The sequence below is a fragment of the Notolabrus celidotus genome, chromosome 9 (assembly GCF_009762535.1).
Source record: "Notolabrus celidotus isolate fNotCel1 chromosome 9, fNotCel1.pri, whole genome shotgun sequence".
In the NCBI taxonomy this organism is placed as follows: domain Eukaryota; kingdom Metazoa; phylum Chordata; class Actinopteri; order Labriformes; family Labridae; genus Notolabrus; species Notolabrus celidotus.
Window position 1 is genome coordinate 18,982,208 of NC_048280.1, and position 108,316 is coordinate 19,090,523.

At 40.1% G+C, this 108,316-nt stretch overlaps 8 protein-coding genes across 21 annotated transcripts; 6 read left to right on the forward strand and 2 right to left on the reverse strand.

Moving 5' to 3' along the window:
• Window positions 1–2,122: 2,122 nt before the first annotated feature.
• On the forward strand, window positions 2,123–16,845 carry rasl10a (RAS-like, family 10, member A). Its single transcript, XM_034691962.1, has 3 exons — window positions 2,123–3,153; window positions 12,661–12,785; window positions 14,862–16,845. Exons 1-3 carry the CDS (start codon window positions 2,938–2,940, stop codon window positions 15,130–15,132), a joined length of 612 nt encoding a protein of 203 aa, XP_034547853.1. The 5' UTR covers window positions 2,123–2,937; the 3' UTR covers window positions 15,133–16,845.
• Window positions 16,846–18,220: 1,375 nt separating this feature from the next.
• On the forward strand, window positions 18,221–70,048 carry si:ch211-106a19.1 (uncharacterized protein LOC561797 homolog). 2 transcript variants are annotated; one of them, XM_034691960.1, is made up of 14 exons: window positions 18,221–18,846; window positions 27,088–27,296; window positions 52,329–52,579; window positions 56,242–56,440; window positions 58,751–58,871; window positions 59,316–59,382; window positions 59,888–60,040; window positions 60,132–60,377; window positions 60,536–60,656; window positions 61,181–61,284; window positions 62,681–62,776; window positions 63,131–63,315; window positions 63,441–63,661; window positions 65,444–70,048. In XM_034691960.1, the coding sequence occupies exons 1-14, from the start codon at window positions 18,689–18,691 to the stop codon at window positions 65,584–65,586; spliced, it is 2,274 nt and encodes a 757-aa protein (XP_034547851.1). In that variant the 5' UTR covers window positions 18,221–18,688; the 3' UTR covers window positions 65,587–70,048. The 2 variants fall into 2 exon arrangements, with proteins under 2 accessions (XP_034547851.1, XP_034547852.1); XM_034691961.1 differs by lacking the exon at window positions 27,088–27,296 and having other exon boundaries at window positions 18,717–18,846.
• Window positions 70,049–70,533: 485 nt separating this feature from the next.
• On the forward strand, window positions 70,534–81,742 carry si:ch211-102c2.8 (trichohyalin). 4 transcript variants are annotated; one of them, XM_034692132.1, is made up of 28 exons: window positions 70,543–70,653; window positions 71,378–71,453; window positions 71,548–71,709; window positions 71,808–71,927; window positions 72,987–73,538; window positions 73,808–73,885; window positions 73,990–74,085; window positions 74,554–74,661; window positions 74,756–74,837; window positions 74,940–75,084; window positions 75,182–75,274; window positions 75,365–75,477; window positions 75,607–75,655; window positions 75,760–75,879; window positions 76,206–76,319; window positions 76,460–76,660; window positions 76,906–77,001; window positions 77,174–77,275; window positions 77,355–77,537; window positions 77,624–77,755; window positions 77,848–78,080; window positions 78,189–78,315; window positions 78,413–78,496; window positions 79,045–79,256; window positions 79,424–79,450; window positions 80,525–80,600; window positions 80,689–80,868; window positions 81,053–81,742. In XM_034692132.1, the coding sequence occupies exons 2-28, from the start codon at window positions 71,387–71,389 to the stop codon at window positions 81,110–81,112; spliced, it is 3,612 nt and encodes a 1,203-aa protein (XP_034548023.1). In that variant the 5' UTR covers window positions 70,543–70,653; window positions 71,378–71,386; the 3' UTR covers window positions 81,113–81,742. The 4 variants fall into 4 exon arrangements, with proteins under 4 accessions (XP_034548025.1, XP_034548023.1, XP_034548024.1 ...); XM_034692133.1 differs by having other exon boundaries at window positions 75,377–75,477; XM_034692134.1 differs by lacking the exon at window positions 79,424–79,450 and having other exon boundaries at window positions 70,534–70,653.
• A 129-nt stretch (window positions 81,743–81,871) lies between these two features.
• On the reverse strand, window positions 81,872–87,560 carry ccdc117 (coiled-coil domain containing 117). 7 transcript variants are annotated; one of them, XR_004632417.1, is made up of 6 exons: window positions 86,580–87,390; window positions 86,435–86,482; window positions 86,066–86,338; window positions 83,259–83,405; window positions 82,472–82,870; window positions 81,872–82,349 (listed from the first exon to the last, which is right to left on the reverse strand). XR_004632417.1 is itself a non-coding variant. In XM_034692137.1 (6 exons), exons 1-6 carry the CDS (start codon window positions 87,446–87,448, stop codon window positions 82,627–82,629), a joined length of 855 nt encoding a protein of 284 aa, XP_034548028.1. In that variant the 5' UTR covers window positions 87,449–87,560; the 3' UTR covers window positions 81,872–82,626. The 7 variants fall into 7 exon arrangements, 6 of the variants coding, with proteins under 6 accessions (XP_034548028.1, XP_034548033.1, XP_034548030.1 ...); XM_034692137.1 differs by adding an exon at window positions 87,426–87,560 and having other exon boundaries at window positions 81,872–82,870; window positions 86,580–86,699; XM_034692142.1 differs by adding an exon at window positions 87,426–87,544 and having other exon boundaries at window positions 81,872–82,870; window positions 86,580–86,676.
• A 1,541-nt stretch (window positions 87,561–89,101) lies between these two features.
• Window positions 89,102–93,079, forward strand: tcn2 (transcobalamin II). 2 transcript variants are annotated; one of them, XM_034693019.1, is made up of 10 exons: window positions 89,102–89,230; window positions 89,551–89,621; window positions 90,131–90,320; window positions 90,463–90,632; window positions 91,082–91,234; window positions 91,455–91,627; window positions 91,740–91,914; window positions 91,994–92,174; window positions 92,261–92,379; window positions 92,613–93,079. In XM_034693019.1, exons 2-10 carry the CDS (start codon window positions 89,564–89,566, stop codon window positions 92,672–92,674), a joined length of 1,281 nt encoding a protein of 426 aa, XP_034548910.1. In that variant the 5' UTR covers window positions 89,102–89,230; window positions 89,551–89,563; the 3' UTR covers window positions 92,675–93,079. The 2 variants fall into 2 exon arrangements, with proteins under 2 accessions (XP_034548910.1, XP_034548911.1); XM_034693020.1 differs by having other exon boundaries at window positions 89,103–89,230; window positions 89,554–89,621.
• Window positions 93,080–94,384: 1,305 nt separating this feature from the next.
• Window positions 94,385–97,536, forward strand: dguok (deoxyguanosine kinase). 3 transcript variants are annotated; one of them, XM_034692668.1, is made up of 8 exons: window positions 94,385–94,616; window positions 94,717–94,932; window positions 95,040–95,149; window positions 95,245–95,447; window positions 96,020–96,167; window positions 96,365–96,480; window positions 96,767–96,866; window positions 97,045–97,536. In XM_034692668.1, exons 2-8 carry the CDS (start codon window positions 94,818–94,820, stop codon window positions 97,069–97,071), a joined length of 819 nt encoding a protein of 272 aa, XP_034548559.1. In that variant the 5' UTR covers window positions 94,385–94,616; window positions 94,717–94,817; the 3' UTR covers window positions 97,072–97,536. The 3 variants fall into 3 exon arrangements, with proteins under 3 accessions (XP_034548559.1, XP_034548560.1, XP_034548558.1); XM_034692669.1 differs by having other exon boundaries at window positions 94,770–94,932; XM_034692667.1 differs by having other exon boundaries at window positions 94,385–94,932.
• A 292-nt stretch (window positions 97,537–97,828) lies between these two features.
• spaw (southpaw) lies at window positions 97,829–99,915 on the forward strand. Its single transcript, XM_034692666.1, has 3 exons — window positions 97,829–98,256; window positions 98,629–99,476; window positions 99,583–99,915. The coding sequence occupies exons 1-3, from the start codon at window positions 97,971–97,973 to the stop codon at window positions 99,733–99,735; spliced, it is 1,287 nt and encodes a 428-aa protein (XP_034548557.1). The 5' UTR covers window positions 97,829–97,970; the 3' UTR covers window positions 99,736–99,915.
• A 2,172-nt stretch (window positions 99,916–102,087) lies between these two features.
• Window positions 102,088–106,708, reverse strand: LOC117819385 (eukaryotic translation initiation factor 4E-binding protein 1-like). Its single transcript, XM_034692703.1, has 4 exons — window positions 106,547–106,708; window positions 106,274–106,443; window positions 103,813–104,001; window positions 102,088–102,850 (listed from the first exon to the last, which is right to left on the reverse strand). Exons 2-4 carry the CDS (start codon window positions 106,407–106,409, stop codon window positions 102,819–102,821), a joined length of 357 nt encoding a protein of 118 aa, XP_034548594.1. The 5' UTR covers window positions 106,410–106,443; window positions 106,547–106,708; the 3' UTR covers window positions 102,088–102,818.
• Window positions 106,709–108,316: the final 1,608 nt, after the last annotated feature.

Here is a 108,316-nt window from a genome sequence, read left to right on the forward strand (position 1 = left end):
GTTCTGGTGGACAAATCCTCAGGCATGTACCTTTATTCACTCAAAGAAGACACTACAGTTAGATAACCATATTTGGACAATAGGAAACAAAACAATTAGGAAGCAGATCTGTGCTCTGGTTCTGGAGACAGTAAGTTGGTCACAACACACAGATAGATACAGGAACAGGGGGAGAGACCTTGATTACTACACCGACCCTGTCTCGTCTATACCCCCGTAGCCACAGCTGACATAGGAGAAGTTACTCTGCCCCTGACACTTAGACTGGAAGAATACAAGAGTTAAACATTCTATATGGCACATATATATAAGACTATGAAAATTCAACAACACTTATTGTGTATTAAGCTACCAACAGGTAGGTAGGACATACATTAGTTGAATTATTGCAACCATAGACCGATAACATCGGTAAACCTCACGTATTAATGCAACTCCAATTCGACTCTGATGATGATATAGTTAGGATTTTGCAATTAGCAATCCTGTTTACTTTTAAATATAGAACATTTTGAGTTATGACTGACTTGTAATATTATATTAAAACTTTTGTATTGCTGCTGTTATTTACTCTTGGTATTTATTTTCCTCTAATAATCATATATATCTTTATCAGGCATCTGTTGAAATATGTTTTAGTGATCACTTTTTTCAATAGTATCTTTATTATTATTTTAACTGCAAAATACTCACAAAGATTTATAAACTTCAATTTAACCCCCAAATCCCAATGTCTATTTGCGTATAACAAAAAGTACTTGGATAAAAAAGGGAAAGAATAATGTGCATCCAGAAAGGGAGTACCTTTTCATACAACAACAAAAAAAACTTACAAAGAGAGAGAAAAATATGATGGCTTATGTTAAACACCATTGGTCAATTTAAGGGTATTTTACAGCCTTAAACAGAGCCCATGGTCAGTCAAATTTCCAGGTAGTATCTTTCAAAAAGCACATGTCCTAAGTCACCATGCTCTCAAAAATACACAGAAAGTTTCCACATCTTTTAGTCCTTTTTTAAAATGTTTCTGTGTATTCACTTTTTTCATTGATATGCAGCCATATCTTTAATCTGGGCCCCCATTCAAGGGCCCCCATTCAAGGTCTTTCTATATTTTCCTCAAGAAATCCTAAAAATTATTTAGCTTGCAAAATACACAACTCAATAGGTACAAACTATTCCCTTCTCCGTGGTGGATTAGGAGGGTACAGCACTGAATAACAGCCTTAGGTTCCACCAGTATTCTTAAAGACAGAATTTTGTCAGTCATATACATACATCGTAATGTTATTTTTAGGAGACCACAATTAAGAAGATCTGGAATATTGTCACAGAGTTTAAGTAATTTCACTGGTGTCCAGTTTACTGTAGGTACACATCAGCCAGTCATACTGAAGGAGTGCAAAGGAAGAATTTGCTGTTGGCACTTGGGCTTCCCTCATACTTTACCCCATTCATCGTTTGATATTTCTACATTTAGGTCAGCCTTTGAAGCCTAAAATGTTGCTTCTGTGGTTGACGCAAGTTGTACAGTAGTACATTTTAACCTAATTTCTGCTCATCAATTTCTGTAGTGAGCAAATATCATCACAGCTACAATTGATAAAACTACAAATGAATCTGTGCTTATAAAGTACATTAGTATTTGGGATCCTTAAGTGGCTTACATGCCTGCCTGCCTTTTACAACAGTGCATAACTTATTGATACATAAATATTAACAGTTTTGTTAAACATTAAGCCTAATTGATTTTAAACCATTAACAGAAGATGTTTTGGAAGTAGAATTGCGTCAGAGACCAGAAGCACATATCAAATGATTCACATTGACTCCTCAGACTGTCCCTACTGAGTGGAAGTGTGGCCGCAGTGTGCAGCTGCCATCCCGCAGTGATTGATGGGCCACTGGGCCTCATCCCTGCCGGAGGGGCCTCTTCAGTAAGAGGTCATCTTCGTCAGAGATATGATGCTCAGTCTCGAGCTGTTCCTCCGTGACCCTCGAACCGGGATGATGTATATTGTGTGTGGCCTGCTTCGTTGCCATTTATTCCCCGCGTATGGGAGCTCCAAGCTTTCACACGCCTCGCGCACGACATGATCCTATTGGATGAGAGAGGGGGAGAGAGACCGAGAGAGACAGTCTTCAGCTGCTTATGTCTCTGAAGGCAGACACAATGCTCGTTAATAGGCTCCAGATGCCTTCACAGAAAACTCGCATCTGCAGCCTGTGTGGGTTTCTCCATCTCATTTAACTCACGCGGATGTGAATTTATCTTTCAGTCAGCGCCAGGAAATACAGATTATGGGGCTGTGTGCGGTTTCAGAGCACGTGGAACGCGTATTTGCGAGGCCAGTGGCTACTGCGCGCGCGTCCTGCCTGTGATGGAGGCGCGCGGCGGAGGTTGTGGTTGTGGTGCATCGCTGGGAATGAGTGAGAGGTGCAGAGGAGGAGATAATCAATGAAGACACCGAGGGCTGCTGCGCGTCTGGACAAGGTCAGAGTGTAGCCTGGGTGAGATTATGCCCATGTGGGGACGACAAGGACGGACTTTTACGCTTCCTCTCGGGGGACAGGGTCGCCCGGGGATGTCCCCTGAAAAAAAGCAAGTTTTTCTCTCTTTATTGGATCGCAGAGGCGGCGAAAATCCCTCCATCTACGTGATCATGGCTGGGATTTATTTCTGACAACCTCCAAGCTGCATGGATTATAATTTTATGGAGATAAAGTTTTTGCGCTCTGGATGATCCGCTCGGTCATTGGTTCGTGTTATCACACGCAGTTGAACCCGGTTAAGGTGATTCATTAGCTGCTGCTGGATTGAGATTCCACCAGAGCAGCAGCAGTAAAAACAGCGGCGGCCAGCTGTGTGTCTCTCTGCACGGTCACATCTGTGGTTGTCGTCGCCGCTGTCCATGGTGCTGAACTCGAGCTCCAGGAATGGTGGAGACGCTGAGTATCGCAGTCATCGGTGCTCCCGGAGTGGGGAAAACTTCTATAATCCGCCAGTTCATCTATAACGATTTCTCGGAGGTGTACACGCCAACCAGGACCAGATATGTGTACAGACCCTCCGTCATCCTGAACGGCAACATGTACGAGCTGAAGGTTTTGGACGTCCCGCCAATCTCCTCCTTTCCATCCAGCTCCAGTCAGGTATCATGTCACTGTCTGTAGAGAGGTTTTGATTTACCCGAGGAAGATAAACACAAGCTTTAATGATCCATACAATCTCTACTTTAAGTGCAAATCTGTGGTTTTCCTTAACGACAAAACACCTATTTTATTTATTCTTCCCGCACTATCAGATGTCCCTAGTCTACTAGTTGCTATGGAGACCCGACTGACTTAAAGCCTAGGAGAGCTTCACTTTGACGCTGTAAACTCTCTCTCTCTCTCTAGTGAGGAAGAAATGCCAGCTTGCATATTGTTGTTTGTTAATTACAACATGTCTCCCATCAGAAAGCAGTGTTAGGCTGTATTTCTTTATAACGCAGGCACTGGTTGAATATGGCTTTTGAGCACAGGTAGTTATGGCACTATTTTGCTGCAGGCATCACCTGGTTAAAGTCCAGATTTAAAAATAGAACAGGCTGCCCTTTTATTCACGGCTACAGGTCAGATGCCACACCTCATTAGCTGCAGACACATCTGATTGCAGGGTCATGCACCACAGCTCTGAATGCACAAGTGTTGTTTGCAAAGCAGGGACAGTGAGGAAGTATCTGTGGTGTTCTTGATGCTTTGTTATCCCTCTGGAATGCTTTTCCTTTTGAGAGTAGTTTACATTGTTTGCAGGTCTGTCTTGAAACGTGTTCAAGTTTATTATGTAGGCAGAAACAAAATCACAAGCTTTACTGTTACTGCATCAGTGGACAGAGTAATTGTTTCTACATGGAAAAAGTCCTTTCCTTCAACATTCCAAGTGTGAGCAATGGCAGGTAAATCTACCAATTCTGTCCAAATATCTATTATATATTGTCATCCTTGGTTTTAATATTCACTGTTGCTTGAATACTTCTGGTTTACATGTGCAAGCTGCTCCAAACAACGTTCCTCCAAGTGAGATAAATAAAGTTGTTTTATTGATTGAGTTCACACACAGGCAAAGTGAGCCCACAGCTTTATGATTCCAGCATATTACATGGATATCCGCTTAACTTAACACTCACTTTAGTCCAATATTCTCCCTGTAACTGTCCCAGCATGGCTTCTCAGCAGTCAGAGTGGAAACATAAAGAGGGAATTTAATTCAAATAGGCTGTAATTTTCAAAGATGTCCCCTTGATTTAATTAAATTAGACTGCCAAAGTAGCTCTAGATGAACTTAATTTCTCCACAGAGCGAAGGCTGTGGATTTCATCAAAACACTTACATTTAAGTAGCTGCAAAAAGAGATCTTATCTCTAAAAAAGTAGCAAAAAGTATAGATTAATTGTATGTGTGAGTGTAACAGGCCATTAGGTTGTGAAGCAAAGTGCATCCACTCCAGGCCTCAGCTGACTCAAGGTGTTTGTTCACTTCCTGTCCACTGAAGCCTCAGCGGAGAAGCTTTCAAGATAGAAATCTCCAAGGTCACCACACCTGACTCTGCTGCTGCTTCTGCTGTTGAACATTTCCCCTCTTCTCTCCCTGTCAGTTTCACACATAGCCCTCCCAGTAACAGCTGTGGTTATCTACACCGACGAGGTGCCACTGAAAAAATGAGATCAGGCCAAAGAGGAAACGACATATAAAAGGAGCAGAAACAGAGAAGGCAGAACGTGAAGCACCCAAAGTGTAGGTTTGGAAAGCATGTGTTGACGTAGAAAACATCTGACTGGTGGGCTGAAAGGCTGGAGCGATCATTCTGTCAGACAGCTGAGTTACATGTAACTATTCTGCTAGACTTAACATTTTGTTATCAAGCCTTATAGAGCCTTAAGAAGTCTGCTTCATTGTTTCCTATCTGCAGAGACACTAAGTAAAGACATCCTGATTGAGTTTCTTCTTTCTTCTGCTAAACGGTGCTTAACCCCCATTAGGGAACAAGTGTGGTAATGTAGGTGTGAGCGGACAGCAGGGAGAAGACATGAGGAGTCTACTGAGTGTAGGATGTGTTTGTGGGTCTCGCATGACAAAGCTTTCATCTTTTGATAAATGGTATTGTGTAAAAAACTAAATGCTTGTTTCAGAGTGTGGCGTCTGTCTGGAAGGCCGCTTTGTGGAAGGTAGACAGGCAGAGAAAACCATTAGCTGAGTGCTGCCACAACATTTCTCATGGACGGATTTATGGTTCTTCATTTGCAGAGGAACAACCCTTGGAGGCCGGCTGTACTTTTTCCTCTTTGCTCCTGTCCTGCTCACTCACTTTGTCTTCTGTTCACATAGTGATGAGACAGGGGGCATGTTTGACTCGCAGCCCTGGTTTGTATTTGTCTAGCGGCCAGAGCAATGCACCCTGGGTCAGGGGCAGTGGATACAATAGGCAGGCCCATAAAGAAACCCTGATTGAAATTTACTTGAAGCACACAGTAGATTGAATTAAAGCACAGTCCCTGCTAGAATACCACTGGGAATAAAAGACCAACAGAGGAGACAGTAGGAATTTGCTGCAGTCAATTAGTAAAGGTTGCACAGAGTTTAATGGACAGCATTGATATAAGGACACCAAATGAGGTTTCCAATGTCCTCTGAAATTTGTGATGAATAAGCTGCAGAATGAAGTGAGTCAGTACGCCTCCATGCCTGTGCAGCATGTTAGTGTCTCATCAGTTCATATTATATTTGAAGGAACAACAGTAATGTTCTGGCACGCTACTTCTGACCTCAGTTTAAGCACGTCGACAGCCATTTTTATTCACTTCCACACTGGATACAGGAGAGTATTTCAGTTACTTCACTATGGGGCTGAGATGTGTAATGATTTGTTTGCTTTGTGGTGTATCTGTCTGTTGCTGATAGCATTGCATTTAGACAGCATCTGTTACAGTGTGTCAATAGGATGCAATGACAGATGGATTTAAGCCTGACAGCAAATTCAGCAATGATTTTTCTTCTTCTTCTTCTTCTTTTATCTGTTGTTCTTGCCATCGTGTATCTCCGTGACTTCCTCCTACACACAAAGCTCCATCTCCCTCTCCTGCTCTTTCTGGACATTTTTCTCAGCTATCTCTGTAGATCCTCTCTGGAAAGGCTGGAAATGATAGCTTTTCTTGTCAAAAATAATTTAAATGTGGCTCTCATGGGTCCGCTGCAAATCTGATGTGTCCTTATGTGGAGGTGTACAAAGCCTTAAAGTGTGTGTGTGTGCACCAAAGTTTCACTTACATAAGTTGTTATTGGAAAATAAGAATGACAAAACTTACTGTAAGTAAATGAATCATGCTGTGTTCTGAAAACAGTACCTTTTAAACGTATAGCTCATGGGAGAGAGTCACTGTTATGAGCATGGTGCAAGGTATAGTTTCATAACTTTAAAAACAAATATGATGAAGTCAGATGAGAGGGTCCATATCTTAGTGTCTGTAACTTGAAGCCACTGCCTGAAGAGGCCTAAGCTCCTCTAATGCTCAACATGATTTACCCAATTTGTATTATAGAAACGTTTTTGAAGCATTCTGTTAAACCATTAATGGTAATTTTTACATCAATCTGTTAATCTATTGGCAGATGTCTAATGACGTTGGTCTCTAGGAACAAAGGCAAAGCTTTTGGGGCTTATGGTGTAGCCAGAGCAGCCATAAAGAGCTTCAGTTTCTGTGTGCTGCCATTGCTTACTGTCAGACTACGACTTGAGGAGCGAGAATTGAGATGGCGTTCCTACACAACATCTGAGAGGAGATAATCTGCTGTAATTGTGGGCAGATTTTTATTTATTGACACAATCTAAAGCCAAATGGTCATTAAATGACTGGAAATGTAAGCTGAGCTGCATTATGCTGGATTGCATTCTACCCTTTTGCTCTGTACACGGACTGTTTTCCAGCAAACACCCAAAGCTGTATTTATAGCCAAGCATTAAAAAAAAACTTTGCATCTGGGATTTGTAGTCAGTCTATGAACTTTGTTCATTTTTAGCTTCAAAGGAGTTTTATAAATAGGCAAAAACCAGAATGCCCCTAGATGCAAAAACCATCAAAGCAACAAACGTGACGGAGCTGCTAGTTCCAGCATGTGATTCATAGGACTCTTAACGATCTGCATAAATAGACATTTACATGATAAGATTTGGTAGGCTTTCATTGCATACATAATGAGGACTGCTCTCCAGTTAATTTAAAACCATGGCCATGATGGAGGTACAGGTTGCGTATGTCAGGTATTTCGGTTGTTCAGAGAGCTGCTTAAAGAACCATGTAACCTGTCCCATATTGGATTAGAGATTGTCATTGGTTCAACCTGAATCATCACAGATGGAAATCTGTTTGAACAGAAGAAGAGCAAACACCTCAGAGAAAATACACCATACGTTCAGAGATTAAAAGCTATATTTGACAATTCAAGTAATGATGTAGGATTTTCTGAGTGAGAGCAAGAAACAAGTATCACACCATCCTCTCCATGTCCTCTGAACCAAGGTGAATAACTCAAGAAGACAATCAGGTTTACAGATGTTATTGGCTGCCTGCTATAGGTCACCATTGAGTAATGGGATCTTCATCCGCAGGGGATATAATAGATTTTAAATTTAAACCTGCGAGCTCGGTCCACGTGTGACATATCTCTAATTGCTCATCACCTTTCCCCCAACAGGTTACCTCAGCCTCCCTCTTGTGCTCGAGTATTGATCCATCACAGCCACTCATTACCATTAAGCTGCTTCCTATAATATCAGGAGACATGACAGCTTTGCCTAAGCCAGCTAAAAAGTGACCGTGGCCTGCCGTTGTCAGGGAAACATGAACTGTTTGGCTCTTGAGGAGCAATGGATGAGATGCTCTTTTTGTGTGCAGTGTTAAGACCGACTGGAGGATACAGACAGTGGCACCACACTTCACGTTCACGCTCCCACAGGCACATTCTCACATCCTGCGAGCACACACAAATAAACATGCCCACACATGCATTTTAAATACATTACATTTCACTGTCTTAGCCATGAACTGCTGTACTTTCTCGTCACCTTGGCTCCTTTTCTGAATTTCAACATTTTTCCTCGTTTGGCTTGGTTGAAACGCTGTTCCTGTTTTCAGCCCCTCCTCCACATTTAAAAACAGGACTTGGATGACAAAGAGATATGAGATGAGAACACAAGCTGCTATTTTTAGCCACACAGGGATGTGAAGCTGCAACTGAAGCCACAGTGTGCATCTCGTGTAGACAATTGCTGCAATTATCAAGAGAATGGTGAGCTGTAATAATATGTGAGTCTTGTTTGCTTTGCAAAATTAAGTGAATATTTCTTTAATGATTTGCCTTCTTAACATAAATTCAGATTTTAAATTGCATTGAACACTCTGTGAAACAAGTGACAAGAGATAACCGTGAAAAAAACCCATATGTCCTTCTTTGTCTGAAAACTGACTCAACCTGAAGAAAAAAAATCAGTACTCCTCATTATCTCTCTGCTAAGGAGTGAGGCTTTTTCTTCCCCCTCTCACCTCAACACAAACATACTGACGCCCTCTTCCAATCTGAGTGAAGTCAAATTACTCCTCTGTGACACAGATGTGTTAGTGCTATCATCATTAGAAGCTGCACTGATCACTCTAGGCTCCCTCAGCCTTCCTTGTAACATATTATCACCTGATCTTATTTGTGCAGAATGCCTGTGTTGCGTGTAGATTTGGAAAGCGCCTTTTCTCCAATCATGAGAGCATGGTAATTGGATTTCTCACATTGCTATTACAAGTCACACAAGCTGTTCTAGGAGGTAGAGGAAATATTGTAAACACCAAGTAGCATTACTTTCATCGAATCAATCATCATCACACACTGCATACATTATCTGTTGCTGCTGACTGGAGGTATACAAACACCAACAGGTCTAATAAGTAACCTTCTGATATCTGTTTTTTAACACAACACAGTGATATAAACAAAGCTCCTCGTCCTTTAGGACAGCCTTCAATACCATGACATCATTAGCGATAATAGTTTGTTTCAGGAGTGTTAATATAGAGGATTGTATGTGTGTCTATATTCTGAGTGCATTATTGGAAGGTACTTTTAAAAAATATGTTTATAATTTTATGATCAAATACTAAGAATTACAACATGGAAATAATGCGAGGGCCTCATAGTAATCCAAACTAAAAATATGTCATAACTCAACCACTTTAAAATTTAAGAAAAAAACATTTCAAAGAATAAACTCATTTGTGACCTTGAGAAAACTAAACATTTTCATTTCTAGAAGTAGCCTAGCAATGAATCCCTTATCAAACCCCAATTTGCTCCTTTTACTGCTTTTTTGGTCTTCCAGCAGATTAAATCAGCGACATGACATTTTCATCAGTGAACTCTGCAGGTGAGGTAGTAACTTGATGAACTAGTCACGCACAGCAGAACCTATTTTGTTAAAAGACGCTGAGCTAACATTGGATAAAGGTCTGGTTAAACCTATCATGATTATGCACTGAGGGGGAAAAAGTATTGTTTCATGTTTGTGCACAAATGACAACCTTCTTTGGCCTCACAAAATCCTGTCACAATACTTGTTTTGAAAATTCTCCACATGCCAAGGCAAGCCCTGGCTTTCATTGGGCTTCACCCTCGTAAAAAGCCACAAAACCTACAATTTTAAGTGATAGGTAGGAATTTTTTGGAGTGGGGTTATGTGAGGTACTTAACTTTAGTCAGAGTGTTAGTCAAAAATGGCAGGTGCCATTCCCCACATTTCAAGAAGCAGAGTGGAAAACTGGTGCTGGTGTCATGCCAAACAATGTTATGCTGTGCACAAGGTGAGCAGAAAAATGTGTATAATGAAAATCTCACCCAAAAAAAATGTGTTTTGAAGGACTATTTTTCTCATCTTGCCTTGCTTTCTCTTGCCATCAGATATTCAGGTCCTTTCTAAACTGGATATCTTTTTGGAGCGTGTAAGACAAAATCATAGCGTAAACTCCTGATGTTGGAAAAAAGGGCATTGACTCCGTTCAGCCACTCCCCCAATAACATTTTACCTCAGTAGTTAGTTTAATGCCACAACAGTGTAAATATTCTAGCCTTATCTCGAGGGTATGTGAGATATGACTTAGCTAGATTTTCCTTATTGCAGGCGCAATTAGCATTTTAATTTCATAGCTGCAATCTGATTTGGATGTCACTCTCACAGTGGGGAATTAAAATGCAGTTACAGTCTTGTTGCTGTGTTACAATGAGTTGTGTGAGAGCTGTTTACCACTTTAGTAAACATTAGCATAGGCTGAGAATTTAAACTTCTTCATTTTATAATTTAATGGTTTAAAATAGTGATTTTAGCCAGAGAACGTTTGAATGCTAATGTAGCAGTTGTCTAAAGGTAGCTAATGAATAAAAAAAAAGAAGCAGCGGAATTATAACATTTTTATCTTTTTCAGAGTATTTACACAACCCTCCCCTTTGGGACTTACCTGAACCTGGCATAGGAGGAAAATGGCTGCTGAGGAGAAAAGGGGAAATAAGGTTATGGAAAGTGCTTATTACTCCAGTAACTAGGACTAACTTCAGCTACATTGTACTTCGATCACCACATAAAACAGTTCATGTTCGGTCATGTTTCTTCCATTTACGAAACATTGCTTAGGTCTGTTCTGTCACATCCTGAACTGGAAATGATCATTCATGCTTTTGTTTCATCCCGACTGAACTATTGTAATTCACTTTTCACCTGCCTCAGTAAGTCGTCCCTCCATCGTCTTCAATTAGTCCAGAACGCTGCTGCAAGGCTGTTGACCAAGTCCAGCCGAACAACCCACATCACTCCGATTCTATCTTCCCTACATTGGCTTCCAGTTAAATTTAAGATTCATTTTAAGGTTCTTGTTTTTGTGTATAGAGCTCTGCATGGTCAGGCTCCTGAATATATCACAAGTTAAAGTTTCCTATTGTCTGGAGTAGATGTTATAGTAGTAGTAGTAGCAAAGAAAGTGAAAAGCACTTAAATTTGTCTTGTATGCTGTCAGCTGTTTGCCTGCCAAACAAAGTGAATTGAACTGAAATGAATGAAGTTAACCTGCACACAGTTCCTAACGGTCTCCGGGTCTCCAGACCCTTTATTAGCAGTGTGCAAGCACCTCCGAGGTTATGTTGACACTGTTTCTGCTCATCCCTTGATCCCTTCACCACTGCTTTTTTCATCTTTTCGACATTCCCCCAGGGTTGCGTTTGTTTTCTCATTTCCCTCCCTCAGCAGATCTTTCTTCCCAGCCCATGATGTTCCTCTGTTTCCCCCGTCCTCTTTTATCAGATCAAATGCTTATAAATTCATTGCATGCTGTTGGAGGCGGTGTCGTCGGTGGCGGTGGTGGGTTGGAGAGAGCTCTGAAAAAACACAGCATGAATAGAAGAATGGGTTTCTGTCTTTCTATTGAAGCTAGTGTCCCCCAGTTAGGTTCAAAAGTAACCTTTTATGTGTTTTAATTATACTTTCAAGCTTATTACCATCAAACAAATGTTGCTTTTTGCCCCGCTGCATGTGCGCTCCATCTAAAAGCTTTGTCTTGGGAGAAGCGACAGTTAAACACAAATAGTTAAACAGCATCATGTGTTCCTTTTTCATCTCCTGACAGAAGGTCGTGCTTTCTTATCTTTCATACGCTGTACCCTCTGCTCTGTCCTTGAACACGTGTAGCTGGGGCACTGTGCAGGGCTTACTGCTGGGCCACCACGTCATCACATTTTATAACTATATTCTGAGCTGTTTGACTCCGAGGGCCATGCACGCTTCAGGACTTTATTGACTCTGCACTTTTCCTCGGAGGCTAAGCAGAGGAGGCAGGCGAACTGTGACTTTGAGTCAAAGTGCTTTGGAAAAACTTTCCAGAAACACATGCTTTAAGTGCTGGTGGATCTTTGAGACTATTGTTATGCACAGTGGTGCCTTGAGTGAATTAGTACTCGTAGCACTGTGTGTAGTAAAATTGGGATATGTGCTTTTATTTTTTAAACCTAAAGTTGATGTGGAATGCTGTTTTATGATACTAAAAGCTGTATATTTTAATTACACTGCAGGTAAAAGTGCAACTGGGGACCGAAAGACTTAAACTCTCTCTGTAATATCAGTGTCATGCTCTGTATTGGAGTTGAATTACCTTGTCCCCATTATGTAAAATAAATACAAATTCAAATTCAGGTTTTAAAAGGGCTCACCCTGACTCTCACATAATGTATAATAAGGTTAACAAAACCATGCCCATATGATGATGATTAGCAGTCAATGTTTACAGTGCTTACATCTAAGTTTAGCATACCAAGCTTTGCTGACTAGCTCTAAACACAAGTCCAAGGTTACATGGAATTTTACGAGTTTTGACCTGATGTAGCCATAGAATGAGGAATCACCAAGGTGTTTTTATGCCTGCACAACATTTTAGCCCAATTTATCAATTACATGTTGCGATATTGCACAAGATAAAAACAAAAAATGACGATGTGCTGGATTAATAAAGAACAAATGAAAAATAATAAAACAAAGAACATTATCTCTGGATTTCTACTGGTTAGTACATTCATGTTTCTCCCTCTGTCTGTGTCCATTAGGAGTGGCTGGATTTGCGCTGCAGAGGTGTTCGCAACGCCAACGCCTACATCCTGGTGTATGACATTTGCTGCGTGGAGAGCTTTGAATACGTCAAGATGATCAGACAGCAGATAGTAGAGCACAGGTATGGACTGTAACCAAACATTCCACCAGCACTGACATGCAGCTTGTTAAGCCTGACTGGTGATTTCAATGGACACCTTCACATCAACCTTCTGGAGACAGCAGGCAATTTTTTTTCTGCCTTGCCACAAAGCTGTTCAATTACACATTTGTGACAGAATGACATTGATAGATCGTCTGCTTGCTTGAAGATATCTTTTAATCCAGAACACTCCGCCCTGCATCCTGACAGTTTAGTAATGACATTTGATGCTTGCATTGCTGCATGAGAGCTGCCTCAGACGTCACTACATCTCTGCTGAATTAAAGATAATTCTCAGGATATTTCTGGTCTTACTGAACACTGTAGAGCTAAGGGTTTGACAACCATGGAAGACACAGTAAAGGTCTCCTGCCAGGCATCTCACCATTAAAAGCCAAAAGAACCAAACACTGGTAGGAAAAGACGCATGAAAGGCATCACCTGCTCTGTCGTCCATGCTGCTGGCATATCTGCATATATTTACATATTCAAACCTGCGATTGGTTGGCCTCATTTGCTCTGCTATGTTCTAGAACTCCAAACAGCCAGTAAAGATCATCCCCACCCTTCTGTAGCTCCAAATGTGTTACCATGAATGTTTATGGCCCATGACAGAAAACCATTATCACCAGCAGCTGGGGGAGCAAGGGTGAGAGCGAAAGGAATGAAAGAACAGGGGAAATGTGTGCTCATACTGCAGGAAAAGATCTAAGGTCACAGTGGAGGAGGGAGGAAGCAGGAGGAAGGAGCAGTGAGGAGATGGATACTGTTTTTAAACTGCAATCCTAAAGGATGGAGCTCTACGCACACAGGGAGGCTGTATTATAGATGTCAACATAAAGGAATTAAACTGTTTATTGGACTTGAAAACGCACTTTAAATACTTGAAATGCACCATAAAATTCAGCTGATAAAATCAATCATAAACAAAAAAACACTAAGATTTCTTTTTTAGCTGTGTTGCCTGCCTTCAGCGTAGGAAAGACTATGACAGTGTGGCTTTATCACTCCTGCATAAACTTCTGTATCCTCACACGTAAGCAGTACATCACGCTGCACTGACAAACTAAAGCTTGAACAAATATGTGAGGAGGTATTTTTAAGTCTGTTATGTGAGCACAACCTGTGAGAAGCAGAAAAGTGAGAGGATAACTACACTGTGTTTTCCAAACCAACATCTTAAAGAACCTTGCCTTGGGGGACTTGAGATTTGTACTGTAGATATCTCTCTTTTTGTCTTTCTCTGTGTTGAGCTATCTGTCCATCTGTCAAGGCAGACATGCAAATATGCACAAGTGAGCAAACCCATGTCAGAAAATAAGGCTTGATGTAACAAAGAGAAAGCTTTACTCACAGATAGAGGATGAGCTAAATTGTTAATGCAGCCGCTTTAACAATTTACACCTCAGCTGATGTTGAGCACTGCGAGTCAGCAGGTGTCTTGTGCTTACACACATCACTGCTCCTGTGAAATTCACAATGTACCTGATTCAATCAGTAGTCCTCAATAAACCCAGATAGTCTTCCAATAAAGAGTTGTTATTTTCCTTGAAAAACAATAATTAAAGTGTTCAGCTTCACTGACTTTGATGCCTAATCAAATAGAAAATTATCCAAGTTAAAATGAATTTCAGTGAATCAGTGAAAGAGCTTTGGCTTAGTTAGTTTTCAGCTTGGCTTTCCAAAACGGCATCTTTTACTGAAAATAGTTTGATGTCCTCATAGATGTTGATGTTGTAGGATTTAGCACCACAAACACTAGTCTAAAATCATTAATTTATTCCTACCTCTGGCAGTGTATACGGTTTCACACTTCATAATGCTGTAAACCAGTTGCTGCTGAGTGTGGTGGGAGGCCCCTTGAGCCTGTGAGCTGTAATCCTCCGGTCCACCCCCGCACACCTCAGAAAGAAGGAAAGAAAAAACTGCACATATCTTTCACACCCCCAGCTATTCACTGTGACAAACACCAACATGATATCTGTGCTTTCTGAAATGACCCCTTTTTCCCTTGCTGTTTTTTTCTCTCTCTTTGCTTCTCACATGCTCCTGCAGGGAAGGCAGCAGCAGTGAGGTGCCGATCCTGGTGGTGGGAAACAAGAGAGATCTTCAGCGACAGCGCTTCATGCCTCGCAGGGCCGTGTCAGTCCTAGTGAAGAAGACGTGGAAGTGCGGTTATGTGGAGTGCTCGGCTAAGTTCAACTGGCATGTAGTGCTGCTCTTCAAAGAACTGCTGGGCATTGCTGTGGCGCGGGGCATGCGCCAGAACCACACCTCCATCCGTCTTCAGGGGGCGCTACAGAGGAACCGCTGCACCATCATGTGACCCTGAGAGCCCCATCCACCCCCCTCTCACCTTAGGCGAGGAGTGGCAGTGGAGAAAAGAACTTCTTATCTAAATGGCTGGAAAAATACCCTGTGGCCTCCTGCTTTACTGAGCTGATTTTTCATTATGAGGTTTATTAGACTCTTGCGCTGTAAGGACACTAAAACTCCACACATGGTCATCCAACCACTTCCTACTCCAAACCTGCCAAATGTATAGGAGCAGGGAGGGAGGTAGAAGAAGAGGAAGCAGGTGAAAACCTATGTGACTAGAATAGCACAGTTATATTTGCTCACATTAACTAGACAGCTACACATTTGAGGCTGTTCATCCCAAAGTGACACAGCAACAGATGCATTAGAGGGTTTACACATGACCCTGATAGGATGGAAGCTGGGATTGTGAGACTCAAACAGAGAGGCAGCAATATCACCGAGTCTTCCTTTTGAATTTATCATATTGAGTACAGTTACATTTACAGTCAAGCACATGCTCATACCTGACATGTTTGGATTTCTCTGAAGGTGTGCGGTGAATAGTCGACAAAACAGATTAAAAAAGAGCAAAAATGGCTTCATATCTTTGAGAGATTATCACGTAATGTATAGATGCGATTGGATGGACTTAATTTTAGATTCTAAGAAGGTAGCCTGATTTCTTTTCTTTCCCCATCCCTTCCCCAAACTTTGCCTACGGTAAAAGCTGAATGCAGAGGAAGGATGTTCTAAGGTTGTCTTGCAGCAGAAAATACTGCAGTCCCTATCGTGATGTACTATAGGGCTTTAATCTGCTCCCTCCTCTCACTCAGTGTGTCTGTTTCTGATGAATACATTAAATCCAGGTAAGTGGGGACCTGCAGGAGGCTGCAGAGCCCGAAACAAGAACCTGGGCATGCAATGTCGAAGCTTGTGAGAGAATGTGTGCGAGAGAAAAGGAGTGGGGGAGAGACAGACATGAGGCAGGTTTGATATCTGACATTCAGGCAAGCAAAGGACAGACAGCACGATAAAAGACTGATGTTGAAGCTTTGGATTAGGTAGGAGCAATAAAATCCCTCATAGTCCGAGCTGACTATATGTACCACCATATTATACTAAAAATGCCTCATACAATAGAAGTACTGCACTTGTGCTCAGATTTCATGCCGAAATAAGGAAGCAGAGCTCAATGACTTCCCCATGAGTGCATCACTGACACACAGGGAACCTTAATAAAGCTTGCATATCAGTATCTAATTGGTAATATTGTGAGATTAACAGTTGCTTTTTCCTTTGATTAGGCTTAGCTAGGTAGTATGTGAACATGGCTGCACTGGAAGTAAGCAGACCTGATGTATATAAGGGTGAGTCATAGAGTTATTGAATTGCATGCTTTTGTTGGTAGAGCCAACGGGTCAGGGTTTAATTGCACTGATGTGAAAATTTGATATTGTGTTTAATTTTTTGTAATACATGGTTTTCTGACACTGTAATGAGCAGCTGTGTGGAGTGAATGTGGTTGTTTTTCACTGGCATGTGAGAGCACAAGCTCATGATTCTCTCCCAAGATGTGGTGTTGATCCCAATCAGGACAGATGGCTATGTTAGATTGTTTTAGTGAGAAAAAAAAAAGAAATATGTAGCAGAGATATCATAGAAAGCAACTGTGTGTAGCATGAGTTCTCATCAGTTTGTCTGCTGCGCGTTTCCAAATAAAAAGGGCTACCGTTTTTTATCAGAGTTGTTACCTGTATTTATTTTTACTGTGATAGTACCGTGGGTAATTCTGCTTTTTTTGACACCTGAAGAATTATTAAATGCATTTGAGAACACCATACTAACTGGTCACTTTTGAATCCTGTGCAAGCACACCACATTCAGATGATTTTGACAACACTGCCACCTTGTGGTGAAGCAATGTTATCATGAGCCAAATCAGACACAACACACACAAGTCATCCAGTTATTGTATTAAAGCCGAAAATGTGTATTAAATAAAACTAGTTGACCCATCCAGTGACCTCTCTTACATAATATGTGACCTACTTTCACTTAAGATACCATTGTATGACAACAGCAATGGTCAATATTGTAACAAATGAATACATGAATCACATAATTAGGCTACATGTGTACTGCATGTTTGGCCTGACTTGATTCATGTACCGCAATTGTAGTGGACACAGTAACCATTAGCTAGTTATATAGACCTGATTTTGTTATTTTAGATCCAAACATTGGACTTTAAACTATGCAACACAATATAATCTTCAACAATCAAACTCTTACAGACTAAAGGCACTCCTTACTTTGGTCAAACTGAAAGTTTAATAGTAACAATGTATAAAATTGCCAGGAACATGTAGGTACATGGTGTATTTCAGCAGGGATTCCCAAAGTGGGGGTCGGGACCTCCTAGGGGGGTTGCAAGACACAAATGGGGGGTCGTGAGATGTCTTCTAGAATGTTTTTTTTTTTTTAAGTTATCTAAACTAGTACATTTAACCCATTATAGTAAAAAATAACCAAAAAATTGAAGCTAACCTTGAAATAAAACCTTGAAAATTTAAAATGTGATGAGTTTTCTGCCATTCCTTTTGCCAGATGACTATATGACAGTCATCTGGCAAAAGGATACCTATATGACATGTTCATATAGGTAGGTTAATTTTCTGCAGACCAGCTAAATAAAACCACATTAAAACACTTTGAGGGACAGTGGGGGTAGCGAGTCTTTGGTACTTGTGTTTCGGGGGTCACAGGATGAAAAGTTTGGGAGCCACTGTATTTAAGGGCCAAGGTCATCAAGTTCATGAACCCTGCTTGTAGATTTTCACCATTTGACCTCAAATATGAACCCAGTTTCAACGAATTTTGGTTTCCTGACACTGAATCAAAAGATGGATTTATAATGAAAAGAGCATGTAATTACTGTGCACACTAATGAATGAACGTGTTTGTGAGCCTCTGTGGTGTTGCATATAACAGCGTCTAATGTACAGTTGTGTACTCACCTAACACGTATCAGAAATGAAATCAGCCGCGAAACCGCATGTCAAATGTTTAGGAATGTTTAGATAACAACATCACGTGGTGCAGACTTGAGTCATAGAGATGACTTTATAGAGCAGTCGTTTCCATTCATATCCGTGCTCCATGAATGGCCTGGTTAGCAGCCATTCTCTCCTGATATCACTCACATTTACTGGTTTGCACTGTTCTCATGGAAATCCCTGTTGCTTTAGTGACAGCCTGATCGGGGTACACGGGGGCTATGTGAGGCATTTCCTCTCTACCCGGTCCAGCTCTGTGCTCTGAATCCTCTGCAGTCTGCATCAGCAAAGTGTCTTGGCATCACTTCTCGTTCTTCCTTCGTGTCCATTCCGGCGTCATGTGAGTTGAGTTCGCGGTGGTCTCCCTAGTCGCCCTAGACCTGGACCTGGACCCTCCTCCGTCGAGCTTAGCAGCCAGTGCCGACGTCCTCCTCATCGCTTTGGTAGTCCCGGTAGGGGAAGCCTCCCTTTCCCCCCGCTGTCCCCGGTTTATCCTGCACCCTTCAGCGTGCGGCGGAGCGGAGGATGAGCGAGCAAGGGAAGGGCTCGGCATCCGCCTCTGCCGCGGCCCCGGCACCAGGGTCGGATACTTACAAAGGCTGGCTTTTTAAATGGACCAACTATCTGAAAGGGTACCAGCGGCGATGGTTTGTCCTCAGCAATGGCCTTCTTTCTTATTACAGGTAAATTTTGAAGACGTAGTGTACAAGATAACTCTAAATAAACGCCAAATAGTGCGCACAGGGAGTCATGTCTCTGTCAGGGCATCATTACAGCTGGCTGCTCAGCTGGCTAAAGGCTAGCTGTCAGACGGACAGTCAGCTGCATGTTTACTTCGAGCTGACAGTGACAGGATCCAACATGCTGTACTTAAATAACGCCATGTTTCTGAAAGACACATGCACAAAACAATGTACACACACTGGCAATAGTGGCAGGGTGTCTAACTCAATATAGTGTCAGAAATAGGGCTACTGTTGTATCACACATAGCTAGCAGACTGAGCTAGCTTCAGTCAGGTGGCTCTATCTGTCGGTCCTACTTAAAACAGGACAGCTGGGCATTAAACTATGGAGGGCGTTTATAAAGTTGTGCACACTGGAAAAAAAAAATTCTCCGCATTTAGCTCCAAAACGTCATGAAAATGTGGTGATTTTTTTTTTCAAAAATCACTTTTTTAAAATCACATTTAGAGGAATATTTGTGATCTTCTTCACATTTAAATTTGTTGTGAAAAATATATTAAGTTAAAAAATTGTTAAATCCAAATGCTAAATATAAATATAAATGTTGAATTTAAATATAAATGTTGAATATAAATATCATTGTTGAATATAAATATAAATGTTACATATAAATATAAGTATTAAATGTAAATATACATTTTAAATATGAACATATGAATGTTCAATCTAAATGTTAAATGTTGCTCTGTGATCCTAAATATTTAGCTGATGTGCAAATTCACACTGCCGCATATCAGCTAAATATTTAGGATCGCGGAGCAACATTTAACATTTAGATTTATATTTAACATTTAGACTCACATTTAACATTTAGATTGAACATTTAACATTTATATTTATATTTAACATTTAGATTTATTGTTGAATTTATATTACCATTTATATTTATATTTAGCATTTCGATTTAACAATGATTTTAAATTAATATATTTTTCACCAGAAAATTAAATGTGAAGAAGATCACAACTGTTCCTCTAAATGTAATAAAAAGGTGACTTAAATTCACTCTACATTTTTATGACATTTTGGAGCTAAATGTGGAGAAATGTTGCTGTTATTTTCAGTGTGCACAACTTTACAAACAGCGCACCATGTTAAGCAACGTGTAGCCTTTAAATCCGAATTCATTAATAAAGCCTGCTTATTTTAATGTGTATGTTCACTAGTTTCACTATTATTTCTTAAAACGTCGTAATATATACTTTTTAGAAAATTCTGTTTATTCATTTTTCTTCATTCTTATTCAGACAAACAGTATAAACAACACCATAGAGTACAACAAAACAAAAAAAAACAAACAAAAAAAAAAAAAAAAAACAAAGAACAAAACTATACCATGACAAGGAGAGTTGCACCCACAATTTTCATTGTAACATACACACACATATCTTCCCCTTACACCTACTCACAAATCTACAGGTGGCTGACATTTGAATACAGATGAAGTACGAGTATCAATAAGTTAAATATTGTATTGACCGGTCTCTAGATAGGCCACCCAGGGGTACCAGGTCTTGTGAAACAGCTGTGGGCTACCACTGATGGAATAGGTTAATTTCTCCAAAGGAGCACATTAATTGACCTCATTAATCCATTGAATAATGTTTGGAGGGTCTACATGATTCCACTAAAACGTAATACATTTCTTAGCAGCTGTAATGGCTAGTCTCACAAAACCTTTTAACGTTTGGGAGGGGAGCTTCAAGTCGATCAAGTCCCGTAGCATTACTATCACAGGTGACAAGGAAATATCCTGCAATAATACTTTCTCAAGAATATTCTCAATTCCCAGCCACCACTGTCTTAACTTATTGCAGGACCCCACTGTATGTATTAGCGTGCCAATTTCCAGTTTACATCGAGGGCAGAGAGGGGATACACCAGTTTTAATATGAGTCAGTCTGTGTAAAATATGCCCTGTCTATAAATTTGTAGTTGCAAAGCCTATACCTGGTGTTAACGCAACTTTTATGTGATTGGTCATTGATCTGGCTCCATTGTTCATCTGTGATATTAATCCCCAGTTCCCTCTCCCATCTGTCTTTTAGTGCTAAACGTCATAATATTTTAACAAATTCATTCATTTTTACATATTCAGCTAACGTTTCCTGACCAATCTCCTCAGTATGATCAGCAACATATTCCGTTTTCTCTCTGATGGCACATAACAGGCTAACTAACACCTGTAGCTCTGATGCACCTTGCAAGATAGTCATGTGTCCACAAGTGCGTGTGTGAAGAGACACTACATGGAAACAATGAATGGAGCATAACATTAACACAATATACTCCTATTTTTTGCAAAGGTTATAAAGGACTAAGTTAGACTGTATGCAACTTGAATAACCTGGGTTAACAGAAACTTCATATTTTGACAAGTCTTTATAATTGACTAGCAGAAATGAAGTTAGTTTTCATAAACTCAACTCAACTTTATTTATATAGCACCTTTCATACATAAAAACATGCAGCCCAAAGGGTTTCACAGAATAACATAGAGACAGAAAACAACAGAAATGGTAAAATTATGAAAGGCGTGATTAAAAATAAAATAAAATCAACAGAGTAAAATTAATAAAAAAAGTAATAGTGGAAAGAAAAGTTAGAAATAAGGTAGCGTTAACAAGATCAGGTGAATACAATAAATAAATAAATAATGAAATAAGATAAATAAATGTTTAAAGCAATAATTCAAATAATTATAATTAAAATAATAATTAAAAAAAAATTTTTTTTCATACTTTATTTTTTGTTTTTTTTTACTTTATTATATGAAAAGAAAACATAAAATTAAGATGTGATCACAACAAAAAGTAATGATAATTTAAATAATTCTGAATAACTCCAAATTAAAAGCTACATTATAAATGTAAGTCTGAAGAACATTAACTCATTACCATCCTCAGTTTAATGTTAATGTAACTTACTAGAAGTCACATGTTTCAGTTTTAGTAGGTTCAGTCTTGTCTTAGCAAATAGTGACAAAGTTATCTTAAGTTTCAATGTTCTGATGTAGAGTGGGATGCAATTGAAAGCTCTGGAAAAAGCCTCTCAAACCAGCACTTAAACGCTCACTGCTTTCATTGCATGGCTCTCGCACGTTGAAGCAACTTTCTCTTACTGCTGATGTAACATAAAAATACTTCTCTGCCACCTTCTGTGTCACACCGCACACCACATTTTATAGAAGTGTTTATTGCAGAAAACATAAACTCATGACTAGAGCTATATCATTGGACCTTTTGCACTGTGGGATATGTGTGGAGCAACCAGGAACTAACTCAGAATTTGTATTCCTAACATAAAAGGGAAGATAGAGTATTTTTTTGCAATAGTTGCTTACCCAGTCTGACACAGTTTTCAAATTAAATGACTCACTGCAGAGTAAAGTGACACCCACTGGAGTCAACCTTCCTCAGTTATCAGTTCTGTTCGTCAAAGCTTTGACTGTTTAAGGCGTAAATCCCTTAACAAATCAACCATGATTAAAAAACTCTTAGCTCAAACTGTTCTATGATTGCTAACTGTAATTAAAATAATGAATAGTGTGCAGAGCTGATCCCTCACAGATAAGTGTCTTTGCAAATGTTGTATTACATTGCGAGGTGGAGGTGCAGAAAAGGCTTTGAAGCAGGAAGGGATTCATTGCCTGTTAGAAGGCTTTTCTGCTGAGTGATTTTTTGTCTTTATGAAGGTTTACTCTGGGTTCTCTTTGGCTTACAATGCTACCCTGCTGCTTCATCAAGCATAAATACAACCTTAAAAAAAAAATTTTTTTAGTTTGCAGAGAACATCTTCCTCTTTGGAGCCATTTCATCCCATGCTACAGCATTACCACAACACCTCGGTGCCACACTTCCCCAAGAAGCCCTTGTTTTTTCCTCCTTAGCCCTGTTATTTGAGACAGACGTAGTTTAGCCTCTGCTGCTTGTGGTGAAATGGAAGATGCCTGTTGCCTCTACCCTTTATTAATAGTCCATTATGTTGTAAGGTGACTGCTGTCCCTGAAGTAAAGGTAGCCCGACGACATCTGAGCACACGGGCAGTGAAGCGCACAAGTCGTCCCCTTCACTAATGTCCTCCTGCCTGGCAGACCACATTGTGTGTCTGACTGCAGGCCTTGTCTGGGTCTGTCTGTGCTTCCTTTGGCCGACTGTCTGCTCTTCTTTTGTGAGGAAAGTGAAAGGGAAATAGTCCAACAAAGTTAATGACATGCCAACGGAAGTGTCTTCTGTGTATACCAAATGATACCTGTGTTGTATCTTTTCTAATGTTGACAGTTAAATACACCGAGATATGTGTCAAATGTTAATAGAGTAAATGATAAACAGCACTTTGTAGTTGATCCTTCTCCATTAATAATGCATGTGTTTGTTGTGTCTTGTTAAAGCTGAAGCACTGTAAGAAACTCAAAGCCCCTTTTTAAGGATTTGAAGATGTATAAATGTATGATGGGTAGATGTTTCACAGGTGATTTAACTCTTCCATAAGAGGGAGCACTTATGGTAAGCCTAAGAGAGTTCTTCTCATCTCTTGCATTGATCAGGTCTTCGATTTTCAGCATGCAGTATTTGTTTGCCCTGTGTAAAGGCAAGTTTATAATCAAATCAATAGTGACTGACTGCCAGTTGAATGTCCGGCCAATAACAATGGGATCACTTTCATCCATCCCTTTGATTCCCAAAGCCTGCGGGGTCTTTGCTCTCTACCTTGTAGCTGAGAAGGCAAAGGGCAATGGAGGATCGTAATTAATGCTGTGTTCCTGTGGATAGATTGACACACTCAGCACTCACGCCTGTTAAAATGTAATGACTTCAACATTGCACTTGTTATTGATCACTTCTGGCTCCAACACTGCAAGGCTGGCTATCTTTTATTCCACATCAGCCTTGTTGCGCGTCTTTTTTTACTTTAATGCACAGAAAGTGCTTCAGTGTGCCTTTCTTCCCCCAGGCATGTGACTCCCCCCCCCCCCCCCCCCCCCCCTCTCTCTCTCTGCACTTCTTTCATTTTTAATTTCTTAATGACTTCTTCTGCCAGTTTTAATACTCTCAGTCATACTTACTCACTTCTGCAGGAGAATCTCACTTGTCGTTTTTGGGAAGATTACTGGGCATTAAAACTGTGAGTGCGATTGGAGCTGCTATGTTAGAGGTCCCAGCCTCGTCTTTCCTAGTAGAGCGAGCCTGCAACTTTTTCTTCTCAGCAGCAGGAGAGTAAGAAGATCGTATCAATCTAAGTGCTCAGTGGGGTATCGGCACCGTTCCTGCTCCTACTGGGAGTCAGGTTGTGGTGTTACTGCTGGCACACTCAGCTACTGGGTGCAGTGGGGTTGGAGGAGAGAGAGGGGTGAGCTAGCCAACCTTGGGCCTAGCTGTAGGGTAGAGCCTGGCCTAGACCCTGCTTGCTAGCCTGGCACAGCAGCCAAGTGACTGGAGCAGGAGATGTGTGATGGATGCTGTGATCTAATGTTGTTAATAAGCTTCTTTTGGTAATTTTTGTGCCAAGCTGAGGGCAGCAGAGTGATGTTATGGTTGCCAAGGAGTCCAGCCACATTACCATTATGTCATCATTTAAGTTTTCAGTAGGTCATGTCATGATGTCCATAGGTACATTTCGACCAAGAGTTCCGGGGTCTTTTAGCCCCCAGAACTACTTTCCCTGGAACTAAAAGGTTCCTGTGCCCCCATTGTTGTCTGCGTTTCGACCGCGGGCTGAAGTCCCGGGTAGATTGTGCAAATCAGGCCAGTGACGTATGGAAAAAATATATTAAATAATATTTTGAAATCTTAATAAAAAACTAAACTTGTATGCATTCCCAGGAACTCCCTCTGTATTTCAACAACTGTGTAAACTCCACAAACACCGTAATGTTCAACCGAAAGTCCCAGGACCTTTGAAAAGTACTACCCCCTAAGCAGAGGCTTTTCGGGAGGGAGATTATCTACCCCTGATCTGAATTTAGACCCTGGTTCCTCCGGTCGAAACGCACGTAGTTCCAGGGTAAAGTTCCTGCGGTGGAAAAACGCCACATGTTGCTGTATTGATCATTTGGTAACCTTGTGTTACGTTTCCTCTCTGCCTCGTGTGTGCACCATGTTCCGGAGTGTTTCATGTCTTGTGATATTTTGGCCCATTATACCTCAAAACATATCTCCATTCTCGCCTCTGTGTATGTCTCCTCATGCTTATGGCCGTCTATTCTGTGTTGTTCACTGGTTGTTATTCTGTCATTACATGCTCCAGATCGGTGGATATGTGTTTTATGAGGATATGTGCACAGGGGACTGACAGGTAAAACAATGCAAATTCTGTCTTGGCTCAGCTCATCATGCAGGAGTCTCGTGCTCTCAGCTGCCCTCATCTCACCTTGCCCTCTCCCCCCTACCAGTGCCTCAATGCTCCTGTAGTCCTCATCTCAATTTCCCAGCTTTTGTAGAATCCTTGACTTTATGATTTCATGGCCTTTGCATGGCCCTCGCCTCCCCACAGGGCAGAAGCGATCAGCGCGGTGGATCTCGTCTTACTTATCAGCGGCACATTCAGTCTGTTGACCCACTTACAGCTAGGACTCCGCAGCTGAGCTTTGCAGGGCTCGGCTGGAAACTGGGCTGCCAAGGATCCCTGCACGCCCTCTGCATGGCTTCGCATGGCCCCAGCTTGGTCTTTTCTCCAAAACTGATGTGCTCGAAGCTCCAACAGGAGGGCAGTACACTGAAGAACTTGTTCTCCTTTTGGCCTTATAACAAGCTTGACTTCAACCAGTAGAAGCAGTGTGAGGGAAATCACAGTCTGGCAGGGTGTACAAACACACTTTATCCTGTGACTTAATGAGGCTGCAGCCACCTTGTTAGTGTCAACAGAGGCCGGGGCTGGTGGAGAGCTTAGTGCTTCTGAGAGACAGCTGCTGCTGGCACTGAGGGCTCGCCGTGGATGGATGAATGGATGTTAGGACCCACAGATAAATACAGACCATTTCACATGATTGCTTTTTTGAAGTAGCTTTTTCCAAGAATATGTGCGAGCATTCATGTGACACTAAGAGTTAAGGATATGTTTGTTAAATTTAAAACGGCAAATATAGCATGTGATTTCGCTGATTAGCCGCTGCTCTTTAGTCAAGGGTGTTAATCAGCAAAATCAGCTGTCTGTGGCCAGAGTGGAGACCTGCATAAGCCTCAGCCCCCACCCTCCACCCTCCCATCCCGAGGGCCATGATGAACCATGCCTGCAGCTTAGATCATGTAACCGTGACAGAATGACAGGAAGCTACTTTTACACCACTGAATTGTAAATGGAATGTTTCTCTTTTTTCATATAATCCCATTAGTTGTAGTTCTGCTGTTTTAACAGGGACGTTATTCAATAAGTTGATGTTCAAAAGTCTTAAACCTTTGGATGCAGTGTTGAATACTGGCTCTGAAGCTAATGTGCTGATGTTATGTTGAAAGATTTATTATTGACACGTACCGTCTACACATTTGGCTTCAACTTGCACGGCACGTTTCTGCACAACACCCTCCTCTCGCCCTTGCTCTTTGTTCTAATCTCTTACTCTGCTGCTTTGGCTCTCTCCCTCGCTATATCTCTTTCTCTTTTCACACTGTGTCCTCCCTTTGTTCATGCTGTTATTCATTGTTTGGTTTTGCTCACTACAGAGGCTTGGATCCAGACAATGGTCTTGTTATCTGGACTACTGTGGCCCACTGAATGTGCAACAGTTGGTCTTAGTGGAGGCCACACAGAATACCCACAATTCAGCATACTCACTAGGTCAGGCAGGTCATGCTGAGTGGAGTAGAAATGGAAACTACCCTGTTTGATTCAACATTAGTCAATGCAGGTTTTGTTTGATGAATTGTGTGTTTAATGAAATAACTAAGTACTCTCTTTGCTGCTTGGCTGTCAAATCGAATCCTTATAATATGTGGCATTTCTCCGTCCCTCTGCACATCCCTGCTTGTGCTTATTGGCTGTAGGACTGTCAATTGTGCTTTCCTTTCTGCAAATTGATATAATTTCCGAGACAAGTGTTTTCAGCATCTGCTTCTCTCCCTTTCTCTCTCTCTCTCTCTCTCTCTCTCTCTCTCTCTCTCTCTCTCTCTCTCTCTCTCTCTCTCTCTCTCTCTCTCTCTCTGTCTGTCTTCTGTCTCTTTTCTGCCTGGTATTTTGTTGCAGAACACAGGCAGAGATGGCCCATACATGTCGCGGGACAATCAACTTGGCCACGGCGCACATCGACACAGAGGATGCCTGCAACATTGTCCTGAGCAGTGGTGGCCGCACTTATCACCTTAAGGCTAGCACAGAAGTGGAGCGGCAGAGATGGGTCACAGCACTGGAATTGGCCAAAGCCAAAGCCATCCGCATGATGAATGATCAGTCTGGTAAGGGCAGCTTGACTGAGCAGCTTCTTATATGGAGATTTTAAGCTGCATGGCATGCTTTTTCTAGCTTAAGTGCTACCTTTAGGGGCAGAATATACCCATGAGACACTAATGCAAGACATTAATGGACAAAGTTTAACCTTGGTAAGTACAGGCTAGGCTGATACAGCCTCAGGCAAAGAAACGGAAGCCTGTTTATCTGAGGTAGTTATTAAGATCCCTGCAAGGTGAAAGGTGTGTTCAGCACAGGGTGAGAGTGTTAAGCAGTAGTCCTCAGGCAAGCCTACATACTTGATATTCAGCACAGCTGGCTTCTGAGCTTACTACACCCTTTTTCTCAATGTAGGCCTGATACCTGTGCCAACCAGGAGAGGGCAGTGTGGTCTTGCTTGTTGACTGGGAAAAGAGAAAGGAGTCCAGATCATTGCAAACTGGGCTTCCTTTCAGCTTCCTCTGGACCACACAACACTCTCCTTTCCAAGGGGACTTATTCTTGTGTGGTTGTATTAAGTGTTTTTGGTCAAAGACTGTGGGAAAAGCCTGGGAGGGCCATTATTCTTCACATCACCCTGGCATCAACCCAAAACCTCTCTAGCACAGTCTTTTGCAGACAGGGTCTACAGAGACAGGCTATATATTCCTCTGGCCTCCATTTGAAAGTCAGATCACTAAATATAGGCTGGGAAAGAATGTGAGCACTTTTTGGCTCACCACCTCCAGTAAGACAGAGAGGTTTATTACTGGTATGATTGTATTTTGAAATATTTGGTCATAGATGTATTCATGTGTGTGTTTGTGTGTGTGTGTGTGTGTGTGTGTGTGTGTGCGCGCGCGTGTGTGTGTACAGTTACTTATTCTTGTCACTGTTCCTATTCATTTAATATGCTTCTTTTAATTCACTTGTGTTAGAAAACTTAACACTTAACAAGTAGTTTGTCAGGCCTAGACTATGTCACACATGAAAGTCATTTAAATTTGAAACATGCATACATTCAGTTTTTGTCTCCTGGACCCAATCTTGGCATCCAGAAATTTGGTTTGAATTAGGGATGCAAGATATTGGATTTTTTGCCGATATCTAATATGCCGATATTTTACAACTCATTTAGCCGATTACCGATACCGATATATTGGTCCCGCACACTATTGCAGAGATCATCACTTCTCTTCTGTATTGGAGTGAGCGTACAGTATTATGGTGATACTCTTATCCCATTTGTTATGTAATATTCATTTCTTGTGCAAAATAAGAAAAATACTACATACTTATGTATGACAATTGCTTTTAAACAAAATTAATACACAAAGATACATCCTAGTTAAAACTTAGATGATGCTCTCCCTGTGATAATCATAACAATCCCCACAACCCGGGCAAATTTGGCCAATTTCACATTTGACATAGTAAGTAAACCTAACCTCTATTCACAGGGAACATGTGAAAAGTGCAACTGCACAGCAATTAAACCCAAATTAAATAACATGGTTTACTCTTTGACAGTAAATGTGCCTAAATTAGTCAGCTACATTTACCTTACAGACTGCTGCTTAAATTCAAATTTAACTTAAAACATGGGCCCAACATGTGTGCAGCAGCCCTTTATTTTATTGTTTAATTATATCGGCAGATATCGGCGTGTTGGACGATGTCTGATAGTTCGTTTTAAAGCCAATATCGGCCAATACCGATAGTGTGCCGATTATATCGTGCATCCCTACTTTGAATATAAAAAAATTACCTCTGTTAAAAAAACTTAGCTGCGTCTATGTGAAATGTAGGAAAATATACAATATTGATGTCTGGCCAGACCAAATACAATAGTGGTTAAATACCACGCGAATAAATAAAGACATTATTGCCTCAAAGTTTTCTCACCATTTCCATCAAACTGTTCTCATATAAACAAGTAAGCTTACAGGAAGGCACCTGCTTCAGTGGGTCTCAGGTGCTGTCTGCTACCATTTGATTCACAGTCATGCGGTACCTCTTCAATGTTTACATAAATCTTTTTAAAACACAACATTTCAAACCCATTAGTCATTGCATTAATGCTTTGCTTGCTATGCATTGGACTTAGAATATCTTATGAAGCAACAAATTGTTTGCCCTTTGTTTCACTCTGCAACTGCTGCAAAGCTTATAAAAAAATACATGCATGTCTTTGTGTTTTTCTCAGACGTTTCCTTTCACAGCTAATCTATCTGTGGGAGTAGGATTTTAGAGAATGTGAGAAAAGGGACACTTGTGCGAGCCTGACTACGGAAAATGGTGTATTTGTTAGTGAATATGCTAATAAGGGTAAGGTTTTAACATCATAGTGAATCTTTTATCTGTAGTGTTATATAACAATGGATCAGTGATGGGGCCCTCACATTTATTAACCTGTGCTCCCTCTCTGATTGGAAAACAAAGAGCTCCTATTGATCTCCTTAGTAGGACATAGTGTACAGCCTTGGCACATCATCATAGAGTTCAACTTTGACTTGATGTCCTGGACATGGCTGGTTGTTTCATTGCCATGACTAATTGTCCCCTTTTTTGTATTCTTACCTGAGCAGAAGTGAAATCCAATGATACTCCGTAAGACTCCTGTCCTGACTTCAATCTCAAGTCTGTCTTTCGCTGTAAGCTGTGAGATTCTTTTCTTTCTCTGTGACCTGGGCCCTCAAATCAATTACTCGAGCTCCTCATTAGCACCGATGTCACACCCGAAGCCTTTAACATTCATAAGGCCTCTCTTGTAAATTGCCTGTCCTTCCATGAGTGCATCTTGCTCTAATTTAGTCTGTGATTGGATTTCTAACAGCTTTCCTGAAGTCTGAGGCATTGAGTCAGCAGATGGCAGTGTTTCCCCTCACTTCAGTGTGACCTCTCCTACAGGGTTTGCCTGCCTTGTTTTTCGCTGTTGCTTCTGTAAGTGGGATCACTCTCCTTTGAATCAACTCTTCCTGTGATGGCTTCTACTTGGGAGCGTGACAAGGACTTTTATTAAAATGCAACATGAATGAATATTTGCGGACACTGTGAATTTGATTAAAACAAGCAGGAGGAGGTTTTGGATAAATTCAAAGATAGTGAAACCAGTCATCCAGTTTGTGGTTTCTCTGACTGAGTTCAAACTGATACAGCTGGGATAGTAAGGATGGTAACAACACCGGACGCAGGTCCACATTGAATTTTCCCAGGATTTCCCAGCTGATTTGTGTCTTCATTTCTTGAACAGCAGTGCATTGATCTGTATCAGCATCTGCCCATCGTCTGATAGCTTGAACTGACTTGGGTTACTCTGGTTTGGGGTGAATCTGGCTTTCACCTTATTTTGACTTAAATGTAGTTATCATAGATATTTACTTCATCATCCTGCTTGTGTGATTTTTCTCTAATACTTTTCCGCAAGCCTCCTTATTGGGTGTTGTATTTCACATTCGAGCTGTTCTCGTGCTTTTACTGTAAAAGGGGGTGCTCTGTCCATGGTCCTGAAACTGTAAAAAAAACAAAACAATGAGAGGACCTAGTGAGGCTGCCTTGAGTTTAATTTTTTTCTTTTCCCCTCCCTACCCCTCATCTCATGGTTCCGGCGGTCTCCCTGTTTTTTTTTTTTTTCTCCCGTTCATTCGCTCCGGCACTCGCTCTTCCTCTCTCTTCCAGTCACCCTCTCACTGTCTGGTTTTCCCGCCCCCTCCCTCTTCCTCTCTGTCCTCCTCTCTCTCAGTAAGCCGTTTACTCTGCTTTTCACCCAGCGGGGTTTAGTCCTGAATGGAATGACCCTGAGCTGCTTTCTCCACTCTTTCCTTTCTCTCAAGACATTTCTGTTGTGCTGCAAAGTCTGGAGAAAGAAATAGAAACCGGAGGCACTTTTTTTTTTCTTGTAAGTACTGGGCTTTTTCTCCCTTTTGTGTTTTGCATAGGAATGTGTGTGTGTGGTGTGAATGTGTGTGTGTGTGTGTGTGTGTGTGTGTGTGTGTGTGTGTGTGTGTGTGTGTGTGTGTGTGTGTGTGTGTGTGTCTGTTTGTGTGCATACATGTGTAACTAGTGTATGTAGTATAAATGATGAGACGCAGCTGAGTCTAAATATTGTAGCTTATTTGACAGTATAATGCTTTTATTTGTAATGACTACACAAGAAGATCTGTTATTTTCAGCATTAATCAAAGCCTTTTTACAGTAAACATCTTCCCAGAAATGATTAGAGCTTACTCAGGAGACAAACTCTGCTTTGAAATTAGGAACCGTAGTAGAACTAATTATGTGATGAGAAAGTATTTTAATTTATTTAAAAATGTGATTTGAAAAAAATGATTTAAATGTTTCTGCTTTTTGGTATCCCATTGGGAGAGGGATGCATTTTTCTGGGCAGGGCAGGAGACTCAGGCTGTAGTCAGAGTGTGTATGTGGTAGGAGTAAATTCAGAAAGTGTTCCATCCTCTCCACAGAATGAGTGCATCTATAAATTCATTTTTGAGACTGTATTGCTCATGATTTACTCATACAGAAACAAATGCTTCTCAAAAGATATCTACCCTCTGGAGAGCAACAGAGAGTATTCACCCTGTTTGTATCAGTGAAAGTCAAAATGTGTTATAGATTACTGCATGTTATTGCCTGTACTATCTTCAAAGCCCATGAAGGGCAGTAATGAAATCACAGATGACGTGCTCATCATTCTCATCAATTAGTCGTGCAGTGGCTCTGTATCGAATCGGTTGTCCTTGTTTGTCTTGGATGTAAAAGAGCGTGCAGGCAGAGGTTGGTTTGCTGGGCTCGGCTCAGTCCCCAGTGGCGAGGGAGATGGAGACAGAAACATCAGAGTCGGACTCAGTCTTGTAGCATAAAAAACATCACTGCCAGATAAAGCTCTTCACAGAGATCAGAAACACATGGCTGTCCAAGTAATCTGCCAGCCAGAAATACTCCACTGGGATGATTCTTTCTCTTTTTTCTTGATTTTTCCCCCCCCCTCCTGTTTAACAGCCATACTCACCTTCTTTCTCACCTTTGAAATCTGAAATTAACAGCAGGGCATCCCTTTAGTGTTAAATCTCTGTTGAGTCATAATGGATTTGACCTCTCTGAACTCACATCCCCCATAAACTACACGTCCCACTCACCCACCACTGTTGTCACATGACACATCGATCTTGAAGCTACAATCCACCCACTTCCTCTCCCACTGGTCTGACCTGCTCTTTGAGACTCCATTGTGTCTGAGTTATGTCCTGTTGAGTAGATCCTAAACAATTCAAACTAATCGAATACATCATCTTTATTCTGTTTCAGCTTGCTTCCTGTTCTCTCGCCCCTAGATCTTTAATTTTACCCTCTTTTTTCTTGTCTTTCTCTGTCAATAGATGACAAAACCACACTGCCTTTTTAGTCTAAGTATGCGGAATACAGGTTGAAGCCACATCCTCCTGCTTCAGAGAATTTCTGATGGATTGACCACAGGCCCGTGAGAAAGAATAAACAAAAGTATTTTACAATCATCATTTGAGACTAAAGTAGCTATTTATTCTTCCATGGTTGGACTTATCTGTGACAAGTTATTATTTATTTATTGACTATTTTAACAAAGAAGTAATTCATTATCTACTAATACTTAATTGTACTTGGTTAAAAAATTAATTACTTCTCGTAGATGAGGGAAGCAGAACAATGGTAGCCAGGGAATCACCATTGCCAAAAAATATTTGGGATGGATAAAATATTGTGCAATAAGTAGAGTCATTATCTATTTTTTTGGTAACTTGGCATTGGTTGAATATTAGAAAAAGTAAGACAGGGACCACATGTCTGAGCAGATTTGGCTTTTTTTCCCCCTTTTTTGCCTCTAACTTGGCGTATTTGGTATTTGATCAATGTAACCTCTGGGTACTTAATCTATATACCGTGTTAATCCTGACTCTTACACAATCCACCGGACATTACTGGTGTGATTGTAATACTCTTTGTTCTACTTGCTGGGATGTGTCTGCTCTGTATGGGTCGCTGTGTCCAGTGACCTGCTGCATTGTGAATGAAACCTGAGCTCATTATTTAGCTCTCATTGTGTCCCGGTCGACACCCACATTTTCTCTCTGTTGCACTCTGAATCTTTCCTGCTTCATCAGCAGTGAAGAGAAGTTGAAAAATTGAATAGGATCATACAGGCAGGTCATTAAAATATAAATTAGCTTGTGCAGAGCAGTCAAACAGGACAAATCTGGTCCAGTAGTCAGGTTTTCTAATTGTTCTGCGTTTTCATCTTTCTAGTGATATCCTGTGTTGTGACTCTTCTTTCTCACTGGTCAAGTGTAGCACTTCAACAAAACTAGAGACAAAAGTAGCAAAAACTTCAAAATAAAGGGGAAAAAAAACAATAAAGACTTTATACAAACAAGGAATACAAGAACACAAGACATTGCACACAAGGAAAAAGACTACAAATAACAATAAAGATACAAAACAAGGAAGAAAAAACACTTAACAAAAACTCAGGACACTTTCGGTTGAGAAAAGCAGAGTTTGGGATTGCAGCGGCCTGCATCAGGCAATATTACTGAGCATCTTTTAAGCATTGCAGCTTAAAGCTAGGGTTGGTAGTCATGGAAAACTAGCATGAATTTGAATGTAGCATTTCCTCAGGACTCCGTCTAACCCCTCCCCCCCAAGTGGCAACCTCCGGTCTAAAAGTATGAGTCCAATGCAGAAGTGCTAAAAACTGCAGTTCATCGAGGATCTGCTTGAGGCTGGCTCCGGAAGTACCAGAAACCACATACACACCATTTAAAAAAGCCAATCTTTACAGCAGAAATAAACATGTTTACAGCCTGGTACAAAAGACGAGTGTAGTCTGGATAGCTCATTTCTCGATTGGCACACACTGTACGGGAGGTGAATATTTTTTAACGCTGCAATTTCGAAGATACTGAGATTACGAGTCTGCGTCAACTCATGTCTCACTCAGCGGTAAAAAAACACCAAATCATTATCATAGTGAAAGTTAAACAAACACAAACAAACATGAAATGTATGTGCATGAGGCGGGCAGAACGGCAGGACAGGATTTGATTGGTTTCATAATTTGGCTCCTGATGGCAGGGATTGGTTGGTGTTTTCCCAGGTTTACTCCAGCTGTAGATAGCAGCTTTTTTTCACTCTTTTTAAAGAACACATTATGTATTGATTGCCATCGGGACATAAAGATCATTTTAACCAGTATAACAAAAGTGTATCTAAATCTGACTACCAACCCCAGCTGCAAGGATGTTGGTATCTTAACGAAAACAGTATTGAAGTTTCTACGACCAGAGTGTTAGTTCAAGCCAAGATATCTGTACTCAGTTAAGACAATCATCAAGTGTTTCCAAATCATCATCAATCAGACAAAAAATATTCCCCTTGCTTTGCCCTGAAGAAATTGCTGAAAGACCTCAACAGGATCTTCACTGTTATAATTGGAACCAAATAAAAACATTTTTGCAGATTTAACAATCTTCTATTTAAAGAGAGTGCTGTAAAATTCTCAAAGAGATGGTGTTGTCTAAGATTCATAAGAACATGTTGTTCAGCAGTTGGTGTATCTGTAGGAACAGTTATGCTCTAAACAAAAACAAACAAATATGGCCACTTATTTTAAGTTCCCTGGACCCTGAAACCATTGTGATTGTTCGGCATGATGATTAAGAAAAAAATCAAGAAATGGACATCAAACAATTTTCAAATAAGAGACACAATGTTGTAGATTTTGATAGACCAAGATCAGCATCAGCTTATGGGTCTGTAAAGTTGTACTGTAATACGATTTTATTAAGGTTTTAGTATATAGTAATACATCTAAAAGTATTAGTTTCAGACCTGAATCTGAAAGTTGGATCTCACAGTCTGGTGGTAATGACTCAAACCAGCACGGAAACTAGTCATCCGTTGCTGGTTTTGACTGGTGAAATGATGCCACAGTATCTTCGGACTTTAAGACCTGACCCCGAGCCTGTTAAAGTGTACATACAACCATTGTGCAACTACCACTGTGCTGAGACTATTTTTGAGTGGGCCAATGTTGAAATTCTGCTCCAATACTGCAGCTCTGGTCAGCTTCCATGGAAAGAGTTGATGAATGAGATTTCCTATAGGAATGCTTCATCATGTAATGAGTTACATTTTCAGATACTTTCAAAAAGTGAGGCTGGTGATGCTCATTATCCAATCAACTTTGGGAGCATTTGCATATGTAAATGAAAGGTTTTTTTTTTGCTAGCTTTGCTTCTACATGTGAAGTTGGGTGCTAGGATATTTATGAGGACTCCTTTAACATCAAAACCTAAAAAGGCACAACTCATATAGATACTTAGAGATCCTAAACCAACAGCTGCTGCTATGCAAGGAGGCAAAAACGTCAACTTTATTAGTCGGTGCATATACAGGGCTGAATGATTCATTACTCAAGTGTATGAAGTGTCTTCTGTAATTTCACTCTGCTTCATGTGGCATTGTTTCTCTGAGTGCCAAACATCAAGTTGATGTATGGTTTCTCTGCTGTGAGCCATAGCAGACTGGTGCAGGAAGCAATTACTCTTAAATTTGTGGTTAATTAAAGATGTTCCTCCTCCTTTGGTTAAACAGGTTATTATCGCCACAGTAAGAACCTCAGTCAATTAAGAGCCCTCAGATACAGGCTAGTGTTTCCCTGCAGTCATTTTTTGTCAGTCTGGTTCTTACATACGAATGGTCTTGTGTTGTCTATGGAACAATAAGACAATTAACTGTCAAGCATAGTGTGGTCTTTGGCATGAAACTTTATCATTCATATGGCTACTGCTACTGGATCTGCATCAGAGTAATGTTTGAAGTAGACTGGATTCAGGATGTGATACTGAAGAGACATTACATTGTCAAAATTAATTCCCTCCAAGTGTCCAAAAGTTTTTTTGAAGCAAGCAGTTTGAACTGGTTTTAATGAGCACAGTGTTTGTGCACTCAGGCCTTGGGGAGTGTTTGGGGCCCTGGAACTAAATGCAGTAATTGGTCTAATGAGGCTGTAACTCGTGCTCTTTAAATGCCCTCTTTCTCTTTAGTTTGTCTTTCAGATGGTCTGGCATACAGCTCTCTCCCCTCCAGAGAAAAAAACAGTGAAATGTGTGGTTATATTTCTACTTAAGGGAGATTTTTTTTACAAGAAGTTATGTGATAGTTGGATCAGATTGTATTACACTCCAGAGTCCAGACTATTTTTTTTTATTTGATCCCTTTAATGGAGATGATATTTGAGAGATTGAAGTCATCTTTCTGTTCTGAAATAAGAGTGTACAGTATCTGTTCCTAAACATAAAGCCTGCTGTTTGCATCAGTCATGTCTGCCTCTCTTCGCATGGTTAAACTCAACAGTGTTAAAGAGAAAAAAAATGATGAAGGTCAGGTATGGAATTAATAGAGGTTTCATGCCTCAGTTCCTCGATGAACATGCCCCGAGACATTTAGAGGATGTTATTTATTTACAGTCAAGCAATCTGTCTCTGTCAGCACTTTCGTCACCTCACTTACACAGCTGAGCTCCCCTGTTACCTGTTTCTGCTGCCATCAGATATTTCCTGGAATCTCTGCAACCTTGTAATGAAAGTCGACAAGCCTCATGCAATACCATGGCAATGTCAGTTGATGAAGGGACTCGGTGTACTCTTGGCCTAATTTGCACAACTATTTTTGAACATTTTATTCATGCTGCTACACATTAAATTGGTGTAGCATGAAACTGTCTCAGCCTGTTCTTTTCTTAAAGCCATATTCCACATTGGTTCAAAGCATTGTTGATAGATGTGAGCTGGTTTCTGTTAAGAAATAGATTTGTGACGTTTGATCTGAGGTGAAGTGAGTCCTGCTTCGTGCAAAAATGTTATCAGTAACAGCCTAAAGAGTTTGATGGCAGTGGCTTTAACATAGTTGAAAGAATTCCCTTGGAGAACACATTTCAAATGTCAAGTGTTGCTAATAGAATTAAAGAGATTACAGCAAAAAGATTGGACTTCAATGCTGGGCATTTTATTATGTGGGAATTTGTTGTTGGTGCTCCACTCAAGACTTTAAGAGTTTGGGACCCTGACTAAAATTTACCATGAACTTGATCAAATTTTTTTTAAAGTTTGGGGATGGGCTCATGTTGCTATTAAGTTGAAAATGTTGGTCATTGTTCAGCTAGAAGTCCATGTGATGGGCTAAAAGTTTTACTGCTACAGCAGGACTATCAATCAATCAATCAATCAATCAGACTTTATTCATAAAGCGCTTTTCATAAAATGATATTGTAACACAAAGTGCTGTACAAAAAAAAAAAAAAAAGAATAAATTAATAAAAAAAAAAAAAAAAAATAACCACCCTCCCATCCTAATCCCAACCCAGCCCTGACCCCAAACTCCCCCCCACAATCCTAAGGTAAGAACAAAATATATGCAACAATAATAATAAAAACAATGAAACTAAAATAAATAAATACAAATAAAAAATAAGTTGCTGAACGAACTGAGGAAACGCTCTCATGATATCTTAATGAGGAAACACTGGAGGTAAAATAAGATGCTAAAACTCAAAACAAACAATTATTATCACCAAAATAAAATACATTTCTAAGATAATAAAACACCAAAATATTAATCCGTAAAAGGAAAATAAGATGCTATACTTAGAAAATAAATAAAATTGAATAAAAAGTGACTAAAATTTGAACTAGATGATAAATAAATAAATAAAACTGTTATGAGAATGAAACTCAATTAAAGGCGAGACTAAAAAGGTAGGTCTTGAGTTTGCTCTAAAAATGTTGATGCTCTGTGCAGCCCTCAGATCTTCAGGTAGGGTGTTCCACAGGAGCGGGGCCATGATGATAAAAAGCTGCCTCACTCCTGTGGGTCTTTGTTCTAGCTTTTGGTACAGTAAGTCCACTACCTGAAGACCTAAGGGTTCTCACTGGATCATATGATAGAAGCAAATCTGATAAATAAGAAGGACCAAGACCAAAATAAGCAGCTGCCATACTGGTTGTATATGTAGGTGGCTGAATGTGGATCAACAGTATTTTACTGAATAACTAGAATTGATGTAATACAGGGTATAGGAGACAGTAAACTGTAAACGGTAGGGGCAGAGACTTGGTTCAGATCGCCAAGATGACTTTCAGTTACACCACAGGGTCATATGCTCTGGCATAAGCAGTGAAATGATAACCTTCAGCTGCTTCAAACGGGGAGGGAGTGAGGTTTGTTACAGGAACAGCTACAATACAGTGACACCGACCTTTCTGTAAGAGGGTCAGCTCTGATGTCTATCTACAGCAGGTGATCTTGAATAGAAATATTCTGGTAAAGGAGAGCACCATCAACCTTAATAGAACAGGGTTTGGTTTTACTCTGTCCCCCTTGTCTAGTAGCACCCTTTCTAATGAGTATGCTGTAACTAAGAGTCCCTTTATCCCCCATATTTCATCATGCACAAGCCTATTGTGGTATCATTTTTGGAACACAGCCTTCACTTAATGGCAAGTCAAACTTTTTGCACTTCTTAAATAGTCCGCTTTTCTCTGAACAGCGGAATCAGCAGGCAGGGGTTAACAGAGAGGAAGCAATGCATTCTGGTCTTAGTTTAGTATATGACTGCTTGCTGCCAATGGCTCTCCTCTCTGCTTCACTCACTCCCTCCCTCCCTCCCTCCCACCCTCTCTTCCACTCTGCACTGCACTGAGAAAAGCATGTGGAGGAGAATTGTAAATGTGCCGAGCTTTGTGAATGTGTGTATCCCGAGTGCGTGTGTGTTTTCAGAAAAAGAGGGAGATAGGAATTACAAGTGGGAGTGCTTGCATCGCTTCCTGGTCTTTGCACTGTATGTTTGTGTGTGACTGTGCACGTATGAGTGTGTACGATGTACTGCTGAACAGGGACAGACGCCTCTGCCCCCCCCTCGCTGGGATTATGTAGTGGCACAGGGCAGCGTTGCGTCTCAGGGAACGTGGAGTGGGGATCAGGCCTGCAGAGAGTGGGATGAAGGGCCGGAGCTGCTGGGAGTCGGGGACGGTCCGCTCCCTCTGCAACTCGGGCTGCCTGAGTAAACTCAACAAGGGTCAGTACGGCTATATGGCTAAAGCTAAAACACAGGAGAGAGGAGCTGTCTTTCTCCAACAAATCCTCATCCTTCTGCTATCTCCTCCTCATCGTATGTGTGAGAGCTAGCTGTCATCCTTCCATCCATCTTTGCTCCCTCTGGCATCTGTCCTCTGTCGCCATGGATGCTCACATTTTCGCAGCGTCCCTCTACAATGCAGCGCCCAGTGCTGTAAAAAGAGCAGCCTGTCCTGTCACTCCTCGCTGCATGCAGTCTCCTTCTCTCTGTCTTTCTTCCTCCTGTGCTGCTCTTGCTCAGACTCTTTTTTTTTCTTTGCGCCTGCTCCACCTCACATTTGCATATGGATGAGTCGGAGTCTGCCAGGCCTACACGTTGTGCTTGAAATAACATGCACCTGTGCATTAATTATTCTGTGTGAGGACTTCTCCACACCATCAAGAACTGTAAAGTGTGTTTGGTGCAAATGTGATGTGAGAGTGGCGAGGTAACCAATTACCTCTGATCAAGAACATGTTTGCACTGTCCACTGAAAGCAGAATCAACCTGCCTCATGTGACGTCCAAATGGTAGAGAATTTAACAAAGTATCAGTAGAAAGTCATCTTAATAGCATCAAATTTACCGTGTATGATTTTGTTGTTACCCTGAAGGGAGTACCAGGAGAGCTGTAATACTTTCCTCTCCTTTTTTCATCTTTTTCATCGTTCACCTCACTCATTTCGCTGCTGGTTTATGGAACTTGCTGATGGCAGATTTTGGACATGGTTGAATTGAACAGCTGTGCTCTTAAACCTGGGGCTTTCTGTCTCCTCACTCCCTGTTTACTCACTGAAATGAGTTTGGAATACGTGGTATAAGCTGTGTTGTTTCAAGACCTGTCATAGTTCCTGCCCCTATATGCTCTCCACAATATGAATGTTGGAATGTGATTACATTACACAAAGAACATCTTTTAAAACCAGCACATCACATCTATGGACATCCGTCCAATCACCTCAGATTCTCCAAGGACAATGGAGTACTGACCAAGTCTCAAACTATGAAGTCCATGCGGAAGTGGTATAAACTGCAATACATTAAGAATCCACCGACCAGACCGGAAACCACATAGACCCCAATTCAAAAAAGACGATCTTTGAAAAAAAAACACACCTGCCAGTTGCCGATGGAAAATTTTGTATTGCATGTGAGGTTTTGTTTTCATACTTTTGCCCATTTCTGCCGACTGTCAGGCTATTTTGACCCTCACTGTGCGCTGTACTTGTGTTGTGATTTTGTACATCAGGAACGGCGTGACGTCAGCTACTGGAGTTCTATTCATTCCCCTTTGCTTGAAGAAGAACAGGGGGAAAAGCGTTTCGAGAAAGATGTGTCGACACATTCCCGGCGTGAAGCCACCACAAACAAAAAGGATAAACAAAAAGGCAGGGGGCGATCAAGAAGAGGAACAGACAGCTAAATGGAGTAGTGTCAGTATACGATGTTTCAAAGAAAACTGGAAAATTGACGAGGCTGGCCAACCTCGGTCCTGGCTGACTTACGTTGGATGTTCATAATAAAAACGTATGGTAATTATTTTAAATCAAATAAGGCGTGATTTTTTTATTTGGCCGGTGAAAAATATTTTTGGCCGGTAAAGTACTAGCTGGTGAAAGTCACTAGCCAATGGCAGATGAGGTAAAAAGTAAATTTTACACCCTGGTTACATTGTATGAGTTTGACATACTGACATGTGAAACATTGATAAAGATGGATTTAAGTTATATTTTTGGGCTGTTTGCCTTTATTGACAGGACAGCTGAAGAGAGACAGGAAATGTGGGGAGTAGAGAGTGGGGGAAGACATGCGACCGCGGTGACCTCTGTGACCTCTGCGACTATAGCCTCTATACGTGGGGCGCTTAGACTGCTAGGCCACCAGCGCCCCGACTAATTGTGTTTTTAATACAATATGTGAATCATGTTTTTTATGACATGTAAATAAACAAACTAGTTATAAAAGACACAAGAACCCATATAATTAGAATGTAAATACATTATTTTTTATTTCAATGCAAAAGCAATGGTACCATCATCTTTGATGTGGCTAATAGTTTTTTCTGGATCCACTTTTTCTTTAGTTCTTATGATGGTAAACAGCACAAGTTAGCCATGGAAAAAACACAACTTAAACAGTGAAATGTAGCGCTCACTCGCCTTAAAAAGCAACTAAATCAACCTTCAGTGGTACCAATAAAAAAGTACAGACCAATTCTTAGAGCACTGTTTGACATAAATGACCTCAATAACAATGGTAAATTGAGGGCTCTGAGCCAGTAAAAACTACTTTACCCTGTAAAATTGGAAGCTTGGTGTTCCAACTGGGTCATAGCTGTAACAGATACAACAGCAAATACAACTAATACAACAGCCTGAATAATACAATGCTTTCCAATGTGCAACTCTAGAAGGCACACACATGCCAAACTATTGCATCTGGTTGACAGCCATGTCACAGTCCCTGTCATGAAAGAAAGGCTCCACAATGTCAAAAGTAGAAAGGGAAAGCAGCACAAGAGCCACTGGAGACAAAGTGTGATGGTTAGGTTGAATCCTTAATTCTGACTAACCTAATCACAATGTGACAAGTATCTGCAATATTTCGCAACTTCTGTCCAATTAAATTTAAATGACCATTTAGTTCCAAAAGATTGCAGGCATTAAATTAAAGAAAAATGTAGCACCCAGCATATGTCTCCCTTCTTTACTGTTGACCGTTCCTTCAGTTGACAGTCCCTGTTCCTTTAAAAGAACAATATAATTGGAGGTTTGGTGTTAGATAATATGAGGCAGCTGTACTTAGAGTATGAGACATTTTCTTACCCAGTGGAATAATCTTGCTGTACTCTGGCTCTCATTATAAATCCCATTATTTTGATCCAGTAAACATATATTAGCTCCTTTTGAAGCTGCACTATCATGTGAAATTCCACATCATTTTGATAATCAGTTCTTGAAATCTCGTTTTGTTTATGAGAACATAGAAACTCTGTCAGTGTCCAAAGACAGTTGACATCCTACTGTTTATTCTCCTTCATTGTAAATTCTTGTGGTCCCCTCACATGTATACATTTTTTAAAGAGGGTGAAAGTGCATGGTTAGATTGCAGGGTCAGCCTCTGTAGCTCTACTTCCCCCTAATTATTTTTCATTTTTAAAATATTAATGCACATAGAAGTACTTTATGGGCAACTCTACTGCTGCTCTGTCGAGGCATTCACCTGTTTTCCACTCTAGTGGTTACCTTCAAGGATCATTATCTTGCATAGGGTGCATACACACAATTAGCATTAAGGATCCCTATCATACTGTCAGCAAGTGATTTAAACATCAACCAAGATATGTTACTGTGTTAGCTAATCACCTGCTACTTTAAAATTTTGGCACTTGAAGTATTTAAGACAGGGAAAGTGTGATGGAATCCATCGATGATGCACCACCATTAATGAGACCAGGCTTACTCAGCTTACTACAGTGTATCCTCATTTTTTATACACTAGCTCTGTTTTTCATCTGTCAGCAGATCCTCCTCCTCTCACAGCCTGTGCAGCTGTTTACATGTATGTAGATTCTGAATTTATTTGTGTCAGCATGCATTCATTCAATGTATGATTACCAGCGCCTGTATGAAGTCTTTTTGCTTATTCCAGCGTCTTTGCATTTCAACAATGAACAGTCTTACATAGAAAGAAAGGTACTTTATTGATCCTTTACTTTCTTTATTGAAATTAAATTTTTCCACCCATGCTATTTTTGGACATGCTACACATACAGTTGTTTTTGGTATATACACACAAATGCACACACATGCAGTGAACATGCTTAGGGAGGGATGTCAGAGTGAGGATACTGCCTTCAACCAGCGTGCCCAGAGCAGTTGGGGGTTAGGTTCCTTGCTCAAGGGAACCTCGGCAGTGTCCAGGCAAGTGAACCAGCACCTCTCCAGCCACCAGTCCACTTGCCAAACTTCGCCCATACTGGGACTCGAACCGGCGACCCTTCGGTTCCCAAGCCAAGTCCCTATATGGACTGAGCTACTGCCGCCCCAAACACTGCTTCAAGAGGAGATCACCGTCCGAGTTTTGAGATGGTAGATAAATGGCTTTATAGTTTGCCTCTGTTTTATTGTCCCTCTAGAGATGCAAACTTTATTATGACACCATTGAAATCCTGGAAATCCTTCCATAGTATGCAGCCATGTGCAGATGAGTTAGCATCCTGAGGTTGCAGGATAATTAATGACCTCAACCTTAAGATTTATACGGTTACGCAAGAACCAATTTTCTCTCTCATCTTTGATGCACCAGCTGGGATTTTAAAAAATGCATCCTGCTTACAAGCACATAAATCTACAGTTTAGACCCTGGCAGACTGATCGTTTCTCTTTTTGTCTATCCCAGCACATTCTAAAATGTGGCTGAATTAAAAGTCATTGCTTAGATTCTGCAGTTTGCTGTTAATCTTTTCTTTTGTTTGCTGCTCTGTGAGAGTGTTCGATCGGATGCACGGTCAGAGAGCTGTATACTGCAGAGCTTTGGGGACAGTGATGAGTTGCACTGCACAGTTTCTCATTTGCTTGTGGAGAGCCAAATGCTGTGTTACTGGATTTAACCTGCTGTCTCCTCTGTTTATCTCCTTGTGATGTATCTCAGGGGAAAGATGGAGCAAGTTAGCAATTACTGGCCAGGATTACACTCTCCTCCTCTGGGACAGCTCCTCACTCTTCATCTGGCTTGTTCTTACTTCTGTTTCTGATATACTTCTCATATATTCTGTTCTTTTTCTGCACACTTCATCATACCAGTCAGCTTGAAAGCAGTCCTCTCCATCTCCTTTTTCACTGTTAGTGCTGAGAGAAATCTTTCCAAACCAACTCCCTCTGTGCTAAGAATATAGTTAGCTTCAGATTGGATCTGCATTTAGGCTTATTACAATCAATATCTGATGATCATGTTAATTACAAATACTGATATTCACACGGTATGGTGCAAAAGCAAAAATCATCTCATGAATGAGGGTTACATCATGGCGGAAATACCTCTTGAGTATAACACAGTTCATTTCAAAAACTCAAAAAGAGACTCCCTTTAAATACTTACAGCAAATGTATTCGTTATAGTTAGATTTTATGTGACTGTGACCCCTAGAATGATCATTTATACAACATTTATTTGAAAAATTAATACTGCCTAAATGTTTTTATGTCCATAGTGAGAAGACTGTTTCTGTTAGGTATAGGGTTGCATAGGGGTGGAAAATTTCTGGTAAATTTCCGGAAAGTTTTGGGTAAATTTCCATGGGAAGTTAAGCTGGGGAATTTGTGGAACTTTCCATGGAAACTTTCCATGAGAATTTATTGGAATTAATGGGAATTAACTGGGAACTGAGAGTAATTTAATGGAAAAGTATCATATCGAAGCATTAATATTTGTTTTGTTATAAGCAGACATCCATCCAAATTAATACAATTAAAACATACTTATTTGTAAGTAGAACTTTATCAAGTGTTAAATATTTTATTGAACAATCAATTATTTCATTGAAGAACAAAAACATGAACTTTGAGTTAAATATAACTCATCCCCCCGACCCAACCCATTCAAAAATTAACAAAAATGCAATCCCAACAAAGTTCTATCCAAAATATTAAATGAAAACAGCCCCTCTCCCTCCAAATAAGTCCCATTCAACATGCCAATAAAAAAGCATCTTCCCTCAAGCTTCTCAAGCCTAGCTTCTGCAAGACTCTAGAAATCATCTGTGCATGTGATGGAGGAATGCACAGTGCATGTAGGGGGCCTGGTCTCAATAGCCCTGCGGTAAGCAGTGTGCTATGTGCATGTGCTTGAGGAATAGCATAGATATTCAACTGTACTTGCATGAAATCTGGTTCTTTTAGTCAGGATTATGCTAAAATTAATTTTCCCCAACTATATTTAAGTTCCCTTTTAAGAGCCAACCTCCAATTTAGTAAATTCCCATTAATTCCCATGGAAAGTTTCCAACTTTGAAAATTCCCAGAATTTTGCAACCCTAGTTAGGTAGCACTTTTGTTAAGTCATTCAATGTTCATTAAAATGTGAGTACTTTTTTAACAACCACCATATCTTCAAGTTTTGTGTGCACCATAATAGCAATTTTTGAGGAAAAACATTGAATGCAGAGGTAACATTTCCTCATAACAAAATCTCTGGAAGTGCAGAGAAAGGCTGCATCGAGATAATTTCTGGAAGACCAGGAAGGATTTATGCAGAGATAAAACTGGCCACTGTGTGCATGCATTATGCAATGTTAGGAATAAAAAATGGCCTCTCTGTTTGGATCAGTGTTAATCCTTCAACAAAGGGAGTTGTGTGAATGAGATTTAGTTAGAAACAACATGTAATGGGTATTATTGTCTGCTAATGTTACATAATATCTAAAACAATGGGGCTGTAAACTAACAAAGTCTGACTACACTCAGACAGAGGGATAAACGCCTAAAGGCAATACTAACGACATGTTAGATGAGCTCTATACTCTGCAGATTCTTACCTTTAACACTGAACTTTACCCATCAGGGATAAAAGGTTGGCTTTTTGCTAAAAACACATTTTTTTCTGACACTAGTATGCATTCTGATCAGGTTCTTGCCCTTCAGTATCTTTAAAGTCCACCTTTAATCCAGAGGGCCAGTACAATTCTCCCATATGCTCATCTGTCTGCCACAGACTGACATCTTGTCAAGCTAGAGGCCTGGCTCCAGTGATCTGACAGTCTGTCCTCAGAGACGAGCAGAGAGATGAGCCATGACTGTGGGACAGCAGAGAGAGCATTGCTCTCCCAATTACATTCTCCCACATCCTGCTTCCTCTGTCTCTGTCTCTCTCTCTCTGTCTCTCTCTCTCTCTCTCTCTCTCTCTCTCTCTCTCTCTCTCTCTCTCTCTCTCTCTCTCTCTCTCTCTCTCTCTCTCTCTCTCTCTCTCTCTCTCTCTCTCTCTCTCTCTCCTTCTCTGTTTTCTTTGCTCGTTTGTGATCATCACTGTGATTGACATTAATGAAAAAGTGAAGGGCAAAGACACTATCTGTGCACATTATAAGAAAAATAAGCAAGTTATTTAATGTATGTAAATCTGATTTGTGAGCTGTGACCTGTAAATGTTTGTCCTAGCTTACCTCAGACACATTTATGAGCTGCTCAAATTATATGATCATGCTGTGAGGAGGAGGCTCCAGCAGAGGCATGGTGGGAGCTGGGAAGATATTCACATTTGTGTAGATGCAGGGTATTCTCCAAGGTGATGGGCTATGGAGGAAGGGGGGAAGGAAATCTGCCCTTGAGGCATGACTGGCGTGGTAATGGGCTCCTGGCCTTGCCTTGTGGTGTCAACTCCTCTACAGAGAGCCATCCAACCACATCTGTGGTTGTAAATGAAGATGCTGGAGGTGTGAGAGGCTTAGCTGGGCAGTCCATCTGATGCAGAGATGGTATAGACAGGATATTTATTGACACAGGTTTAGTGTTAAATGATGCCTTCACATTTAATTCCCAGTGTGAATGATTTACAGGTGAGAAAAAACGTTTAGGCGTCTTAAGGGGGGTTTTCATTTTCAGTATTCAAACGTGTCTGCCAGAGCTTGACATTTTATCCATGCTGTATGGACCCAGTGCTGTGAACCAAAAGGACATTACAGAACAGGCATTACAGAACAGGGATTGCTGACATTCTTGTGAAAGCTCCATTTCAACGAATGAAGCTTTATGTCCTGATTTCCCCTTGTCCTGCTGTGGCGTCTACACAAAAGAGCCAAAGCAGAAATGTGTTTTTTTTTGCTGGTCACAACTTGTTTCAGTGAGGCTTGGAGAGAAAATTAGTTTTGCAGGCGACATGCTGTAAGCAGAGTCTCTTCTAAACAAATACGCCTCGGTACATGTGACAGTTTATTTTTAAGTTGCGTCGCTGAGAGCTGCTGAACTCATTGGCAGAATGAGGGTGAATAATAAGAGCCAGGCTTCACTGCAGTGCTTTAAATATGTCTTTACTCAGCAGTGTGGTTGTTTTTTTTTGTCAACTCCTTAACACTCAAGTATATCATAAACCCTACACATTCCTGGTATTAAAAAATATGTTCATTTCTCTCCATGTTACAGATTCAGCCTTGCCTTGCATGACTCCTTGTTTTTTATTCCTGGCTCCTCTACAATGTCTGAGCACCACCCAATGTCCCTGCAGATAACCTAAATATCATCCAGTCATATGCTGTAATTTCACACTCTCAAATGTGGATGTGATGCAGAGCACTGGGATTAAGTTTCCTGCAGCTCAGTCAGTGGTGACTTTGGATTTTGAACAGACGCTGGTCTGGTGTTCTTGTTTTCATTTGGGAGGGTGATAGTGGATTGGTCTCCTGTGTTTTGTTATCCGTTTGTCTACAAATCTTCAAGGATACACAAATGATATTACGTAGTTTTGATGAAGCTTAAGAAGAGGATCCATTATGCCTGCCTTTTCCCCTTACCAGTGGCGGTTTAGACCAATTTTACTGGGGGGGGCCAGGCTGGGGCCAAGGGTGTTGTCAGAGGGACACATTCAACCCTAACAAAAGAGACTGAGAAGGGTGAGGACCGGCTGAGAAGAAACTGGCAAAACATCAGTGCATCCCTATATACTAGACATATACTACTGTGTACTACATCAAAATGCAGACTGACAGCAGCTGTTTGGCTGTTTACACTCAACATGAGTCCCTTAGTGCTCTAAGGGACTGGAAACAAGTGCCACACGCATGTGTTTCCACCTGTAACATCAGCGCAATACCAAAGCTTTTTTTATTGCATAATATTTGTTTGGTGTGGAGCGGGGGGCACAGGGGGGTCCAGGTTCATTTTTGCAGGGGAACTGGCCCCTGTTGGCCCCTCCCCAGAACCGCCACTGCCCCTTGCACCCTCTCAACAAGGCCTTAAGTTCATGAAACACTTAATTTACCAGAGTTATTCTGATATCATCTGTCGTCAACTTTCTGCACGACTTGCTATGGAAAAGGCTTCGGTAGCTTTGCAGATTCAGAAACATAAAAAAACGGAATCCATCTTTTGCTCCCCAAACAATTACTCCCTCAGATCACAAGCCAGAACTATATAATATAATGATACATATACGTCTAATAAACATTTCCAACTGTTTTTGTCCTCTGTGGTTTAAATAGTTTGAGACTGATTTTAAACTTTGAGAATGCATCCAATTAAATGTGATTTGGGGCAGGCTTATTTTTGTCTCGTGGGAGGAAGTTCAGAACTACACCAATTAACCAAGTAAGTTCTCTGTTTAAAGCTGTGCTGGTGAAGTCACACTTGATCAATTTTAGGCTTATTTCATTATCCTCCTCTACTCTGTCTGAACTTGCTCTTTTTCATTCCCCTCTCTACTGTCTCATGCTTTTCTTTTCCCCAGAGCTGCATGTCTCTTGACACACTCTCAAGTAAATTTTCTGACCTCCCATAGTCCGCTTTTTTCTCTTTTTACCTGCCTCTCTCTGCAGTGAATGTATTGAAATTTGGTTAAACTAGCCTCCTTTTCTCCTGCTGGCTGGGAATGAGTGGATGCTAGCCTCAGCTCTGATCCATGTTCCCGGTGGTTTTCATTGTCACTGTCCGGCTGCTTGGTTGACCTTTGGCTACACTGTTTTGTTTTCATCTCTGATGATCAGATAGTTGTGCGTCTGAAAGCCACTTCACCATGTTCACACGTTAGCTCTGTGGCCTGTCTGTGTTGCTTCCTCCAGCCTGAACTCTGGTTACCTTTGGGTAAAAATGGATACCCAGGATTGCAAACATGGTGAGAGATATGTACTTCTCTTTCTTCTCCTTACTCATCCTCTCGTGATTTCCTTTTTTTCTGCTCTTGCTCATATTGGTTTTATTTTCCTTTTAGATCAGCTGACTTGACTTTCACTATTTTTGAACAATCAATGTAATGCTAAATTATATATTTATGCTTTGTTCTTAATGGTCACATTCAAATGTTTGTTGATTATGGCCTCATGCTGATTCCTATCTTTACTGAATTTAGTTAATTTGAGCGTACAAATAAGTACAAAACCCCAATTTCAAAAGTTGGGATTCTAAAATGTTGATTAAAAACAGGAATCTCTCTGAAGTCTTTGTGAAGTCAAATTAAGGGACCCAACATAGTTTTTTGTAATGTCAAAAAACAATAAAACCATAGACACGTCAGCTCCCCAAGAGTGAAGCCATAAGAGCTCTCCCTGGTGACTGGCTGCAGTATATACATTATAAAGCCGGCCTCCTCCATTATAACAGATTGAACTTGGGTCCAACTAGAAATGTTGGAATACAACTTAAATGATTAAATGTCAATTGATTAATTGTTTGATGCTTAAAATAATGGATGTATTGACAGCTCTGTTGACTAATGTTGGCTCTTGCAGTGTTCTTTATTGAATCAGCAGAGTAGAAGAGGAACGGATGTAGGAAGCGTAACAAACGAATACAAGTCATTGATTTTTCCATAATTATGATTATCTGCTTTAAACCAACACAAGAACCTGTTCCTGAGGGATCTTTGACATTTTATCGTTAAGTTAAATTTGTGCTTTGGTTAGCAGAAGGTGGCTGATGTCAATCCTGCAGCTCCACCAGCCACATTGCCTCTGTGCATGCCTTGGCTTCAAGGCATCAATCATGTCAGCGCCCATGTCAGGGGTGTTTAGGCTTCATTTTTTACAATGGGGGGAGATGAAGGTGCATTATTCATATCTTTACACAGTCAATGAAAAAATCAAGACAGATGTAGTGTTAAACTCCTAAATATTTGTTTTGTTGTTGTTTTTTCTCCTAAAAATGAAGTAATATGGATTTCATTTTGATACTATTATGGTTGCTTTGAGTGTTTGATTGTGTGTGTTAGGCCCTTACTGAACTTAGTATGATGCTCTTATGTGTTGCAGTCCTAAGACTACTGGCGACAATCATCCCCTGGGTAGGAATCCATGATACTATTGCAGGAAGCAAATAGAAATGACAGAGGTGATATTCTCTCCTTCTGTAAGGTCACAGCCAGCTGCGATGTTCTGGGGAGAAAGTGTTGCTGTAGTTGTGTGCTGCTGCCTCTTACTAAAACTGTGACGGTCTCTCATAACAGACTTTTTCGATGTAACAAAGCAGACTATATGGTGCAGTGCAGAGGATGCAGAAATATCAGAGTGTTAGAGGGTCAGGAAGGTGAATTAAAGGGTGGAGACGCTTTCTGTCAGCATCACAGTCTCCGTGCTGCACTGAAACCTTTGACCTGAGATGTATTTCCCTCTTGATAACAATCCTCTTCGTTTTCCTTCCTCTGTGTACCCCTTCTTTCCTCCATCTCCTTCTTTAATTTGTCACTTCTCCGATGGGATTGTTGGGTTGTTGTTGCATTTCTGCATGCTAGAATGTGTTGAGAGTAACTGCGCCAGCATTGAAGCTGGTGCTTTGAATTTATCTCAGCCATATGGGGCTTGTTTTGTTAGCCTTATTTATTCAGACAGAAGCACACAAACACAGATGCTTTAATGTTAGGGAATATTCTTTTCTGTGAACATAGATATGGTATGCAGGTGTGCAAATATTTTCTCCACTGTAAATGAAATGAGCGAGTCCCTCTTTTCTTTGCTTTAAAACAGAATATACTTCTTTAGAAATGTTGTTCTACTTCAGCTCATAATATCAGAGGTTCCTCCTTGGATGTGTTCCCTTTACGATGTCACAGCGTTGTTTTATGGCCATTGGCTTCACCCTCGGTGTATTTCTGTCTTTCTGTGTATGCTTGTGCTTTCCGTGTGTAAGGCTGACCCTGCAACACTGTTCTTGTATGTTCTGTTTAAGCTCAAGTAACCTCTCTTTAGTGACATCCTAGTTAGAGACAGCTGCTCTCACAAAGGTTTGTTGGTATGGGCAAGCACTCAATTTACATTTTAGTAAGTGTGTCTGCAGTCAGAGTCACTCATATTTGTGTATTGATGTCTAATAGGTGTGTTTGCGAGACTGATAAAATTATGGTTTTCCAATTATCACTTATTCAATTTAACTACCAATCATAGTATAGTTTTTCCATCATAGTGGCAAAGTCACTTTTCATTCTATCATTTAAACATTTTTATTTTATGGTTTGGTATTTATAAAAACAGCTTCCCCTTAGACCATACAAAACAAAACAAGTGTAGGGGGAATTCAGTCTGTTATTTTTTGGGGGCACTTGCTTACTGCTGAGCTGAACCAACACCCTAATCCTTGTTGTTTTGACCAAGTGGCAACCTCCGGTCTCAAACTATGAAGCCAATGCGGAAATGCTATAAACTGCAATTCATTGAGAATCCGCTTGAGGCTGGCTGCAGAGACACCGGAAACCACATAGACACCAATTCAAAAAAGATGATCTTTGCAGCATTAATAAACATGTTTACAGCCTGGTTCAAAAAACAGCTTGGCTCTTTGTAGATAATCTCTCTATCGGCACACAGGGGGTGAATTTTTTTCTAACGCGACAGTTCAGGAGATATTAAGATTACGAGTTTTTGCCCAAATAAGGACATGACTGATTTGACTCCCGGTCGGGAACACATAGCTGTTGGTTAAGAGGCTCAAACTCCGCCTCTTTACGTCACACTCTGCCTGGTTGAGTTCCGCATTTCCAATATGGCTGCCGCCGTTGATTGGCTTCAAAACAGCGTTTCAGAACAGATGGGTGACGTCACTGATACTACGTCCTTTATTTATACAGTCTATGGTTACAACACAGTTCTTGTACCCCATAATCAGTCTACAATAAGTTATTAGTGTTTTAGCTTAACAAACAGAGGAGTTGTCAATTCCACAAATCATTATGATACTTGCTTTTTAATTCTGGTTTACATGTGACCTCTGACCTCTCCATTCCAGACGATTCTGGGGACGATGAGCCTGCATCCCAGTCGGACCGCAGCGAGCTTCAGGGCACCCTGAAGATACTTGTGAGCAAGCTTGATGACCTCAGCACATGTAATGACCTGATCGCCAAGCATGGGGCGGCCCTGCAGCGCTCCCTCAGCGAACTCGAGGGTCTGAAGGTCCCTGTGGAGGGCGGGGAGAAGATCAAGGCAGTCAACGAGCGAGCCACCCTCTTCCGCATCACTTCCAATGCTATGATCAACGTAAGTAGTTGCGACAGACCAGGCTACCAGACGCAGCAGCAGCAGAGACCCTCTTACAACCTGCAGGCTTCAGCATGATCAATGCGACAGGAGTACCAGTCGCCTAGTGTAGCATGTTAAACAGGAGTCAGTGTGCTGCAGGCATAGAGGCCACAGGATGAGAGAAGTTGTTCCAGACCCTACTAGATCCTCTTCAACTACATGTTCAAAAGTTGTCATCAAGCACTGGGCTTATAGCCTGCACTGGCAGGTGTTATGATGGTACTTTATGCTTGCTGCACTTTGTTACAACTGTAAACTGATTAGCCAAGAGGTTTTCCATGAGTGATGATTGAGGGTATAACCGTAAAAAGGCAATATTACACTCAAAGTTGTGCTGTTGTACTGAACACTAACACGCTGTTATTACCTTTAGCTGTGATTTATTTGAAGGCGGTAAAAGCTTGCTCATACTCAGTACAACAGCACAACCTCGATCAACAGACAGCTTTTTAGAAAGGAGAAACCCAAGGAACATCAACGTAAAAATCTCTTTAAAAACATGTCACCGTATAAAGTCAATTTAAGTACACGACAACAAACTCCAACAGTTTTTCATTTCACACTTCTGTAAATGTTGGATCTGATTACCAATGACACCCTCTACTGTATCTGGCCCTGTTCCATTCCTCACATTGCTCCATACAGAGGGCTTTACAGTATGCTAGCAATAGGCAAGAGTTCAGGGAGGGTTGAGGTCCTGAAGGAGTGTCACTGGATATGATAGTGGGTTGGTGGGGGTAGACAGGAATAGCCCCTGTTCCCCCCTTCTGACACCCCGGACCCTCCCTGCGTGGGGAATGTCAGAGCCTGCTGAACTAACAGTTAGACACACAGACCTGCTCTGACTAAAGCCAGACAATCACACCAGGTTTGTCTTTCTGACACTTTTCTCGATTACTTTTTTAGAAAGCATTGTTGTTGTTTTTTTACTATAGTGCATGTTTGATTTGTTTGCTTGTGTAATGATTTGCAGGTGGTTGTTAAATCCTCTGCTCAGGCTTTAGTTGGGGTAAATCTGCAAGTGCTTTGACCTTACGATCAGATCTGGAAAGAGGCAGTGGAAAATAATTGATCCCTGAATGCCTAATTATGTGGAAATTCAGCTTGTTCAAAGTGTCCTCAGATGAAAAAGAGACTTTAGATTGTATTTTAATTTTGTGACAGTCCATTTCTCAAAGGGATGGGACCCTTTTTTCTCTGCCATCTTTTTTTTTTAATAATTGGTATTGGAAAATGAAACCTACTGTTCAAAGAATAAAATAGACTATCTTGGACTGCTGTACTCATTAAAATGCCATTTGGTTTGTCAAGTATGTGCTACTAATGGCAAAAAGTGCTGCCACAAACTGCCTATAATGGTTTTTGGTCTTTTAAATGGCTCTCCTCAAGCAGAGAGTGGAGCAAGAATCAGTATTTGGACTTATACAGCTATGATTTTAACCCCTGTTGAGACAACTGCTTTGTTCGACCACAGAAAACATCCTGGGATTTACCTAGGAAGGAGGCATAATGGCAGTTGTAGCTGCAGTCTCTCTGTGATCTGACCCGGGTCTTGGAGAGGGTTGCTCTAGTTCATTTAATGATGATGTAACAGTGTGTCATTCAATCCAGGCTCTTGTTTGTTTGAGTGTAAATGTATTCACACATATCACTTTGAATTTAAGTGGTTTAATGATATAAAATTGAACAAACTCTTCGCTTCATCCCTCACCCAGAAAAGTTTGTCTGGGCTTTAATATGACAGTTTGAAATCTGTTCTTCATGCTCATTCCCTTCATGTAGTCTCTATCAACCCTGTTATCCCTAAGTGGAAGTCACATGCAGACTGTGTTTGCACTGGACACTCAGCACAAAAAAAGTGGAAGCATCATTCTTTTTGAGTGGGTGTTGAGTTTCATATCAGGGTTCTTCCTGAGGAAGTGGACCAACGTCATATGTCCCTCTAACACTTAAAGTGAGGCTTGGACGTTGATGTTTAGACACTTGAGGGAAAACTGCTGAAGGTAAGAGTGGGATTGGTTGTTGTTGTTATCAGACAAAATGTAATTTCCAGTTAGGGTCTAAGCAATTTAGAGTCTTATCCTTTTCAAGCTATCAAAATTAAAACTTTGTGAAGGGTATGGTTATTTATATTTCATAAATAACATGCAATGGAATTATTCCCTTACCTTACTGTACAAAATAATTATATATTGTATGTCATAGTCATTGAAATAGCTTGTTTTTTATGTTAAAATATGTTATAATTATGATTATTTTTTGCTGTTCTAAACTAGTCTGACAATAAAGCTTTGAATTAACAATTAAAAAAATAATTTATTTGATAAGCAATTATTACTAGAGCATGTGGCTAGATATGTGAAAAGGTTTTTTTTTTTTCAAGATGTGACAAATCAGTATTGTTTTCACTTTATACATTTTTTTTAAAGTTCAAATAAGTAGTATCCATTTTCTGTTATTATGTGATTTAAATAAATAGCTCTCAAATGTAATAAATAAGAGTTCATTAAAGAGTTCATGAGTTTAAGTGCAACATTTCTTGTATGAAAGAAAAAGAGATTGACTTAGATTTGACCAGAGACTGAGACACATCTAGCCTTCTGAACAAATCAAGGAGAGAGTCAGGTCTCACCACATCCTTGTTTCTCTTCTTGCTGCCCTTAAAGTGATACTGCTCAGATCCTGACTGTACTCTCACCAGATGTCCTTTAAGCTGACTCTCAGCAGCTCTGAGCCCTCTGCTGCAAACGCTGAGTGGACCTTAATTAACCACATGATGTCCCTCTCTTGTAAAAAGAACATTAGCCAGCTCAAAAAATGCTGCAAAAAAACTTTAATGTCATACAGTAGTTTGACTATGATTACTCAGAAAATTTTCTCAGAGGCCCACAATGCTGACAGCTCAATAATCGTCACATGACATTGTCAGCGTGCATATTGTCAGCTGTGAGGTGTTATTTGGGTTTGTTGACCTTTGAGCTCACTATGATGCAAGGCTGTTCGACATATGATGCTGTGCTGACATGATATATGTGGTTGATCTAAAGTAACCTCTTTGTCTGAGCAGTAAAATCAAGACACACACAATGATGCCCCCTCTTGATTCAAATGAAGTGTCTGCTTTCCACTCTGGGATTTTACCTAGTTCATCACCCACTGATGTTTGCTGTGTTTGAGCTGTGCTCTGAGGGAGATTTGACACAGCAGAGACACACAGTCATCAAAGTATAATGACTGCATGAAAAAAACATGATAAATAGGCTTGATTACAATAATAAACTTTAATCCCTTTCAACTCCTTTCCCTTCCCCGCTTTCTCTTTCTTATGTTGGAGCTCACAGTAGAAAAGGTTTCATGATCATTTAAGTGTTTTTTAACTCTCTCTAAAATGTATGTTACCTTCACTTAAACATAAAACAAAGAGAGTCACTCTTTTCAAAATCCCCATGCTGTGATCATGTTTAAAGCATTTTGCAGTTCTTCAAAGATAATGCTTTTTTTTTTCAAAGCACAACTTTAAGCTGTTAGCAAGAACAAGCCAAGATAAACTTTTTTAGAATCAAGTTGAACTTTCAGTACTGTATGTATGTTTATGTACTTGTGTACGTTCCTTCCTCCAGGCCTGTCGAGACTTCTTGGACCTAGCAGAGACACACAGTAGGAGATGGCAGCGGGCGCTGCAGTATGAGCGAGAGCAGCGCACCCACCTAGAGGAGACCATTGAACAGCTAGCCAAGCAGCATAACAGCCTGGAGCGAGCGTGGAGAGAAGCGCCCACGCTTGCTTCCACCACACCCAGTGCTCCTACCACCAACAAGGGTGAGACTGCCTTTGTGCGTGCTCCTAACTCCTGTGGGTCCTAGTGGGAACCCAACTTTACTCAATAAAAGTCATGTGTGACCTTAGGCTCTCCTTATAGAAATTCCTTGCACTGAGGAAGAATATTGTAAGTTCTGTGAGAAGGTTGGGAATTGATTATAGCCAAGTAGGTAACAGTTATCTTTATTAAGGACTGTTGGTCTTGTGGTCTTTCTTTCTGACTGTACATCCTTTGGTCAGTATTTTGTTGGTATACTGAAAACCACATCTTAACAACCAACACCCACACTGACACAGATTTAGCAGTGTATACTGTATATCCTCTCTCAAAGAGAAAGACACCTTTAGCTTTAACTAACTATATGAACCTTGACTTGGCTCTGTTGTCTCTTTGTTCAAAGTTATTTTGTATTACAATACAACTATAAATACAACTACCTTCAGTGTGAGACTGCCTTCTGTGAGAAATAAGTAAGTAAGTTAGTAAACTTTATTTATATAGCGCTTTTCGCAGACAAAAGTCACAAAGTGCTTTACAAAAACAAGACATACAGAAAAGAAAGTTAAAACCGATAGGCAGCATACAAATTACAGTCGCTACATGATCCATAAAAGCATTAAAAGTTCTGCAAAAATCAACTAAACTACAGCCTGGAACGCTCTGTCACCGCAAGTGCTGAGGTGTGTTCGTGGAACAGTTAAAAAGTGTAGCATGTTGGACCTGAGTGGGCGAGGTGAAACTAAGTTATGAACGGTGTCAAAGAATACATTGGGATTATTTTTCGAAAACGAAATTAGGTTTAAAAAAAATCTGACCTGGCTTCCTGCAGTACATCATTAAAAGACTGTTGTAGATCTTTGAGGTGAAGGCGATGCACTTCTATCCCAGTGGACTTTTCACTGTCCACAGGCGTTCAGACCTGCGACGCTGTTGTCTCAGATGGTGGACAGTATCTGTAACCCACAGGGAAGTTTTAAATCTTAGTCCTGCTCTGTAAATGTGCTAAGGTAGAGCATTGAACATTAAAAGAGTACATTAAAAGCTCAACATTGTCATGACTTATATCATGATTACAGGAAAAGCCAGCAGAGAAATGATCAGCTGTATTTGCCTTGATGACACAGGATTGAAAAGTTATCTTGGAACATGGTGGGTCAGCAGCTGAACAGAGGTTGAAGAATATACTGTACGTTTGTGATCACTAACTGATAAATCCTCACAGTGGACCTGGTCGATATCTAGTCCTAAAGAGAAAATCAGGTCCAAGGTGTTACCACGTATGTGGGTGGGGCCTATAACATGTCTGAAATTGAAGGATTCAGTGATGTTTAAAAATTCAAATAACTTGTTATTTGTAGAATTAGCTTATTAGCTTATAATTACAGGAAGTAGTGTAACTTTCTTAGCTTTAAATTAGAGGGATGTAGAGACAGTTGACAGACATGAAGTTGTTTTGTAGCATCTCTTTTTGCCAAGTACTTTCATCTCTTCACACTATCTGCAGTAAGGGCTCCATAATACATGAAATTATATAACATGGAAAATAAATAAATAAAAGGATGTGTTTTGCAAATGTTTAGCAACAATCTACCTTGGTAGTCTTGGACTTTGACAGAAAACATTCCTGGATAGTGACAGTAGTTCAGTTGTCCTATATGAGAATATGTTCACCATATTCAATAATTAATAGAAAAAGCTCATGTTGGTCCTTTTGGCAGTGAAAAAAGAACTCTCTGTAAAACTTCTGCCTCACTTTATGATATTGTGCTGCTCTGCTAACAATGAAAAGTGATTGTACAGGTAATGTGTTTCCTATTTTAAAGATTTGAATGCTGTTTAGTACAAGATCAAAAAATTATTTGAGGCTGATAAAGACCTTAGATATTTTCTGCTAACTATTATTGTAAAAATACAGTAAATATTGTTCATACTATTTGTTGTTTAATGTCCAAAAGCCATTGTTAATCTCTGTTTTTAATGGATTTCACATATCATGGATATTGATTTCCTGATTTAGGTTGGAGGCTTTACACATAACATTTAGTATGTACCACAAAACATACTAAATGTTAAATACTGAATCCCAAATATCAGATGCACACCCTCGGGGACTCACATCAGTCAGGCTAGTTAACCAGCAGGAACATTGCCAATTTTACTAAGCTGATTATTCCTTGATTAATTGCCATGGGTACGTGATTAAAGGCTGCTCTCTCCTGAACTCTGTTAAAAACAATCTAACGCTCGTGATGTTTGTGCTGCTCTTGAATGCTGTTTGCAATTACTCACTAATGTATATGTCCTGACAGAAGGGAGTGCGAGGCTGCTTAAGGAAGAAGCAAGTGATGATGAGGATACCGAGTACTTTGATGCCATGGAGGATTCCCCTGCATTTATTACAGTGACTGCCACTGACAGTTCACAGCACAGGTCAGTCACACGCAGAGATCCGGAGAAAGGTCTGGCTGTGTTTTGTCAATATGTTTCTATGCCTGCTCAAATTTCCTGTCCTCCAGCAGAAATCAAATCTGTCTTTCAGAATATTTACATAACACTTTTGCTTTTTGCATACGAGTCAGTCTTTTGCTGGTATCTCCATTTAGTTTTCCAGATTTAGTTATCCCTTTATTTTGCTGAGAACAACTTGAGAAGTCTTTTCTTTGTCACTGTTTTTGCTTATCTCTTGCAACATATCCCTTAACTCCAGTGGAAACATTTGGTATAATAGAAATTGTTAAACAGCATTCAATTTTAATACCCAGCAATCTGGCTTCCCCATTGTGTGTATTGTGTTTGTATTGGATAAGTGTGCAAGTGGGAAATGAGAGTGAGGGATTGAGTTTCATTGCAGAAAATATTTTCATTGTGTTCTAGGCGATCTCAGAGTAATTTAAGCGGAGCAAGTGGAGGTCAACCCAGTGACTGGAACCAGGACAACCATGTAAGCCTCTGTCCTCCTAACAAGCCTGACCTGACTACAAGGACTTACAGTTGTGAACACCGCCTACTTTGGTCGTCTGTATATGTATTCATGTGTGCTGCTGCAAAGCTCTCAGCTCAATGATTTATTTGCATACTGATCTTGTTTTTTGTTGGCACAGTTCCGCTTCCTTACCTAGCCTACCTTGCACACATGCAGGTTTTGTGTGTGCCTGTCATCCCTGTGGTGCCACAGACACACAGCTGCTACGTTCATATAAATCTTAATTATCAGTGAAACATCTGCTCTTCTCTCTCTTCAACTCTCCACGGCTCTGTCTTCTGCTTTTACTTTCATCTGTGTCTTCTCTTCCGTCTCATGCTGTCTTTTACCTGCTCTGTTGGTCTGCCTTTGCTTGCTGGTATAATTCCAAGCTGTCCATTAAGTTTTTTTCAAACTTGTTTGTATAAAATATATATATATTTTTAGAAAGTTAAAAAAAACACTGTCTTCTCTTCTATCCCAGATGTCTCCCAGCTATAATGATGTGTGTGGGAAGGAGCTGCAGCCCCGCAGACAGAGGCGGACTCATGTCCCAGACAAGCCCAACTACTCCCTCAATTTGTGGAGCATCATGAAGAACTGCATCGGCAAGGAGCTCTCCAAAATTCCCATGCCTGTAAGTGCTTGAGGCACGGCCCTCTTTCTTAATATAAGGTGAAATCAGAGTGAAATTGTTTGTCTCACACTTTGTTTATCCTCTTGTTTAGGTAAACTTCAACGAGCCTCTGTCAATGCTACAACGTCTCACGGAGGACCTTGAGTATCATGAACTACTAGACAAGGCGGCACGCTGTGACTCCTCCCTGGAGCAGATGTGCCTGGTTGCTGCCTTCTCCGTCTCATCCTACTCCACCACGGTTCATCGGACAGCGAAGCCCTTCAACCCGCTACTGGGTGAGACCTACGAGCTTGATCGCATGGAGGAGTTTGGCTACCGTTCGCTGTGTGAGCAGGTAACAGCATGACCATGGGCAGTTTTGTTTACACATTTGTTGATTTGTATGGTACATGTATCACAAACTCAAGTAAAAATAGTTTGTATGTTCATTTTAGTGAAGTTAGAACACGTCTCTTGTATTTAGTCCACCTGAATGTTTACTTTTCATCTAAGGTGAGCCATCACCCCCCTGCAGCTGCACATCATGTGATTTCCCAACGAGGCTGGACCCTGTGGCAGGAAATCACAATCGCCAGCAAGTTCCGTGGCAAATACCTCTCCATTATGCCACTGGGTAAGACATTTTGTTGTCAGTGGAGAAGAAAACAAACTTTATATATAAATAAAGGTTCCTTCATGCAAATTTAACAGCCACATCAGGCTGAACGACTCCCACTTGAGAGGGAAGACAGCACTGCCTTGCACACAATCTAAAGCCATAGGAGATTTTGTGAGAATGAATCAGGAGGGTTTTATGACCCTTTTGACACAAACATAAAGTATGGGCTTTAAGGGAGCTCTCTATTGGTCTGGCGTGTCAGAGGAAAGGGTTCTGTTGGTTCAGATAAATGAGGGTTTAGGTGGAGGTTCAGTCGAGTCAAGTCACAGTTGCAATCAGTGGAAATTTCACAAGGCAGAAATGTGTTACAGATGTGTTTTCTAGCTGCTGATGGTAGTATTCATCTAATTTGTAAACAGATTTAGAATCAGAAAAAGGAAAACGCAGAATCAAACACTTCCAGGTCTGATCAAATCAATAACAAAGCAGCTGTGATATTTATTTTCTCTAAGAGTCTTTTGTACCTTGTACCTCCCTAGGTGCCATTCACCTCCAGTTCCACTCCAGCGGTAACCACTATGTGTGGAGAAAGGTCACCTCCACAGTGCACAACATCATTGTGGGCAAGCTGTGGATTGACCAGGTTGGTTTTTGTTCAGCTTTCTTTGTAACAATTCCTCCCAAGGTCCAAACCAAAACATTACATGTATAACTCAGATCTCCCAGAGTAGCCTATAGATGTTGTGTTTTTCTGTGGTGTAGCACTATTGTGGGGTACAGAGCAGCAGAGCAGAAAGATGTGAGGGAGAGAATCACAGCAAAGCCTTCCAGCACATGAATAAGGAACTCCACAATCTCTGGGGATTTATCTATAGCTTTGATCTCTAATAACACCCTAAAATAACAGCATCTTCTTTCTCTGAGATGGCCCAGATATATACAGGGGGAGGAGCTGACTTCACATCTGCATGTCTGTCAGCCTGAGCAGAAATGTGTCTGTTTACTAAAATACATTTTTCCTGCTTTGGATGTGTTATGCCATCGTGTCATCTATGCATTTAGGTGCCTGTGTTTATGTATAAGAATAAGACGAATTCACTTGCATCTCTTAATTATTTCTCTCAGAGGAACATTGGTGTGTTAATACATGTGGCATCTTGACTGTAGACTATTATGGGAATACATTATCTGATTTATTATAGCACAGCATAAAAGATGGTTGCATTTATTAACAAACCTAGATATTCATGATGTTTCTTGGACAGCTGATGAATGTGATTAAAGTAACCTGCAGAGCCATGTTTACTTTTGGTATTTTCCATCATTTGTTTTTTTCTTAGATTTTAATAAATGTGTCAAAAGCATTTCCTACCTTAGACAAATTAGCCAAACCTTTTTTTTTACAGTGTTTTGAAACTTTCATTGTTTACATTTTGATAAAAAAGAAAAGGATCATGGTTTTCGTTTCTGGTTACCTCTTTGATATTCTGTTTTTACTTGAAAATGAAGCTAGAGCCTGACTGTTTTTATGATTATGTAGATACAGAGTACTATTACTACCTCTGCATTGATGCAGATTATCTTTCAAATTTCACTTAGTCCCCTTAAAACAAGCTTTACTAGTTTCTGCTCTTGTTTGTTGCTATCATTCAATACATTTGCCTTCCAACACTAGCCCCACGCGTGACTTTGCCACTCTGCTGCCCTCCAGAAAAACATTTTACTCATTTCTATTACTACCTAGTACTATTTATTTTCAAGAAAGCACAGTTGCTGCAGGATAAAAGAAAATACACAAATATGAAATATGAGAGTGGTTTAAGCAGAAGAAAGTGAGACTAAGTACCATTTTTTATTCCAGATTAACCACATCTCACCAACTTTTAAATTGTAATCTGACACCGTTTACCATTCTCATCTCTGGATGTGTTTCTGTCTCAGCTGTGAAATAACCAGAGTTACTATCTTTAGTATTGTGTCATTGTCTCTGTGTGTGTGTTTCTCTCACTCTGTGTCTGCTTGTGTCTGACTATTTGCAGTCAGGGGACATTGAGATTGTGAATCACAGGACCAAGGAGACCTGCCAACTCAAGTTCTCTCCCTACAGTTATTTCTCCAGGGACGTTCCACGAAAGGTAAACGCTCCAGCACTCTGCTAGCACCTGACCTTGGCATGACGTCATTTGAAGAGGGGTTAATTTGTGTAATGCTGCCTCCTACTGGACACGGTAACAAATGAACCAGTGTTATTATTGAGGCACTCTTCATATGAGGTGACAATGTAGCGAGGTGATCTATTTTGCAGATGTTCCAATAATCTAAACACGGGGCTCAGTGCTGTCTGCTGACATGAACTAAACTCTTGAAATTTAATAGCGCTGTACAGAGAGGACTGTAGGTGTTTGATGCTTTAAGTGTTCAACTTAGTTCGGAAGGTTTTGGCATTATTGTAATAAGTCATTTTTCTGTTTTCTTTCCACTCATGTAAGGTGACAGGTGTGGTGACTGACAGTGGTGGACATGCTCACCACATCCTCTCTGGTACCTGGGACGATAAAATAGAAAGTGCCAAGATTGTTCAGAGCAGCAGAGGGGGCAGCGGATCAGAAGGCAAGCAGAAGACTGTATATCAGACATTGTCCCCCAAACTGCTGTGGAAGAAATATCCGCTCCCGTAAGCACTTCTCTCATCAGCCTTATATTTATGATTCAAAGAAGTTGTCTTAAAGTTGCCATTTTCAATCATTAGCATTGATTTTAGAGTATAACCCTTGTGTCAATTTTCTCTCACTCTCTCAGGGAAAACGCTGAGAACATGTACTACTTCTCAGCGCTTGCCCTGACCCTGAATGAGACTGACGACAGAGTGGGACTGACCGATAGCCGACTGAGACCAGACCAGAGGCTTATGGAGGAAGGTCGATGGGATGAAGCGAACTCAGAGAAACAGAGGCTAGAAGAAAAACAAAGAGCTGTAAGGAGGAGGAGGGAAGCAGAGGCCACAGACGCTCTGGATGAAGGTATGAAATGAAGAACAGGAAGTGATGTGACTGATAGGCAGGTGCTGTGAAACAGAGAAGGACAAACAAGAAGAATAGAGAGGTAATCACATGTGGAAAAGAGCGTAGGGATTTGCAGCATGGGGAGTTTTTTTCTAAGGGCATTCAGGGGTACTTGAGTAAAAGTCTCTTTAATTTTCTGCTTCGGCAAGGTTAGGTGAAGTTACAGCATGAAATTGAATAATCAGCACAAAAGATAAGCCACTGAATCAGAAAATAACTGTTTTATTTGAGTTAAAAACCAAAGATCAAAGACTGAGAGCAAGGAGAGAGTTCATTATAACCCTGAGGACTATTTGTAAAAAATATCCAATCACTGAGCTGAGATTATGTTGGGTGACAGCCAGAAGTTTTATAGTGTGGTGACCCCATAGCACAGTAAGCACTTTTAAGCATTTTTGCAAGGATTGCAAAGTGTATTCTTCCCAGTTGCAACAATAAGCATTTTTAATTTACTATAGCTTTAATTTACATCTTTGACTAGCTTCTTCTATGTTGCCATCACAGCTGAGATCCTTGGTTATTGTAGTTTTTAGAGGTATCTATCATACCAAACTGATGTTAGAAAGAGGATTTTCAAAAACCAGGTTGAAATATTTTGATAATATGTGTCTTTTGTATATCATTGTTCAACTATCCAACAGACTATAGTCTGTAAGGCAGAGTTTCTGTTTAACCCTCCTGTTATGTTCGTTTCTTAGGGACAGCATTAATGTTGTATGTTGTGCGTAGGCTAGACTGTATTTGATGTACCCATGACTTGTCTTTCTTTTCCTCCCTCTATTGGTTGTCAGAGTGTGATTATGACTCTGGTGAGTGGGGATTGTTCTGTGCCCCTCTGTTGTGCATCACTCCTACACACAACACACACACACACACACACACACACACACACACACACACACACACACACACACACACACACACACACACACACACACACACACACACACACACACACACACACACACACACACACACACACACACACACATTCCCCATCTTCTGTGTCCTCTGTGTTCTACCTCAACGTGGGAACTGCATGATATCCCCTCATGATAATTACTCAGGAAAAATAGACTTTTTCCTGCATACATGTGACATTTTCATGCAGAGTTGGCTTAGATAAGTAACAAACAGCTTTTAGAACTCTAAACTCTAGTTTACTCTATGTGTGCAGTGGTGAAGCCACATAAGCAGGTGAATAATTTGCACTGCATTGTCGTCTTCTCTATTTTATTGCTTGTGGGCACATTTAAGGTGCACTGACCAAAGTTTCCACATGCTTTGCTTCTCATAGTTAATAAATCATATATATCTCGTAATTTTTTTTAAAGGGAGTATCAAAACTCCCAATGTATTAAGTCCATGTATAGTATAACATTTATAGTGACCTGCAGTTTCTCCCTTGTTGGATTGAGTTTCTAGAATAATATATTTTGCAGAGTTGCACATTTTTAATCCTAATTTTTCCAGCTCAACATGACCAATCAAGATTGCAATTGTTGTGCTTATTTGTATTTTATTGATTGGGTTTAACTTGTTCACCAGTAAATAAACTCTGTTCACATTTGGAGCCATCCCAAATGTAGTGTACAGTGATGAATTGCTTCTCATACATGTCCATATGCTGTCTGTATGAAGGACAATTGATCACACAGTGATTTGCCTGCTTGTGTGGCTTCTCCACTGGAGAGTGTTTTGATAAAAGCGACTGATTTACAAAGCTGCTTCTTCCCACAGGTAGAGAATATGAAGGCTACCAGCCCCTGTGGTTTCACCAGAGGAGAGACTCAGTCACTGGAGAGACAAACTTTGTGTACAAGGGAGGTTACTGGGAGGCAAAGGAGAAACAGGACTGGAGCATGTGTCCTGACATCTTCTAACCCAGGACCTAACCCGGATCACTCCTAACCTCGTCGGACAGGGAGCTGCTCGGCCTCTGCTCCTTAAGCAATGGGGTGTAGCAGGTTTATGAGCACCTTGTGGACCTTTTGTGAGTGCGAGAATGTGTGTGTTTGACACACTCTAGGAATTACACTGTACCTCCAAATGTTGTTACTGTGAGGAAAAAAACAGGGTGTTCCCTCTGTAGTCCTCGTTGAAACTTGACTAAAACAGCAGTGAGACATTGTGTAGATGAAAGGTGGTGTAAATTTGTAGCACCACCTAATAAAGGCACCTGCACACACTGAAATCAGGTCCTTTCCAAATCTTACCCACAATGCACTTTTCTGTGTTCATCCCATTTTAATTTTTTTTAAAGATTGGACAGAAACCCATTTAAATCAAGATCCATTGACAGCCAACATGGACAAAATCATAAATGGACACATCAAAACAAAAGAAGTGTTCTTATCTTTTGTTTAATTCAGCACAGTTGAGATTATGCTAGCCGCACTTTGTCAGCCTTCAGATAGATCCTTTTTCCAGCTAACTTTTTCAAGTGCTAATTATTTGCCCTGTTTAGTAAGAGGCCTTTAAATGGTATCAGCACATTTATGTGTAACATTTAATTAAAAGTCATGTAGATCCAAAGTGTTGGAAGTAAATTCAATCACCAAGACATTCTGGAAAAAAGTAAAAATTAGACAACTTTTGTGTAGTTTAATGTTATTTTCATGTTGCTTATCTTCATAGCTGATCATTACCAGTCAGCTTTTTAATTATTATAGTTTAATTTCTATGAATTGTTTCATCTTATTTCATTTCAAAGAAATTTTCTCCAAATAAAAAAGTCTCAAGACAAATATCGGATTTGCTTTTCAAAATAACGGCTTATGAGAAATAACTGCTAAAAGAAATAAGATTGACTTGAAATGAACTGTCAATGCCAAAATTACAAGGGAAAATAACATTTCTTATTCAGGAGCTGTGTTTTTTGGACAACCATATAGTATCATAATTCTATTGTCTGTATTTATTAATATTGATGTTTACTACATGGTGTCTAATGTATTAGTTGAACACTTTGGGTCTTCATGACAAGCGTCTTATCTTTGATTTGACAAAGGGCCTCTATCTTTGTCATTAGTGAAGGCTGGTTTTATTTGAACAGATGGAATCTGCAGCCGTGCAGAAACATATTTTATTCAGTGTGAATGTTGGTGTTTCCTTTTAGGTACATGAAGTTAAAATACAACTAGACTATAGTTCATGTAGAAAAAATATATAATGTAGATTCCCTTTATGCTTCAATGCAATTTCATTGAAAATGCTTCAGACATTTTTCATTTGTGACTCTAAATAGTGAAACTCTGCGATTGTCAGACCTTTAGTCGGAACACATTAGTGCAATGCAGCAGTCCAAAACTGAACACTCATATCACTTTGAAAATATTGTCTATATTAGTACATATCTGTTTTAATGGTGACAAAGTTTCACCCTATAGGTGTTCTTTACCTTATCCTCTGGTGCTTTCCCATAGCAACACACACCAAATCCTCACTGACCACTTTGAGTGACATTATTCTCAGTGATCATACAAAGCACCAAATCACTGAGAAACTGAGTGATAACAACAAGTTTATCCACTAACCTGCAGCTCTCCAGCTCCACAGCCTCCATCAGTCACTAGTTTGTAGCTCAGACGTTTCCAGCAGGACTTAATGTGTGGCTGGAGGTGTTCCTCTGAGTCCTGCGTGTCTCTGCCTGACGCGAGTTCAGAGGTTTATAGAAGCAGACAGGGCTGGTTCCTGCAGCTCACCACTGTGCAGTCAAATACAGACACGGAGGAGCTCAAGACTCCACACAGCCTCCGCAGGTAGTCCTTTCATTCAGTCATTGTGACCATGCTGATCTGGGATCAGCTCATGAAGGTACCCACAGTCTTTTGCCTTTAACTGACTGAACAAGGGAACGTCCCCTGACCTGTGCACTACTCGTCTCCAGTGACAAGAGTTTTGAAAACCAGTTAGTATTTTTTTGTAATTATTGTTAGGAATGTAGAATTCAGGGCTGGAGGTATCGTATCTACCGCCTCGTTCATTTGTGTGAATATTTTGTGATAAATGAATGATATTGTAAATTGAAGAGTAATTATACTAACTATACTAAGTTATCTGTACAGCCTAGTTCCAATCTGAAGAAAAAAAATCTCAATGAGCCTAAAGGATTTTATTTTAATCCAGATTGATTCTGTTTAGATGGGTGTTGAATCTGAGGCACCCTCACTTTGGCTGCTGGTTTCCTGTTTTATATTTCCCCAAAATAAAAAAAAAACTGTCTGAACACACTGACAATATTTTTATAGAGCCCTTTATGCTAGCATATCAGTAGTTGTGGTTCAGTGATGATTTCATAGATCAGACAGTTCCTTCTTTCCCCTCATAAAGATGCATTACATGCACTAAAAAAAAACATGAATTAACAAAACATACCACATGGAGTAAAGAGGATTCTCAAAATGGAGCTAATAAAGTGTTTTTATCTAATGATTTATTAACAACATTATAAAACATAGATTTTTCTTAATTTCACAAAAAAAATTTCCTTCTACCAATTTGCACAAAAGGTTTAATTGCATTGTTTTAATTGTGAGCACACTTTGATCAGTCATTGAACTCTTTGTGAACAATGCCAAAATTAAAGGACAAATTCAACATTTAGGGAAATAACTGATACCCTTAAGAAAATCCACTCCCTTCTGATACTGGTATGGTATCAGGCGGGTGAGGAGCTGGTGAGCTTAGCTAAACATAAATCCTGTAAGCAAACTGGAACAACCTGCCTGGCTCTGTCCAAACATATTAAAAGCTCTCCATTAGCACTTCTAAGATTCATTAACACTTAATATCTTGTTTGTTTAATCTTCAGGAAGTCACTGCTCCAGGCCAAGAAATAATCCTTCACGTGAAGCATGTGGTTGTGTGTACAAATTACACAAACAAGATATACTGGTTAATTTGTTAGCTTTAGAGGTTTTTTGTTTAACTCTTAGACAGAGCCAGGCTAGCTGTTACTACTGGCTTCAGTATCATGTTAATGACACAGGAGTGATATCAATCTTCATATAAGTATGGGCAAGTGTGAATCCAAAATGTCAAACAAGTCCTTTAATTTGATTACTAACCTCTTTGCTTCTCATTTTTTCTCTTCCCTTTGCACAGACAGTTGTCTTGTACACCGATACAATTAATAAATGTTGCATTCGCTTAAAAACCTAACAAGTATGTCAGATGTGTAGTTAAACACTTGCAGCAAGGTGTTACATTAATTCTCTCTCTAAACGTGTAATTTTACAGGTAGTTCTGTCTCATCGTGGACAGTCATGGGGTCTGAAAGAACACTGATGATCTCTGACGAATGGTGATGAAAAAATTGTACAAATAGAGTTTTTTTCTCAGCAATCAATTTGAAGTTACTAGAGAATTACTTTAATATATTGTTCTTGAGATGATTTTATATTTGAAAATACATGTTATATTTTGAATGACAGTGGAGAACTCATCATATGTTTAAATCAATGTATTTCCAAATAAAGTGACCTCAGCACTTGATGGTGACTGAAGTTGCCCTGCTGAGGTGAAACTGTACAGTTTTCGGATGGCCGTAGCAATAATGCAGTGAGGTGTAGATTTGTCATTTCATGGTCATGTTGCTTCAAACAGAACAGTTTTCGGCCTCCTGCAGAAAGGGAAAAAAAAACAACCAAAGTGTATGTGGAGAGTGTACTGTAGACTAAAAGAACCTCTTTGTTTGCCTTCCCTATCTCTGGGGGTTGTAATGTAAACCCCTTCTCATTGTTTCTGTCATTTCATCTCACCTAACTCTTAATTCACTTTGGTGTTTTGTTTTTTTTAGCTTGATTTGTATGCTTTTATTCTCTGTTCTGATTTCTACCTTCTCACGGGTGCCATTATTCTTACGTTTGTGTTTTCATACTGTTTGTATGCATAATGAGCTTGATTTGTGTGCATGTGCAACACACATTTCCTTCTCATTCAATGCTGCTCAGTTTTGAAGTAGAACTGAACTAATGGAGATGGGGAAACTTGTCTTGCCTTGTTTAAACTGAACCCTCCTTCTCTTTGAGCTGTGACTCGCAGCTTGTAGAGACACAGTGGTTATGTTCATAATCAGGATGTTAAAAGTTTTAAGACACATCACAACAGCGGCCTGGTACAGGAGGTCAAGGGTGATTGACCTGCCTTGAGTACTACTTTAACTCCCCAAATACACATTGGTGTATTCAGGTGTTACTGAGGGTTTAACTGAGGTTTTTCTTCTTTATTTTTTAAATTGTGTATTTTCTCCTTTAATTTATACTTGTATAACATTGTCTTTAAACAACAAAGACATAACAATGAAAAAAAGAAGATAATAAAGCTGTTATTGTTGACACTGGATATATGCCTGCTTTCTTTCCTCTCTTTACAACAGCTGCAGTGTAGGATGGATTATTGTCATGCACGAAAAGAGATGTCATTTTTGGTACAATAAAGTGTCTAACTGCAGCAGTATTACATTATGTTATATTATGGTACTAGACTGATGCTTTATCGAGAGAGACTAGCAAACAAAGTTTATTCCTGCAGATTCAACCAACCAATGAAACTGAATTAACATTTAGCCTTTATCAAGTAAGCAGCCTGTTTCAACTACAACAGCTGGAAACAAATACAAAGAGGTTGAAGATACATTATTTTATATCATTGTAGAGCAAAGACAGCAAATTGTGTAGGAGTCATTGCTACAGTAAGCCTCTTGGTGGGACGTACAGAGGGCAGCTGTGTTTTAAAAAAAAATTCTCACCATACCAAGTGCTCTTCTGGGCTGACTTTGGCGCGTGCATTATCGCAGTTCTCTTCCTGTGAGGGGTGCGAGCTGTTTTACCGTTTCCAGGGTAACCAACTGACGCTCCTGTCAATCAAGACTCATTCCAGCAGCAACTGTGTTCAGCACGAGACTCATGCTCAGCATCGATTCTAAAACTCGGTGTCTTCCTCCAAAGGTAAGTAATGTGATGCGACGTCGCTGGGATTAATTTAGAGTTAAATGTGATATTTTTATGTAATAACTTAGCTAACAGGAACTATATCATTTAGTCGAGCCTGTGTGTTCAGGTTAACTGTTTTTTCCGGTTAGATTAGTTTCATGGTAGTGGTGTGTTTAATAACTCTGCTTTCTTTGTATTATGAAAACATATAATAATCTAATGGTAAAGACTTATGACTGGAATTTTACTCCAAGTGGCCTGTTTGCTTTTTTTTTGTTTGTTTGTTTTTATGCTAGGGTCTGAGAGAAATGTAATATCAAATCCTCTGTATGACTGATGCATACTGCAGTTTTTGACAATAAAGAAGACTTTGAACTTTGAACTTTAATGTAAAGTAGTCTATAATACACCTAACATTAAGTTTTTTACAAATGTAAGTCATGACTAGCTTATAAAATTTAGTGGAACAATTCTCTACAGTGGACTGATTTGTACAGCTCCTGTTTTGAGTGTTGGTTTGGGGGAGTGGAGAGAGAGAGACAGGAAAGCACAGGAATTTATAGTCTTCTTACTGAAAGAGGTCAGTTTGGCTTGCCAACAAGTTAAATTGTCTTGGTCTCCTGGACAACTGAGCAACATAAACCCCCCACTCTCATGACGGCCAAGTCAACCTTGACCACTAGACAACCAGAGATGTTGTGTCTTTATGGTGTTGCTGAATGCCTGCCCATGTGTCCAGCTATAGGAAATGGCTGACACAGACTGCAATGGAGTGCAGAGAGATACAGAGGAGGCATATGAGCTACATTACACAGGTTCATGCTTTTCTTATCAGTACAACCACATCATTTAAATTTGACTTTTTGCAGTTTGACACACTCTTAATGACCCTTTTGTCTGCCCTCACAGATCTCAATGTCAACAGCAGTGAGCTGGCACCAGATCCTCATACTCTCAAACTGGACCACTGTGACCTACTCTTAGATGCCATCGATGCTCAGCTCGGTCAGCTGCAGGTCCAGCCCCAGAAATGTCAGGTAGTTTCCAGGGGTTGTGATTGTAATGATCCAGGTAATTTACATCATTAGGCACTCTATACCAAATATGGTTGTGTTTTTGTTTTTACAGTTAATCATCTTTTTCTCTGCTTGTTTGTTTACTTTGTATAGCTCCTCTCATTTGGTGTCAAGCTTTGAGCAAAGACACTGGCCTTGGAAGTACAACTCAGACAAACAACACTCCCATGTCTTGTCTTGATTTAATTCATACCCCAACAGAGCAAACTTCAGGTAGTTTTAATATAAGGATCATTACAGAAAACACCTGCGACTGTCTGTGAGCCAAATTCTTTCAAGAATGGGTCTTTATATAGATTGTTGCAAGATGAATAACTTGCAGCAATAGAGTAGTTAAAACTGCTCATCAGCAGAAAATGTGTGTTTGAGTCTTCACTAGGGTTGCAAAGGGGTGGAAAATTTCCGTAAAGTTTCTGGTAAATTTTCATGGAAAGTTAAGCTAGGGAATTTTGGAAATATCCCAAATGGGAAACTTTCCATGGGAATAAATATGTTCTGTTACAAGCAGACATCCATCCAAAATAATGCAATTTAAAACAGATTTATTTGTAAGCAGAACTTTATCAAGTGTTAAATATTTTATTGAACAATCAATTACTTCATTGAAGAACAAAAACATGCATGTCCAGTTAAATATTTCCTCCCCCAACCTTACTCATTCAAAATTAACAAAAAAGTTCCATTCAAAATGTTAAATGAAAAGAGCCCCTCTGCCTCCAAATAAGTCCCATTCAACATGCAAATAAAAAGCATCTTCCCTCAAGCTTCTCAAGCCTAGCCTCTGCAGGGTTCTAGAAATCATCTGTGCATGTGATGGAGGAATGCATAGTGCATGTAGGGGGTGTGGTCTCAATAGCCCTGCAGTAAACAGTGTGCTATTTGCATGTGATTGAGGAATAGCATAGATATTCAACTGTACTTGCATGAAATCTGGTTGTTTTATTCAGGATTGTGCTAAAATATAATTCCCCCAACTATATTAAGTTCCCTTTTAAGAGCTAATCTTCAGTTTAGTAAATTCCTTGTTTATTCCCATTTATTCGCATAAATTCCTGTTAATTCCCATGGAAAGTGCAGTTGAAAATTCATGGAATTTTGCAACCCTAGTTGGAACAAAGGTAACATGAGTAAAATACCATCATAGTCAACTAATCCACGTGTTATAAGAGTATAAGCAATGTTTCTTAATTGAGTTGCATCTGTTGAGATGAAAACAGAGCCAAGCTTTTTCTTAAAACAAAGCACTCCATCTCTTCTCTGCCCTTCCACCAGAGAGCAGCACATGCTGCCAGAGAGATCCTGTTACCCCTGAGAAAGCTAAACAGAAGTTAGACACAAGAGACAAAGAAGAAATAGAGTCTCAGAGGGAGCAGATCATCTGGAGACTCGAGAAGCTGCTCGGTAACAACTGCAATAATGGGGAGATGGTAGGAGAAAGCCACCCTCCCTCAGAGAGCATCTGCACGGAGGACTTTGTCACACGCTTCAGGGATGAGATGGTTGAGCTTGCATTGCCAGAGAGTCATATGCAACAACAGGACACAGAAGAGGAGGCTGAGAGGACAGATATATCAGACTGCGACACTTTTCAGATTGAACGAAAGCAAAAAATCATTGGTACTGTTGACAGAGGAGAAACTTCAACAACTTGGAGACATAATGAAGACACAGATACTGCACAGTATTCTGAGTCGAAGAAGATTTGTTCAAGACAGGGACTGGAGAAATTTCTTTCTGACAGCTATGCAATAAATAGATCTTTGGACTGGGCAGGAGCTGGATGGGGACACAGAACACCACAGATACTGGGTGAAAGTAACACCAGTGAGTACTCTTTTTACAAACTCTGAGCAAACAAAGAGATGTCAAACATCCTGAAATTAAATTGCTCACTATTCTTATATTTTTTTGTAGGAAGTAATTGTACTCAAAGGATTACACTGGAACACACAGAACTTTCTTAATCTTATAGACTTGCACCCCTGATTTCCTGAAATTTATTGAGAGGAAATATGCCTTGAGATGGGATTTTAATGATGTTATGGAGTCTGTCTTATGTACCTCAGTTGATCCTACAATTATTTGTTCTTTAGTCTCTTACAGAACTGAGGCTAAAAAAGAAACAGAGCAGCAGGATATCATCCATCCTCCTAAGGCCAGGTGCTTGGCAGGTATCATTCATAGATGACACTGCATCCGCAAACTGTGAGTAGCTAAGTTATTGAAGATTAATCATCAATAAAAAGTGATTGTATGCTGCTTATGTGTTTTGTAGGAATACCCGTGTGGAATTTTGACACAGTGTCCATTGACAGTGACCTCGACTCTGTCAGCACAGAGCATGTCAGGCAGCATATCCACAAGCAGCCAGGTGAGAGACTGAGCAACATGTGGAGGAAAGCAAATGTGGAGGAAAGCAAGACTTCCATTAATGATAAAACATGATCTACGGTGGCCCTGAAGTGCAAAACACAACGGCAAATCAGAAGACACAACAGCAATTCAGAAAACACTACGTCTTTAACGAAACCGGAAGAAGTAGGTAGTCTGGGGGGACATGACTCGTCGCTGATTGGACTGGTCTACCTACTTCTTCCGGTTTGGTTAATACCGTAGTGTTTTCTGATTTGACGTTGTGATTTTCACTTCAGGGCCACTGTATTGATCAGGTCTAAAATATCAGCATCTAAAAATACAGCCCCTGACAAAATGGTTGTCAGCACCAACAGCTCAAGAGAAACTTAATCATAAAAATAAAGATATGTTTGGACACACTAAAAAAATGTGCAAAACCTAGATATAAAATGACATGTAAAACTATTTACATGTTCCTCCTCAGGATTGCGCTCTCTCATTCAGTCTGTCATAGGCATGGATGATTTCAGTAGCATTCAGAGTGGCTGTGACACACCAACACAGGAAGACAGTGAACCCCCACATACATCAGGTGTCTATATATTCCTTTTTAAGTCCACAGTACAAAAATAATATTGAATTCAATCTTTAAATGAAACTTTTTTTTCCATTATTTGTTTACAAAGAGCAAAGTTCATCGCGTGGAAAAATACAAATCAGAACTTCCCCTTTTCTAACAGCAGAGTGCAATAAGAGAGAAACTCACAGGTAAGAACTTCAATTTGAATCTTCTTCGTAACATTGTTTTGAGTTTTACTCAGTTTATTGTGACTCTCTGACCAATACACCAAGTATGTTCTTGCATCACAGAGTTGTGTGCTCCTTCGACGAAGACGACAAGGACACAAATGAGGAAATTAATCCAAGCAGAAGGAGATGCAGGCCTGTGAAGATATCAGAGAGGATGCAGTCTGATTGTGCACAGATGAAAGAACGACTCTCTACTCTACAACATGTTAGGAAAAGTTTCTTATTGTATTTAAGAATCCTATTTTTTAATATATAAATATATCTATAAATAAATTATCCCTTGTAAATTTGCCTGGGTTTAGAGATGTGAGGAGGAGGAGGAGAAACTTAAGCTGAAGAAGACTCAGTTAAGAGATGTTGAGCTCTCCCTCTCTGATCTTCAACAAAGAAAAAAGGTGAAGTGCAGCTTTAACAGTGGATAATCAAAAACTGCTTACAAAAGTGTAACAAATAATCACATTTAATGGTGAACTGTGATGTCCCAGCGTGTTTTTCAGGAGTTAGAGCATTTGATGGTAGAGACAGCAAAGATGGAGAAGGAAAAGAGCCGGCTAGAGTTTGTTCTGGAAGACCGCAGAGCAGAGAAAGACTCTATTAAGTATGAAATCAAACTCCTGAATTTTACAAAAATGTATATGTGCACATGGTAACATGAAATCCATCAACATGATCTTGTGCTGTATAATAAATAGCTCTGTGAAATAATAACATAAATATTTTTTTCTAGCGGCCGGCTGTATGAGATGCAGAGGCAGAAGAAGTCTTGTATTGCTGAGGTAAGAGACATGGAAGATGACTGTGCTCAGTTATTCAGATCTTTAATATGTCTTTTTTTATTAACACTGAATGATGAATGACATTTTGGTTGTTCCACGAACAGCCCAGTGTGGTCATGTCAGTGCTGGAGAGGGAGGAGCTGGACAGACAGCTGAATAGTGCCAAGACAGAACTGTTTGCTGAACAGAGGCGTGCACGAGAGAAGCTGGAGTCCATGCAAGAAGTACTGTGTTCAGACCTTTTAATGACTATGATTATAACTATGTGCTCAAAAACATTAACATTTATAAGTCTGTTAAACAGACAGTCAATAATTTGGTTGAATAAAGCAGGTTTCAAACTATAATATTATATATTATATTATATAATAACATTAACTTGTAAAACTCAAATTCCTTGACTATTCATGTAAAACTGTAGTTTCTCAGCTTTCTCTATAGTTAATGTTTAACTGAAGAGAGAATATATGTGTTTTTGCACAGAAGATAGTGTTTCTTTAAGTGTATTCAAACATCTCTGTTTATGTTGTCATGTCTGATCTTGGAGCAGAAGCTGGAGGACACTCAAGAAGAGCTCCAGAGAGCCACAGACGCAGAGAGTTTGCTGAGAGCCAGGTGTGCTTGTCTGGAGGAGAAACGGAAGCAGGAAAAGGATCAGATGGAGGTGACATCCAATAACATCTTATTATTAAAAAAAAACATAACTAACATATGTCTTTTTAGCAAATACTTAACATTCACTACTTTTCAACTAACCATTTTTTCCTGTAACATACATTATTTGGTTTATATCTTTTGTTGCAGGTTGACCTCAGAGAAAGCAAGATCAGAGTGAGCACTCAGGAGAAGATGTTGGCTCAGAAGGGGCTGCAGTTTCTGGATTTAAAGGAGCAGAGTGGGGTCTTAAAAGCAGAGAGGGATAGACTGAAGGGGGAGCTACAACACCTACAAACACAGCACTGCAATGCACTGAAAGAGGCACAGGAGAAAGTCCACAGAATGACAGTAAGTACTGAAGTAAACTGGGTCTTTCTGAGCTTTTCTAAGCCTGCAAGACAGGATTATTCTAGTTTAACATTAAGTAATGACTGATTAGCTAAGTGAGTAATCAATCCAGGAGGCAGCATTTCAGCAGCAAGATACAGATTTGGCTGTGGTTCCTGTGCAGCTTCTTCTAAATATGACACGTATGCAAATTAAACTATTGATGTGTTGATGAGTAATAACATAGCACTCTGTCACATCCTCAGGTAAATAAGCAGAGTGAAGCAGAGAGGGCCAACACTTTGAAAGAACAAGCTGTCTCCCTCAAACGGCATATTGAGTCCTTACAAAGTACAATTAAGGTCAGTATGATATACAATGTTTAGCATGTCAGCGAAACCACACACTGCCATTACTGTTTGCATTTGGTGATAAGTTCAGGTGTGGCTGATTGTTATTTTAACTTTTAACTACTGATACAGTTAGCAAAAACAGTCCACTCATTTCATTGGTCATACTCTCCTTTTCTGGCAGCTAAAAGATGAGGAGGTGAGGAAGATGAGAGATTCCCTGGAGCAGCAGAAGGAGGAGGTGAGGAATTGTGAAGAGAAGCTGCGAGTGGAAGCACTGGGAAAGGTACACAGATAATCCCCAGCCTAAAATATGCCATATTTTTCATCAGGATTGATTGAATTGTACTGTGCATTTCCCTCAGGTGCACAAGGCACTAGAGGAGGCTGGGAGGAAATGGGAAGCAGAAAAAGTAGAAGCTGTGCAGGTTAACTGTGAGATACTGGAGGAGCAGAACAGAAAAAGACTGGAGAACATGAGGAGTGAAATGCAGCGAGAGAAGAGTAAAACAGTGGCTCATCAACAAAAAGTGCTGGAGCTAAAAACAGTAAGGCGGCATGCACCAGAGCATGTGACATTAAAGTCCGACATTTTCATCCTGTCTTTGAATATGTGTTTCTTTTTGTCTGTAAGAGAGTGCAAAAGTTGGAGAGTGAAAGCAGCACGCAGCAGAGAGAGCAGGAGTCTGTGCTTGCTGTCATTTGTGAATCTCTCAAAGAGGAGCACCGGGCTGAGCTTCAGAAGACGCAGAGACAGATGGCAGAGGTGCAAGAAAACAACAGAAAACAATTATTTGTAGGCAGATAAAGAGGTTTGGTGTTGTACAAAGCTGACATGGTTTGGTTTTGTGGTCACAGGAGAGCCAGAAGGCAGCTCAGAAGCTGGAGCAGGCTGTGCAGCTGGCAGAGAAAGAGGCTGACAGGCTCCGGTTGATGCTTAACGAAAGGGAGAGAAGCCATCATGAAATCACAGCTGAGCTGGATCAGCAGCTCAGGCACTATGCCCAGGAGCTCAGAGCAGAGAGCCAACATCTTCTCTTTTTAGTGGAGCAGAGCGGGGCCAAACAAAGTTCTGTGGAAATATACCCCAGGTAGGAGCTCTTGCTCTAATTTGCATACATATCACAATAAATTAATATGCTGTAGGCAGCGTGTTGTTTGATGATTATTTTTTAATTTTGAGGTCCCTTATTGTGCAGCTCCACTGTAGCTGAGGCCCTTACGAATCTGAAAGTGTTAAGAGAGCAATTGAAGCACATGATTAGCCATCTGCACCAGGAACTCGACACGAAGAAAGAAACCATTGAGCAGCTGAGAAAAGCCAAGGTATCACTTTGTACATACCGCACAGAGCCTGATGTTTGCCGGTACAGCACATAATGTATGCAGATGAAAACATGTCTAAAAGTTTCTTCTATTTCAGGAGCTAGAACTGAGCATACAAAGGCAACAGCTGAGGATGGAGAGGGACCAGGCCATGGACTGTCTGAAAGAGCGTCTCATTCAGGTTTGAATGTGTGCCTCATGTCCAGGGGCGTGTTCAGAACTTTTTGACCAGGGTGGCCCAACTAAGGCTCTCATATAGGCAGGGACGGCCAGTGCATTTACAAATAAATAACATTTACCCTTTCTCTCTTCACAACCTACTTTCATTAAAGTATTAAACAGTTGTTATATTCCTTTTGACTTAAAAAAAAAAACATGACAAAGTAGCATAAATCTTCTAAGCTTAATTCTTTAAGGACTTACAAAATATGTTTTTTCAAAGTCCCATTTGAGTGCACCAATAAAGAAATCTACTGTCAGCCTTTTAACTCATCCCAAATTATAGATTTTAACAGAAACCCCACCTCTGACAAGTCAAACAGCCAATCATAGTTTAGGATTTTGGGGTGGCCCCTGGGGTGGCCCATTAGATTTCAAGGGGTACCAGTGCCACCCTTGGCCACCCCTCTGGACATGCCACTGCTCATTTTAGTGCACACACAATCACACCGCACACACAAAACAGAGGAAACAAACAGCATTGGTTTGCACCATCATGTTTTCTTGCAGGAGCACATTGAGGAGTTAAGCAGTCTGAACGTGGCTCATATGTGTGATGGAGGACCTGAGGGAGGAGGACTAACAGCATCTCTACGCAAACAGCTGAAAGCTAAAGACCTGGAGCTCAGACAGGTTCAGAAGAGCATGGCTCAGTGGAAGGAGCAGACTGCCGCTCGACTGGCCTGCAAGTTTGAAGAAGAGTTGACATCTGAACTGGAGAGGTGAATTTGAAGCAGTGATTTTACACCTTTTTTATGTTAAAACAAATTTGCATCTTTCTTCAAAATTGCCGAAAATCCCCAGAAACTTTTTGATCCATGAAAATTAGTTAAATGCATTATTCTTTTTTAAATGTGTTTTTTTTGCTCTGATTTTTGCTTTCTCACAGATACAAGACAAAGTTATTAAGGGCCAGGTAACTGATCTGTTCAGCTGTGAAAACTAGACCACTTACTAACCAGCTTACCATGAACATGAACTTACCTCCACTCACTGCAATGTTTTTCTATACCATAGATTAAAGCTGCTGTTGGTAGTCGTGATATAAACATCAGTTTGGAGAAAGATTTCAAATGTCAACACTACCCCTCCCCTCTCTGCTGTCGTAGCCCCGCCCACAAAAGATTGTTGTGTGCATAGACATAAAAAGAGTAGACGCTGCATTGGCTGCTGGGGCGCAAGAAATACACATCTTTGTCCGGTCATCCTACCCATGATCCTACCTGTAAACGTAAACTGAAGCAGCAGAGACTTCAAGATGCCAGAGCCCTGTGCGGTAAAATACCAATCATATATCACATATATCACATATCAGAATATTCTATTACTGTTTAGCCCACAATGAATATTGAAATATGCCGAACCATGTGTCCTGGATCATACCTGCATGTATGACATTTGCAGGAAAAAAAACTGCATGAAAATCAGTTTAGTATTCATGAAGTTATGATTGATTAAATGTGCTGCCACTTAATTGCGCCTGCCAAACAGATTACACTGAGTGGAGCGGATGACCGGACCAAGATGGCGGCCCCACGGCTCGTCAGTGCCAATAGGTAGTAGCGGTCGATGCAGCGTCTACTCTATATATGTCTATGGTTGTGCACATTCTGTGAGGAAGTAGTGGCTTCCCAGCTAATCAGGGAGACGTAGTAGGGCCGCCACTCAACCAATCAGGACAGAGGGTCGGGGGAGCAGCTCGGTTTGGTCCATGATAACGGGAAAGAGGGGAATAATAACATTGCTTGATACAAAGGCATTGGAAAACACAGATATATTGTCATAATCTCAATTACTTCACTTGAACAAATGAGTGCCGATGGGTGTTATGACCTTTTCTCTAAACCCAGCATAAAAAAGGACAGTTTTTTACACCATTCCTACCAACAGCAGCTTTAACTGCATTAACTGTACTAATGAAACTCCTTCCCGCAGCAATGTTAATTATTCACAACAATCAGCCTTTCAATCAAGTGTGTTTGTTTCCCAGAAAATCATCAAAGACTAGAGAGGAAACACGGAGAAAGCCTGAGAGGCCTGACAAAGATGAGATACCTTGTGCTAAGGTAAATGTTTCACTTGTTTTACTAAGATTTCTGAAAGATCATTTTGTTCTTTTTCAACAAAAATGTCTGTAACTGTTCTCCCCATCAGGAAGTTCGGCATTCAATTGGCGCTGCCTCCCACAGCACCTCAGATTTAGCCTCACTGAAGCTCCTCAGTTACCTTCAGAGCAGAGTAAAGCAGCTTCGCGTAGAAAACCAGGCCTACACATCGACGCCTCTGTCTTCAAATACAATCCCTTTAGATTTATCAGGATCCTATCTTGCAACAGTGAGTACATTGTTTTAGGAGCAGGCTACTATTTATTTTAACCCTCTTTCTTTCAGTCTCACCAGGAGCTACATTTACAGAACTTTGAGTGCAGTGCAAACATAATATTTTCATATTTATGGGTCAACAACAACTCAAATTTGACTGGTTTTCAACACTTCTAACACTGGAGTTTCCTCTACAGATCACTCAAGATATTTCCAGGATTCAGAGCCTATCGTCAATCAACACAGTCTCAAGTTAAGGACATGGAAACTGATTGTGCGTCTGTGTCTGTCACACACATCCGTGAGACAGTGCCCTCTAAATCTGAGTCTCAGCTGTTTTTTTTTTGTGACCACAGAAATGAATCATTTACTGTGCTAAAGATAACGGGTCACAGTGACAGATGACACAGCTGAAGATGTGTTCATTGAGTTCACATTCCTCTGAATGAGTCAGTTTTTATGGCTCATAGTTACAGTGAGCTGAATAGTGACATTTTACTGAGTATCATGTGAGTTATGTCACAGAGCCTCATTAATCACAGACTTCTATGGGGATTCCTTGTATAATCATCAGTGTTACTACATGTTCAATTATACAATGTAAAAAGTGCCTTAGTTTTCTTTAAGATACATTTTAATGAGCTTGTTAAATTGAATTTGATTGAACTTTGATGCCAGATTTTTAAAAGGTGGTTTCTTTATGATCTGTATCAAGTGTTTTCACTTCTAGGACTGAATCCTCTATAAAGGCACAGCAGGGTTTTATTTAACCTAGAATGAGATCAGACAAAGTAAATCATTGTTTTTTTTTTTCATATCATTCATTGTTGGGTCATTAGTTAAAATAACTATCTGGATGTTTTCTATATAAATGTAGGTGTACTAAAGCTGTGTGTGATATTTCTTGTCGTTTGTGGCATTCTACAGGGGTCCACCCTTGAACCTCTACTCTTCCTAATGTTCTGTTCATGATATTAAAACAGATTCACCAACCAAAATAATGAATTTAACTGAAGTCAAATCTCCAAAGAAGATGTTAGAGTTTATTTAGAAAACAAAAAGTACTAACACTCTATGGCTGGTTCAAATTCTGGCAATGAACATATGAAAATACAATCACATCACAAAAAGATGTTTTCTGCAAATTCTTTGCAAAATCCTCAAAGCTCACAGACGGTGTACTTGCTAAGCCTTATTGGAAGAAAATCTTTCAAACACAAGTACAACTGTAAGCAGGAGCTCATGCTGTCAGCAAATAAGCAAGAGTTTGTGTCAAAGACACTTAGAAAGCAGAACACAAAACTGTACAAAATCCATATTCTTCACACTGATTTTTAACAACATATTTACAGTCCATCAGTCTGTTGTTGGCCAAGCTTTTACAAAACTAACAAACTTCAAATAGCAACACTTAATGCTGATACTTCTGTAAAATTGGCTTGTGTAATGCTGTTTGCGGGACTTTTTTAAGTCGTGGAGATCATTACAGTTCACCTGAATGTAAAAAAAACGGAGTGATTAGATCATGTTGTTCATTTTATGTACAGCTTCATATGGTTTTATTCAAAATACCTAAACCCAGTAACTTCGAAGCAAAACTGGTGTTTAAAAATTACCTTGAAAACAGCATAACTTGTAATGTAAAAGCAACGTGCCAGCCTAATCCAGTCAGGTGATTCCAAGTCTTGTAAGGGTCTGTAAGTTTTGTTGTGCATGTCGGGTCTTTCACTTTCACTCTTTTTGGCGTGGCTTTTTAAGTCACTGAGCACATTTACATCTCCATCTCCTCCTCCCCCGAACTGTGAACCACAGGAAAGCTGTATACAGGAGTGTGTGTGTCGGCAGGCGGACTGGAGGAGCTGACCGAACAGTGAGGGGTTGGGGACGGACATGGAGTCGGGGGTTGCCGAGATACTGTCTGCTGTTTACGCTGCTTTGGTAATGAGACCCTTCTCTTCTGACAGAAGGGATCATCTAGCGGTCGCCATAATACCAACTCCATACAGGAATGACTCCTGGAAAAAGGAGAAGGAAGGTCAGAAAAAAAACATAAGGATGTAGAAGCTGTGTTCCAATAACAAATCAATGCTGCGTTTCAAAAGCATGTCAGGTATCAGTCATGTTAAAGGGGGGCAGGGAGATGAGAGAGGAAAGTGGAGGAAGACAAATGATAAACACTTATTAAAAATCTGTATTGTTTCTTTTATCCACACAGCACAACTCAACAAACAAACAAACAAACAAACAAGAGTACAGCTCTCTAAACAACTAAAGGGACATTTAAAAGTTCAAATATTCATTCAACAAGACACAATTCAGAGTTTGTGTATCCTATCTAGACAACACATTGATGTCTGTTGTTTATTTTTACAAACACACAAACTGTAGTGAAAGAGAACATACACAGACTGGGCGACTGTGTGGGGCAGGATGTCGCTGATGCCACGCTGCAGACCCTCCTTCAGACTGTCAGAGATCACCAGCACTGGTCGTCTGGGGGCTGGCTCTAAATCCAGATCTTCATCCTCATCATCATCCTCCAGTGTTATTCTGTGACACAACAATATCACTGAATTCAGTCACGAGTTCATAAGTGGCTTAACAGATTTTGCAGAATTACAACTAGTTCTCCTACATTTATGACATCCCATCAGTGACCTCCAATTATGGAGACTCCTGAAGATCAGAGTCTTTCTCTAGTCCACTATGTACTTCTCTTTAATAAGTGAAAAGACAAAACCCATGTTTTTAGTAAAGGAAATAAATGACCATATTTTGGTTTGAATGTTTGTCAGGAAAATTCCTGTCATCAGTGGTTTAAAAGTTGTATTACTTTACAAGAGCTACATTTCAGAAGTTAAACCGATCATAGTCGCACATGTATCAACTATTTCATACTGCTGGAAAAAAAATCTCCTCCAAACAACTATTAATCAAGTTTCTCGCCAAAATGTGAACTTTCTTTTTCTTGATATAACATCGCCAACAGTCGCACACCAGACGGTTTACTGGCCCGACCTTACTGAGTGACACATCGTGATGTAACCTAATGTCAACTTATTTAATTTATCCTCCCAATCTTTAAAACAGATCCCAACATCCAATCACTATTTTCAATTCATGAGAGTTCTCACAAGTAGGATGACTGTCTAGCAGCAGCGGTAACCCAATGTTGCCAGTTGAAGGTATTGCATTTAGGGTTGCAAAGGGGTGCAAAATTTCCGGTAAATTTCCGGTAAATTTCCATGGGAAGTTAAGCTGGGGAATTTTGGAAATATTCCAAATTGTAAACTTTCCATGGGAATTGTGGGAATTATGGGAATGTATGGGAATTGAGGGTTATTTAATGGAAAGATATCATATCCAAGCATACATATTTGTTGTGTTATAAGCAGACATCCATCCAAAATAATACAATTAAAACAGATTTATTTGGAAGTAGAACTTTATCAAGTGTTAAACATTTTATTGAACGATGTAAGAATTGAGTTAATGTAATGTAACTGTAATGAATGTTGAGTTAAATATTACTCATCCCCCGACCCAACCCATTTAAAAACTAACAAAAATGCAATCCCAGCGCGAGTGGTCTCAATAGCCCTGCAGTAAGCAGTGTGCTATGTGCACGTGATTGAGGAATAGCATAGATATATATTCAACTGTATGAACTTGCATGAAATCTGGTTGTTTTAGTCAGGATTATGCAAAAATAAATTTTCCCCAACTATATTTAAGTTCCCTATTAAGAACCAACCTTCAATTTTGTAAATTCCTGGTTTATTCCCATAAATTCTCGTTAATTCCCAAGGAAAGTTTCCAACTTTGAAAATTCACGGAATTTTGCAACCCTTATTTCATTTCGCTCATCTCCTCACACATTCAACCAAACCTCGCAATCCACCGACATCATTCTTCTTTCAGTAATGTAGTACATAACACCTGTTGGCTGGATAATAAATGTAGCTCAAAAACTTTGTTAGACAATCAATGTACCTTTGGGCACCAAATGATCTGATTTAAATGAGGTGACATGTTGCAAAATATAATGTTAAGTCATGGGAACCAGGAAACTTGATAGAAGTATTGCTAAGTTCAAAAGGTATTAATTCTCAGGATTTTAAAAATGTGGAACCGGGTAAAGCAGTTCATAGCACACAGACCAAACCAGACCGAATGGACTTTGTTTACATTTTCCACAGCAAAGTTACTCATTGAGTGGTGCATTAGTAAAAATTAAGCAGCATAAGATATTTTATCATAAAATACTACACATGACAAAAAAAACCCAAAAAAACCTCATAACAGCCAAAAAGTAAATAAATAAATAAATAATAATAATAATAATAATAATAATAATAATAATAGTACAAGAAAAAAAGGGGGGGATCATAATAATAATAATAATAATATATATATATACTTTTTTAAAAATAAAATAAATAAAAAATAAAAATGGGGTAGGGGTGGGGGGTGGTCTTGTGTTTTTTTTTATTGTTATGTCATTTTTCATTTAATGTATGTAACAATATGAAGAAAATAAATTTCAATGTACTTGAAAGTACAGTGATTTGGAAGTTGAAATTGTTATCTATGCAATAAAGTAGCAAAAAAACCCAAAAAACTACACATTCATAGGGGTTAGGACCAGCAAAATGAATACAGCTATGCAGTAATACTTGTAGTCTGTCTTGTCGTGAGATGATGCACTGATCTAACCCTCAAAGGATGAGAGCCTATATGCCTGCTTATGATAAAGCAGTAATTGTCAGCCTAATGGAAGTCACTTTAAAGGATATTCTAACTTTAATAGATTGATGAGTCCCCCATGAGGAAACAGATTAAATTCAAGTCACTTCTCTCTACACTTTAATAGTATAGAAACTTTAAACTGTATTCTCTATGAATCCATTCATACATTCAACAGCACTTCTTGACTCTAGCAACACTTTTTATGTTTCTCTTTTATCAAAATTAAATTGATGCAGTAACTGAAGTGATTTCCGTGCATGGTGCTACCACTTCTTCTTATAAAAAATCTTTATGAAGTATTGAATTACAGTTTAAATATAAAGTAGGCATTTTCTCATTGTTTGGTAAATACAGAGTTTTGGTCATGAGGTATCTGTGTGTATGAAATGTTAGTCTGACGAATAAGCTGTTGGATAATCGGCAGTCCTTTCAACTTTCCGCACCCTTTACATATTGCATACCTGTCTTCGATCTCCTGAAGTCTCCTCTGAGCCGCCTCTATCTCCATGCAGGAACTATCTGCCTCTGGTCGGGCTGAGGCAGAATCGAGCGGTGCCAAAGTTAGGGTCTGAGGTGCTGGGCAGGGCTGTGGCGGTACAGGGCTGGCTTGCTGTGCAGACAGGGGAGGGCAGCTGCTCGCTGTTGGCCAGTCACGTCGATTACTGTTGTCAGAGTTGTCTGAAATGGCCAGCTCTGCCTCACACATTAACCTCCTCCTTTTTGCACTACATCCCCTGAGAACACATTAAATATGTATCATTCTTTATGTGTGAAGACTCCAGACATTTTTTTATTATTTGGTATTTTTTCCCTATGCATCTCCGACTTACTCATCATCACTTCTCCTCCTGTGCTTTCTGAGACATCTAGTCTCCCAGCTGCAGTGTGAGGAAAACACAAGTAGTCATGACAGAGATTGTGCATTTTCAATACACGCATGGAAAAAACTTACAACATGACATCATCAGCTATTACCTGTTGGATAGTGTTGCTCTCTGTAGATGGCTGGATGTGTTCGGTGGTCCGAGGTCAAATTCAGGGAGGCTTGTGGGGCCTGAAAATGAATACATGGCTGGCAGAAACCCCAGTTCAGCGCTTGTGGGAGCAGAGTGATGCATGGTGATGTAGTCGGTACAATGGATTGATAGAGATAAGGACAACTACTGCACATACATATGTCCCATAAGGTCAGCACTGACAGTCAGAGGGCTGATGTTTGAAACTCACATGACGCACAAGAAGTTAAATGTATGCTTGATTTAGACGAGGACAGCTGCCAAGTAAGCTAGCTAGCAACAATGCCATTGCTGCATAAACACACGAATATATCTACAGAGCTATTCAGTAACATGAACACGTATCGACAGCTTCATTCTTGTGCTGATTTACAACTTTGCCTTGCTTGACTTGAGACATTCATTGTTACGCACCGACCTGTCTAGCTGCCCTGCCCCTTCGTGTTTTTATTTTGTTGTTGATGTTTTAGCTAGCAAGTCACTTCACTATCGTTGTCCTTCGTAATATTCCACGGGTTAGTTACCACGCAGCATCAGGTATGTGCATGTTCAAGTCCTACTAACCGAATATGTTACCACTGGCAAGCATGTAAGCCCCCAAAATGAAGGGTCCCTGTGGCGTTGACTGCCTGAGAGGTAGGCTGGGGTTAGGCTGACGTTAGCTAGCTATTCTGAAAAGTGGAAAAGTCGCTAAGTTTCTACAGCGTGCGTAACTTGCGTGAGGTGCATTGTGGGAAATTGAGTTAAAACTGACAATCGGTTTAAGACAGAGTCTTTTTAGCGTTGTGTTTTCGGCAAAGCTTACCAGAGTAAAGAAGATTTGCTCATACAGTAGCGTGCAACATCACACACGTTGTCGCCTCAGGAGGGTAAACAGTAAATATTTAGTTCGCTGCAGTCAGCAGGGAGACAACACCGGAAGACACATTTTAACAAACTTCACGTGGTGTCGGGATAATCGGAAAAATGAGTTTCCACAGAGAATGTTGCTCTGAACGCCCCTCGAGTCAATTCGGTGTATTCAGATGGAGTAGTAGCAGATAATATAGGTAATTATATGCTGAAAATGACGGACGAAAGTAACCACATCACTAACAATATATGTTTTTCATCAATGTATTGCATGACGATTTTTTTACCCAGTATTATTTTATTTTATTTATTAATTAAAAGGACCATGCATATTAATTAACACTTCTGTAAATATGACAGAATTAGCCAAAAGGCTAGTTTACATCCGCAGTCCCTTGCCAGATGTTAAAAAGGCTCCCTAAAAAGATCAAGATTAAACAAAGATAAAATAGAGTAAAATAAGAAGGTAGAGGAGAAACCAAAATATAAACAAACAAACAAACAAGAGAAGAAAAGAAAAGTACAAATAGCACCATACGATTAAAATGACTAAAAGCTACATAAAGACATGATATGACAGTCTTTGAGAAAGTGTCCATGGACATAAAATACATGGAGCAAGACAATCGGGAAACAGCAATAAGGAAATGTTAAAGAAGACACATGCAGACACAACAGGACAACATTTAACAGTGCTAACAACATTTATTAGTGCCTAATGATGTATTGGGTTGTAATCGTTTAGTTGTTCTTCACACAGAGTAGCCTTTATTGGTCCTGGGTTGTACAGTATTTCAGAATTGCTAAAACACTAAACCCTATAGTCTGAACCAAATTCCTTAGCGCCCTGCACCCATGTATTGAATTAGTCAATCTTTTGTCAAAACCATAAGCACTTTTCACCTGTTAGACACAACCTGCCAACACATTCTCACTCACTAAATCACATGTTGCACCGTGATGCACTTGTGTTGCATAATGGTAAGCACAGGTAGCAAAAGTTCAACACATTTGAAGCACGGGTTACACAGCTTAAACACAACCACTCAAGATTGATCACACTTGTGGCTTATGATGTGAGGAAACCAATATAAGCCAATTCAGAGAGCACTGGTTGTTGAAGGTTGTACAATGGACTGAAATAATCTGAGAGGCAGAAGAAAATTAATTTAGCCTACTGTGAAGAATAAACATTATTTCTACAGCTTCATGTCCTGTGTTTTCAGTTTTTTGATGTAGTGTGTAATGACTGCTCAATACTGTTTTTAATTTTGATTGACTTGGGGTATGATCTGACATCATTGTTTGGTTTTGCAGGAAGAGTCAGAGGTTTGATGAATGTAGTTTGAAAATTGTGTTTTGTGCTTATAGTGTTGACGAAAGCGTGGTGTATGTCAAGAAATTTGTTTTAGCAATTGAGAAATACTGTAAAACATAACGTATTGTCTTTGTAGACAACTTAAACTCGCGACCATTAGGATGGAAAAACGAATTGCCAACTTGAGAACTGGGAATTCTGAGCATCATGAATGCATCGCCCCTTTACCAAAGATTACAAGCAATAGACAAGATAACTCCCTCCATCTCCCTGTTAGTTTCCGTTCCAACGCTGGAGTTTAAAGGGACCGTCTTGATTTTTGACGCTTTGTCATCTCACAAAAACAAGTCATGTGACAGTGACACACTAGAAGCTGTTGTCTCTGCTTCTTACGACCTCACTCAACTTAGCCTCTTCACGCTGGTGTTACTCTCTGAGAGGTAAGTCGCTGTTAAGTTGTGTATCGCAAAAATTAAGGGCTTACATGGTTGTAACTAACACACTTACTTACTAACTTGCAGCTGCTGTTACAGTATTATTATACCAACGATCCTGTGACATTTACCCTTTTCCCCAAACATCGCTGACTAGAGTCTTAATAATCTAAAATATCTAATTTCCATTAATTTCAGAAAGGTTGTTTGACATTTGTAAACGTATAACAGTAGGTGAAAACGTTCACACTAACACTTTGAGTGTGTTGTCACTTAGCATTTTAGACGAAATAAGTTGATTTAATTAAATTATTTGTGTTTTCCAGCAGTTGGTCGAAAATGCTGCCATTGGTCATAATTTCAGTCCTGCTGGCTTTCACCAGTGGGAACCCATGTGGTAAGTTTTTAAGATTTAAGTTTCGGATCTAGTTATCACATCACAAAAAAAAAAAAAAAATCTGCTCTTGCTAAAACTTTTAAATCTCTGTTACACAATCACTTACTCAATGTTCTGGACATTTACTGATTTTGCAATTACCCACCTTGTGGATTTATATGGCCTTCATACTGCTTGCTTATTGACCTTAGATGAGTAATAATGACATCTCAGAGAATAATGGCACACCTTTAGTTTTTAGTTTTTTTTTTTATAAATTACAGTAAAACATTAGGGATAGCCATTAAGATATTTAGAGCCTGTACACAGCAATGACAGTTCTCTAATCCTGTAAGTCTCACAAGTTTGCAGTCTTTGTTTCCTGTTATTGTGCTGAAGCTGCAGTTGTGGTTTTGCAATGCTTTAAAATTTCATATTGATGTCAGCAAGAGAGCACTGCTTGCTGGTGAAACGTTCGTGATGAAATTGTCTTGCAAACTTTTTGTTTTTCTTTTAATATTTCAACTCAGTTACTGGAGGGTCCAACAGTGAGTTGCTCCTGTCACTCAGTAAGAATCTCCTTCGCTCTCTGGAGGGACAGGATGCTCTCCCCAACCCCAGTGTTCACCTGGCATTACGGCTTTCCAACTCCCACAACCTGGTCAAGGAAGGCAATCACCTCAACATGCTAAAAAATCAATTGCACAATGATATCCAAAAGTACTGCATTTTTTTAAAACTATTTTTTTTTACTAATACTCTCATTCTTCAGTGCAGCATATAAGTCACTGTCTACATTTGCTTTCCATTTTTCCCCTGATGTTCTTACTTCTCAAGTCTTACTGTCTTGTGTTTCTAATAGCTCCCTCTCGAGCAGCCAGGCGGTAACAGGCCTCTTGTCGCTGTACACTCTGGCTTTAAAGTCGTCTTGTTACGACCTCAACACAATCACATTTACTGTCGGTGAGACGAGGGAGACACTGCTGACGCACCTGAAGAAGCAGATGGAACAAGAAAAAGAGCACTTTGCCTGTAAGTTTCCTTTGACCTTTTGAAGGCCAAGAGATGTCATAAAGAGTGTTCACCATCCTGTTTTACGTTGTGAGTCAAAATGAGTTCAAAGTTTATGTAACAATATACATTTAGAAAGGAAATCTAAAAATAGAATCAGAATCTCCTCAAAGAAAATTCAGATGGACCATTTTTGTCTGAACTCACTGAATAAGAATAGATTAAATATTTTACTGTTTTAGATATATTTCCTACAAAGTGTGTCTATATGTTGTATTTATGTAATAGCAGTCGTGTATCAGAACTCGGAGACACTTCAGTTTGAAGAAAATAAATCTTAACAACTTTTGATTGCTTCTACTCAAGCTCAACTTTGCAGTGATGTTAGAGAAAATAGAGTACAAGATGTTTTCCTGAGCGCTGCCACAAAGTCATGTTTCATTACTATACATTCTGTCTTCTTCCCACAGTCAGCCACCGCCCTTTGACCAATTATTACCAGTACTCTCTGGGTGTGCTCGCTCTGTGTGTGAGCGGCATCAGGGTCAACAACCATGTCAGCAACAAGCTCATCAAAGCTGCAGTGCACGAGCAATTCAGACATGGAGACTCTGAGAGCACTGGTGAGTCAAACCTTCCTAAATGGATGAAATCGGATGATGGTATTTACAATTTTCTGATTACACAACCACAGTTATTTACAATAATATATATACACATAATAATTTATTATGTAAGAGGAACCGAGGAACTTCATGTGGTAACAGTTCACTTTTATAGTTACATTCTCCCTACTTCTTTTAAATATGCATACTGCATACTCTCCTACTCTCCCCTCCATAGATACCTATGCCATGGCAGGGATGGCTCTCCAGTGCGTGAAGGAAGCTGGTTCTCATGTTCACAATGCTGCTGATCTCCAAACAGCCCTCGACAAGATCAAGCAGAAGCTACTGGCGGCTCGTAGAGCTGATGGTCACATCGGCAATGAGTTCAGCACAGGCCTTGCAGTTCAAGTAAGGATCTTTTTACATTCCTTTAGCTCCTCTTTTCTTTGTCAGGTAATGCAACCTAAGAGAGCTGAGTATTTTACTGCAGCTTACATACTACTTGTTATTGTTGTTTCAGGCTTTATTAGCTATGGGCAGCCAAGTTGCAGAGTGTGCTGCCTCCATGGAGGCCATGAGGACAGACGCCAGAGGAAACAAATATGAGAACCCCATGGCGCTATCTCAGATCCTGCCTGCTCTGCACCAAACATCATACCTGACAGTTAAAAACAAGGAGTGCCTCAATGAGGATAGTATGTGTTGTTGGTCTTCCCTTGTTTGAACTTCTCATGTATTTTTGCTGTTTTCCTCTAGCTTTGTGTTCTTCTACAGACACTTTGGTGCTAGAGCCCATAGATCCTGTGGTGGTGTTACCAAGTGAGACCAAAGTGACTATGATGGTGGAGGTGGTGACGTCCAGTGGAGGGAATGCTCTTTACTCTGTGGATGTGCCAAAGGGCAGCTCCCTGCTGGAGGCCCTCGAACTTCTTGCTGCGACAAACACTGACTTTACGTGAGTTAGAGCAACCTTCCTCTATTTAAGGTCCTCCATGACTGCCTTTTATTTATCACTTTGATACTTTTTTTTTTTTTTTGCAGGTTTGAGAAAGAGTTGAGTCTGTGGGGACCATTCTTGAGTGCAGTGAACGGTGAGCAAGCAAGACAGAGTGATCGGAGGTACTGGCACCTCTCCTCTGACGGCACTGCCCTCAGTCAGGGTAAGGATACACACACACACACACACACACACACACACACACACACACACACACACACACACACACACACACACACACGCACGCACGCACGCACGCACACACACACGCACGCACAAACACGCATGCACGCACACACACACACCACATTGTGACACAATGATACATCTTTGTCTTTTTTTCACCTGTTGCTTCAAATTTCAACTTACTCAAAGAGATGTCACTTTCTCTCTCAGGTGTCGGTGATTTCAAGATTGGGGCACCTCAAAAGATCACCATCAAAAATTCAACCTACTGATGCAACAGATACTTAAAATACAAGAGAGATTGATGAGCAGTTTGACTTTGCTGTTTTAACTTGTGATTATACAGCCTGTTGCTATTATACCTGAATGAATGGTTAGTAGCTTCTTAGAAATATTTCACTTTGAGTAGTTCAAGGGATTTTATAAAATTGTAAATTAGAACTAATTAAACAGGCTATTCTGTCAAAGTTCTCAACTTATTATGCAAAAGCTGATCTCTTAGGATGAGTTTTAAAGTGATTGTGAAATGTTAAATCAAATGTAATACAAAAATAATTGCACTTTTTGAAAGTAAAACTGTGAATGCTTTTTGTGAATGATGTTTGTTGATTGTTTGTTTTTACAAAACATTAAATAAGGAAGTGACAGCTGAGTAAATAAAAGGCTACTCAGATTAATATTTTGAATTAAAACAGTGTTGTCAGTGTTTAATCTGTTTTTTTTTATGATTTAAGACGTAGTCAATTAAAAATGTCGCTGATCTTTTTAGACAAATAGTGCCAATCGCTAAAGTATTTAAAGAATAGCATTTTTTTTTGTAGTTCAATGTTTTTTTTAAGCTTTTATTATATAATTTATATACAATCTATTTCCATTCTGTATCAAGATTATACAGTTTTAAACATTAGTATGAAACGTAAAATGAAAAAAATCGAAATAACCAGGAGTTATTTCTGCACAAATAAAGCAACTGACCTCATCAACCTCATTTGATCCAATCAGGAGGAGTCTGAAAACTAAACCCAAAAATTGCAGACAAGTATGCAAAGGATGTTACTAAAATAAATAGTGTTGAAATAACTGCCATACTGTAAAGCTGAACTGAAGAACATTATTAAACATAAGATAGGGGAGAAATGGGAAAAGATGTGGGAAGAGGAGAGAACAGGAAGGTGGTTGTACAGAATCCAAAGGAAAACTGGTAAAATGAGGAGTACTTTCAGATCACGTAGAGAGGAAATAATATTAAGGCTACATTTTGGTCACTTGAGATTGAATAATAGTGCAGTCAGAATAAGGAAACATCCAGCAGGAAAATGTGACTTTTGTACAGAAGGAGAACGTAGTCATCATCAAAGGCATAATAGGTAAAGAAGAGAAATGATATGGAGGCTGAGAGAGAACAAGATGGCATTGAACATATTTCATATTTTACAAAGAAATTCAATGGATGGCTGTTATAGAGTTTTGTTTAAGTTTTGAATAGAACTACGTCGATACAGATGGTTTAGTTTTGATAGTATTTCTTTAATTCTTAATTAAAAATATTATTATTATTGTTATTTCTTTGTAAATTTATTTTTATTGTTATTGTTATTATTATTATTATTATTATTATTATTATTATTATTATTATTATTATTATTATTATTATTATTATTATTATTATTATTATTTCTTAGAGAAGAGAGTTAATAGTTCCCGATCCACACTCCACACCAGTTGGTGGCGGTAATGCACCTAGAAGTTCTTTGCCATCCGCCAATAAAAATCCAAGAAAAATAACTAAACCCAAGTACTTCCGGGTTCATGACTGACATTTTATGAATTCACCACTTGAAACTTTACTGAATATACACACACTTCGTTCCCCAAATGTGTGCACTAAACATACAACATCAATAAATTGAATGTAAATTTTGCCATACATGTTCCTTTCTAAGAAACAGAATGAAGGTTGTGAAATGCTTTTATTGTGAAGGAAGTAACACCGGAAATATTTTTGCTACTGTCTGTAGGGCATCTTCTCATTCCCAATTTAAGAAGTTAAATTAAGTTAAATATATACTGAATTCTGTGTATGCGAGTTTAACAGCAGTCATGCCTACGTGCCGGTGGTTAAATATGAAACAATAATTTTGAATGTACTTTTAAAACGAAATCTTTGTGCCATTATTCAGAGGACACAAGAGCTGCCATGAGGTTGACTTAGCGGTAATGTACTTATAATGTGATAATCCGCAAGTAGCTGTATCTCAGCCTGTCGTAATGTCCACCCTGTTCTACCGTGTTTCCAAAATCATTCAACCAACAGGTTTAGTAACGAGTCAGGTCAGGAGGTTTGGATTTAATGCTCCTTGTTCACAGTGGGATATACTACGAGTCAAAACACAGACAGCCACTAACATCAGTGCTATGGCTCACAAGTCAGCGAGGCTCAGTGTTTCTTGCTCCAGATGTGTGTCAGGGTCAACTTCAACAGAGGCTCGACCAGCACGAGTGAAGAGAGTTTCTATCGAGGGAAACATTGGTAAGATTAATGTGTGAACAGTATTACAAAGGATGACTTTTTTCGTGTGCCATGCTTTGATTGCATTTTTCTTTATTCTTCTTTGCAATGTTCTGTACTCTTAACAGCTGTTGGAAAGTCGACCTTTGCAAGACTCCTGCAGTCAGCTTGTCCAGACTGGCAGGTGATGGCAGAGCCTGTCAGCAAGTGGCAGAACATTCAGAGTGGGACCTCCAAGGTGAGCACCTTACCTAGCCTCTATGTCTGTACCTTTACAGCCTTTTACAGCATAATTCAAAGTAAGCTGATCATGTCCGCTTGTATCTATGACAGGAGAAAGATTCAGTATCTCCCCAGGCAACAGTCAGCAACCTGCTGCAGATGATGTACCAGGATCCTCAGCGCTGGTCATACACTTTTCAGACATATTCATGTATGAGCCGACTGAGGACACAGTTGCAGCCTCCTCCAGCTCACCTGCTCAGCTCAGAGGGAACACCTGTGCAGGTGTATGAGCGCTCGGTCTACAGCGACAGGTGAGCCAATCAGGGCAACAAAAGGATTGTAAAAAGGACTGCCTGGAGACTACACATGTTCTTAAATTGTTTTTGCTATATTATCACTTTATTGTGATTAAGAATCAAAGCTGTAAATTAATTCAGGGGTCTAAATTTAGTTCAGGGGTAGACAATCTCCCCCCTGAAAAGCCCCTGCTTAGGGGGTAGTACTTTTCAAAGGTCCTGGGACTTTCGGTTGAACGTAACAGTGTTTGTGGAGTTTACACAGTTGTTGAAACACAGAGGGAGTTCCTGGGGATGCATTCTAGTTAAGTTTTTTATTAAGATTTCAAAATATTATTTAATATAATTTTTTTCTCCATACATCACTGGCCTGATTTGCACAATCTACCCGGGACTTCAGCCGGCGGTCAATACGCAGACAACATTGGGGGCACAGGAACCTTTTAGTTCCAGGGAAAGTAGTTCTGGGCTAGACCCCAGAACTTTTGGTTAAAGTGCACCTTTAGTCTGAAATTGATAAATGTGCCTATTTTATATTAAATGTGTGGAAAAAATATCAAATTCAACTTGACTGTCTGTCCTGTCAGGTACATCTTTGCTCTGAATATGTTTGAGCTGGGCTGTATAAACCCCACTGAGTGGGCCATCTATCAGGACTGGCACTCCCTCCTGGTGGAGCAGTTTGGACACCAGGTGGAGCTGGAGGGCATCATCTACCTCAGAGCTCCTCCAGGGGTATGAGAGAGAGATTCTATATTTCATTGAGAAAATGATTCATCTTACAATGACTCTTGAGAAAAATTACATTTTGCAGCTCCTGTTTTAAACTTTAGTGTTATTCATAATACTGGAACTGTTACACTAAGTGATGAATATTAGCATATTTTTTCATAAGAAGCACCCAGACACATTGCACTTTTGACGTCTCTCAGAAATGTATGGAGCGCCTTGAGCATCGGGGAAGAGCGGAGGAGAAAGAAGTGAAGCTGGATTATCTGAACAAGCTGCACAGTCAACATGAGAGGTGGCTCGTTGAGAAGAGCACTGAGTGAGTGCTAATGAGATCTCATCTTTGTTCTTCTTCAGACTATTATGATCTGCCAGTGATTCGAACAGGGAAGGTACATTAAACCTATGAAATGTTGTCAAACAGTGTAATGAATAACACCAGTACAGATGTTGTCAAACAGGATGCTGCTCTGATTCCTGTCTGATGATTCAAAATGCCTGTTCTCGCAGCTGTTTGCAGCTTAGCTGTGAACAGATGACAGTCAGCAGTGTGTGGTCCGGGGTCTTTAGGCAGAGTGTGATACAGCTCTGCTCTCTCTTTTCAGGACACATTTTGAGAAGTTGAAACAGATTCCTGTGTTACAACTCGATGCCAGTGTGGAGTTTCAGAGGGACCCAGAGTTGCGGGAACAATTCATTACAAAAGTTAGTGTGTTTGTAGTCCCTTGGCATAGATGCTGCTAAACCAGGCACTACCATAAGGGGGCACTGTTCTAATGTGTCAGACCTTATTTGTCATTCTCTCAGGCATGGGCATGTCTTAGTTTTCTGGTCTGATGTTTGATGCGTCTTGTGTCTGATTCATGCACTTCTTCATTCACAGGTGAAGAACTTTTTCAATGCTTTGTGAGGAGACAGCGGTGGGCGACAGATGAAACCAGTCAGACCTCAGACACTCCAGTGCGTTCACAGACATATGAAACTAAATACGAGCCTCCCACACAGTTATATACATATGAAAATTAAAAGGTTTATCTTTTTGATAAGTTGAAGTCTCCACAGGAGCATGACCTCATGAATCAATGTGACTGAGTTTTTTTGTTATTCCAAACGCTTTGTTGTTTACTTATTTATATTTGAATGTTTGGATATACATTATGCTGTAAAAGTTACTCCATTCACTGTACTGTTTATTCCACTTGAACTGTGTCTCTCTTCACCATAGTAATACAAATATCTTCATGACAAAAATGAAGATTTGCAAAGGGATTTTTTACTAGCATCTGTATAATATCAACTTAAATATGCTCTCACCTTTGGAAGCTCAGTTTACTGTTCTTAAACAACTTAATAAACAAGGAATGTTTATCTTTCATTTCTTTGTTTTGTCTTTCTTCAGCAAAGATCCTCCTGAATTTTCTCCCAGTTTCTGTCTTCTTGAAATCTTACATTACCATTAAATCCTGTCTTTAACAGAAAGGTGCCAATGGCTGTACAGCATTTAAAGTGTTATTTGTTAATGGATTTTTACATCTCAAAAGGATTAGGCTCCTGAATGAGTGCAAAAGGTGTAGCACCCTGACAGGACAATGACCTTGGTTGAATGTTTTCTTTCTTCCACCCCTGTGATGTGCTCTGGTGATCAGAGGGGCTGTTCACATGCCAGGAGTGGTCTGGGGTCATCAAAGGGCAGCTGTCCACTATAAAGGGGCATCTGCACATTGCATCACTTCAGTCTGAGACCAGCTGGAAGAAGGAAGCTCATCTTTGCCTCTCTCACTCTTGTTACCCCAGAGTTTCTGAGTTACAATGGAAGCTAGAGTCTTCTCAGTTTTCTGCTTGTTCCTCCTCTGCTCTTTTACAGTTGTTTTCTCTTCTCATTTGCTGAAGTATCCCTCAGGCGTTGCGAACACTTTAGCATTCAGAAATATCTCAGTAAATCCTCACAGCAGATACCCGCTGTACATGATGCAGCTGTACCGCTCCTTCAGGACTGCTGATTCCTCCTCCTCAGTTGCTGTTAACACCGTAACTGCACAAGGGGATGACCTGTCAGCGTACACATCTGACTCTGTCCTCAGCCTGATGGCCAGAGGTGAGTGATCACTTTCAATTGTTGTGTTTTTTACATGTATGGCTTTGTTAGTTTCTTCACTTTGTGCTCTGTCCTCCAGCAGCTCTGTGTGCAGTGAGTTATTTGTGTTATCAGTTCCTCCTTTTTACAACCCATCAAGTGTCAAAATGCTTATTGGACTTAAAAGGCTCTGTGTGTTTTATGTGAAGAGGGTGTGTATATTAGCCCTCAGACGGTCCTGCACAGGGGGGTTCAATACACATCCTGTCCTGGACTCCCTCCCACTACAGTGTTTTGACATTTGTCCAGGGATCTGGTTTGCCATGAACCATCTAGACTGCTGATTGTGATGTGAATTTGAGTTCTCATTTCCACGCTCTGTCTTATTTTCAGGATGCTATCAAGTGGGGGACAGATGGACAGTTATGTTTGACATGTCATCAGTCTCCACTCGTGAGCTTGTTCAGCAGGCTGAGCTTCGCATCAGACTGCCTGCGTTCTCCAGCTCCAGACGGGTGACTGTGGATTTATATCACTCCAGAAAGCACAGCTGTGACCCTGAAAGTGTACCATGCCACCTTGAACAACTTTTCCTGGGCAGCTTTGTGACCTCACCCAGCAGCTCAAAGTCCTCCTGGAAGGTTTTTGACGTGACTGCTCTGTTAAAGTACTGGCTGTACCAGGGAGACAGGGCGTCCAGCCAGGAGGCCTCAGGAGAGCCAGAGGTGGATCAGGGGAGTGGAGATGGAGCTGAAGGGATGATGAGTGGAAAGTTAAAGAATTCTGGATTGAGGAAAAGAAAAATTAACCACTCAACCACAAACAGGGTCATGATGGTGATCTTCTCCAAACGTAACCTGCCCACTGAAGACCACACAGCGAACAGTCTCATTCATACTGTGGAGAACTCAAAGTATGTCACCATAGACAGAGTGAGAAGTGACAGTCAGAGCCGACGCCACAAAAGAAACAGGATGGAGAGGATGAGGATGGCGGATGGAGCTTCTTCTACAGCTACACCACCACCACCACCAGCAGCAGCAGCAACAGCAACAGCAACAGTAGCAGAGCCGGCTCAGAGGACCCTCTGTAGAAGAGTGGACATGTGGGTGGACTTTGACCACATTGGCTGGGATGAATGGATTGTGCACCCAAAGCGCTTCAATGCGTATAGATGTGAGGGAGAGTGTCCCACACCCCTTGACGGGTCTTTTAATCCCACCAACCATGCTTACATGCAGGTGAGACTAAACTTCATCTTCAGTTCTGTTTAATTCCACAGTAACAGGGTAAACTATCACATTTTCTCGCTGCTTCATTCGTGTGAATTATTCCTGTTTCTTGCAGAGCCTCTTGAGTCATCACCACCCTGAAAGAGTGTCTTGTGCATCCTGTGTGCCGACCCGTCTCAGCCCGCTCTCCATGCTGTACTACGAGAGTGATGATCTGGCTCTGCGGCATCACGAGGACATGATCGTTGAGGAGTGTGGCTGTCACTGAAGGATGGACCAACACTGGTGTTACCGCATCCACAAGAGGAACTAGCAACACATTACAGTTCAACTGCTTCTCATATGTCTTCATGTTATCATCAATGTTCAAACATGAAATAGGAAGTCTTAGTCATGGCTTTTAAAGAAAATTACGATTAAGTAGAAATGTAAATATTATTTCATCCATACTGGGTTGTTCACAGTAGTCTAATCTTTGGAAATATACATTATTCGTATTTTAAATGTTTTATCTATTTATACATGACAATGAGTATTTGTACATACATTTCTAAATATATATTTAATAAACTTTATTTTGACTATGTGTGATGTGCAGTGTTCTATTTGCTTTGCTATAATTCTAGAAAAATGTCAGTTTTTGAATACCAAATTTTGATTAACTCTAAAAAGAAAAAGAAATACATAGAAACAGTAAATGCATGTGACACAGTGATTTCAGAGTGCACACTGACATTTTCAAGAGTAAATCAGAACACTTACAGAAAGATGGTTCAAAAGTCTTGGTGTTGGGTCTTTTGTTAATAATTGAACATAGAGTATGGTCTAGAACTGCTATTTTTGTAAAAGCGTCTTTAGATAACGTTTGTTGTGATTTGAAGCGATATAAATGAAGATTGATTGATTGAAAAGTAAAATATTTGAGTGCTTCAAATTCAGTGATAGTTCAATCTCAACTTACATTTTTCTCACAAGCTTACATAAATCCAGTAAAATCCAGTACATATGTTCAGCATATGCTTCCAAGATTATCTTGTTTTTTTGTGTTTCAAGATTTGTAGGACTCTTAAGTTTGTATTGTTTTTATGGATTTCATTTCAGAATGAGCTATACGATTTTTTAAACAAAATCTCTAAGCAAAGAAACACTCCTCAAAAGCTCAACCTGCTCACAGAAACTCATTTCCATGTTTAATCCGACTTATCTTGTGTGGCTTGTGACCAGCTCACATCTCTGTGTATTCACCCTCTTCATCTCCAATCCACATCCACTCATCATCATCAACATCATCATTATCACAGGTCATTAGTGTCTTCTCCGGCCAGGCTTCTTTTGTTGATTGTGATCAAATGGGCGGGTTGAGAAGAACTAGACAAAAAACACAGTGAAATAATGACTGAGGGGGAGAGAAAGAGCAGTAGCATGTGTTTACTTTAGGGAGGAGGTGAGGGGGTGAGGGGGGTCAGGAAGCAGAGGTGACAAGGGAAGAAACAGAGAGCGGTAATGTGAGGGAGCGGAGAGAGTCCACGTCTGGATGCTGGAGCTACTGTGGAGGACAGACAGGCTGGACTGGATCTGATCAGCTGAAACTGTGCAATCCACACATGCAGCCCTGACAAGTCCAGACAGAGATCCCTCTTTTAGAGTTTGATTCAAGTCATGTTTTTTCTCTAACAGAGACTTACTTAAAAGTTTATATAAGTTGGGCTATTATCAAGTTTAAAGATAATATGATTATGTAAGTTTAACATGGGTTCTTAAGCTGAATTAAGAAGCGTTAAGTTATATAGCGACCACATTAAGTTTAAGGAATTAAGGAACTGTCACACAGTTTGCCCAGAGAACACGACACAGAGCAGCATGAATCTAATGTCTTTGATGCATAATAAGTGTGAACACATCTGGTGAGTTTAAGCCAATCAACTCTCAAACAACAGATATCATGAATGATTCATGAAAATGATTCAAGCGAGTTCTAAAAGACTGGGTAACTGTGTTCAAAATAGTGGGACATTATACATGTTGGGATATCTTCCTCATACAGTTCTGTGTATAAGAACCTAAAATAGACTTATTTAAGGTCTGTGTGTTATGTCTCTCTAAATGAAACTCACTTTCCTCTTAGTCGGCATATCAGCCAAACACTCTTGAAAAGCTTAATGCCACGCTGGATGGTATAGTTATTATAAAGTTATTACACAAACTTCAGATTAAAATCAGGAAAACTTAGGCTCAGTGAGGCATCGCAGTGCAATCAACAGATGGACCTTAAAAACTGATGACATGACCCCATCAGGCTCTTAGTAAGGAGGGAGTTTCTCCAAGCTTTGTTCAGTTGTATATTGACCTCTCTTTATACAGTCCACTGACTGAGGTTATCAGTTAGCCGTGAGCTCTGTCAGGAATTCCTCTGATACGACTTGAATCAGGGGAGCACAGGAAGTGTTGAATAGATGTTCAGCATCATGGAAATGATTGAGACATTTAATATCACAATGTATTTTTTTTGTCAAGGATAAATGTGTATTCAAAACTGCAGAACATGGAGACATTTGCTGTTTAGTTTTTTTTTTGAAAAACGATCTTCAGACATGAATCAATCAAAGACACGACAAAAGAGTTGATTGCTTTCATTTTGTTTGCTTTATTGTTTTGTCATCCTACAAATTGTGTGAAACCTCATCATCAGGTTACATCAAAAAAGATGTTTTACTTTCTCTGCATGACACTTCAGGTGAAGAACTTGTTTTATAAAAGCACATTTGACAAATTACAGACAATCTTGGAAATTTCAAGGCAGTATCTGAATAGAGTTGTCAGGAAATGCGTGGAAATAAAGCCACATCAGGTCACACACACACACACACACACACACACACACACACACACACACACACACACACACACACACACACACACACACACACACACACACACACACACACACACACACACACACACACACACACACACACACACGGAATGGTCATAAATTCTGCAGATTTCAAATACAGTTTCTCCCATTTCATTAGACACCATTACTCTCAGTTCTCAGGGATTGGGCTCAGTTGCTGAATTTTTTTCTAATTGTCGATTTTAAACTTTCAGCCACTACAGGAAGGCACACTTAGTAACACATAAATCAAGTTTAGGCTTTTAGGCAGACAAACAAAAGGTTCTTTAAAGATTTGTTCTGGGCAAAACAAACAAACAAACAATATCGATACAGACACACAGAGCAGACCTCCGTCCTTGCGGAGTGGATGATGGGAAAAGAGACGGTGCCCCTGTGCCTCTCTTAACAGCATCTTGTCGGGAAATCTGATGTATGATTACTTGTACCAGGAGCATCTAGATGTCCATTTCGAACTGTGCATCCTCACCTGAGAAGGAAAACAAATATTTCATTTCTTAACATCAACCCTTTCACAACATATTTTACACTATTTTTGTTTTAAAACTCCTCAGGGACTTTTGGCTTGTGTCAATTTTTACACCCCCTGTGAACCCCATGGATCTCTTTGCTCAATTTGTTGTGCACCAATAGCTCAGTGGCACGCCCTTATCGTCAGCCTATAAACTTTCTGCTGTCTTTTTAAATGTGTCTCTCTCTCCTGCTAGTTCCTTCTTACATTTATGGTACGCACCCCTCCACCTCCCCATCTCCACCTGGTCTCTGCAAGTCTTCAATTCCTAGGATTCATCAACCACCACCACCAGTGTCTGGACTCTAGGGGGATTTCTTTTGCTGCCAAATTCACGCATTCTACGCTCACAACATTATCCCCATAGAGTCATAGAGTTCATAAGTGTTACAAGTCCTTACGCCAAAGATTTCTGTCGTTTCATTATTCATTCAGTTGTAATAAATAACCTTTAATATTCAAATTGTGTCTCTCCTGATTTAAATGAATATGGGTTTTCAATAACTCAAACCGTAAATGCCCAGTCCACCAGACGCAGCTATGAACCGCTGATCATATCTTTCACTGTCTTCTGCTATTCAAAAAGATATAATGTTATGCTTCTGATGGCTGTTAACCCTAGGTTAACTAATCTAATTAGTGCTTTCAGTGCTGATAAAAAGTATACAATGGCAGATTAGTGATGCAAGTGTTCAGAAAGCTGCAATTCAACTTACAGAAACTACTTTAAGAATGACATATTTGTGAAATTAGTGTGCTAATGTTGACTGCAACTTCTGAGACAATTCATAGGGATTTAGAAAAGAAGGATACATCACCTCAACCTAACTGTTATACAAGGTTTAGGTTCTGCATGGATTAACATTTGAATCTGGGACTGAAATCCTCAACCAAAGTGTTTGTCTAAGGTGTGAGCATACCAGTGATGCTGCCATCAGGCCCAGGGATGTTGTTGTTCAGTAGTTCTCCACGATGGGCCTTGTTGCAGGCATCTTTGGAAGGAGGACTGGTCACACCAGGAATGTTGGGCAGACCTTGAGGGGGAGTTCGGGCCACCGGGGAGCTGCGTTTCTCCAGCAGGAACCTCCGGTCGTAGATGATCCTGGTACCTTGTGAGTGAGGAGGCAGAAAGAGAGATGGATGAACACAGACTGTCAAGCTCTACCATCAGAGGGTTAGCCATCATTGCACATATGCATGCAAATGTGCATATGTGAGGCCCTCCATAGATGAGGCTCTACGCACTGCACAGGGTGTTTAGGGAGGGGCAGCAATGCTGCAGAATAATGGTGTAAATTTTAAATGGATGCTCTACACAAGTTTTTGCAAGAAGCTGCGTACTCATCTGGCAAGTGTCTGCTTTATGATAAACATCCCCAAGGTAGGTTAATGCAATGGGGTTAAAAATGCACTTTACAGATAAGACTGGTTTGTGTTTGTCTGCAATCAGATAATTTTTGTGTGCTGTCTGTTTGCTCTGCTCCTCTTCCACCACCTGCTTTGACTGACACACACAATGGACTAAATAATCAGACGCGCCCTAAGAGAGAAACAGAAAGAGGAGAGGCATGCTGGTATGTTTGGTGTATGAAGAGAGGAGAAGTGTGTCTGTGTGGGGTCATGGTAAGCAGTAATCAATGGTCAACTACCTTCTTGATTTCTTATCTATTTCAGGTTAAATTTTGTTTGTTGAAGGAAGCAAGGGTCTTGCTGCTGCTTCCTATTTCAGATTTATTTTTATATGGAAAACTTTTAGTTGTGTTGTGTTGATACACAGTGCATGCTAGATTAATGAAAATATGATTAAAAAGAGGGGTTGGCTGTTAAATTTTGAACAGACAAATTATGAACATATACACAATAGGGAAAAAGACCCCTCTTTTATGTATAGAATAGACTTTGAAATACTGCTGATGGTTTATAAAGCACTGAATGGTTTTGCCCAAAATACATTGCTGATCTGCTGCTACTGTATGAACCATCTCGACCTCTGAGGTCATCAGATACTGGTCTGCTTTCAGTCCCGAGAGTCAGAACGAAACATGGTGAAGCAGCGTTTAGTTATTATGCACCACATATCTGGAACACACTCCCTGAAAGCTGTAGGTCCACTCCAACTCTCACCTCTTTTAAATCAAAGACTAAAAGACTTTTTTATTTGCTACTGCCTTCCTATCTTAGGTCATTTTAACTCACTTTAAATGCAAATTGGAAATTTACTTTTAATATATTCAAATTATCCTTTTCTTTTCTGTTTTATTATATTTGTCATTTTAATTGTGTTCTTTTATGCTTGTCTGAATGTTTCCAATGCTTTTAATATTTTAAAGCACATTGAGTTGCTCTCATGTATGAAATGTGCTATACAAATAAAGTTGCCTTGCCTTGCCTATAAACAAAACAGATTCAAATTTAAACACTTCAGTCGGAACAGAACTGTTTACTATTTGAGTGGAATACATCCCAAATTAAAATGAAAAATCTAAATTGTAAAGGGTGTTATTCGGTTTGTACATCAGTTGTTTGTTTTCGGTTTCACCTTAGTATAAACTAGGCTAACGAGTCTAAAAAAAAACAAAACAAGAACTTGTTAGCTCTGGAAATATCCAATCACTGAGGCGTCACTGATTGAACCAGTCCAGTTGCCTTACGGATCAAGTTTTGGATTACCATGACCTGGATGACTGAGAACCTTCACAGACATCCAATCACTGACTGAGGCGTCGGTGACGTATAACCACCAGGAGCGTCATACCTGCCACGAAGGACAGTAGATGTCGCTGACATCCACATATCAGCTGATTAAACCTGCAGCACGTGTATGCAGACCCAAAGACTGCAGAATCAGGGCCGCAATTATAAGACACTTGTTGTTTGCAAAGGCCCCACCTCGTGCAATGAATCGCCAAGGAGCGCATTTTTAGTGTCTAACTCATAGACTGTATTGTGACTTCAACTTTTACAGCAGGAGGGTCATAGAGTCGCGGTCTCAGATGTTTGGTCCTGAAACTGCAGCCTCCATTTCTGCAGACACATATTGACTTAACTCAAAATAATAAACCAGAAACGGGAAACGAAATAATGACAACGCAGAGGTGTGAGTATTATCCATCCTCTTCGGTCACATAAGGTTCATTACACCTGAGATAGAAGTTATTTTCAGCTCATATAGGTAGGCTACTTCTACCAAGCGTTAGCAGTTAGCTCCACAGTGTTGGCAGCTGGCTGTGAGCAGAGGCGATTGACCTCATGGAGTTCACCTGAGTGCTGCACTGACAACTCAGCTGTTTAAGAGCCAGCACTATGTTCCTCCTGTGACGACAATGTATGGCATATCTCTTCAGCATACACGTTTAAATAAAGAGTAATAAGAGTTCGTACCGCCCGGGGTGGTGCTGAACAGAGTGCCTCCGGGAGTCGTGGAGTAGTCATGGGGCATGTTGGCTGCATCGTTTACGGTCACCCTCCTGGTCGACGGGATGGCCTTGGCAGTGGTCTTCTGGCACTCAGTGGACATCTTCTCTCAAATTGTATAAACTACAGCTAGCTAACTATATAACATGACACAGACAAAGCCACAAGGTGCGTCTTTCAGATATTGCTTATGCTCCACTGAAGAGCTATTTTTTTTTGATAAGTCAAAATAAATCCTACCTCTTTTTCAAAAGTGCAAATGTTAGAAGGTAATATCCAAAGTGGTCACATCACACACACATTCACACAGTGTCCAGGTTCTTTGTTAAAAGGACCTGAGCACACGTCCCTCCGCTTCCACTCACTCTTCATGCACACAAAACAACACAGGCAAGCAGCATATAGGCTGCCTTCAGCAGAACATACTGCCAAGCTAAACTTTTACTGCCCCCTGCTGGATCACAATGCCTGGGCCATTGCTGTAACAGAGATCAACACTTCATGTGTATACATGTACCACAATGCTTCCCTTCAAAGGCATATTTAAAAACTCATGTTCATAAAGACATTGAATGTCAGAAAAATAGAAATGAGGTTTAACTTATAAAAACTAATTTCAAGATTTACCTAAAGGCCAGTGGACTTTTTTAATGTGTAGACTCTGGTCTGAGAGCCTTCTTAATTCTACAGATCAGAGGTGAAACATCTTCAAAAACCTTTAATTGCCATGATTTGGATGAACCTAAAAGGAATAGCTTACAATGATACAAGAGAAACTTCCAATCGAACTGCAATCTATTTAACAAAAGCTGCTTATTTTGTGGATTGCATGTTTTCAGTATTCAAAATACAATAAACTGTACAATTCAATTTACAATACTCTTAACCTTATCCATCATCATCATGCTTATATTGACTCTTTGGTGCATGTGTTTGTCACAAAAGTGTACACATTATACGCAAAGACATTTCATTTCTTTATTAATTTTGTAAATGTTGAGCTGGTGTACAGAGAATATTGTCAGTAGATGTCCTTCCGATTTGATTGGATTAAAAGGCTTTTACATTTATATTTTAAATTCATGTTTGACTCTCCATAACAATAAAAAAAAAGCAAACAAAACAGGTTAAAATACCCACAAGACCCCTATTTATCCCCAGGTTGCAGGCATTACCCAGAACTCAACAGTCTCTTGGTAGCTACAGCTTTATGATGCTAAAAGTACATCCATAACATAACTAGAATCCCAGTTGACAAGTAAGGGTGCATAGCATTCTAAGTAAATATATATATATATATTTTCATATATTTCATATATATATAGCCTTTTATGTTAAAAACATTTTCTGTGCATGTGCGCAGTTGCATTCCTTAGTATTGAGTAATATGCTATTGCGTTAATAATGTCTTCAATCCATTCTAAAGGAATATACATGTGTTCTCTAGTTTTTGCAACAGTTAATATTTTTGCATGAACTTGGTGCATGGCATCATCTCAGTCATCCCTCAGTGCAGAGCTGATTTCACAGATGAAACCACTTTTCCCTCTGCGTGTACTTAGTTGGACTCCTCCTTTAAACCACGTTCAAACCGTCACCATGTGGAAGCCTTAGAACTGGCTCACTCTTATTTTTGGTAAAGGTTTGGGGGGGTAGGGGGGGTTAGAAATTAGGGGTGGGGTTGTGTTGAGGAAAAATGCTTGTCATCTTGAAAGACTAGCCACCAGAGCCACCAAGCCTTCCCATAATTCCATCTGAGTGCTTTCACCAGACCCCCCCTCGCTCTAACCCTGTCATCTGCAGTAGACTCATGAACAGCCCCTGCTTCAAAAATCTACCCAAGCATACTGTAACTATGAGCTCTAACAGAGCAGACTCTATGCCATAACATAAGGGGTAATACAACATTACACTGCTGTGTAATCTCTAATGACATCCTACTATTAGTAGTTATTAAAAAAAATGTCTGATGCAGGGATAATTGTTAAAGTGTCCAAAACCCTTTTGAGG

Excerpts from the sequence above, each read along its gene's own strand:
- rasl10a (XM_034691962.1), top strand. The coding sequence starts at position 2,938 with ATGGTGGAGACGCTGAGTATCGCAGTCATCGGTGCTCCCGGAGTGGGG. Across the intron at positions 3,154-12,660 it reads TTCCATCCAGCTCCAGTCAG|GAGTGGCTGGATTTGCGCTG; the intron begins GTATCATGTCAC and ends TGTGTCCATTAG. Across the intron at positions 12,786-14,861 it reads CAGCAGATAGTAGAGCACAG|GGAAGGCAGCAGCAGTGAGG; the intron begins GTATGGACTGTA and ends ATGCTCCTGCAG.
- si:ch211-106a19.1 (XM_034691960.1), top strand. The coding sequence starts at position 18,689 with ATGAGCGAGCAAGGGAAGGGCTCGGCATCCGCCTCTGCCGCGGCCCCG. Across the intron at positions 18,847-27,087 it reads GGCCTTCTTTCTTATTACAG|AACACAGGCAGAGATGGCCC; the intron begins GTAAATTTTGAA and ends ATTTTGTTGCAG. Across the intron at positions 27,297-52,328 it reads CATGATGAATGATCAGTCTG|ACGATTCTGGGGACGATGAG; the intron begins GTAAGGGCAGCT and ends TCTCCATTCCAG.
- si:ch211-102c2.8 (XM_034692132.1), top strand. The coding sequence starts at position 71,387 with ATGGCTGACACAGACTGCAATGGAGTGCAGAGAGATACAGAGGAGGCA. Across the intron at positions 75,880-76,205 it reads AGCTGGAGTCCATGCAAGAA|AAGCTGGAGGACACTCAAGA; the intron begins GTACTGTGTTCA and ends ATCTTGGAGCAG. Across the intron at positions 77,538-77,623 it reads AAGTGCTGGAGCTAAAAACA|AGAGTGCAAAAGTTGGAGAG; the intron begins GTAAGGCGGCAT and ends TTTGTCTGTAAG.
- ccdc117 (XM_034692137.1), bottom strand. The coding sequence starts at position 87,448 with ATGAGCAAATCTTCTTTACTCTG. Across the intron at positions 86,483-86,579 it reads AGAGCAACACTATCCAACAG|CTGGGAGACTAGATGTCTCA; the intron begins GTAATAGCTGAT and ends CTCACACTGCAG. Across the intron at positions 83,406-86,065 it reads CTTCAGGAGATCGAAGACAG|AATAACACTGGAGGATGATG; the intron begins GTATGCAATATG and ends GTTGTGTCACAG.
- tcn2 (XM_034693019.1), top strand. The coding sequence starts at position 89,564 with ATGCTGCCATTGGTCATAATTTCAGTCCTGCTGGCTTTCACCAGTGGG. Across the intron at positions 89,622-90,130 it reads CACCAGTGGGAACCCATGTG|TTACTGGAGGGTCCAACAGT; the intron begins GTAAGTTTTTAA and ends ATTTCAACTCAG. Across the intron at positions 91,915-91,993 it reads GGAGTGCCTCAATGAGGATA|ACACTTTGGTGCTAGAGCCC; the intron begins GTATGTGTTGTT and ends GTTCTTCTACAG.
- dguok (XM_034692667.1), top strand. The coding sequence starts at position 94,671 with ATGTCCACCCTGTTCTACCGTGTTTCCAAAATCATTCAACCAACAGGT. Across the intron at positions 95,448-96,019 it reads CGCTCGGTCTACAGCGACAG|GTACATCTTTGCTCTGAATA; the intron begins GTGAGCCAATCA and ends CTGTCCTGTCAG. Across the intron at positions 96,168-96,364 it reads ACCTCAGAGCTCCTCCAGGG|AAATGTATGGAGCGCCTTGA; the intron begins GTATGAGAGAGA and ends GACGTCTCTCAG.
- spaw (XM_034692666.1), top strand. The coding sequence starts at position 97,971 with ATGGAAGCTAGAGTCTTCTCAGTTTTCTGCTTGTTCCTCCTCTGCTCT. Across the intron at positions 98,257-98,628 it reads CCTCAGCCTGATGGCCAGAG|GATGCTATCAAGTGGGGGAC; the intron begins GTGAGTGATCAC and ends TCTTATTTTCAG. Across the intron at positions 99,477-99,582 it reads CCAACCATGCTTACATGCAG|AGCCTCTTGAGTCATCACCA; the intron begins GTGAGACTAAAC and ends TGTTTCTTGCAG.
- LOC117819385 (XM_034692703.1), bottom strand. The coding sequence starts at position 106,409 with ATGTCCACTGAGTGCCAGAAGACCACTGCCAAGGCCATCCCGTCGACC. Across the intron at positions 104,002-106,273 it reads GTTCAGCACCACCCCGGGCG|GTACCAGGATCATCTACGAC; the intron begins GTACGAACTCTT and ends CTCACTCACAAG. Across the intron at positions 102,851-103,812 it reads GCCTGATGGCAGCATCACTG|GTGAGGATGCACAGTTCGAA; the intron begins GTATGCTCACAC and ends TTTCCTTCTCAG.